The sequence below is a fragment of the Chroicocephalus ridibundus genome, chromosome 4 (genome assembly GCF_963924245.1).
Source record: "Chroicocephalus ridibundus chromosome 4, bChrRid1.1, whole genome shotgun sequence".
Classification (NCBI taxonomy): Eukaryota; Metazoa; Chordata; class Aves; order Charadriiformes; family Laridae; genus Chroicocephalus; species Chroicocephalus ridibundus.
In genome coordinates, this window is record NC_086287.1 from 63,497,266 (window position 1) to 63,641,444 (window position 144,179).

At 43.5% G+C, this 144,179-nt stretch overlaps 1 long non-coding RNA gene across 2 annotated transcripts; it reads right to left on the reverse strand.

Annotated features, from left to right (window-relative positions):
• Positions 1 to 18,532: 18,532 nt before the first annotated feature.
• On the reverse strand, positions 18,533 to 120,547 carry LOC134514689 (uncharacterized). 2 transcript variants are annotated; one of them, XR_010070771.1, is made up of 11 exons: positions 120,401 to 120,547; positions 57,630 to 57,830; positions 54,417 to 54,479; positions 51,359 to 51,486; positions 47,086 to 47,203; positions 29,247 to 29,351; positions 28,722 to 28,892; positions 28,313 to 28,480; positions 24,597 to 24,674; positions 19,469 to 19,632; positions 18,533 to 18,731 (listed from the first exon to the last, which is right to left on the reverse strand). It is a non-coding gene; the product is annotated as an uncharacterized LOC134514689 (long non-coding RNA). The 2 variants fall into 2 exon arrangements; XR_010070770.1 differs by having other exon boundaries at positions 18,533 to 18,735.
• Between the last annotated feature and the right edge of the window lie 23,632 nt (positions 120,548 to 144,179).

A 144,179-nucleotide genomic window follows, 5' to 3' on the forward strand; every position in this document is an offset into this window, starting at 1 on the left:
TGAGAGAGAGCTGCTCACAACAAAGTTTCCTCTCTACACTGCCCTCTGCAAACAGTAATTTCCACATTTTTCTCTCTTCCCTCTAATTAGCTTCCCTTTGGCCTGACAGCCTCTGAAAGCGTTGCCAGCTGAAGAGACCTATCCATCTCCTCCCTTGAATAAAAACATGAGCTAATTGAGTGGAAGGTATTTAAGAACAGCGAACTGTATAAGGTATCACATGCCTCAAGATAACTGATTCTTAAAGAACAGCACCTTAAATAAATCCTTTTGAAACGCTCTCTCAGGCTGATGGTTAAATAATTAATTGCTCCCCAGTGTGTCAATAAAAATCAATCCTCTGACATGAGGCTAAATGAATGGGAATTTTGTCACCAAATTCAGTGGGGCCAGCATTTCACTGTACGCAACACAGGGACAGAGACAAGGCTCTGTCTCACTCTGACAAAGTTTTGATGTCAGTATTTAACTGAAAAAAACAAGTTATGTGAAAAACATAGGTGACACTGATTTCCTCCTTCCTCTGTAGCCAACGGGAAGCAGCTTTTGATACTTGCTGAACTGATCAAAACACTCACTTCAGATAATACATGCTATGAATTTAGTTCTTTCTACAGCTGGTGAATCATTGGCAAATTGATCCTGATTCCTGGAAATGTCATTTTTAAGCAGGCTATGATTAGTGATTAGTATCACACAATATTTTCTTGTCAACTGTCTATTTGTAAGCTGTAACCTTTAGGTATTCACTATACAGATTTTGTAATTGGGACTTCAAGCACTAGGCTTATCCTCCCTGATTGGAAGATAGGTTTTTTAAAACAAAGCCCTATCAAACGATAAATGAAAACTTCCATCCCACATACAACGCTTGTGGGAAATTAAGGACACACAAATATCACGACAAATAACCAAAGCCACTTGCACAGGGAAGAGTAACCAATGTACTCCCTCAACTTTGTCAAGCTGAAAGTGCTTTCAATAAAAAAAAAAAATAAAAAAAAAGTCATTGTGGTATTTGAATGCTTTTTTGTGATTCACCCCATACAGAAACATCCTCATGCAATCATACCGACTCCAGGGATTTCTACTCAGGGTCCGGCAGGACACAAAATCTCACTAGGGCTTTGCAACAGAGCACACGCTGTCTTCCCTCGTCTATGCAGAATGACTCACTCACTTAATGGTGTCTTACGCCATGTAAAAACTGAAAGGAACGTGACAATATCACAAGCAGTTAATATCATATCAGGAAGGCAAAAAATAAAGGAGTCAAAGTCTGACTGTAGTTAATTTCATTAAGCTGTTTCCTATCTCCTGGGCAGATATACGAGGTGACTAAGAACCAAGCAAGCCGGGTCTTCTATTTATTGGTAGATTTGCATAATAGCTGCACTACAATGCGTTGAGACTGGCCATTTATTGGTTCACCAAAAGTTTGTGACAAGCCAGGGCTTATTCTGTGACTGATCCATTCCCTTGCAGATAGAGCTGTTGTAACTTGCCATGGAGTGACGCTTCTTCTTAGTAATGCTAAAAGGTGAATTTGTGTGAAGCTACTTACTTAAACAAAACATATTTTTTTTCCTTCACCATGATGGAGGACTCCTTGAGATTCTGTTCCAGATTTCAAGCGGAAAGTTGGAGACTTTAAATCATTCCTTGTGAGTGTTCTCTTCTCTATGTCCGCCAGGTTTGGGCTCAGGAAGGAATTAAATGTAACAAACACAAATCCTTGGAGAAAAAGGAGGTTAAATATTTAAAACAGTCTTTGAAAGGTATGCACACAGAGATGATTAACAAATAACAGGAACTGTGTTTGTTCTCTTTGCAGACCACTAAAAATTCTCCCCTCAACAGGCTGGCACATTAACAAATAATATGATTTGTACCCCTTTCTGAGCCTGTTCTACAGAACTGAAAAAAAGAACAACAGGGAGGCAGGGAAAACAACTGCAAGCAAAACCAATCATCTTCCCCTCTAATATTATGGTAAATTACCTCATACTAATCCTCATGCAGACAATGAGCGGGTTTTTCCCCCCTCTTCTTCAAAATGGATATTTTTCTTTTTTTTTTTTTTTTAATACATGTTATTAAGGGTAGAAGAGCCACAAAAGCCACTTTCAGATCCAGTCTTGTCCCTGCTGATCCAGTCCTGTTCCTGCTCACCCCTGCTTGCTGGCCAGCTGTGCTGTTCTGTAGCCGAACCCCATCAACCTGCACCATGAAAGTCGCCGTCTTTAAGCAGACTCCCCCTGACATAACACAACGAAATTACCACTGCAGCAGCACAGGTGCATTTACTTTGTCTGCCCTATAAATCTGGCCGGTGATATGACTTATATAAATAAAGTGAATGGTTTTGTACTTGTAAGGACTTGATAGGGGTCAGCGATTTGCTGAGCACTAGCAGAATTTCTCAGCACAGAATGGGTAAACCAGGAGGGCTTAATTCAAAGTGTTAGATTATCCAGGCGTGATGGCTTAATACGAGTGGGAGGAAGGCATAATACAGGGAATCATTACTCAGACACGTGCATTTATGAAATCATTACTGGGCTGAAGTAGTTCATTTGTCTGCCTTTTTAACTACGGACCTTTGGTTTGAGGAAGACCGACAGTGCATCCACTAGTAGGAGCTCCGGGCTGAATCCTGATCATCTATAATTGAGGATTCTCCGTTAACTGCTCCGTGCCCCTAGCTCGCTCCTTCTGGAAAGGTGCTGGGCTTGTTTCTGTCTGTCTCCAGGTGGATGAGGGATGCCAGTGGCATCTTGTCTTTGTTAGGTTAATTCGGAGAAGCGCTGGGCTCTCGGGGAGCGCTAGCTCCTCACTGAATGAGAGACTCTGTGAACCCTTTAATTTTCACAGCTTTGTGCTGCGCTAACTTTTATTTGAACAGATTTTGCTGGGATTATTTGAGGCCTTGTCAATACTTATTATGTGACCAAAAGATAAGGCCTTCTTCTCTCTCCATGACTCAAAGAGCACAGAGGCAAGTATTAAAAGGCTTTGTTTTCTTTCCAGTTGAATAAACCTGTGAGTCACATCTTCAGCTGCCTTCCTTCAGCTGCCTCATGGTAAAAGGCAAGCTTTTTAGGCAGCCATTATGCATCTGATGTTGGGAGGGAGAAAGAGGACCACACTGTCTCTGTGAACACCATCTCGGCCCTTAGCTTCACACCCCTTCTCTTCAGGGACGTCTCTCCTCCAAAGCACCGCAGAGCTTGGAGCAGCACCAAGTAGCTGCAAGGAGAAAACAATCCTCCGACCGATTCCCACACACTCCACCCTCCCCCACCTTCAGCACAAGCCATCATCGTCAGGACATGAAGAGGAAAAGCCAAGCCCAGCCTGAGCGAAAACAATCCTTGGCAATATAAACCATTTTTGGAACAACTTTGTACAACACTGCCAACAGAAACATGAACCTTTGCTTATGAACCTTCTCCTGTTTTTATCCACCATTAGGGCCTCCACTACAGCCTCGGGTTTGAACAGTGTCTCTTGGAGAATTTAGGGGCAGGGTGTTCTTCCCAGATGACCTTATTTCCAGCTAATCTCTTGCCTGTCAACTGTTTCAGCTGAGGTAAGTTTAGAAATGAATTTGCTGCTGGCAGAGATGAAGGACACCAGGAAAGGCTCTGCCCAAGTCAGCAGAACAGCTGTGTTTGGGCAAGATCAGGGTCAAGCACTCCGTAATTTTGAATAAGTCATATGAAGCACCCACTCATCACCGGCATTAACATTTTCTGCTTACACCTGACCTCTGACAGGTTTTGTTTTATCCTTACCTTTTCAATAATACCATTTAGCAAAAACTGTTGGACCCGAGGTGATATGCTACAGATTGTGAATCAGACATCATACCAAAAGCATGGAGCCTGGTCACAGGAGCTTAGAGCAGCCATAATGTTCATTTGAATGCCGTAGTGAATTTTCCTCAAACTTGCTGGTTTTGTTTTCCATGTTTTACCAATATTTGCAAAAAAAGCAAATCTATTTCAAACTGATTTCAAATATTTCAGAACATCTTTGCAAAGTTTCAAAATTACTGAGATTACTCCAAACAGAAACTTCAGGAGTTACGCTTATCTAACCAGGGAACAGATCCTACCGTGGAACTGACACACCTCATAAAAATAGCTCAAGTTGCAAACTTTGAATAAGAAATGCTCCCAGCAAATTGCTCTCCAAGAAGTTGCCAGTGAAGAACGATTTCCAGAAGTGATTCAGCAAACAGCTCAAGAAAATTACAATCTCTTCACGGACAATTCACAAATGGAAGATGGGGTTTGTTGAATGATATTCATTACAAACGATTCTTCCACCTATATTTATCCCTACGAAAACAGCCAGGGCTCTCAGGCGGACCCTCTAACATTTACAACACCTGTAACGCACAATGTCTGGAGGCCAGGCAATTTTCTGCAGAACTTCTGCACATAGTAATAAGAAATTATGCTAAATGTCTAAAGCAAGAAATGGTAAAAGATTTTCCTTTTTTCCCCCGTTTTTCCTCTTCACATCATGTAGCAATTAATGCACAAAGGGCAGTAATAGGAACTTAGACCTGAAGGACTGCATTTTTCATGCAATGCCTTTTTGGAAGGCAGGGAGTTTTTGCCTCTGTATGGCAATACTGACATAAACTGGACCATGAGGTCTTCACCGTGTGTCCTTGCCCACATGATATGCATCTTCAACAGTTTCTACCAGAGGAGCCTTCTAAGTTTATACAGCGTGTCTTGGACACCAGAGTAGGCAGAAATTGCTTGTCACAGAAAGCACCCTCAATTCCCAGGGGCTGAATTCACTTCCAAAACCGGGCCATGAAATCAGAGGGATTTCTTCAGACCCTCCCCCTCATGTGTCCTGCACTGGCCTCACAAAATGCTGATGGGCCACCAGAGAAAGGAGAAGCAGGGAAATACACGAGCTGCCATTTCCTTAGATGACACAGCATCACTCCCTGGTGCATGCTTCTGTCAGGTCAAAGTAGCTCCATTTACAAGAGAAAATAAAGGATTAGTTGAAAGGATTGTTCTTATTGTTGTTATTATTATTATTGTTGTTGTTGTTGTTATTTATTGACTGTCCTATGATAACTTGATTTGTTTATTGTTTCCCTCTGGTCAGAATGTTAGCCCTGAAGGATGCTATCTGGAAGCATATTCATATCAAAAGGAGACAAACATTATTTGTCATTCTCCTGTCTTGTCTGGTTAGTCCCTCACTGCTAAATCCCCTTGGGGAGCAAACAGAAGTTTCAGGTTTACTGCAGGAAGGCCAGTCGAGGCTTCAGTGCTCAGCGGTGTTTGCTCATTGAGTCACGGCTCGGTCTGGCTTGGGTGCGATGGGGCTGTGGAGACCTCTCCCTGCTCCTGCCCAGACCTGCCTCCTTGGAACATGGGCTACGTGAGCTCCCGAGCTGTAAACAAGTGATTTGGCAACAGCAGTGCTGCTCAGCATTTGCTGCTGCCCTTTTTTAATTTCCTGGGGCACGGAAGCCCATGTGTGCCTGTGTTCCTCAATTCTCCCCTCCCAGTTCACGACCTCCAAGGTGGCCTGAGCGCCCCTGTATTCACCGGAGAGAGGTTGGCAACTTCACGGAGTGATTCATCACATCAGGAGGAAGACATTGAGACAACGAGAGTCTTACATTGAAGGGGGAACTACCACAGTCGTTGATACTACAAGGAGAACCTTGGCTGATAAAGCAAATGCTCAATCAGGTGTAACAAGGGTGGGAATGGTTCCGTGCTGTCAAAACAGAGATACCACTCCAGTTGCCCTAGCAGCTCAGATGTCCCTGACATAGAGGCTCTTTAGTACAAAGCCTGGAGAAGAGCAGAAAGACAGCTATATTTTTCCTTTTTTATGTGGTTTTTTTTCCCCGCTGTATTTTTTTTACATTATTTTAAATTGAAATACAGATGGAGTACCTAAAATATTTAGGGGTATTTTATACAACTTTTATACAACAATTTATACAACAACAATTTTATACAACAACTACTCACCTTGCAGGATGACATAAGGCACAGACAAATAAGTTTTCGTCTCTTCTCTTTCTGCATACTGCATACTTGACACAGGAGTGACGCTAAAATAGGAAGGAGAGACAATATCACCCAAAAATGTGTTTTGAAAGAGGTGGCAGAGGGCAGATTTATCAAGCTTTTTGGACACCTGATCCAATATATTGTAATGAGCTAGTTAGAGGCAGTGAAGAGTTGAAAGCCACCAACAGCTGCCACTGCAGAAAATCACTGAAACCATCATGAGATCACACATCTAGAGGACAACTCTGGGGCTGAGCAGAGCTTGGCACTCCCCCAGAATCACAGTGATGTTGCTTGGAAGGGACTGTGGAGATCTCCAGCACAACCTCACACTTCAACCAAGACTATTCCCAACGTAAGATGACATCAGCCAGAAGACTGGCAGGAAAAGGGTAATCATGAAAAAAAGAAGGGATGGGGGAGGGAAGCTCTGGGAAGTAAAGAGTCTGAAAGAGCGAGCATTTGGGATCAGGCAAAGGATATGTATTGCATCAACTTGAAAGCTGTCCTCCATAGAGGGTCCTCATATCTGCTGCTGGACTCCGCAAGCACTGAGGTATCATATTGCACTACCCCCGAGATGGTCTCCTGTTTCTGTCAGGTTCATCTATCATGGTTTATCAATCTGCTCTTGCCTGTATTACGTTTTAAGTGTGTACTTTCCCTGGGCTCTGTATTAGAATGGCTCCAAAAACAACAAGAAGCTGGTCTTGAACCCATGTTATATGAAGGAACAGCACATTAAGTGAGGACACTCGGACTGATTTGGAAGCAAATGAACTCATGCTTCCTCATTGCTATCTCTACAGTCATGAGCCTCCCTTTCCCATGAACATTTGAAACTTGGCAGCTCGGTTTTGCTTTGCTTGTTATTGGGAGTGATTGCCCTGGCAGAAATCCTGAACCAGCACACCACGTGCAGTGGGACATTCTCTGCATCTCGTTCAGAGCCTTAGGGAGCCAGGTTTCCACAAAATAAATTGGGTTTGGAGATTCTTTACCCTCCAGTAGAGCGAATGCATGAATATTTCTGTTCCTGACTTGATTTTCCATCAGTTCCGGGGGGTATTTCAAATCTTTATTTCTCTTGATTAGTGGAGGAGAGATCACTTTGCTTTGCTGTTTCTTTTCCAAGTTCACTGGCTAGCTGGTTCTTAATGTCCTGGGTGTTTCCCTGTCCTCTCCCCAGTAACCATTTCAGGAAGATTCCCAATTACGATTTTGATCCATTTTAAATAGCTAGTTACTCCCAGCTGGTTTCTCTACCACTCCCTTCTGAGGTCAGCCCACCAGAAGTGAGAGGCGGTGGAAATCATTTCATTCAGCTTTCAGATGCAATTCCAAGAAAGAAGGAAATTCACCAGTCACAGAGAGTGATGCTTTGTGCTCACACACTGGATCCACTCAATCATAGCTTTTCCCCGACTTCACCTTTCCTTTCCTCAGGAGGTGTCCCTAAATCATTAGGAAGATGGCAAGGATGAGGCTGAGATAAACCGCGTGCTCTGAGGCTGTCTGCATCTGTCTGTCAGCGAGATGTCTGTAATGCCACGTTCACAACAGTTCTGCAAGCAGATTGAGTTGAGGCATCCTCCCCATCCTCAGGGACAGATTTCCTGCCCTTCATCACACTTCATGTCTCCCGTGACATCACGGCAGCTATGGGCCATTCTCAGCTACACCTTAATGGGCAAAGCAAGCTCTGGTTTATCTCCAGCTGTGCTCCAGAGATCACCTGCAGCTTTCACCTGAGTGACAGTTCAGTTCCATCGGTTTGGATCCTGGGTGACCATTGGCTCAGACCACATACAAACTGATGTGGACTCAATATCCAGCAGGACTTCTGAGCCCAGCCTACCTCTGCTCGGTGTGCAAAATCCACCCAGGATGATGGGAAGGGAGAAGCAAATCCACTCTGTGGCTGCACTGCCTCTCCCCCAGGTTGGGAGAAATTTCACCCTGATTGCTCAATGTCTTCAAAAGACAAAGTGAGGAATGTTTCCGGGAGTTTTGCTTCTTTTGCAACTGGCAGCTGGCATTCAAGTTCTCGCCATACAGCAAAGCTGTAGTCACTCTTCTCAGACCTACCTCCCATGTAAATGCAAACTGAGTAATAACTGTAGCAGGGAGGGTTTTCTCAGTCATTTGCCTGTCCCTAAGAAGCATGACTACACTTGGTCAGCATGTGTCACAAGCATGTCATTCATCGGTAATTCCAGAAGTAAGAAGTAAATTACTTTTTGAGTCATATCACCACTGAGTGTTAAAAACATCTACCTCAGTGCATGTAATTCCAAAATAAATTCTTGTTTTTCTTGGTCAGTCTATCCTGACAATGCAACCGCATGTATCAATGGTGTGATGTGTGGTATCACAGTCTCCAGGTTCTTCTCTTTCTTTCTTCTGCCCTTGATGTATAACTTGCTCCTAGCAATCGATCTGAAAATACCAGCTAGTGTGAGGGAGCACACTGCCAATCCAACAGAAAAATAAAAGCTCTTCTATCAGATCTGTGTTTTTCACAAAATTTATGGTTATAAGATGCTGCTTTTTAGAATACGATCCGAAAGACCAGATTATTCAGGTCATGAACAAATAAAAATGAAAACTGACTACTGCGTGCTTGAAAAAGGAGTTATTTATCTCTATTGGTTTCCACCTTATGGTGAAATCTATACCTACAGATTAAAATATTAAGTGATAGTTGGTGTTTTATCAATAAAAACTGATTTAATGGTTACCTATTACTCTTTCATTATGGGGCACATATAATGAAGTATAAAATGTTTGACCTTTTATTCATGCAATTACAGCTCTGCTGGGAACATGAAATCCCTGGGAAAGGACCTCTGGCAGTCATCTGGTCCATCACCCTGCTCTGACACAGGATCAGCTTGACCTGCACCATTCCTGGAGGTCATTCTTAAGGACCCCCAATGGCAGCCTCCCCAGGCAATCTCAATTTAATTGAGAACTTCCTCAACCAAAGCATTAGCTGCCTGTTTCTGCTACAGAGCTACAGCAGCTGAGAGCCTCACACAGGTCCTCTGCCAGATGGGCATGTTCCCCTGTGAGTTATGTGGGTATCTCTAGCTGAAATCTCAGGAAATCTCACTAAGAATCTGATAGTAAAGGTCTGACTTAAAAACTGTCTGTGAAGGAGAAAGCTGTTTAGATGAATAGAGAGCTATCTGTTTCCTGCTCAAGAGGGTATTTATATGTGACCCTTGAAATTTAGCTCAACTGTGTGCTTGGTGTTAGGTGAATGCTAAAGTACTTTGCTGAATTCAGCCCAAACATCCATGTTTGTCTTCCTTAACTAGCTGAAGCCACATTAGTTAAAGAATTTGGACAGCACAGGAAACCTTAAATTATCTGGCAATCAGTAACAGTAGAGTTAATGCCTGTGCTTGCTTTCCTGCTCTCTGTGAGGGTAAGTGAAAGTAGAGCATTACCACAAGCGAGTCCTGCGTTATCTCCACACCAGTCCAAAAAGATTGGGCTTTAACATATGGCATATGGCTATATATGGCTACATATGGCATATGGCTACCTCTTCCATCTCAGAGTCAGACCGCATGTTAAACATCACTTTTCTGCCATGGGTCATTATTTTACAAGGAGGTCCATCATCAAAAACAATATACAGTTTTAGGTAAAAAACTGGTAGGCTTCATCTGTGACACCACGAAGTCGCTCAAAAAAGTTCCCAGAACAGGACTGCTCTACTTTGATTCTGACAAAGGCGAGGGATGCAAGATCATGGGACATGCAGCCACTTTGCAATGGTAATAAAGTATTACTAGATATCACACAACGATTTCAAGTTCTTGGCAACCTGGTCATATAGTCTGGGTTAGGGTAAAATTGACTGTTCTCGTTCTATGAGTATCTGCAATATATCTTCACAGAAAAGTAATTTATGAGAAACTTACACAATTCCAACAGTGTCACCCAGGTGAGTTTTACTTGTTGTAGGAGAAATTAACTCTCTTACTGCTATCTGTCTGAGCAGGAACCTGAAGGCAGTCAGGTCTTCTTAGGGCTGCCTCCATGTTTGGTAGGTCCAAACCTCTGGTGCTCAGAAACTAGACATTTGCAAAGGCAAATGCAATTAATTCCACATAAGTTTCAGATCATTTGCTGGTTTATGCAGTATTCCAGCCAGCTAAATTTGTCTCAATAATTAATGCATTACACCAGCAAGCAGCCTTCCTTATGAGCCATCGTTGACAATTGTGACTAGCCTTTTCACATATCCTTCAGTAACCAAATATAAATAACTCTCTGTCTTCAGAGACCATGTTGTTGTGGTCCACGCCACGCTGTAATTAATGAATGGCGTTTTCAATTAATTACTTTTCTCTTTCAATATCGATTTAGGATGATTGCTGACCAGGGGATGCCTTTAAACATTTAACTTCTTGCAGAGAACTGTTTGGTTGCTTGGGTTTTTTTTTTTTTTTAGAATGGTGTTCAGATACTGTCTAGCACTACGATGTGGAAAAAACAAGGTCAAGTCACTAGTTATGCCTGAGACAAAGCAGAAATTTTTTTTCTCCTATGGAATATGTGCCATGCACCGTTGTTCTTATAAGTCCCAGAAGCTGCCAGCTAGCACAAGGCTGGTATATTCGACTGCACAGAGCCGGTCCTGTAGAGATGAATTAGCATGGACACCTCCATCGTACATCCACTGTGATGGTTCAGACACCAAGGGTCCCTTCATCCCCACCAGTACCATAAGAACCAAAGCTATGCCCTTGCTTTTCACCATTCTCCTGCCTTCTCAGTCAAATACCAGCCAAAATCAGTCCATCACTGCAAAACAGTCTGGCCTGATGCAGCACAAATCACAGCGGAAAATTGTTCACCAAAATGCTTTCCAGGCTGCTGTAACTTGAGCAATGGTTTGGCTGGATTTCCTCTCACCCCTCAATAGTGAGCAAAGCAATTACACTAAAAATAGTTCAAGAGGAGAACTACTGAAAGTGAGGATCTACTTTTCACCAAGATGTAGTTACCGGCTGAAAATTTCTTAGATAAGACTGGAGTGGTTGCCAGTAGTGACTGCTCTAATTAAAAGCAAAATAATTTTCATTACCACCACTTTGCTTCACGCAACAGTAACGTCCTGAAGCAGTCACCTTTTCAGCCTACGTCCATTACTGTAAAAAAGGCCTCAACTTGGTAAACGTTGACCGCTCAGGCAATGCAAACAAATATCCTCCCTATAATTTTAGAGGACAGGTGTAATTCCATGTAAGCGTGCAGCAAACACCCACATCGGGTGTGCACCAGGTCTCCTCTCTTTCCATGTAACATTCTCACACCTGTGGTGACATGAGATGTCAATTACCAACTCTGAAACTGCAGCCTGGCTCAAAGTCAAGCCATACTCTTTTTCGCCTGTGCATCACGACCCCCTGTGCTGACCCAGGTGAAATTTCACTACATTTCACTGTAGTGAAATGCTGTTTGTGCCTTGTCTGTACATTTTGGGTTAAAGCTTCTGGAACCAGGGCTTAATAATTGCATGAAAGCTGGCACAGAATTTCACTCCCATCTTTCACTGCTTTGTCACATCCACAACCCTAAAGGATTAAAAGAAAGAAAGGTTTTGTCTCTGAAGAAGCTAGAAATGGCTGATCCCCCACAGAGAACAAATCTTGGGGAAAAAAAGGCTAGACTATCACTATTCTCAGCACAGAGGATTCAAAGCAGAAAACTGGAGGTATTTGTGCATGGAGGAGAGGATGCTCAGTGTGTGGGTGCCAGGGAATGCAGTAGCTCTCTTCCAGAGCGAAATCAGCTTATGTTTGAAGCATGACATGACCACATCCCTCACTGAGGGCTATCTCCTTGGCCTGCCATGGAGAAATTACCATGACTGTAAAGCTGACATGATGGCTTATGCAGCAAAACGCTGCTCTTAAGCAGCAGGCGTAGCTACTCAGCATCTGTTGGCTCAAGAACAAGCAGAAGCCCTTAGCCCCACGACACAGAGCACTGAACTTGTGCTGAGAGGTACCAACCACCTTCGCTAGACTCTGGTTCACAGCGTTCATTTAGGATGCTCACAGTTTGCTTTAAAATGATTTAATCTGCACAGCCGCCACAAGGACTGGTTCTGCCTTTCCCTCCACCTCCAGCTGCGCATTCCTGCCTCCTCCCCTCCACCCAGCAGATGGTGAGCTGGCTCACAGACCCCAGCTCTCTGAAAAGCAACCACACTGTTGTGTTGGTAGGGTTAGTTAGGTGGCATGAACGCGTGGCTGAAAGGGATATGAGTATGAAGGGATGGGGTGGGATTAGCCTTTCAGCAGCTGTGTGGACTTAGGTCAACTCCAGCTATCCAGATCTCACCCACACTAGATCTCCAAGCCCATGGCAGGCTCCACAGGGAGCATGCACAGGAGCCTGGGAGCTTACAGGTTACTGTACCTAATTTCACAAGATAAAGAGCTGTGCTCTGCAAGCGCCAACTGCTCCAGCATTCAGGCTGGGGAAGATTCCCGCTCGCCCCAATTCAGCCTTGTTCATCAAATGCACTTTGAGTCACAAGGTACTAGAAAGAATAAAATGAAAAGGACTGGGGTTTATATCCCAGCAGCCAAAAAATGCAAGAGGTAAGATTTCAACCGTTAAGTTAGTTTAGCCATTCTGTCAATTGAAAATATTTTCCACACTTGCTGTTTCCAGTAATCTTTGTAGCAGCACCATACCTATTATTCCATCAAATGCACTCCAGAAGAGCAGCCAGGTCAGTACAGCAGCATAGGTGATGTTTTCCATCACTCCTTCCCTTTCTCACTCCGAGTGAATTCAAGCACACAGTCTCATGTTGCAGTCACAAGGGCTTGTGCTTCTCACTTTGTCATGGGAAGTCTATTCTTGTAGTCAGGTTGGAGAAAGCCTGATGTTGCTGCTCTCGGAGAGAGATCGCAAGCTCACATGCTCTGATTGAGTTCAGGCTAGGTGTTTGCAATGGCACATTCACCAACCAGAATCTCATTTCCTTCGGAGATCTGAGATGAATAGAGGTGATGGTTTTAATTCTCCTCAAATCAAAGGGTTAAAGGTATCCCCGCAAAACAGCTCACCTCCCTTAAGGATGCAGACTACAGTGCCTTATCGGGATCTTTCAGATCTGCTCGGTGATTACGCCCTCCTTTACAGGGAGTAAAGTTATCAGCTGTGATATAAAACCTCAAAGCAAGACATTTCGCATCTTTGCTCCCGTTTGTTATTTAAGACACTGGACTGCTCATGCTACATCGACCATACATAACAAATCATTTTAAAGGATGTTTTAATATCTGTTCCACAGATCTGCATTGGTGTCCTCTCTGACACTTTATTAAAGCCAATAAACACATGCCTATAACGAAGAACTGCTGTAACAGCACTTGACTTTTTGACCAGCGTATCAATTCTCCCTTTGTGCACGGGCAAAGGGGGTATTTATTTAATTGTGCTTCCTTCTCCTGGGCTCTGCGGTTCATGCTGTTCCCAGTCATGCTCCATGGAGTCCGGAGGATGTCAGCTTCACCACTAATACTCCGGGAGCTGAACCTTGTCGGGATCAGCCAAGGATTTCATCAGCACAAGGTCAATGCAGACACCTCCCTTCCTGTGGGAAACTCTGCTGTGAAGCGGCTCCCTGGCCTGGTGTTCTGCAGCACGGAGAGCGCTTTCTGCAAGCTGTGGATGCCTTTTCAAGTCTGAGTAGGGCTATCGGAGATAAAATCACAGCCATTTGAGCATAATGCAGAGAGCATCACACACCACTGAACCACCAGAAGTGCAAAGCTGTGCCTACGCAGACGCTCGCTGGGCCGAGATCTGCAATATGCCTCGGCAGCGGCTGGGTGTGAGAGGATCCGAGCGCAGGCGGGCAAAACGATTGAAGGAGAAGAATTACTCCTGGCAGTCCTCTTCAGGAGGTACATATGCATAGGAATCAGTATGCATGCACAAATGTGTCCGTACGCACAGGCGCACTGAGCAGGCAGACAAGCACATAAAGAGACAGCATAAACACAGACGGCATCCTGTGCGATTACTGACCCATTTTTCCATGCTATGCTGTGGTTTCTTTGGAAGTTATTAGTGCTCAGCCCTGCAAGAACACAGAAAGCCCTTTCAGCAGCGCGGCCTGAGCCGTGTTGTTTACGTGCTGGGGTTCCTGCCTACCCTAACGTCCTGCCTGTCATAAGGCAATAACAGCAAATCCGGATCTCAAAAATAATGAAGTTTTTTGGGGTCTCCAAGGTGTTATGTTAAACAAACAACAACAACAAACACCTGTCTGAAAAATAATACTTTCTGACTCAAGAGAGCTGTTTCCTAAGCTTAATTTTTGTTTTATGTATACTGAGTTCCTCCAGCAGTAACACTATGTGGGGCACACGGTGGTATCCTGCTTCTGAGTTTAATAGTAGCACATAAGGCTGTAAATGTTCCATCCCTGGAAACATTCAAGGTCAGGTTGGACGGGGCTTTGAGCAACCTCATCCAGTGGAAGGTGCCCCTTGCTCATTGCAGGGGGGTTGGACTAGATGACCTTTAAAGGTCCCTTCCAACCCAAACCATTTTGTGACTCTGAATCTACAAGCCCAGAATTGGGACCTATGTGCATCCCCGCTACACAGCATCTGTTCAGTTTATGGCCTTTAGTAAATGTTTACTCCTCCCAGCTCTGCAGTGAGAGAAGAGAGCCATTCTGCTCAACTCCTGCCTCTTTAGTAGCATTGTCATGACTGCAGATTTCTTCGTCAGTGGCACGAGAAAGAGAGAGTACAGCCCAGCCTTCTGAGTGCAGATTGATTGTGTGAGGCTGGTATTTCAGGGATTTTTTAAAAAAAAAAAAAAAAAAAAATCAACCTGAGATGCTTTGTTTGGTGTCCAGTGAGATTTGTTTCAGACATTATTCAACAGGACATACAAGAACATCACTTTCATAGAGTAGCTTAAGAGGACAGAACCAGGCCTTTAAATAAATTGTCATGTTATTTAAAAGGATGCAAAGTAAATATAATGTGAGGCTTGTGGGTCAAGATAAGGACAGGGAGATTTCACTGACCAATTACCATCACAGGCAAAACAGACTCTACTTGAGGAAATTAATTCAACCAGAGTAGGGTAATGAGAAATAATATAAAATCTTAAAACACCTTCCCCTACCCCTCCCGTCTTCCCAGGCTCGAGTTCACTCCCGAGTTCTCTACCTCCTCCTGCTGAGTGGTGCAAGGGGGATGGGGAATGGGCATTGTGGAAACCTCTGCTCCGGCACCTGGAGCACTTCCTCCCCCTCCTTCTTCACTGACCTTGGTGTCTGCAGAGTTGTTTCTCTCATTGCTTTCTCCTGGTTGCTGTTATTCCCCTTCTTAAATGCGTTATCACAGAAGCATTGCCACTGTCGCTGATGGCCTCGGCCTTGGCCAGCAGCGGGTTCGTCTTGGAGTTGTTTGGCATTGGCTCTATCTGGGGGGAGCTTCGAGCAGCTTCTCACAGATGCCACCCCTGTAGCCCCTGGCTACCAAAACCTTGCCATAGAAACCCAATACAGAAGCAAAACTAGAAGATAATGAATGAGGAATTAGGAAAATTAAGCAACGTGAAAGACACAAAAAGCAAAGCTGCAGATGGCTGCATTAGGGGATCCTTTCCTGAGCTTAACAGGTCATATCCCAGAAGAACACATTCCACAAAACAAACTCTAACAAAGTTGAATAGGGCAAGGAATTCACAAAGAAGGGATATCTGGGAGATGGAATTATCCTGGCATCTATCTATCCCCTTCAAATATGAGTCAATATACAGGCAATTGCTCAGCTTAAACAGTCTGTTGAACCCGTTGCCACTGAATTGTTTTGAAGGTCACATCTTAATCTCTGACATGTCTAAAAGAGATGTTTTCATTTATATATTTGCTCAAATCACTTAGCCATACGCGTTTGTTCTAAGCTGCTGTTTCTAGCAGTTTGCCAGGTTTTTTTTATCCAGGATATTTAAAAAACACTACCAAAAATGTTTAAAAATAGGTTGAAACAAATCTTTTAATTAATGCATGAAGAAAAGATACGACATTTCTACATTTCCTGTGCTATGCTCATGCACTGCACTAAAATTAACAAATAGTTTAGAAATATCAACCTGTATATCCAAGAGGATGGTAAAACGAGGGTAATATTTAGCTAATAATGACCACATAGTAGTCCCTAACTAATGAGGAGGTAAAATCTTTGTCACATGGGCATTAACAATAATAGCTGATGCCACTGGTAATAGACTTGCTTTACTATGCTTTTATTTTTCAAAGCCCCTTAGAAGTAGATCCTAGATTCCCTAGTGTTCACAACCCATGCAGGAGAAACCCACATCTCTCAAACGCATCACCACACTCTTTCTTTGGACTTTGTGGCATCCTGGATTTGTGAGCATCGCTGAATTTCCTGAGTTTCCCAGGTCTGACAGGCCGGCTCCTCTCCAAACAGCTCCTCGAGCTGTCAGAGCTGTCAGATCAGGCAGGGACTCCGTCAGGAAGCCCTGCCACTCAGGAATGAGTGACTTTCAGGCAGCACTCATGACTTCATATCTGATGATAGACTATCTGTCTTATCCTTACCTTACACCTAACATCTAGTTTGCAGTAAAGACAGCCCATGCATGCACCGACATGCAGGTGAGGTGGCTGATACTAGACCAGGACGGAAATGTGCAATAAGGAAAACTCCAGCATGACCAAAAGGTCGTACCCCTTGCAAGCCAATGATTTTCACATGAATCACTTGGATGCATTTTGAGCTGCTCTTATATGTTTCTGATGTGGGGTCTATTTGGATTCTATTTTTCCAACCTTAAATCCATGCATGTTCATTAACATGAGGCAGTATCCAAGGTACACTGAGTTCCTCTTATGGCAGAATGAAAATACTGTGGCCCAGATTCAGGCTGTCTAAACTCCACTTCAGTTTCTGTGCTTAAAAATTTCCATTGCTGATTAAAGCTTTTGGTGGTGCCCAGCTGATACGAAACATAAAGCATAGGGACGAACATTGAAGTATATGAAACTAGCTTCAGTTCTCAGCTAGAAGATCACATCATAATAAAGGCACCCCTGAAAAGAGCTAAAGAGGTGGGACAAATACCTTTGGACCACACCAGACCAACGCAGAGATAAAAAACTTAAGCTGTAATTTTCCTCTGTGAAAAGATTGACTCTTGGATAGATAACAAGCATAGGAATCACCAGCCCAAATGGTCTATGCAAAATGTACGATCAATCAAAAATGGAGGGAAGGAAGGACAGATTACATGGGGTGATGGAGGACTCACTACAGAAATTGCTGTCATTTCCACTGTGATATTCTGGAAGGCAGCTATAAAAAACACTTACTTCTCTTAAAGCAAGACGCAATTTGTACCTAGCACGGTTGTCGTATCAGGGTGAGGTATCTGCAAACTATTGACGAGGGCACTATGCAACTGTTACAGTGATTCAGAGGCATAGCATTTGCCATCCTTTATCATAGTCTCATGCATCTGTATTTCTCCTTCAAAACAGTGTTATTAGAGCTTTTATATCAGAAGGCACTCAGTTCTGCACAAATTTAGAGCCTGATTTCTGTTCTAATGCACCCATGCTAAATAAGTCCCATGATAGATAGGTAGACAGTTAGCTAGATAGACAGACAGATGTCAAAAGACAATGAGTGAATGCATAATTAAGCAAGCAATGAACCTAATAGAAAAGCCTGGGTACCTTACTCTGTATATACCTATACATGCACACTCAATGTGTGCATGCACTTACGCGTATGTGAGAACGTGCATGAAAACACACCCATTCTAAATCCAGATGCAGTTTAATATTGACGGCATCGAATCGTATCAAACACTTCCTCCCAAAACTGCATTAAATACAGCAGGTTGGGCTGTAAAGATAGCAAAACACTATTTTCAGCTCTCTTCACAACTTCTTGTGTTACTGAAACGTCTAACTTATGTGGAAAATCAGATGGGTTTGGAAATTTGCCCAAACCAGTTGCCAGCTCAGTATATCTCTAATACTTGGAATCCTCTAAATATAGGCCTTTTATTCTGGAAGAAGCAAGCGCTGAGGATGCTATTCTGCTACTTGGAGCAGTGGTTTCATTTTCCCTTCTGAGACGCACAGTTCAAACCGAGGGGGAAACAAAGGAACTGCTGTTCTCCCTATTCTAATTAATTTATTTAATAAACAAGTCAATAATTTCTTCTTTGTTACAGGGAATTTTTTTAGGGTCTTTATTTTGGAAAGATAGTTTCTCCAGAGGAATTGCCAGGGGCCCATCTAGTCCAGTATCCTGTCTCTGACAGTGGCTAATGCCACGGACAGTTATGGAATAACCCATTTATAAGGGAAGTTTCTTCGCCCTGAGGAGTTTGAGGTTGCCTGTGCCTGGAAGCATGCACGTTTATAATGCTTATTTTTGTCTGCTCATGTATAACCACAGATGTTCTCACCAGTCCTATGCAGTTCTAATCCTTCCTGCTAGATTCTCCGACTCGGTGATGCCTAATGGCAGCCGTTTCACACAGGTTACTTGTGCGCTGCATCGCTGTGAGGCTGAGTGCATAAATTTGCCGTGTATTGCCTTTCAGTGTTGCTGGAAGCTCCTGTCTGACGAGAAGAGAGAGAAGCAAAGCCTGGTTTACGTTCCCCACACCATTTGATAGAGGATGGGGGTGCTTTTTGGAGTTTTTTCTCTTTTCTTACTTTTAGCGTGTTGCCTTCCATTTCTCCCTCCCACACTTCAATTTTTTCACAGTCTCTTTTCAGAGACGGCTTGCTGTGTTTTAGCTTTTCTCTTATCCCCTCTACAGCTTTTCTTTTTCTCCAGTATCTTTTTTAGAAATGCAGGACTCAGGAGACTATTCAAAATCCATCAACCCCCATCTTAAAACTAGTCTGCAGCTTTCCCCCTCTCACTGCTGCAGATGCTCACAGCTCTGACGGGAACTCACAATGGCTTATATGGTGACCATTCGCTGTGGGCCAGCTTACACCTTCGTGTCCTTGTGATCGTCCAAGGGGTTTTCCACCCACCAGCTTTGCCTGTGACTAAAGTAGAGGGCACTCAGCATCCTTTACACGGTCTACTTGAAGTGCAAAAAGAGATGTTTTTCTCCTCTCTTCCTGAAAGATGCCTCTGAAATGGTGGAACAGCCACACGGTTGTATCCTAAGGACTTCCTGCCCCATTCTTTATACATCCCTGAGTTTTATTTGGTCTCCTAACCAACCCTGCCCAGCGTGCAGAGAATACTACACAGCTTCCCACAGGCCTCTTCCCAGGCAGTGACAGCTGACCATGCATCAAGCAGAGAGGGCAGATCTTCTGTACCCAGACTTACCAGCTGTCTTCACACATAGATCCAACGCAGAGAGGCAGATCAGGACTGATGTCTGGACTTGTATCAGTGGCATGAACACAATGGCACCTTCACTTCCTTGGGATTCAAGCAACGCGATGCTGCTGCTGGTGCTGGCCAGAACCTGCCTGCAAAACTCTTTGATCCTAAGAGTGAGAGGGCACCATGGATTAATGTTTTCTGGCACATGCAATGAGACCTCACCTCTTTCCCCCTTGAAAGACTGGTTGTTTCAGAGTAGCTTCAACTCACTGATACCTTGATTTCTAATGCTCCAGTGGCCCTCCTGCTAAGTCAGCCAGCAGAAAGGAGAGAGCAGGAAGTTGGACAGCCCTCATGCTCCCTACAAAGGAGGTTAGTGATTTAGAGACCTTCATAAGGAAAAAGGCTGTCTGGAGATACCGCCTCACAGTCTGAGGCAAGGATGGGAAAGTCAAAGTCCCCAGAGGGGACTCGGCAGGGTTACCTATGCTGCTCCCTTGGTGTCTCCCCAGTCCTGTGGGATGTGCACATCATAAGAACAGTGAAAGAAAGCCAGCCATAGAGGTGGACTTTCATCTTGGTGCTGTGTTCTTTGCTCTTCATTAGCAGGAAGCTCCTATTTGTGAGGTTAAAGCTTCATGAAGACTCTGGGCTTCCAGCCTTACTAATGCCTCTTCCAATCGCCAGGCAGCAGCAGCCAGAAAGCCTGAACACTTCAGTGAACAGCCTACCAGCTAGAGGAGAAGACTAAAGGCCAACCATTATCAAATACCCTGATCAGCAAATGCGTGCAGCCGAAAACAGCTACTTGATACTTGCAGGGTGGAGGCAGTCCTGTAACTGCAGATGGACTGAAAAGCAGCAAGGAACAACATCACAATCACAGAAGGGTTTGATGGATGGAGAGGCAAATTTTACACAGACAGGGGAAAGAACTTATCTGTGCCATTGGTGAACGGGAAGCTATCAAAGAACAGCAGGACAGAAATGAACAAAGCAAATAATTAGGCAAATTAAATATTTGTCTTTTCTGCACTTTGATATGCTGAGACAGTCAGTGGTAGAGGGTCCTGCTAAAGGCAAGCCTGTTCAGGGAACACACTCAACTCCTCTCTGCACAGGGCCAGAAAAAAGCAGCCTGAAGCAGCTTCACTTGAACCATCCCAAACAGATGTGCATCTAACCGGGGTTAAAATCCCAGTGCTGGAGAGTCCACCCTCTCCCCAGACAATCCATTCCAGCATTCAACACCCCTTCCAGGAGGTTTTTTCTAACATTTAAGCTGTCTTTCCTTGCTCTAATTTCAGGTCAGTGCCTCTTCTCCCCTCCACTGCAAGCGTAGGGAACAGATGACTCTGGCTGTCTTTGCAGCCATATTTTACACATTTAAAGGCAGTTATTGCATCTGCACTTCTATCACTCTCCCTGTCCAAGGCTCCTGAAAGGACCCTGTTACCCCAGAAGCCGACAGTCTCGCATGTCTAATGGTGTCATCCTATAAAAAACACCCTTCTGAGCAAGGGCAGGCCACCATTCTCAGTTTATCGTCTAAATCCTAAAGAGGCTATGTGACTTTCCCAAGGTCAGATGACAATCCTTGGAGAAAAGCTAGCTGCATCTCCCGCAATCCCTCTCTTCCAAGCCCACCTGCTGGGCTCTCCACCTCCTGTTCCAGGGTGAGAACTGAGTGCTGTAGGCTCCGTTCCTCAAAATGACTCACTTTCTCAGTGTTTTCATAATGTGGAGAAGAAGGTGACTCAGAAACTACTCCTCAATAAATAAATCATGGGTTGTTCTACAAGGGTGAGCTGCAAAAGGACAGTGAGTCTTTTCAGCGCTGTACAAGCCGCTTGTGTTATACCTCCTGACCGCTTCGTGGCTGGAGCCTCTCCAACATCTGCCAGACTATTTAAGATAATCTGCCTGCTTTATCTCGCAATTGGTGTTAGGAGATTGTCTGGGGGCCTTGTCCAAAAGGAAAGCCCCCAATTTACAAACACATAATAATGAATGGCCTCTCCCCAGCTCTCTCGAGAGGCAGCAGGTCCGAGAGGTGTGATTTTGCAGACAGGGAATGAGGCCCAGGGAGATTTGGTGACCTGCCAAGAATCACACAGGAAAGCCATGTCAGCTCGAGGAATTAAACCCCGCTCTGCTGAGCTCCAGCCCGGTTGTGTGCCTGAGCCCAGCTCCTGACTGTTACTGCAGCAATGGTTCGTGCTGAGCGTGCACAGCTCAAAAGCTGTCCGTGGATTTTTACCAGAAAGGGGATCGAGTTATAATATTTGGAACTGGCTCTCCCACACTCTAAACTCCTGGTTACCTGAATTCAGGCATTTGGTTTTTAACCCTTCCGTATAAAAAGAGAGGACCAACAAAAAGAAAAAAAATAGTTATTTTCGGAGACCAGAACTCCCCCACAGAAGCTCAGGGTGCTAGAAACCAGGGTGAGCAGCATCACTCATTGCATTGCTTTTAATTTTTATAAGATTCACGGGGTTTAGACAGCCTGACTGTTCTGTGAGAGAGCCACTCCATGCACAGGACCAGCTTGGCAGCTGTGCAAAACACAAGTGGCAAGCGAGCCCCCCACTCTCCCTCCCTGCCTCCGAAGAGATCAGCTCCACAGGGCTGCTTCGTACTCTCCACAGCCCTGCAGGAGCTGAGGCATCGTCAGGGTGACTCAGAGTATTCATAAAGTCTTCAGGGAAACTTTCAAGGTAAAATATTTTGTAATGGAAGCCTTAAGTCACTATAGGTCAGGATAACCACGGCCTTGAAAACAGAGAGGAAAACAAGTGTTACCTGGCTGTCAATGGGCCCATCTCCCCATGCTGCAGAGGGTGAGCAGTCACGGAGAAGCCAGCCCTAAAAGATCTGCAGTCTCTGCCCATTTTTCCTTCCTGGCAATTTGCTTTCTGGGCTTTCCCAGTCTCCTCTTTGGTTCACTGGGCACTAGAAGACTGGAAGTCCCTAAACTCTGAAGCCCTGGGGCAGTCCAAGGAATTTAAACTGTGTATAGGGTGGGTGAGATGGGAACGCTTCTCTCTGTACAAACACACAACTCCTCAACCTGTCCCAAAGAGCAGGTTGGGCGCACACAGCCCAACCAGATGGTTGTTTCCATGCAAGGAAAATCCAGACCTGTGGCCAAGACACAGACGTGGTCTAGATTAGAAAACCAGGGCTGAGGGATGCTCTTAGCACAGAATATAAATGCAGTAACAACCTGCACGGGCCTCAAAAAAAAGTTCTTCAAAAGGCGAAAATCTAAAGTTTTCTTGATTTTCACACTGCCTAGTCCCTCTCTCATTTACCTTCAACTCTGGGGGAAACCTTGAAATGTAAATTGGTCGCATTTCAGAATTATACATGTATTTCCTTCCAAAATTTCAATATCTAATGATCTCTGCTCATCAGCCAATTATTACCATATTGATAAGCACAGCTCGTTTAAACAGTATTAGTACCACACTACATGATCATATTCTAGTGTCCCTAAAAGAGAAGTTGAAAGGAAGAGCTTCTTTGCAGGCATAAAGCTCCATTTGCAGTGACCAGAAAAGCAGATCTCAATTCAGTGTGCAAGGCGTTCGGTGCATTTGATGTAATCCCAAATTGCACTATTTTGTGTACATTCTTTATCAGCTCAGAGATTGGTAAACAACCACTATACATTTGGAATAGAATATTGATGTCATTTCCCAGGTGACAATTTTAATAGTCAATATATTTGATTCAAGAACTGACAGCTGCAGTTTAAAGCTGGAAAGATTTGATTTAATAAGAGATATATCCCGTGCAATAGACCATTTGGTTAATGCAGGAAGAAATTTGGTTTGTGACTGATCCCTTCCCTCAGCAAAAGGCAAAAGAGCTTCAGCCAGCAGCGCCTGTGTTACAGCACCCTGAACCAATTTCTCACTGCACTCTATTTCAGCGTATGAGATATGCATTTCCCAATTAATAAGCATCTCGCGCTGCTCACTTGACTTCTTCAGAGTGTCAAGTATCTGCAGCATTTCTGAATCCCGAGCAGAGTCCTCCAGCACCTCACAAGTGAGCGGCAGAATGACCAACCCACACAAGGCGGACACCTCCTAATCCATGCAGGAAAAGCTCAGGACCAAGGTTGGAAAGGGAGAAGGAAGCTCTTAAATACCACACATCTTAAAATAAGAAAGCAAAGGGGAGGCAGGGCTTTTTGGATATGAAAGGAATGACAAAGGAAAGGAAAATGGATGTTCAGGACAAATTTTCTTCCTCCTGAATGAAAAAAATGGAAAAAAAATCAAAATTTGTGGGAGAGAGGGGACAGAAATGTTTTAAGCTCACATCATCTTAGGTCCTACATATATATGTGGGGCTGCAGAGAGGACTGCCTGTATTTATAATGGGGGAGGACCAACTTACTAATTTTGGTAGCCTTTGCTTGGGTAGTTACATTTATTTTATCTGCCTTTTGCTAAAGCCAAGTTAGTAATTTCTGGTGCAGAATACTTCTTCCAAAAATGCCTGAGTTACGTCCCTTGGAACACCATGGCTATGCCACCAGTGTACGATTTACACCTTGTTTTTTGATGCTCTAACCAGTGTTCCAAATCCTGTGTATTCTTTCCTTACCCTTTGCGAGACATCTATCAGACATCTTTGAAGTCCACTTTTCCAAGTGAAATCGTAAACCTGACAGTATTTATCCCCAGCCTCTGCTCTCATGTACGTAAGCATGAGTCCATTTCAATGTGCATGGGCAACCCCTGCCCTGGGCAGGGCCAAATCAGTAGGTAATGGAAATCAGACGAGCTGAGCTGAAGTCAGTGGGATGTGAGCTTACACCAGCAGACCATACAGACTGCTACTTCCATAGCAGTGGAAGGGGAGCATAAAGACATGTGGAGGAGAAGTGCAGAGCCCCTGGCTGCAGTGCAGGGCTGCCACGAGGAGACCCACGCAGCAGCCATGGTGGGGTGGTCAGACAAGGACTCGTGACAGACGGGTGAGTGGTGGTCCCACTCCAGGGCAGAGGAGATAGGAGGGTGGGCTCTCTTCCCTGAAAGTCTGCACAATGACAGAGAACTAATTGGTACCAAATGATAGAGGGAAGAAAGTTTGTTTTGCATTTACTTACTTTCCCCAAAACGATCAGCAAGTGAGGAACTTCTGTTTCCTTTTTTCTTCCTTCTTTCCAGTGGAAAATCAGTGGTTTCTGAAAAAGGTGGACTTTTTCATTTTTCTGGACAAAATAAACACATACTTTTTTTTTTTTAAATCAAAAGCATTTGTTTTCCTAGTTGTCTTTCTTATCAGCCCTCTCCCCTCCTCCTTCTCCTTCAGGAAATGACATCACATCTTAGAAGCACAAAAAGGGAATGTTTATTGTTTAAGTGCAAGTATAGAAAAGATGACTATATATTTATACCTTTTCTTTCTGCAGGAAATGCAATGTGACCCTAAACCCCCCAGATAATGCCAATGGTGACAAGCCCTGCAGCGGAGAGCCCAGCAGTGAGCAGTATCTGAAAGCCAGAGGCTCATGGGGTCCCACATGAGCTGACCCTCCACAGGGAAGGTGGAGGAGGAGGGTATCCCTTTCACATGAAGGGAGCAAAGGGGTGGCAGGTCAGAACCAAGCCCTGCTGCGACAGGTCCTAGAGAAGGTGACAACTTTGCAGCATGAGAAAAGGCTGCCTTTGGCTGATGTGACAAGTGCTGCTACTGCGTGATTGTGGACTGATTCTGTTCCTTGTGTGTGCCCCAGCTCTCTGCCTCCATATGTAATTTACGCGGGATGCGAAATCCAGCCTCTTGCCTTTAGCGCTGCCCTGGCTTACGCACACATGATCTGATTAACTTCAGCGAATCTGCAGAGGGTAAAGGGTTAACCTCTTCATTTGGAATTTGGTTCCACTGCTGATGCACTAGTAAGAATTGAGTCCACTGACACTTGCTCTCTCTCCAAATCATATTAGTCCTCCGGGCTCCACAGGGAGAAATCAAAAAAGAAGAAAAATCCCCACAGCCTGGTCAGACAGTGCTTACAATCTAGTTAGAATGGTTTAAAGTCTTACCACCCCCTCAGCTGTGAGGCAGTACTTGGATTTACTCAATTGCAGCGGCTCATCTGGCTATGTCCTCACGATAGACCCCAGCCCTGCAATTAACTGTGCGCCGGCTGACTGCTCTCCCTCCTGCAAACCTGTGACCCACCAGAACACGCCGGGGGCTTAGCAGCTCCTCTGTGACCCATCCAACGCCGGATCAGGGCTCTCACCAGGGAGCCAGGCAGCTACAGCCCCAGACACAGACAGGTCACCGAGCTATTCAGCAAAAAGGATTTCATTATTATGCTTTAAACACAGTCCCCTTTAAAAACATAAGCACACTTTTTAATTAAGCCTTTGGTGTCTCTTTTCAATATCAGATATCTTAGTGCCGCTGTCCTTTCCTTTTTAATCTAATTTGATTGGAAGTGTATTTGGCTATATCATATATATGACAAAAGGCATTTTTTTCTCATTGCTTCAAATTATTTTTCCAATCATGTTCTATATACCGTGCAGAGGAGTGAATTATAAGGAGTTAGGCAACATACATGGTGTTAATTAGATAGGGGACGTAGAAGGTAATTTTTCCATGACTCCAGGGAAACCTTTATGTTATGCTTATAAAGCAAATGCAAACGGCCATGCAATACAAAGTGCTTCTTAAAAATCAAGTTACACACTGAAATAAAATACTAAGAGCAAAATTAGTTTCTCCGATTTAATTCAGTAAAACTTTAATAGCATCTGACTGCTCTCTGCAAAAGTCATTAAAAAAATTATAAGGAATTCGCAAATGACTGATAATGTAAAAACACGAAGGCTCGGATTCTGTTTCTAACAAAGGTCCTGATGCAGCAAAGCGCTGGAGCCCACACCTAATTCTGCGCTCCGGGAATGTGCTCGCAGGCCAAAGTTAACAGCCAAAGTCGCACCGACTGCAGCAGGAGGCTGATCTGGCGCAGGAGGACGTGGAAGCTTTGATCTAGAGGGAAAGGTTCAGGGAACATTCAAAACCTGAACTGAGCCTTATGCACACATCAGTAATTGCATGTGCTAATCAGGTAAACACTTCTGAAAAATAGGACAAGCTTGAGCAGGAGAAAGGCAGGCGCAGTGAATTAGGCGAGCCAGTGGGTCTCTTTAATCTCCGACGCCGCGATAACCAGTGGAGGATGTTGGAAGTTTCACTGCATGCACAGAAAAACACAAATGGAAATTTTCCTAAATGTCATTCAATAACTACAGACAATGGGTCGTTTTTATGAAAACTGAACTGTTAGTAGCAGCAAGATCAGAGGAAACAGAGCTGCCACTCGCGCCTTTGCTATGGTGGCTCAGAAGAGCGCAGTGGTATGAAAAAAAGACTTTCTGGAAATGGGACTTTTCCAGTAGGGATCCGCAGAGTTATAACTCATCTGGTATATTTTTTTTGTGTTAAGTGAAGGGCATAATGCACGACCGATCATATAGGGAACTTCTTTTCCAGTAAAGATTTTTCTACCTTCTTTCTGATAATTAACATCCTTTCATTAAAATGCGGCGTCCCCCCTGGCCAGAATGAAACCGTGCATGCCTTATATCCTACTCTTAACAATGTTTTTAAGGTCATGAATCTTATCAATTAATATTTCAGAGTGATTCATACCATTTCTAATATGCAGTAGCTGGGCAGAATCTTGCAGATAAAAACATTTTCTGAACAGATTCAAAATAATTGCTTTTTTAAATTGCTGATGGGGGTTCTGCCACTCGAGCAGTTAAGCCTGAAAATGTGCTTAAGAGATTAAACAAGGAAAACTGAGCTGGTCTGGTAGCTGGCCCCTTTCCATGTGTCGAAGAGTTGTCACTACTCCAAATGCAACGCGATGACTTAGGATTTGCCTTGGTTCATCCTGCAGACAAGGCGTACAAGGTGCAGAAGTTCCTGTGTTCAACCAGGCTTTGCACAGCTTTCTCATACAGCCACCAAGGCACTGAGGGATTCAGCCAAGGAAAATATGTGTGCCAGGGAGCGATATGGTACTTGGAATCGGAAAACTGCTGCCGGCGGATCCAAATAGGCAGGGCACAGTTTCTGCAGTATTCTCCGGGAGGTTTGCAGGAGGATAGCTGCAGCCCCGGCAGGGCCAGAGGCATGTTTAGCCACTGTGCATCCAGCAGGAGGGGACCTTTCCTGTCCTTCCTACGTGGGAAGTTTCACGAATTATTCAAAAATGCAATTTCTTAACACAGCGGGACTTTGGGGGGGACTGTGCCCTGTGCTGAGGGCTGAAATTTAGAGCTTGTTTACTGCACAAATAAGTAGTTTTGGATTCACCACCAAATTACAATTTAATGTACGCATGTGTGTGTATATGTACACACACCCCCCTCCATTGTTCAATATTGTGTATTTGTACAGTTGTATATATGTTTTTATACGTTTATTTATAAAAATAAACAGTGAGGAAATCTTTGAAGTTTTTCCGTATGCAAAACAAAAAGCAGATGGAAAAATTCTCTTTTTTTTTAAAATATAAATACAGTTGAACCACTGCATATTTAACACTATTTTCTTCTAAAAGAAAAGCTGGGTACTCAGCTTCCCTACATACTTGTGGAGCCAAACTTTAGGGTAATTAATGGTTTTGACTGCTCCCACGGTCAGGTGCCTAAAGACATGTCAAAGCTGTTTAATTTCCATACACTATATCTAATCTCTTTTATTCCCTCTACAGCATTTTTAGGCACTGCAGTATTAAGACACCTGAAGTCACTAGTCAGTCTTTGGCATCTGGTTAAACGCCCTGATTTCACAAACCTGAAATTCTCAAGCAGCCAGAGAATCTGCTTAGCACTGGAGAGGAGCTGATCACTTAAACTTCTGGGTTTTTTCACTCTTACTCTCAAAATCCAGTCTGTTTTTCAGGCTGACATTTCCAAGGATGTCTTCCAGAGCTCTCTGCCTCGTCTACAGTGGATGTCTGTGCTACCGTCCGAAGGAAGAGTCAAGGAAAGGGGAAGCAAGCAAGTTAATCTAGTGCAAGCCATATCACGACCTATACATCCCACTGCAAAAGTGAGGGCATGTAGGTGAAAAGCTGTAGGTGAAACCTGAGGGACCTGCAGCACAAGGAAGTGCACATGGGCAGGCCCTGGCAGGTTAAGAAGACAGGGAAGACAGGGTCAAGAGGCCTTAGAGACCAAAAGCCTCATAATAATTAACTCACTGGCTCTCCTTGGAGGCTCACAACTTTATATTTACAAGATTGTCCTACTTTCTGCTCTCAGATGATTTTTGCTTTGCAGCATAACTTCATTATGTGCCTTTCACCGAGGGGACTCCATCCCTCCCAGGTGCTGACTTCAGGAGGCAGACGTTCTCCTTGCTCTTACACAAGCTAGAGAGATGACACTAAGTCCTTTTATAGATAACTTTGTCTATTGAAACACCAAAAAATCCAACATTTCTGAGGGAAAGACAAGCCTGGGAGAAATAATGTGCCATGCAAAGGGGAAAGGTGAACGAGACAATTAGAGGGACAATCTAATGACTGTGCTAAGAGTAGAGGGTTTGTTCTTCTGAAATTAAGCCTTGAATTTTATTCTCTATTAATAATGCAAAATTTGACTGATAAATAAAACATGATCAGTGGTGTGGAACAGAGATAACAACACAAGAATAAACAGTAATAACTATGCCTTGCTCTTACAAAGCTGGCCTTTTAAATGCTTTGTAAAAGGAGGAATGCTACCTGTGATAATGGTAATGTGCTGAGCTTTGTGAACAGTTGATTTTTTTCTTCTGATCTTCTCTATCCAGTAGCATCCTCAAGTTGTGTATGGCGCATGTTGTTCCCCTAAACACCAGAAAAAAAGAACCGTAAGAAAATAGATCATGACGATGACACTATAATAACAAAATGGATATGCTTCAGTCCTTGAGACAATTCAACACAAGCTGGTCTGTTATGCTGGATAAATCTGTGGTAACAGAAATATCAACTTTTATCTTATAAATATTGGATAATACTTGAAATAGATCATATCTGCCTGGATAGCAAATTTGTTCTAATGATACTATCATCAAAGAAAGATCACATGACCTTTCGTCCCAAAGACCTGTGTACTGCACTGAATAAAATCCAAAAACCTCTAATTCTAGCACGGTTATCGATTATTTCAAATTAGGTCAGAGAGATTCAAAAAGCCTTATTAAATTATATTTTGAAAAAAAGACAATCCGGCAAATGTTTCACTGAAAGTAATGGATTTTTTTTACCATAAGTGAATGTTGGGGAAGATACCATGCTGTTCTCCTTAGTTCACATTGTATCCAGAATGTTTTAGATGCCATGTGACAGGAAAACAAAGTGAGACTCAGGAGTACATTGGAACAATCAAAATCACAAGACACCTTGATTAGAAAAAATCAAGTGCAAATTGTTGGCGTGTATAGGCATAATGCTACCCTGTTGTTTGTCTCCAGTCCTATCTTTGGCCCCGTCTCCTGAATGGATTTTGGATCCACGTTGTAGCCTTGTGTCCAACTCCGACCCTGGATCCGTTTCCTTCTGACTGTACTCCTTGTGTGGAACCTGGATCTGGTTCACCTCTTGCCTGATGTGGGACATTTGGGGGACCCTGTTGCCACCATCGAGCTCTGCCCACCTTGTTCTTACCCTGCAGGACTGTGCCCCATCGCTGCCCAGGCTGGGGTCATCCTCGTCTCCCAGCTTGTCTTCCCCTAGGTAGCAGCTGTCTATTGCTGCCGCTGGGCAATGGATGTTTTGTCACTTCGTTATAGCCAGTTCCCTCTGTGAACATGTTATCAGAGTTATCCCTATCGTTTCCACCACTCCCATTCTTCAGCCTACACTGGTTTCCATGACAGTTACATGCTTGAAGATCCTTTTGGTGTGCTGGGACATACTTTTCAAGTTCCTGGCAAGAATATTGGATCTAGAGTGAAGGAGGCAAAATCAGCCATCTCCATTCAGAGAATCTGGGTATCTTTTCAGAATCCCATGTGTGGTATTCTGCTGCTGAGTCTCATCAGAGAAATAATTCTTGAGAAAATTTAGGTTTGTACCTTCTTCACATCCTCTAAAAAAGGAAACGTTAAATTTGGAAGACAGTTAATTAAAAATCAGAGGGGAATTCCACTTGATTGGATGGGGCTGTCTGGCTGAGGGTATCCAAGGTAAAGTGTTCTCTAGCAGAGCTAAGCCCTTTCCTACACAGCACCCCTATCCCTTAAACAGAGAAGTTCACAAATTACTTCTGAGACCTCATAGTCCCTGGCCCAACAAGCCTTTGCACAGAGAGGAGACTGAAGCCTTCAGTATCCCGAGGTGATCAGCAGTGCCAGCCACTGAGCCCCAGCGTGCCGGGCTTCCCTGTTACTCCTGTGGGAATAGCATCTGTCTCAGGTAGCGGCAGTCACACAGGCCAAAAACAGCCATGGAAGCCTTTCAGAAGGGCACAGCAGAAAGCAGGTTCCCCAGCACCAAAAGCTCACACAAGGAAGCTAGCACGGTTAAGGACGATATTAGACTGCTGTAATAAAGCCAGAAAATTCTGTAGTTTCTTTTCTCTTGCTCTGTTTGAGTGTTGGACAGAGGTGTTGCAGTCACCATAGTCACTTGACACAGGGTGAACTGCTTCAACAGGAGCGAGCGCCCCAAGCGTACTCTTCCCCCACCACGGTCCACACCTTGTGCTAACTCTAATGCCCATCATATCCCCTCATGAGCTGACTGAACTCACTAAAATGGAAGACCACACTCAGTCAGGAAGAAGCTCTAGTTCACAAAAGAGCTATATAAGCTCCCATGCTGGTCCTGGCAGCGCTGCCTAGCTGGGAGAAACTGGGAGGAAGAGAAAGAGGGAGAGAAACGCAGGGAGTCACTCCCGTCACCACACCTTTTCTTGTCAGCTGTATGGCCGGTATGGCCCACGGCCATACACATCTGCCAGGCAGTGGGGCCAGTATGAGCTTATACTGCTGGAAAGGCTCTTGACATGAAAGTGTTCATAAAGCCCCAGCAAAAGGTAGGTGTGTAAATCAGGCTATCAGTGCACTTTCCTTGTGGAGTGGAAAGAAGTCTGGTCTGAGCCAAAATCCATAGAAATCCAAGATCTCCTCAAGATATTACACCGGGCTTGTATTGGAAAGGTTTAAATTCTTCCTGAGCGTGGAAGAGGGGAGAGTAAGATGAAATGGGGTCCAGCTGAGGACACTTGGCTTCCAGTACAAGGCCTCCTTTTCCCCAGTGGAAAGCCTCCCTTGAACCTCCTCTGCTCAACTCTGTTTACCTTGCTGTCCTCTGCACAGGGCTTCCACCCACACAGGGCAGGAGGAGAAAGAAAACGGGAGGGATTCTGACAAAAACTGCAAAGTTGCAAAGCCCAGAGCAGTTCTCAAGTTTGAAGAAAATACAGCGTCTCCCAGAAGCAAATTGCAGCCTTGCAGTGTTTGAACGGGCAGCTTGGAACGGTGTGAAGGGCAGCAAACCAGCAGAAGGCATTAGATCTATTTGAACACATTTTAGATGTCAGTTTGAAATCTGTTTTTAATTATAGACTCTGTGGTTTAGCTCCCATTTTCTCCCTCTTTCAGAGAGGCTGACAGTGTTTTGATAACCATTCTTCCATAAGCCTGCTGAGACACCTCAGTGACACACCAAGAAGAGATCAAAGGTCTGAGATTTGGGTGCTCCCTGCACCCTGCCGAGCCCTGTGGCCCACTCCTCCCAGCCCTCACCTCTGCTCTGGTGGCCTGCCTTTTCCTTCGGTTGCTTAGCCCTATTTATCTCCAGATAAGATCCCAGATTGGAAATGTCTTCTTGCCTGTTCAGGCATTTATGTATGGGTCCCAGGGCACTCAGCTCTGCCAATGCAATTGCTGCTTTCACAGCCATCTTCTGTCTTGACAGTCACTGCCTTTCCCCTCCAAAAATCTTTATCTCTGAGTTGAAAAGAAAAATCTGTCCATAAAAAGGCAAGCATCTCAGCTCAACTCCCATCTCTGCTGGAGTCGAAGGGAAATTTGCCAGTGACTTGAACAACACCAAAAGATAACGCTATTCCTTTATCTGTGCATTAATAGTCTTCTCTGCCAATCTCCCCAGCAAGAAGGTCTTGTCAGTTCCCACACAGTGCACAAAGACACTATTACTTACATCTCTAACACAAGATAGGGCCATCAGAGCTTTTCCATTGCCTTGGATGGACTTACTGTGTGCTCATACACATGTAATTTGAACATCTGTTTTGTTTCACACAACGACAATAGGATTTTGTTTTGGGGGAGGAAAAAGGAAACTGCAGGAAGCAAAGACCAAAGATCACCTCCACCCCAAGCTAAGGTGTGCAGCCTAGCATGTGGGCTGTACTGCGGAAGATACCTGTTCTTCCTTGGACCACACAACCAGACGTGGGGCTGAGGAACCCCACACAGCTATCATTGCATTACTAGAGAACAAACTCCCAGAGTGGCAGCTTCGGAGAAGGTAACGGGGAACTACGGACAAAATGGCATGCAGAGCACTGGCTGTCCCTGGATTTCAGTCATCCTTGATCATGCTATACACAAGGAGGTGATTACATGAAGCATGCGATGACGAACGTACTGCTGTCTGCAGGGTCAAATCTGAAATCTTAGTCCAAGACAAATTCCAGGTAACACTCACTGATTGAAAAGCTGTTTTCAAGACTTTTCTTCATTGTTAGTGCAGAGAACCAGTGATCTAATCTAACCATATATCTATTTGAAAAAACAGGTGGATTATAGACATTGATTGTCTATTATTTCAGCGAAATCTTCAGAAAATATACATGGTTATTTCAGAAATCATATTAGAATTAAGTAATACAGTAATTATTTATTGGTTTTACTACTGGCTGTATGTAACACTTCCAAAGCCATGGGAACGGCTATAGCATACCTTACTACTTTAATCATTTCAATATGTAGCGGTGTTAGACTTTGACAATCTATAAACACACACACACACACATATTTACAGGCACCAGGTGTGTTACACACCTGGATGTATATGTGCTATTTATCTCAAACCCTTTCAGGATATAAAAAAAAAAGGGGTGAATATCGGAGTCGCTGGTCATGGAGGATTTCCACATGGCATTTAAGCCTGGGTCAGAGCAAAGTCCCAGGTTTGCATCGCTTTGCCACGCAGCCAGCAGACCAGCACAATCTCACACTAACCTGGGTCAGAACATCGCTCCCAAACCCATCCCAAAAGCTTAGGACCTTCCTTCTGATACAGGATTGGTTTGGTCCCAGGTAAATACGATTTCTCAAAGCTTTATGTCAGCTCCAACCCCCCAGTCTGTATGCATACCCACACTTACATGTGGCAGATAGAGGTGTTACTACTAAAAGGCTTTACGCTGCCTACACACTGTAAGACCCTGCTCGGCTGCTGCAGATTTTGCTAAATGTTAACTAAAGGAGCTAAAATTTCCCATGTGAGTGTTCTCTTTCAGCTGAATTTTGGGATCCTCACCTCGGCGGGGAAGCCGGAAAAAAATACTTTTTTTCACTCATATTTAAAAATTCCAAGGAAATCCTTGTTTGGAAGCTTGTATCTGGGGGCAGGAACCTGGTAGTGGTGGCTGGAGGGCAGGAGTTTAACCAAGGACTTGCTTCCCACACCCCCACTACGTTAAAAACCCTGCCCATATTTAGCCAAGTTTATGCTTGAAAGGTAACTGCTTCCAGAGGCTCACGCTCAGCCTTTGGAGTCTGTCGTCCTCGCATGGGCCAAAGTGGGTTTGAGACAGCTTTGCCCGACCCCTGGAGCTGCAGCGTGGGTCTATACCTGCGCTGAAAGCAAGGACATTGCCTCTCCCATTCCCTCAGCTGCATTTTTATGAGTAAATTAAACAGCACCGAGGCCTGTAGCAGAGTCTATAGTGTTTAATTATTAGCATGCTCCCTGGCACAGTTTTGGCTTGTCCTAGGGAGTACTCTCAGAGACTGTGTCTGGGCAGGGTTCAGAGAGTAGCACTTGCCAAGGGCTGTTCCCAATAGGCAGAAAGGATAAAGCCATCCTGTTATGGGAGGAAGAGAGTTTAGCTGTATGGATGTGAGCCAGGCTATGCCACTTGCTCTTAGTGCCAGAGAATGGGCTCTGGCCCAGTTTAATTACAATGAAGACATACAATCAGTGACTCCTTCTCTGTCAGGCCTTGGCACTGAGGAAGGAGAAAAAAATCAAACAGTGGAGAGGGAAGAGCTGAAGCCACTGGAGGGGAAGGGTTGGCAGTGGGAGAGGGTAATCTTAGAGTTCAAGTTTGGGGTCGGAAAAAATGTGACTAGGAGCTGGTGCAAGGAGGAAGAAAGAATGGATAGGAAGAGATTAGTAGGTCAGTAAGTAGGATTTGGATGGTGATGGGAATTGCATTACTCTGAGAAAGAGTTTAGTAAGTGGAGCAAACTGAGGTTGCTGGTCAAAAACAAAGAACGAGATGAAGGGGGAGTGGAAATTGAGGAACAGATGAGATGGTGAAACTGGAAAAGTTAGCTCAGGAGAATTGGCCAAAAGAATCAATCAGGCCTTTGGGCAAGCAGAGGCTACAAAGCCCTTTGAGAGAACAAGGAGGACTTCTGTCCTCCAGGATGCACAATGTACCTGGTCCTAGGAAAGAGCCAGGAGATTTACCAGGAGATTTCATGTGTTGCTTACACATTTCTGTATCTTTATCTTTGGCTTTCACCTGTGTCACATCTCATTCTTACAGGAGCAATTTAATCTTCCCATCTCAGGAACCTCATGGTCAGATAGAAGAAATGTCAGAAACAGTTAAGGTAACCCACCCTGCGGGTACCCCTGAGAGAAAACATGGAGCAGCAATTTCCATCAATAACTCCCTGCAGAGATTTGGAAAGGCTCCATGTTCCCTTAAAGGTATCCTTGAAGAATCGTTTTAATTAACCGTTTACCTGCTGTACACTGCCTGAAGCTTTCAGTAGCTAACATTGCAGTCACTTTAGCATCAGCTTGTCACTAGTCATACGAGCAGTCTAGGCAGGATGCACTTGCAGTCTTTGATTTCTGTCAAGAGAAGTACAAGCCACACTGGGATAAAAATCCATACTGGGAACCATCTGACCCACCTGAAAACTAAGACACAAGGAAAGACCTCAGACTTCCTTCTCACTGCTACTACAACATAAATTTATCTTCTTTTATTTTTCTTTTTTTTCTTTATAACTGAATATTTTACTGACCCTGCAAAAAAAAAATGAAATCCTCTTACTGTGATCACTAACGAACAAAAAAGCAGAAAGCTCCCACTGCTATTGTGCTTGGAATATAATAGTCAAGGTTAGCACATAATAGCTAAACAATATGCATTTGAAAGCTGTCAAGAGAATAGTGCTTTGTTCTAATGAAAAGGATTGAAATGTTTTCTACTGTCTGCCTTGACACTTCATGTTACAGTACTTGGAATTACTTCAGTCAGGGAAGCTGTCACATCACTCATAAAGAGCCTATAGAGCAGCAACACCGCAGCGGCAGCACTGAGCCAGTGCAGTGCACCCACACAGAGGGGATCATTTTTATCCTCCTCCCTTGCCAGAACCACATTTGCTTGGGGACCACCAGAGAGAAAGCGGTTTTCTGGTGGGTTGGGGTGTTTTTTTTTTCTTTTTTGATTGCTCGTTTGGCACTGCACCAGCATATCCTGTGGGCCAAGACAGAGCACTGGGCAGTTTCAGCAGTAGCAGCTCCACGGTGAGTGGGTGCTCATGCACAGTCCTGTCCATTTTGAGCCTGTCTGCGTGGATTTTGCCAGTCCCATTCATTTCAGGACATAAACCAAAGGGATGAAAATTCTGATCCTGACCATATCAGGCACGGAGAGGACAAGCAATTCCAGCTACAGGCTATGCTTGGGTTATTATTAGGCAGGTGTCTAAAGGTGGAGCTAAATAAGGAACTTTCCTAACTGGGGCAAGCCCAGTTTTGTAGAGGGAGGAGGTGTACGATGAAGCTGGATGAGATGCTGTTGAGTTTTAGAAATACGTAAGTGTAGAGTCAGGAAGCAATTACCCTTTCAGGTGTAAACCAGTTCCAGAAGGACATTTTGGCTTGTGGAAACAGCTCTGAGCAAAAACTTGCTTGGTTTGGAGGGTAATTAATGAGATCAGTAATTAAAAGAGCACTGAACTCATTCCTCCTGCCCTCCTCCCCCATCAGTAAAGGACAGCCGCAGCCATTTGCAGAAGATTAATTTATCCACAGTAACGACATAAAACTGTGTAATGGGAAAGCATAAAAGCAAAGCTCTATGAACCAAAAAGAAAAAAAGAGGGCAATGATGAAAAAAAATAGTTATCCAGTTCTTCTGGGGTGAGACTCGGTTTCAAGTTTGCTAGTGTCTCATTAAAGCACAGGTAGAACTGCAGCCTAGTAATTAGAACTTAGCGTCGCCAAGAAACCTGAAGTGCATCCTTCTTATCACTAAAAAATTCCCAATTCCTTGTGACAGGAAAAGCATTTGTAATCATAGTCCCTCTTCAGTCACCCACCACCAGCACAGGCAGCTGCTCCTCATTCTCACGCTGAAGATCAGACCCAGAACAGGCTCAGGCACAGAAGCAGGAGGGAGGCAGGACTTTGTTACCTAAGCTCAGAGCTGCAGTCCTCAAAACACCCATCCTGATGCTGCCTCTCCCCGGATGCAACCAACACGCCCTTTGCCCTTTCTCAAGCAGCTGGATCAGTCGCTCACTCACATCAGGAGAGGTTTTGAGTGGTTCTCAAGGTACTTTCAGGTGAAGTCCCTGGATCCCAATCAGGCAGGGCAGCCCTGGGCACACAGAAGTGCTGCTCCAGATATTTAGACAGATATTAAATCCAGACACTCTCAGGGTTAGGCTGCAGCTGATTTACATTACAGTTTTGGCCTGCAGGACCTAATTTTACCTCTGTCCTCCGCTGGGTACCCAAATCCTCATCTGGAATGAGCCTCAGCCTAAACACCCACTTCCCAGGAGCAAAGCATCTGTCCTATTTTAATTTCTACCTGGGAACCATCCACCGTCCCTCCCTATCCTGCCTGGAACTAATCAGCCCCACATGTCTTTGCTATGCAGTAGTCATTACCCTCAACCTCAAGGCAGGGTTTTCACGCCTCAGCCAAGTATAAGTCAACAGAAAAATCTTTGCACCTACCAAAAACAGACGTGTTCACTACTGGCTAGCGGGCAATTGCTCCAGGGAAAACCTGGTAGCCAAAAGAGAAACACAGTTACACAGTCATTAAATGGTTCCATTAAATGGTTCCTTACTCTGTTTCTGCTCGACTCTTTCATGTGCTTCCATCCAACCCACTGGATATCCCCCCACCATCTGAATGCTATTTCCAGTACCTCTCTGTGTTGACTTTAGGTGTTTTCCCACCAAACAACCCAGCACTGATATCCTGAAGAGTTGACAGGGAGGTCTGTCAGGGGGCAATTACTTAACTTCCTTCTCCTAAATGGAGCAGCCTTCGCGACCACGCAGCCCGTGACAACGGGGCGGGGGGGAGAATGAATCCAGGGTGTGCTGCGTTTCGAGCAGCTCTTAGAAATGCAAAGATGCTTACCCAGGAAAATAAAACCTTACACCTCAGCTCAAGGGAAAAATAAAGTATTTTTTTCTTCTTTGATGCAGAGGCTAAAGCTGGCATTAATAACAAAAATGTGTTCATGGTAATATTCTAAATGATCTTTCCTTAATTTAGAGAAATTAAGATGGTTAACTAAGGGGTAATATTCATAGTGCCAGAGTATATCAGGCAAAATTAGTTTTTGCATGTAAATAAGAACTGAGTCTTTCTGATAACCACACAAGTGTGTTGCAAACATATATTCCAATGCAATTAATATCATTCCTATTTTTAAGTAGGTAAGATATGATGGCAAAGGAAGGGACAATCTTTAAAAAATAGTACAAACTACATTGCTCTTCATCCTTTACCAGAAAAAAGCTTGTCCTGTGAAAAATGCCAACGTATTCCGATTTCTTTTAATTCAAAACCAGAAAAAGCAGTTAACTTGCAAATGTTTCTGAGAACAGGAATTCTGGAACATTTAGACTCAGGAGTCTCACAATATTTTGCTATCAGAAATAACTATTAAATTAGCTACTAAATACAGTAACAATATCAAATAACAATGAAAAGCTGGAAAAAAAACCAGTTGTGACATAAGGAAAATACTATCACAAAAGTAAACAGATTTTTGTTTAATGCTGTCACTTTTTTAAGGTGTCAGCGTCCACAGGCAACAGCTGGATTTTGACAATGTTGCCATTTTCTTTATCACACAGGATTTCAGAGGGCACTGCTCACCAGGTCAGAGGCTCTGGGTTCAGTTTCCACCTCTGCTCTTCTATGGAGTGCTTATATCAACTCAGGAATATCTTTGAGCATCTCTAAGCCTTGCTTTTGATCTCAGTAGTCAGGGCAATATTTATTTTCTCCTGTCCTTGCCTTGTTTGGTTAGCTTGCATGCTCTTTGAAAAAAGACCTGCGTTTTCCTCATTTAAATAGAACCTCCCAAGAGGGCAAAGAGGAATAGCTTCATCTTGGTTGTATGTACAAATAATGAATTACATTCTCAAGAATGTGCTTGCAGTCACCTTCAGTTCTTTGCTGATGTGATCTTGCTCTGTGGAAGTAACCTCATCCTTTGTGAAGCTGTGCACCTCACTCCCCCAACCCAATCTTTTCCCTGCTTCAATAAAGCAGTTTTGACAAACGGGGTCTTACTAGCAAAACTAGCAGTAGCAAAATGAAAAATTATGAGGCTTGGAAGCAGCAAGAAGCACAGGAACTACAGTCGGAATGGAGGCACAGTGCTGCACGCCAAGGGCAGAGGGAACTCTGGCCTGTTGTGCATTAAACTGCCTTAAACCACCAGCATTGCTGCGTAACCATTAAGCAAGATGAGGACATACAGTTGGTCTGTAGGGATGGCCAGATGCACAGATGGTGCTCCTGCTTTTAAGTATGCAGGACAGCAAAGGTGAAAGTGGGAGACCACTTCATCACACCTTCTTCTAGGCCAAATAAAACCAAGTTAAAATCCGTAACACTTCTGTTGCCTTTGAATCGAGCATGTGGGAGGATGGTGCAGCTCTCGCCAAGGCAGCTGACAGCTGTAACCACTACAGGCTTCAAAAGAGTTGCACCTCAGTGGCTCAGTTTTCAACCCTAGCTCCTTACTTTAACAGAAAGATTAGTTAAACTTGGCTTCTTTTACTGATAGTAAACAGAGGCAGGGGAGCAGCAAGAATGAGAAAGGCCTTCACTGTGCCTTAGAGTAATGGCAGGGCAACAGAGAAAGTCATGAGCTGTCCTTCACGAGTTCTCCGTCCAAAAAGTATAATCCTTTTGGAGAGAAAATGCCATAGCTCAAGCAGAAGAAGTTATCACCATTTGTCTCCCCAAAACATGAAAATCACTGTGTCAGCAGAGGCCCAAGTCTCAGGGGTGGAGTTGGATGGGGAAACACATATTACAAATTCAAGGGCAGTCGGATGCAGGATGCTCCTTCCCAAGAACCGTGGGTTTGTCTGAAGATCCTGGCCCTTTCCTACATCTACCTTCACAGACCAAATTGGCCATCTCCCAGAATGGCTTCCTGAGCCAAAGCAAGCTGAGGTGGCATCCAAATCCACAGCTTGTTGAAGGACTCACAGCTATCCCCTGGATGATTCATCTGGTCAAGGCCAAAAATAGCTATTGTGGCAGGAGCTTGATTCACTGTGACTGATCAAAGAAGACTTTTCCATCACAAGTGATGGCCAAGTGTTACAGTGAGACATTTCCCAATCACAGCTTAAAGGAAGCAGAGACTCTAAGTGCAGGTGAGCCTGCAGCATCCAGACCAGTGCTCTAATTAAAAACCGAGCCAAACGTTACTCAAAATTGAGCGAAAGATCTAAATGCCTTCAAAAACTTTGTGACCTGCCCAATTCCTGGAAAAAATATCCTGGAGTATTTGACATTGCAGGTAGGTAACGGCTAAAACACTTATTCAGACCTTTTCAAGACTCAGAGAAGTTTATGTCTGCTATTGGCCAACCACTTGGCACCTGCTCCCGCGGTTTAACGGTCTGGATGCTGCCATAAACCATGCCACAAGATTTATGAAACATAGCACTGTATGTTTGGGAAAGCAAAGGGTAAGGAATTGGAGCCCTCCCACCCAAAGTCCCCGAGTACCCAACCATTAACACAACAGCTGTCATTGCAAGCAGTTCCTTTCTCCCAGCTATCAGTGAACCAACATTTTCACCAGACACCCTAGGTGTTACGAAGAGGCAACTCAAAAAGAAAAAGGTAAGCTTACTTGCCAATGGAAATTGGCCTCATCAGAAAAAAATCTTATCACTTCATGAAGTACTGCCAGCAAATGTCATTAGGCTCTTAGACTGCTAGAAGAGCTAAGGAACTGCCATATGGGGTCAGTCAAAGGCCCATCCCAGCCGGTCCCCTGGTTTTGGCAGTGAGCAGGGGAGGAGGTAAGAAGGAGCCATATGCAGGGCAAGCATCCCTGGGCACGTGCTCCCAGCTTGGCCGTGTGTGGTTCATTCCCAAAAGGGAAGTGGCATCCAGACCATCAGGTTTAATAGTTGCCAATGGAACAACAGAAAATCATTTTAACTTTCAAGCGAAACAAATTGGCCAACAGCTATAGAGTCCAACCCCCCCTCTCCTTTTAACATTAAACCAGTGTAAATTCATACACTTTAACACAGGTGCTTTAGTGTTGGGTTTTTGTTTAAGCTGGTTGGCTTAATTCACCAGCCCCTCGATAAAGAGTCCTTGAAACTTCCCTTCCCTCCAACCCCCTTCACCATTTCATAGAAAGCATCAGAGATTTTCTAACACGCCCTTCCCAAAAACTGTCCATCTAACTTGTTCTGGTCCTTTTCTTCATTCAGCTCAACTTTGCTTTCCTGTGGACGTGTGCACGCTAACTTTAAGAGCCTAAAGGAGGGCTTGAAAGAATAACATGGAGGCAAAGGAAGCCAAAAGAAGTGTTGTGAGGTTTTTTTGATTATTCAAATGCTCATGAATTGTCAGAAAACTGGACAGGTAATACCTTTTCTAAACAGAGTCTTTAATTTGGAAAAAATACTAAAAGCTCAGCATTTCACGCCTCCACTGAGATATGCCTCTGGCTACCCTTTTATTTTTCATGCCATGTTTTCTGAAACGTTACATTCAAGAGAATATATTGCCTTCAAATCATGTACACATGCATGTTTATTAAGTCATTACCATAGCCTTAAGTCCATAAAATCACTGTGGACTGCAATACCACATGTGCACCCAGCAATTAGATGAATAAATTAACCCTGAAAAATTTCTGCTTGGGGTGGAAGGGAACAAGCTGTACTGTGAAAGTTGAAATAACACTCCGGAATAGAGAAATCATTTTGTATTTAAAAGACTGCTACCTGGCTAGCACTCAAAAAAGAAAAAAAAAAAATAAAATCACCTAATCGTGCTGATGATTACCAATAGCTTTAAATTTCTGAAGTAAAAGGGAGAAAAAAATAGCAGAAAACAAGGATCTGGCAGAGCACACAGTTCCAAAGTGTATTACTCCGTCAGTGTCATTTTCTATGCGGCAGTGTTCTTTCAATTATTTCTTCCCCTCTCTTCCTCTCTGCAAAGAAAATTGGCAGAAAAAGTTGCCTGCAGGATCAGAGAGGGGTATTTTTATCAACCTACAACTAGATTAAAAATCCTTTATCTGAAATGCAGCAGAGGACTGGCCTAAATTAAATCCCATCTCCCTTTGCTTCTAGGCTGTGAAGGATTATCACACAAAGGGCATTTTACTTAATTTGTATTATTTTTTAATTTGTTAGTTTTAGTTTACACTTGCACAAGTTATCCATGAAAAAAGGAACAAGCATGAACAGAGAGCTACATAGTAAACGTCCAAAAGGGGACGCCAGCTGAAGGGTGTTACCTGAGGCGTTTGGTTGATCCGTCACCTGAGAACACGGGAGCAGGTCAAACATAAAGCTCTGAAGGGCAACTTCTAGCCAGTGCATCATTAGCCTGGGCATCGGCTTTCTAAGCTTGCTGTAGTGCCCTCTTTATCTCTACAGAGACTGTTCACACGGCAGAGCATTTGCAGAACCTGGGCTTGCATGAATTTTTAATGATTTTAATAATCACTGTTTGCAGCGCTGCACTGCAGTGTGACTACTAGAGAGCCTTTCAGTAACTGGGTCACCAGAAATGCCCTCTGTCAGCATGCCCATCGCATAATGACATAATCACCAGGCGTTAACCGTACGCACACACATGCACGCGCTTAATTATGCCCATTTGATGCAAGCCTCTCTTATCCGCACAGCCCTAAAGCCCAGAGGTGTTGATGTTGCAACATAGATACAGTTGTATAAAAATGGAGAAGAGGACAGTAAACAAAGTCGGGAAACAGAGGCAGGAAAAAATAGGACCTGAGAAGGCAGCACCACTGTCTAACCTGTTACTTTCCCACGAGCGAACCACTTGGCTTATATAGGAAGGGATATAAACATTTCAACCCTGTAAAGGACACCACCACCAAAAATAAGGTTGGGTGAAGAATCAGCAGACATCCTTGTCCAGGATATTTTTGGGTAGTTGTTCCAATTTCTGCACTGCTGGGTTCTCTGGCTCCGTCTCATGTCAGAGTGTACAGGAGCAAACAGCTATTAACTTGGCTCAGCAGTGATTGCTGTGCACAGTGGCCTGGGCAGAGATTTTTCATTTCATTTTCATACATCATTTACAGCTTGCTGCAGCCATTCCAGAAAGTCAGCACCAATCTCCTTAAGTTAACACGGAACAAACAGGAAAGGAGATAGAATTCTTCTGTTGTTATTTAAAAGTCTTGTCATGTCTGGGCACATTTGGTGCTACCACTGATTTCATTTTCAATATACTTCACTGATATAACGAAGTCATTTCCTTGAGAATACACAGGGGAGGTCTGGACCGCATTAATGTAGAAAAAAAGCCAAACATAACCAATTTGCTTGTAACAAACCTATTTTCCATATTGCCCTTTGCTTGTTGTTGGGGTTTTTTTCCTCACATTTTATATTAATATAAAAAAACTATATGAAAAGTGCTCCAAAAATGTCCAAGATTCCTTCTGCACCCAAGTTCCAACAATCATTATATCTGTGTCCTTTAATTGTTCATCCTCTCCGCTTCAGTTACGCACCCTATGAAGAGAAGTATAATAACTCCTTTGCAGCCTCCAATGGCTACAATGAGGATTAATTAGTTAATGTTTGCACAGTACATGGGCCAGGCTCTGCGCTGATTTATGCTTGATGCATGTCAGCTGGGGTGGATTAAGGTGGGAGCTAACACAGATTTGAGCCTCTTGCAAAGAACGCACCAGGTCCAATGCTACTAATTTGCCCTTTGTTTAATTTTTTTCCCTCTTTATGATGGTTTCCCAGAGCTGACAAGGCTTCATACCTATCTAGCAAGGTCTGCATCTCTGCAGATATGTGTGGGGACCCAGCCTGGCAGTGGTCTGTAGGGAACATCTGAGGCTGTAGAGGTGAAGTCGTGCTAAGCAGCTCCACAGAGCAAGGAGTGGTGGCACAGAGCTCTGACTCCATGAACACAGGGATAAGCAGACTTCATTTTAAAACAAAGTCAGGCAGTGGAGAAACAAGTATTTAAGGAAGAATCTGCTTCCTTGGTTCTTCTATATCTCTGCTTTGCAGAGGTGCAACCAGTACATTTAGGTACTTTAGTGACATTGGTGAAGCAGCAAAGGTGTATACTCTTGGATTAAGGCAAAACGAGCAAAAATAAGTCTTATTTGCCTTTTCAGTTTGAAAAATCTTTTAGGCAATGATTGCATTTCACTGCATAAGAGCATATGGCACTATTACTTGATCCTCTTACCCAGGGCAACATTAATGACTTTCCCCTAACTCGACAGTGTACGCTGTTGAGTGGTTAAAAGGATGTTCCAGTAAACAAAATGCTCAAAAGCCAGAGGCTGTACTGTTATCCTTCTCCCCTTTGCCCTTTGAATCCAGGCCAGGAACATCTCACGTATCGTATGAAAGGATTGCCATAGTGAGAGCACAGTGACAGTCGCACTGATACCAGTTGCAGCAGTGAGCACTGGTGTGCAGAGCAGACCTGCTGCTGAGCTTGGTTTAGTGCTTGCCTGTTCCGGGAATCATGAGAAAAGGCAAGAATATGGTTCTATTCCCCCATGCAAACTCGGTCCCTGTGTAATTTTTCCAGGAGGTGCATCTCATAGTTTTCCCACAATAGTCCAAGAATGACGAGCTTTCATGTGAAACAGGCCATATGAATTCCCGTGACTGAACAGGGAGCCTTAATGCCTAATTCGGCCATCTATGTTAGATGCCCAAAGCCAGAGAGTAAATAGCCCTTGTCAAATAATCTGAAATCAGCATGATTTACAGTACCCAATAACACTCCTGACCAACAAAGGTAAAAGTGTCAGGTCCAAAAATGCTGAGTTACCAAACTTCAGAATGTGTAAAGCAATGACACATCCAAGAAAAGAGGGAACAGAAGGAAAATCCCCTCTGTATTTAAGACTGCCACAGCATACATAGCATCTTTTGTCAGGACCAGCTCTCCGAATATCTGCTTATTTGAGAATCTTGCGAGGGAGAAAGGGAGGGAGGATTCTTTGCCGCATTGAAGTTAATAGCTAACTGAATTCTGTGGAGTTAAATTCCTCTCTCCCTGTGTGCTGAATGGAATACTACATTTGTTCAGTCCCTTGTACTTGGTCCTACTGCCCTCTGCTATATGAAATACTACTGCATTCCCAGATCCAATTTTCTCATTTTGTTGCCTCAGTCATGGGCCCATAAAAACAGTTTCAATGGATAGAATTGTTAATTGCAGAAATAAGGAAATAGATCTGCCATCAATGTTAATATTCTTTGATAAGTAGCTGTCTAGAAATCACTTCAAAGTAACAGAGAGACATTGAAGTAATTTCCATCGAGAACAGTGCTTGATAGACAGACACATGAGCAGGTAAACAGAACCCTAAGTTAGCAGGATGGCACATACATATTTATATATAAATGCATTCTGATGCAAAAGGGCTCTCTCAACCGATACAGAGAGATGCAAAATATTTTGGTGAGTCACTCTATTAACCAGGCTCAGAAGTGACTAAATGAGACAGGAACTGGTAGGCTACGTGAAGAAAGCAAGCTCCTGGTGACCCTCTCACAGCAAAAAAAATTGAAGGAGTATTTCCTGAGATTGCAAGTACAAATGAAAGGACAAAATAGCTATGACTAAGAGTCAGAAAAAGGGTGAGACAGCCCCAGAAAGGTAGTTTGAAATGCTGTACAAGACATGAAGAATTCCAGTCCTAGCTTCGAGGAGACACTGGAACAATCAGTCATAGACAGGCATACGGTGAAGGTGAAGATGATTAAAAGGATTTTAAAAAGAATGTGTTAATAAAAAATAGGAATTCTGATGGCGAAATAGTAGGAATTTAAAAGTGTTTATTAAATGTATCTGTGAATTAAAAAATTATCAACTTTAGATGAACATTATTTGAAGACGCTCCAAAAGCAGACTAATGTAGGCGCAATGATCAAAGATTTTTAGGGACAAAAACTCTAAAAACAAATCCTCAGGAAGAAGGAAGCTTGGAAAATATCCAAAGGGGATTAACTCATGAGAGACATAGTAGGAACACTGCTTCTTTATATCCCTTTTCGTATTAAACCCGTAGTAAACTGGTGTTTTTCAAAGCAACTGCAAAAAATCTGTCATCAGAATGATGTGTATATGACCAGTCTGGAAGTGTCAAAGTGGGAGTTCACCAGTATGATCCGTGCAGTTTTTAAAAGGGATCATTCATAGCAGCATTACAGTAATGTCTAGGGGACAAGCTATGATCTCTTTGTTCTAGGGTCTGAACAAACAGTGCAGAGAGTTTGCCCGAGGAACTAATGACCTTAACAGACAAGACAAAAGGTTGGAGAGGGAAACAATCCAGGAAAGACAGACCACTCTCACCACACGCGCCAAGACGGATCTATGTCTTTGTATAAGCTAGAGCCAACTACCAAAAGTGGGGTAGAGGATCCCAGTCCGTTGAACACACACCCATTGCTCAAGGAATTCCAAAGAACGTATGAAAACTGCATGCTGTCAATTACCTTCAGATTGGGGGGGGTCATAAGTCAAAACTTAGACCTCCTAGGAAGCTGCAGGATTTAAAAAAATTGTGCTTTTTACTGTAAGGAGGCTGAATGCAGCATATGTGAAAGATTAAAGGAACATCAGGCAGCTGTTAGAGGTTTGCATGTTATAAACTCAGCTTTGGCAGCAGCTTCTGCAAACAGAGAGGTAGACAGAACAGGATAAAAGTTGGTAGCAGAGTCCAGTGGTCTCAGAGGACTCACAGAATTTCTGCTGCCTAAGAACACTGTGGCACAGCTATGCCATACACGAGGCCATTAACTTGGTCATATTTATTAGCCAATCACATTTTCTTAATCGTTTGACCTCACTTACCTTTATTCCTTAGATGACCCCAAGCAGAAGTCTGTGCTTCCCTGGCATTTCACTCTGTGACGTGCTGCCTGTCGGAGCATGGAGAAAGCACTGACACCATTTCCAACTAAAAAGATGCCTGGAAATTAAGAAGAAATGGCAAGTACATACCATGCAGAATTGAGCATTACCCAGGCCTGTAAAAATATCCAAAGAAAGGAAAATCAAATATAAATTGCTATTAATCTTCCTATTTTTTCCCTGACCACAAACTGGGAATCATTTTGGAGACATCATAATCTGCAGTATGCTGAAGGCCTTTGCTCATCACGGGACACTGGGTTATAGAAGCAGCACTACAGACTAGAAGTCTGTCGTGTTCCAAACAACGGCCAAAGGCAGATGTCCAGGGCAGAACATAAGAGAGAAAGCCTGCAGTGATATTTCCTCAGAACAAACACCTTGCCTACATAGGCTTTCTGAGTCAGAGGTGCTGTCAGTAGCCTTCACTAGATTTTTTTCTTCCATTAGTCAGTCTAGGGCTGGTTCGTTTGCTTGAACCCTATAAACAGGCATAGCATCCTGTGGCAAGAAGAAGTTTCTCAGAACTACGTACCATGTGAAGAAAGAGTTCCTTCTGCCTCTTTTGAACCAACCATCTGCCTGTTTCTCCTCATAACCCCTTATATTCCCTTATGCGGGGGAGGACAGTGAACAATCCTTCATTATTTTCCATTTTGGGACATCCCGTCCATCAGTATAGATAACTTCAATTATCTCATCTCCACCCTGAAGACTGTTATTCCAGTCAGTTTTTCCTCAGGCAGAAGCTCTTCCATATTACATTCTTGCTGCCCATCTCTGAACCTTTTCCATGTATGCTGTATCCTTTATGAGATGGGATGTACCAGAGACGCATACAGCATTAAAGAATTACAAAGTGACATTAAAATGCTCCCTCTTTTGTTCTCTGATCCTCTCTAGATTTTTTAACATTTGATTCGCTTCTTCATCAATAACACAGATGATGCACCATGTTATTAAGGAATGAAATTTGAGGGAAATAAATACAGTTTCACAGAGACAGAAGCTAGTACTGGCAGTATGGCCCAGACAGTCTTAGATGTAATTGCCAACAAATTAATTCACCAGAGTGCTGAACCACTGATGCTATTTTAGGCTTCATTTTGGTAAATAGCAAGCACATTACAGAAGAAGTGATCAAAGAAAATAACCTTTGACTGAGCGATCACAAGTTGATTCAGTTTAAATTAAATGGAAGAGTAAACAAAAATAGGTCTCTAATTAAGGTTCTACATTTCAAATAGGCAAAATTTGAGAAATTAAGGAAACTAATTAGTGAACTCAGCTGGACTAAAGAACTGAAAGGCGTGAATGTGGGAAAGGCCTGAGATTCCTTTCAGCCAAAAGCATAGAAACTACCTCCAGCATATATCCCAAGCCAGGGAAAAACAAATCCTGTAAAAATTTCTTTAAATTTAGGTGAATGGGTAAACCACCTCAACAAAGGATATCAGTCAACCAATGGCCAACAAAGAATGGAAAAAAGACAACTCAGCAAAGAGAACAGTACGTTAGAGGTCAAGAAGCTTGAGACTAAAATGAGAAATGCCAAAACTCGGGCAGAGTGAGACCTTGCAAAGGAAACAGAAGGAAATAGAAATGGGCTCTTCAGCCCCCTGGATAAAATAAACAACAGGGAATGGAGTGGAGCAGATAGGCAAGAATTTACAGACTTGAAGGTTCCTGCCCCAATATTAGAGGGATACCTTACACTGATTTTTCAGAAAAGATAATAGCGATAAAGAATGGTAGGATGGCTGACGGTAACAAAAGGATGGCAAAGACCACACCTGAGAGAGAAGATAAGCTCAAAAAGCCTAATGCCTTCAAAACTATCTCCATCTTGGGGTTGCAGGTACCAATGTGAGCCAGCACACCAAAGCAGAGCTTTGGTAGGTGGGCAAGTCCAGAGAAAGGGGAGAGAAAAGGACAGGGAATGGGAGATGAGAAGAATGAGGTCAGCTAAGACAGGAGGTTAAGATGACCTTGTGTGTGAAGTGCTGTTGAATTGTCCCGAGGCACCTCCAGGAACTCCAGAGACAGTGAAGACCCCAGTAGGATGATGGGCATTTTCACCCCCAATACTTGTGTTTTCCTCCTTCCAGAACAGGCAGTCTGCTCCAAAAGCTATCTTCTCTTAATTCCTTGATATGGGAGAGCTGCAAATTTCAAAAATCTGCAAAATACTCTTCAGAGGCAGCAGGAGTGGGCTAATGAGAGTGTTCTCCTGTATAAATATTGGCTATAGGTTAGTTTCAGAAAGGCTTGGAATAAATGGGATGACCTTTTCATTTGGAAGAGCATAAAATATGAGTCGCCCCACAGGGAAAATTTAACAGAAAAGCCTTTGGGCAATTTCTCACTGCTGAATGTTTATGCTAATACCATTCTAAATTAGGGCAAAATTAAGCAAATTTTTTTCTGCATGGGGAGGGTGCATCAGGTGGGGAGTCTGGTCTACTAGAGCTACTAAGTGAGACGATAACTCGCTTAAAGAATTATTTAGCTATCAGCTGGGAAACATATCACTCTTATTCGGCAGGGCGTGCATGGCTTACAAGACATTAATCAGGTATCCACTGGAGAAGAAAATAGTGATACTTTTACAATAGACTGTAATTTCAAGGGTGGTTAATAAGTAAATAAATAAAACAGTATCAATACGAGTAGGTGCATTTTTCGTACCTGTAGAACCCCATTAGAAGAGCCACACAGCCCTTTGATCACATTGAATTAATGCTAAAATATCTTCCTGACCCCGGGCTGCACTCTGTAGCCTTCCACATTGCACCATAGTCTTCAAATAGCCTCCCAATGAAGAGCTTCCTTGCCTTTCGTTGCTGTACTCAGGACCTGGATGTGCAACATCTGTCCTACCAAATGACCCAGTCACGAAGCCAAGCCCTGCTCAGCATCTGCTCTGGAAGATCTGCTGAAATCAGCAGCAGCTGAAAGTCCAAAGTCCTTTGAAAATTCTGGTCTCAGTCACATACCGGAGCATCAGCCATAGGGTTGCCATATTTCTGTCCCAGGTTTTCAGGAAGCATCAAACATGGTATGCCTACGTTTCACAGATGGCCTGTGCTTGGAAACACATGGCATTTATTGTGCATATACAGACCATCTGTCCAGTGTGCAGACCAAAGGCCCATGGCTCCTGGAATTGCTGGACACACCACATGTGCTCTATAGCTTAATCTGGGCACATGTAGAAAATGCATCTGAAATTTTAACTCTGCCTGAGTGGTCAGAGCTTCTGAAATCCCAGACAGAGGTAATGAATTGCTTAACTTAAAATTCTGTAGAGGAAGAAAGTGTATGTCCACGGTGTACAGTGGCTCAAAACGTGCACTTTCCCAGGGTAAGAAGGATCTTACCAACGCTGCCTGCTCTGTTGTAAGCAGAGCAACAGTTAAAGTATCACACTGGAAGGGAACCAGATCTCTCCAGCCTAAACCCTCTAACAAAAGAGTCAGCAGAAGAGATCTTGGTCTCAACAGCCAGAAAGACTGTTTGTGATAAACTGATTTCATGGCAACAACTTGGCAATGCCAGAGGAGTGCCTTTAGATTTCAGGAACGCAATCCTGTTCCTTCCCAGCCATATTCACTGCCATGGAAGACAAGTGGAGTGGCTGTCACACATGTCCCAGGATTGATCTCTGCATAAAGGGGCATAGAACATCTGACACAGTTTCCCCTATGGTCAGGTTCCCTGGTCACCTCTTCCAACAGCTCTCACAAACGTGTTGCAAAGCACACGATGGGTGAGGGATGTGTGGTCAGAGCACGCTCTCCACTGACCAGTCTGCCTCAAAAAACTGTTAAAGCTCAGAAGGCAGCACAGCTTCTCTGGGGTCACTCTAACTAGGTGCTGTTCAACCTTTTAGGAGGGTGGCAGATCTCTAAAAAAAAATTCCAGCAGTGATGCTGTCATTTATACAGAAATGTAAGTCTATTCTTCCTTACTGTCTAGGTAATCTCAAATGCGTAAATACCACACTTCGCTAAAAGGCACGGCTGGACCTATTGTGAAGGCAAAAAGTTGCACAGAATCTGCTCCAGCACTGGGGAGATGCACACACCTCTCAAGAGCGACATATACACATGCAAATTACCGCTCCAGGCAGCAAGCATGACACCCACATGTTATTATAATACGTCCCCTAAGAGAAAGGAAGTTATATAAAGATGATCGGTATATTTGATACCTGGGTATTTCAGGCAGTCCGGCCCTGAGGTTCTTCTCTGAATCATCTGATCACATATCGCCTCAGCTGTAGCTCGGTGGGTGGAGAGGAAGAGTGATGATAGCATATGTCTTCTCCAAAGGTTACACCTGCCAGACAGAAAGGCCTCCTGAAGATGCAGTAGCAGCTAGAGGTTACTCAGCTGCTCACCACCTCTCACTTTCTCTTCTCCACATAAAGGGCAGACGAGCAATTACCGAAGGAAAGGAACGAGCAGCCTACGCCTGCACACGTGAGAATCCTGTTACAAGAGCATAAATCCTGAGTCAATGGCATTAAAATGCGGCCTGAAAAACATCAGCTTTGACAAAGCTTACTTTATTAGCACTGTTTATTCACAGGAAGGTGCCTGGGTGCTGACCAGACTGGGAATACCTGCGTGCTGCCACTCCTCGTGCAATCACACCTTGAGCCCGCAGTCAGAGACACCCCCACGATTCTGTTGTGCCCAGCAGAAGACAGACACAACCGCCTTCAGGGAACACCCCGTCACCCTCCTCAGACACCCTGCTCAGCGTGTCCCATTTGGGGCAGAGAGGAGGTGGAAAGCAGCCCTGGAAGGAGGACACTGGAGTGAGGAGTCTTGTGAAGCGTGTGACAGGGCAGCGCGGCAGCCATCCTGGGGGACCGCACTGAGGGAGGGGCGGCACACCCCGGTGGCTGTGCTTGCTCACACCAGCAGAGCGAGGGGTCCCTGGACAGTCGGTGCCAGTCAGAAAAGCCACGAGATCTTGTGAACCAGCTCCAACCAGGAGCTCTGCAGTGAGGTGTCACAGTGGGGCCCGCGCTCTCAGTCAGCATCATCCCAAGGAGGCGGAAAGGGAGGGTGGTGGGATTGCCTGCTCACCAGCTGGGAGGGCAAGAAAAGCCGCAAAGGTGAGACTGAGAGAGGAAAAATGATTCAGGGGCTCAAAGCATCAGACAAATGGGAAGCATAAATAACAACGAACACCCAGATGCTCAGAGCTGGGCAGCCACAGGAGACAGCCAGATTAGAAAAGCCAAATAAATGTGTGTGGGAGTGGATATGAGATCAGAGAAGTAGGGTCAGGGAAGTTCAAAAACAAGCTCTGAAATTCCTTAGCATACTGTTGAGCTTGATCGGGAGGAAAAGAAGCCTTTGAAAGTAGTGAAGGGACAGAGTGATATAATACCATAGCCTCCGTGCAGAGAATAGCATGGCTTTGGCATAATGAAGATCTCAGTGCACTATTCTTCTCTCGCTTAGCCTCGTTTAAATCATGAATAATGACATGGCAAACTACAACAGGTTAAAGCCAGTGGGAGGGAGAGAAGAATCACATCCCTTTTGTTTAGAGAGGCCCACAGGAAAAGAAATATATTGCAATAGAAGGAGATCTACAGCAGTCAAGAGGAAAACAATTGCGGATGGCATGAATAGGAGTCACACCGACAGAACTGCGACAGGGTAAAGTCTGGGGGAGGAAGCAGAGGAGACTGCAGGTGTGAAAAGGAGAAGGCTAAGAAAAAATTAAGGGCAAGGAAAGTTCAGCACAGTTTCAGTTGGAGAGACAGCTTTGCCATGTGCCCCAGATCACAAAACTTCCTTTTCTAACTAGAAACGTGAACCCACAGCTGGTTGTGCTAGCACACATGGTCTCTTCAGAGCACTTGGGAAGGGTGGCCAGTGCTTCCACCACCTCCTTTTCTAGTGTCTGAGCTACATTAAAAGGACAGCTAAAAATATATGCAGAACCACCCATTACTTCGCCATGAAATCGGTTGTTCTGGTCACCACATGACCGTAATGCCGCTGTGGATGGCACAGGGCAGGCTGAGGTGTGGGAACTCTATTGATGGCTTTGAAATGTTATCCCCGCACAAGAAAAAAATTATAAATTGAGAGCCCATGCTTTGAATGTGACTTGCTCACAAGTCACCAGCTAGACACGCAACCTATTTTGCAACCACACTATAGCCAGAGAGCTCCAAACACTCTGGTGCCCATGATAGTGTATGTTAAACCAAAGGCAGGCTGCGACTCATTTTATCAAGCAAAGAAAGGTCTCTAGAGATGTTGTCATTTTAGATGGAGTTTGCGGGGCAAGAGGTTACATGAGATGCCTTTTAAGACAGCTAACAATTGCTTCGTTTGTCATAAGGAAAAAAAAAAATGAGTTTGGGACCCCATAAAAGAATAGTTTGGGGGGGTCATAATTTTGTGTTGACAATCTTCTGATGTAAAAGCAAAATTTCTAATAAAGAATGAACATAAAAACCCCTTGGGGATTGTAAGTGAATCTCAGTACTTTAAACTGGCCCTGGTACGTAGTCTTGCTGTGTGTCATATAATGAATACATATACATCCTGCTACCAGCATTCTATCAAACTGAAACGATAAAGACTGCCTAGCTATGCTGTTCTGCAAGAGACACAGGCTTCTGTTTACTTCTCATTTGGGAAAAAATGACATTGATATCAAGCAAGAGATTAGCGTGCATTTCTGGATAGGAAGAATGGCAGTGGTGGAAAATATCCCCTATTCCCAAATGATAGGGATGAGTATATCTAATTAAAAAATAATCTTTTATTGTCTGCCAACTCAATCTAAGTTTCAATATACAAACCAGCAATTACAGGAAGTAGATAATCAGTTATGCATTTAAAAGACTTTCTGCTGAATTATGTGTCCTTTAATTACATGTACATTTTTAAAACAAAAATTGGACTTCTTGGAATTGAAGGAGAAGGAGTAGCCAGACTAGGAATGGATTTACTATATTCATGGCCAACAGAAACAATTTAGAGTTAAAAAAGCTAATCATTCTATTTTAAATCATGCGTCACAAATACCTCTAAGAACTAACTTTCATTGCCCTAAGGCACCTTACGTGTTCATGTTATCCTTCCAGTTTTTGAAGCATGAACATCACTGAATTTTAAGCATCAAAAACAAATGCTGACAGCTTTAAAGGTGTTGCTGGCACATGTGTGTATGTAACAGAGGTATTAGTTGGATACACATTTTTCTGTCATATATATATATGCTTAACTCACACTTGTTGCAGAGATTTCGGTGCGGTGATGTGTCTTTTTCAAAGTGCAGTAAGGCTGCCAAATCTGCAGGTAGTAAAACACAGGTGAGAATGTCAGGCTTAAAATATTCAAGGATGTAAGCTGATGCAGGCATCCCTCTTACTATAAGCAAGGCTCAGGAGTGAATGTCACTTTAGCAGCACATGTTTCTGCAGCTCTGTGGAAAGAGACCTAGAAGTCCTGGTGGACATCAGGATGACCATGAGCCAGTGATGTGCCCTTGTGGCCAAAAAGGCCAGTGGCATCCTGGGGTGCATCAAGAAGAGTGTGGCCAGCAGGTCGAGGGAGGTCATCCTCCCCCTCTACTCCGCCCTGGTGAGGCCGCATCTGGAGTACTGTGTCCAGTTCTGGGCTCCCCGGTTCAAGAAGGACAGGGAACTGCTGGAGAGGGTGTAGCAAAGGGCTACCAAGATGATTAGGGGACTGGAACACCTCTCTTATGAAGAAAGGCTGAGGGATTTGGGTCTTTTTAGTCTGGAAAAGAGACGACTGAGGGGGGATCTCATCAATACTTTTAAATACTTAAAAGGTGGGTGTCAGGAGGATGGGGCCAGGCTCTTTTCAGTGGTGCCCAGCGACAGGACAAGAGGTAACGGGCACAAACTTGAGCATAGGAAGTTCCACCTAAACATGAGGAGGAACTTCTTTCCTTTGAGGGTGGCAGAGCACTGGAACAGGCTGCCCAGAGAGGTGGTGGAGGCTCCATCTCTGGAGACATTCAAAACCCGCCTGGACACGTTCCTGTGCAACCTGCTGTGGGTGACCCTGCTCTGGCAGGGGGGTTGGACTAGATGATCTCTAGAGGTTCCTTCCAACCCCTACCAGTCTGTGATTCTGTGATCACCACTCCAGTTCTCATTAAAGCTCATTCTAGTGTTCATCACAAGGGACAGTGGACTGTGTGCTGTCTCTCAGACACACCAGGGCTCCAGAGTATAAAGGGGCAAGGGGAAAAAAGTGATGGGGGGGCTTACAAATTGGACAATATGCTGATTACCTTTTGCTGATACCTGTTGCTGGTACTTGTTGCTGATACACGTTGCTATTTCTGTCTTTCAAGAGGCACTGTTAAGTATTGCTAGATCCCCCACATCTTGTCCTTTCTGTCTGCTCTATCACACAGTTACCTCCAGAAAAGCTTGCGTCCCTCTCCTATAAATCACATCCTTTAACCCTGATAGGTATCGCTACAGCTTCCTCCACACAGATTTTTGCTGCAGCCACTGGCTCTTCCTCCGTGGCTGGCACTTCATGGCACTGAGTAGCTATAAGTCCAGCAGTAATATCTACAGGCTTGAACATAAAAGTTGGTCTCCTATTTTTAGAATTCGGGGGGGGGGGGGGGTTGTTGCTTGTCTTTTTTAAGGCAAAATAACCCACACATGTGCAAACACTACTGGAATGATCCCTAGGTACGCAGGGGTGGCTCCCTCCAGTCCTAGGTCAGGTTTAGTTTGCCTGCTTGCATTAGATCACCAGCACGCTCACAAAATGTGTTCCCCTTCTGCAGTGTTCAGCACTAAACACAGTTCTGCTCTTCAAGACAGGCTGTAAACTGTGACCATCATCTGGCAGCTTCCTGGGGCTAGAAAGACAAAGGGGTGACAAGGTCTTGGAGGAGAATTGTCTGCTACAGGATCTGTGGATGTGACACTGACACATCCGCTGATGCAGAAGGTGGGGGCAGAGCACAGGCTTCAGGCCAGCAACATGCTAATGCTGATTTAGGGCTCCAGAAGGAGGAGAGGAATCTGGCTGCTTCAATCTCCAAGTTTTCCACCTTTGAGCAGTCACACCAACTCAGATGTGAGTAGATGCCAAAAAACTCAAAACCAGTTCTTTCGAATTGCAGGGCAAGGGACTACCAACTTCCACGGAAACGTCACGCTTATAAGCAAATTTATGTTCATCCCAGACTGCTGGAGGAAAAATTGTCACCAGCATCCCACTGCAGCTGTGTCTATCGCGCTCAAGTGTGAGATACCAGATTGGCACCAGCCCACTTATCCTGCCTAATTGGATAAAATTATTGACTTCCTGCAATTTAGTGTTTTATTGGGATTTTGCTTTGCAGAGGGACTTGGACTTGCCAGATTGTAGCTAGTAGTGCTGCTATGTTTTGGTTCGCCTGGACAGCTGCTAGGTGGCAACGTACTTATCACTCTTTGTATGGCTTTTTATATGAAGGTGCCAAAATTCAAAGGACCTATCTGCAAAGGGCTCTATTTTCAGCTGTTGCTGGTGCATCTTATTTACTTGGGTTCCTTGTTAAATAGGAAGGAGCATTAGTGTTTGGCCTGTACTTACCATGCATTAGACATTGTGCATTAAAATTATCACTCAAATGTATTTTAATATACGTAAATCTCATTCTCTGAGGCTAATATCTATCCTTTGATGGACACACCTCTTCTTAGCACTTCAGAAGATATTGACTGTAACACCATTTCCCTTTGAAGTCAGCCTATATATCACATTTCAAGTATAGCTACAACAGTCAATTTAAGGTGCCAAACAGCACCTTCAACCTTACCTTGTCAGATTTTACTCCTCCAGCTTCTAAAATCAGGCATTTTTACATTTTTTTCATTTCTTTTCTATGGGAAAGAGTTTCCCAAAAAGCACCAGATCTCATTAATGGAAATCTGCCAAGCACTCTCCAAGCACCCCTTTCCCAAGCACTCTCCTCTTTCTCCAAGGGTTCCCCCACAATAATTGCAGTTATTGTGCAATATCCTAATACATGTAATTAACCAGGCAGACCACAGATGGAAAAAGGACATTCCAGTTTCAAGAGGAATTTTTGGCGACGCAATACACAGCAGTGTGCAAGCGGACTCCAGCTCTGCTTGGAGCTAACGGATGCTATATGGACAACACTAGCACATTTGGCCTGTGCGGATGTATCTTGTCTCTCATTGAAGCTTATTAGTTGCAGCTCAGCACCATGTTCACAAGGCTTTGCTGACAAGGAGTGTGGGCAGACCATGCTAATGCCTGCCTGGATGATGCCTTGCAGACACTCTAACAGATCCTCCATTATCCCCCCTTGGATTAGGAACGGGACTCTACATTGCCTCTGAAAAATCAAATGATTTTTTTTTTCCTGGACAGCTACCACACGTTTTGTCATCTCCACTAGCAGGATGAAATAATTTCAAATGGGCAACTTACCCTTTTGTCAGTATTCAGTTCAGGAAAGGACACTTAATTCTTGACCATGCAATTCCTCTTTCTGTCCCCCAGCTTCTTATGAGGAGCAGTTGGGTTCACTCCAAACAGATGCCCGTGCACACGCCATTGCATGGGCACCACAGAAGGCTTCTGGAGTCTCTGGCATTACCCAGAGTTACCAGCACAGCCCGGTAGATGGATCTGGAGGAAATGCAAAGACTGAAATTGGAAACAAGAAGGGAAAGAAACCAAATTTTTCAGCACACACAAAAGCAATCTAACAAACACACATTCCCTCAGCAATGACTAGTTAAAATTCAGTTTACAAAAAAACTATTATTTCCTTTAATACCATATAAATAAGGTACTCGGTCATATTCTCTGGCCTCGGCTATACAAGAGGTCAGGCTAGAGAATGTAATGGTCCTTACTGGCTGTGAAAATCCATGAGTATATAGTCATTTGCAGTTTCGCCATTTCCTGAAAAAATTATTCCAACCTCTACTTTACATCTAGCTAACATGACTGATTATGAGTAAAAAAGGCCTTCAGTGAACAGAGTAAATCAACAAGGTTGCTGATGCACAGGCGTTTTCTCTGAGTAACAAGATAGACCTCTCACAAAGGAAACAATAGCCTGGTCAGTTTTCCCCAGGGTGCCTGGATTAATAAAAGTGTTTTCGTTACAGTGACGATGATGGTATATGGTAAATTTGTATGAGAATCAGGACAAACGGCGAGAAAGAAGTCCATTTTATCACACATCAGGAATTGCCTTTTAGGATCTAACAGTTGTTTCTGGCCCACACTAGGGATGCGCTATAGCAAGGCACAAACTGCCAGTGTCTCTCTCCTGGAAGAAAGCAAAATCCACAAGTGCTGCAGCAGGCTGCAGTACTAGGTTTCCTCTCCTCCCATTCTCATATGCTGACAACCAGCCAGGACAATGGCACTGTCACCTTTGGGTGACCTTCTGTTTGTTCCCAGTCTTCACAGGGGCAAAACACTGATGACAAAGAATATTTGCTCCCCTTCTGTCCTCCATGATGGCCTCAGTCTAATCTGAATCCTCTGTGAAGCGATGCAGAATCACCTACAAGAGTCACGTTGGTTGCTTATAGGAGCTTTAACTTTCCATTCCATGCTAGGACTCTCGTATAACTGATCAACAGGTGGGGAAACTATCGCCCTTTTTCTCCAAACCCTAGTGTATATAGTTTATAGTCCTAGTTGGAATAATGTATATTTGCACCATTCACCTGAGCTCCTTAAAACTCTAAAGCTTGCAAGTCTCAATTACATTTCCCACCTGTTTCTGTCACAGTTATTGTTCCTCTCAGTCCAATGTGCTCAGGTCCCTGTCTCTCATCTTTGGCCAGTACAGAAATAAGCACAACTTTGTTAGAACAAGATGGGAAGTTTGTTTGTCCAACGTTATTAGTTCACCCTCCTCCCACCAAATCTGCTGCAATTGCATGTTCACCCTGTACTTAGCTTTGGTTCAGTTTAAACTGCAAGGTCTTTGGGGCAAAAGCCACATGGTCCCATCTGGGAAGGATTTTAATCCTTCTGTCTGTAGATATTAGCCAAGAAATTCACATGAAATCAAGAGGAAATAATTTATCCCACATAAACTGCCCTAAGGCTCTGTCACCACCATCCAAAGTATTGTTTTTAAGAGATAGGCCGCTGGCCTAATAGGACTGTGGTGACAAACCAGTCTTGCAATTCTGAGGTTTCTTAATTTCTTAAAGCACACTCTTCATTTATGGTGGCTGCCAAATCATGAATAATTTACCACCTTATGTCAGAGTGGTTGGATCCGTGCACCATAATTGCAGATGATGTCAGCTCTGGGATTTGTCCTGAGAGGCTAAAAGCCACTGTAGAGCCATTGTCTCTTGTGGCTGTTTTTTCAGCTCCTAAAGCAACAAGTAATACAGAACTATAGGTCTGAAAAAGACAACCTGTAATTAATATCCCACATGTAGTTAAAATGCTGTTGAGAGGGATGGAGAGCAGATGATTTACAGTCATAGAACTTTGATCTCAGCAGCAGTTAAAATCAGCTGTAAAGGATTTCACTTCTGGTGACAAAGGTACCTGGTTTGAATGACAAGAAGCACACGAATGGCAGGATTGTATGTCACTGAGACCAGCCACTGTCATTGAGAAAATCTTCACCCAAGCAGCTCCCCTCTCCTGGTTTGGAAACCTGCCTGTGTTGCACAGGAACAGCGGGGTGCAGCGTCCCATCTAGGGCAAGGGCACAAGAGACCCCTGACTCCCCTTTCTGCAAAGGACACATCCCTAGAAACGCTGGCAACCAGGAGATGCATACGGTGCTTTGTAATATGCCCAGGATAAGGAGTCACGTTTCCTGTATCCCTTTTCCCTTCTCTCTCTTAGTTCTAGTGTCAGAGCGTAGTGCTAATACCAGAGCTAAGGAGCGTTGAGAGCAGGAGGGACTGGAGAGGCAGGAGGAGGACACTCAGGCACAACTGGACTCCGCAAGAAGATGCCTACTGGCTCTCTGATTGAGGAAGGCTTACAGCTGGGAAAATGTTCCTCCTTGTACCTAACACACAGCTACCATTATTTTGTCATTTCTTGGTTTTAATTCATTCTTTACTCAACTGCTTAAGTTGTACCTATACATAGCACAGCAGCATGAAGCTCAGTTAAAGCCTTTCACTTGCAGTTCTTTTTATTTTGCCAGAAGAATTACAAGGATGTCACCACCCTGCAGGTTCTGACACGACAGATCTTCCCCAGAACTGCAACGCAGAACAACAGACTGAGTCATGCCTGAGAGTGCTACCCACTGAAATTTCCCAGCAGGCTGGACTGGCTGGTCTCACCTCCCATGCCCAACGTTGCTGAAGAGCAGCCTGTTGTGTGCTTATTTTTCAAGTAGCTCTCACGGGGCCAGGCACAGCCCACATGTGCCATAAAACACAGGGTTTGTTTAACCCTATTCAGAACAACGAGGCCCAGCCTGGAGCTGGAATTTGTCATTAACCTCTAACTTGTTTGCGATAGGTGAGGATTTGGCTTACCACAGTTAAGTGTGGATTTGCCTGTTGCCTCAAGCAGATTTTGGGTGACTGAGACAAAAAGGCAAATGTTACAGTGGGGAGAAAAGAAAGTTTTGGAAGATCTGAATGCCCCACGCCAGGTCTCTGGATGAGACAGGACTGGGACCCAGGTCACCCCAGGTGTCTGGGACAGGGTGTCAGCTCAGCAGGGATTTTATTCTAATCCCACTTGTCTTCCCTGAAACTACTCTGGTCACAGATAGCTGGTTTCCATACAGTTTTACATTTGCTAGTAATCAAAGAGCAGACCCTGCTAATTACCTGACCTCATACAAAGGAAACTGCGGTTTAAAGGTTTCGTTTACGCTCTATCTGCTAAGTCAATGTTGCAAGGCTTTATTGCATTGCAAACCCAGGGCCTGGCACTCTGGCCCTGCACATAGTTCTTACGTGACACCTGTCTTTCTTAGGTGTCTGGCTTGGAAAAAAAGGGCTTGGAAATAGCCAAGAGAAATACTAGCATGGGAAAAGGGGGAGGACATTTCTTGCACAGCATTGAGCCATTTTATTGTTATTGACATGGAAGACAGGGGAAGGGGTGGTCAGAGTGTCCTGTGGTGCAGTTATTCTGGACTACAAGCAGCGCAGGGAAGGAAGCTCCTTAAACCAGAGTTTCAAAGCACTTCGGAGTCATTTGAACAAGAGGAACAGGGTAGATTGAACTCTCAGAGGGAGCAATGCGTTGGGACTAAAGTTAACTGGTGCAAAAGAAATGCAGCCATGCATGACACCCAAGGAGCAAGCCTCCTTTGGGAACCCTGGCCTTGGGCTCCTGACAGACCAGAGGACCTGCAAGAAATAAGGGACAGAATTACCATAGAGAGGGTATCCCCTGAAGGAGGGGAACCCAACTCACCAGACAGAACAATTCAGATCTTATAACATCCTAACCAAGGAACTTGAGGGAAGCCTCTCTCTCACACAGATTTCCAAGGGAACAGTCATTCAGGGAAGTCCTTTGTCCTGTCCTCCTCCACAGTGAATTGGGATCACAAACCAGAGGTCATTCCCACCACCACTGTTCACTCACCAGTTGGGAACTCGTGTCCCCAGGGTAGTCCCGTGGAGTGGTGAATGCTGTTGCAGCTCCCAACTACATCCTAGCGCTTCATTCTGGAGTGGGCACCATAAAAAGACTTTCAATTCTAGAAATTCCCCAAGTGCAGTGGGAATTAGAGTCAGCAAGGGTGCAAGGATGGGTTCTTTGTTTGCTTGTTTTCACTGAAAGTTTAATTTTCTGTGGCACTTTCTCTTTTCATGCACTTCCTAATGTGAAAAAATTACTCCTCTCAATGCAAAACGTTGATTTTTTTCAGAAAAAGAAATCTTCCGGAACAATCACCTAGAAACCAGTAAAGAAAGGCAGGGTTTGACTGAAAAGAGTAACTTCATAAACAGGAATAGTCCATCTCAAATCACTGCCATGATACATGGGAACTGTAGCGTGGCCTCCTCCATTCCTCGATGCTGTCTGTAAAACAGGCTGTACTGTATCCTTCTGGAGACCTTGAAGCCTCCCGGCCAGGCAATGCGATGAGACACGGTGAGAAGGCAGAAGAGCAGAGATCATGGCATGGCCTGGGAGGCAAATGTATGAGCTGCAAGCAGGCAGTCTCTACTGAGTTGCTGAAATACAATGCTTTCAGCTGTATTGGCTCAACTCCAAATGAGGTATTTTTGATTTTATTTTCCCATGGGGCACTTTTCAGGAAAAGAAAATGCTTAAGGTTTTCAATAGTCAATATTATTCCGTGGCAATCTTTAAAGAAAAAATTCTTTTAATCTTCATTTACGTTTTCATCACGATAAACAGATACATCTGAAGATCACCAAATCACACACCAGTTTGCTTCTCTCTGGACTGAACATCCTCAATTTTTTCAAATTCAAGTTTTCAGTTCTCTGAACCACTTCCCTTCTGTTGACCTACAATTTTCATGGAGTGCAGTGTCCAAAAGAGGACACGATATCCCAGCTGAGGCTTACACAGTGCTACATAGTGCAGAAGGATGCCTTCCCATGTCTCACCTCTGTTAGTTTTCACATAAATTCTTGTTTCGGTCCCTAACACTAGCCAAGATTATGATATTATATTACCATTAATTCTTCATCTTCATAAGATAAATCCAAGAAAAATTCCGTAATTTCAGCTGATGTGACCTTAATCAATGAAAATATATTTTCTCTTTCTAACAGTAGTACAAGGTGGTTGAAACCTCTTAATATTTGAGACTTGACAGCCTGTTTGTGTTCTGCAATTGCAATATTTTCCTTTGACAATAAGAACAGCAAATTTACAGCTCATGATATTGTGAGGAGCCTAGAAACCCTTCGGCACTTTTAAACATCAAGATTTACTCTTGGAAGTACAGGAGGTTTTTTAAACCATCTAAATATATCCTCTTAATTATTACTTTGACTGTTACATGCCTCAGAACGTAAAGGCTTAAATCCTCATGTCTAATTAAAGCAACGTATGGAGAGAGAGACAGTGGATTAGGAGGGAGCAGTCTGTCTTTGCAACAACTAGCAAGTTGCCGTTTTATCTATTTTGAACCAAACAAAGTAGCCTTTTAAAGATGAAGAAGAGGACAAGAAGTGTGATATGTACCAGTCCTACCACTCAGTGGTGAAACTAATTACAGAAGAAAGCAAAACCAGACAAATAATACAGCACTATGCTTGCAACCAAGAGGAATAAGTGACAAACATTTACTGTGATCAAACCAATAACTTAAAGTGCACATTACAAATATTTCTTATTCATCTCTAATTCCGGAAGGCCTTCTTTCCCCCTGTTGTGCTAATTGTCTTATACCCAAGGCCTCTGGCCCCCTGCCAGATATTTGCTGTTCTCTGAAAGGCTTCTCTATTCTAGAAGATAAATGCCAGCCCAGCATGGAAATCATTTAGCAGCCAAAGAACTGATGGATTTCCAGTTTTGATTCACTGTACTTCAGGACCATTGTAGCGCTAAATACTGTCTGTCTTTTTAGTAACAGGTGTTGTTTTTTTTAACACCACTGATGTTTGGTGACAGTACCAATAGAAGGGAATATCAAAAGATTTTTAAATAGAAAATTCAGACGTGGAAAGATTTTTTTTTTTGGTACTTTGAAAATAAACACCACTATCAGATCAAAGTTCCCAAACAAGGGCTTGTCTGAAAGATTAAAATAAATGAACCCTGACTAAATAAATTAGGTGTTGGGATTTTTTAAATATCATCTGCAAAACTCAATACAGCACAGCATTGACTTCAAGCCTTGAAAGTTCAAGCGTGTTATATATCCAATATTTAGCTGAAGTAATTCAGGAAGCAACATCTCCCTGTCCCTTCTCTCTGGCCATATGGATGGAAACCATCTTGCTAGATTTTTGCCTCATCCAAGACAACAACATAATCAGGATCTGAAACCATTCTTCAAAAAGTGGAAGAAGAACTAAGGTGGAGCACCTTGCTTGGCTGCTCTCTTGAACTCTCAGCCACACGCTGGTTTCATTGCAGGATCTCTTGCCCACACTCCATCTCCCTCTGTTCATCAACGACCTCTCTCAAGGGAAGGTGTAGAGATGCTTTAAGGCATTTGTGTCACATCAAGTCACCCAGAGAAGGCGTCCTTTCCATCAAAGTACCAGTTAATTCCATGGATGCAACAAGCTTCCACCTTGATACTGAGTGATGCAAGAAACTTGGGAATATGACTTTCTGCTGGGGAATCTGTGTGATTTGGGAGTGAAGCTCCCTTTTTTCTTCAGTGCAATAAAATCTAGACTCAGAGCGATTAAAAAAAAAAAAAAGAATACTGAATGTCCTTTTCCTCACTGGTCTCTACCGCAGTTTCCCCAAACACACCCCTCCAACTCAGGGAATGAGCAGAGCTCTAGTTGCAAGCATCTGCCTGTGTATGCATTTTTATGCTTCTTTACCTTATTATTTGAGCCTCTATCCTCTACTGAGTGATAATGAACTCCCGTTCATTGACTGTATGCCGATGAGGACATCATCACATCTCTCTGCAAACAGGCAATTGTGCAGCATCAGCGTTACATGTCATTATGATGCAGCTACAGTACTTCAGCCCTTTCCTGTACTTTGATCAGCAAAGATTAATTACCCTAGACTGAATTATTAGTGGTGATTAAACCTAACAGAAAATAAATGGGACTGCAATATTATTGGGTTATAATTTCACCAGTGTGGTCATTTGCAAGCAATTTCCTTATGCACAAATTTTTCGTAATCATTATTCCCTAAGAGTTTTTTTATCATGTATTAATTAGGGGGAGACAGCTAGTACACAATACCATATTGTACATTACATGACATATGTAAATCATGCGCAAAGCCCACATAGAGCCATATGTACAAAGCTCAAGCTGACTTGGGCAAAACTTTAATTGAAGTCAGTGGAGGTTTGCTTGTGGTAGAGTGTGATCTTTGTACATGCAGCCCTACATGAGCTTTGCATATGATTTGCATATGTCATGTCATCTTGACCCAAGATTTGATCAATTGGTTTACAGGGTCAATTTCCATTAGATCTACAACTTTCCTATGAATTCCGAATGTAATAAATATTAAATGAGGAACTTACTGCAATCATAGTACAGCTAGGCAGGAGCATTAGATAGCTCTTCCACGGAGAGTTCGTATGTCCTACACTCACAACTGTCTCCCATGTTCTTCTGTTCACATATTGCATGGGCAGAGGCTGCAGAGGCAGACTTGTGAATGTGAGCAGGGTTATATGGCAGCCTGGGCTGTGCTTTGAGAATGCTGACAGCACTGCCAGCCTTACTTTCCTCCAAGGGTAGCTCAGGGCTCAGAGCATCATGAAATACAAGCCCCTGCCTTTCTCTTTGGCTCCTCTGTAGAACCGGGTGTGCTCAGATGTTTTGTCATCAGAAAAGCTCCGTACCACCTATTTCTCTAAGGCACCTAGGACTTCCCCACCATTGTCAGTGGTCGCACTTTACCATTAATTATATTCTTTTTTTCCCTCCAGCACGTCAATTATCCAGTAGAAAAAAAAAACAAAAAAAACCAAAAAAAAACCCAACAATAAAACCCCAATAATTCTTTTTTGCAAGACCTGCCCTCACCACCCATATCAGTCCAAGAAGGAAATAAATTTTTCACCCCAGGCATCTCATTCCCCAGCCAGCAGTCCCTGGAAAGAGAAGGAATTGCTGGAACAAGTCTTCTTTCATATAACAACAGTCCACAATCTTGCAGTCTGTGCGAGTCTTGGTCTTGGCTTGAGCCATAAGGTCACACATTAATTAGTCCAATCCCCTTCTTGGGTCAGAGTTTTCTTGTTCACAACAACTGGTTGCTCAAATGTTTTTCCTGCCTTATTCTCAAGCAATTCTGATGGCAGGCTGTGAATACTGTGGTGAGCACCATGGTTTTAAACTACTCTAACATAACTCAAGCCTGGAAGTCCCTGCTTCATCTCTCAGAATACCACTTAATGGTCTCCTGCAGACCGTACCATTACCTGGGAGGCCTCAGAGCTCCTGCAGCGGGGTTCACTCCAGAGACAGAAATAAACAGCAAAGATTTTTTTCTCTGAGCAGCAAATCTCTGCTCTAAACCAGAAAATTACTTGCTTTTTATAAGAATGTAATAAGGTCAATAAGAGGCCTTCCAAGCCAATACTGTGTCTCCTGCAGTGACCAGTAGTAAACACGCAGGGAAGAGAGGGTCTTGGGGTTTTTGATTTTTAACTCCTCATTGGCAGGAAAAGTCATTCTCAATACCTGAACTAATACAAACAATTTCTTTCTGTTTCTGTCTCTGGCCATATAACATGCAGTCAGTAGGAATTACCTGGTTTCTTTGACTTCCAGAGCCACAGAAAGAGCTCCACCTCTATAACTTTATTCAATATTTTGCTTTTCCATCGCTGAGATTCCTCAGCTCCTGAATCAGCTCTCCTTTCTGGGTAGGCATCATGTGCAACATGCAACTAGTCACCCCAGGCCTTGTTGTGAGGTGTTAAACCCCACAGTCCAGCTGAAAAGTTTTGCCAATAACTCTTCAAAATTTGGTAAACCAGACACAGGACTGGCTTTTCTTCCATAAAATCTGCACAACCACCTTATAATTTCACAGTGTCACAAGAAAGAACGTGTTTTGTAAAACTGCAGGGGACCATGATTGCCAAAAGGGAACCCCTCCTTTTGATTCTATAGTGTATAAATCAGCCTTGTATTTGTTTAAATGCTCAGATAAGCCATTTGTGACTCTGCCGGAGTGATAGATCTGAGATTATATATAAATACACACGTACACACACACACACACATACAGAGAAGCGCACACTACAGATCAAAAAGGCATCTGGCTGTCAAACATGAAAAAGAAAACAAAAGGTGTAATTGTCAGCTGTCTCCCTTGGACACCTGGAGCTACGGCTAATGCGATCATCTGAAAGGCACCTCCGAGCGTCTGCCATGGCTGTGGCTTTCATGTCAGGCAGAAACTTATTCCAAAGGCAGCTAAAAGCCCACTGAGTTTGATTTGATTTCTCTCCCCTCTCCCAAGCCCCGTGGCAAAGAGATCCAGGCAGTGCAGCTTGGTTTCTCACTTTAGGGGCTGTTTCTTATTCTGCAGCTCAGAGGATTTTCAAATTAGTTTGGCCCACTGTTCCCCATTTGCTTTATGCATTAGGTGGGCACAGCTGTAGTTGACAGAGATGTGATTTCATACCACCCCTTCTTTTTTTCCCTAAAAATCCCACTGAAATTAAAAAAAAAAAAAAAGAAAGAAAAAAAGCCAGCCTGCATCTCTGGCTCTGAGAAGCAGTCCTTGTCCTTGCTCCCTCCTCCGCATCAGTCACCTCTCAGCAGATGGTGCTTTGCCTGTGCGGACTGGCATGTGCACAGCTCAAGGCCTCCCCTTCCCGGAGCAAGTCCCTCTGGATCCGGCTGCCCTTCCTCGGCAGCTCTCCGTGAGGAACAGCTGCCATCGCTGCACCTTGCTGGGTGTCGGAGAAGGAAGGCAAGCAGCTGTTTCAGAGACGCTGCCGGCGCCAACGGAGGAAGATGCCAGCAGGCAGTATTGAAGCTACAATGCAGCCTGCGTACTGCCGCTGAGAGCTCGGACGTGCCTCTGCTAGTCTGTCCTGCTCTTGCCCTGAACTAGTCCTGGGCTCCGGAGCTCTCTGAGCCCGCTGATCCCTCTAGATTATACAGCAAATCCCCCTGCTGTTCCGCAAGGCCAGCCAAGACAGAGCTGTATTATGCTTTGCCTAGTTTTTCTCCCCCTTGAATTGGTGGCATCTCCCCGTCTGGAGCTGGCAGGAGAGGTGAACAGCCTGTGGACGTGCAGCAGACCAGTAACAGCGTGTGATGGCAGCCACACCATTCCGGAGCTCACCCTTCCCAGGGGACGCAGCATTTTGGCCTCACAGTTCACGTGCAATTGCTGTTCTTACACCGCCCGAGGGCTGGCAAACTGGTCACCTCTCCCAACCCAGGAGTGCTCACCAGCCGGAACACGATGCTGAAACCACATGCATATGGGGTAGGGTTTTCATCCAGGGGACTTTCTTCGTCTTGTGAGAAAGTCTTAGAAACCTGCATCCTCCGGACATGTTGCTGCAATGTCCTTCCACTGTTAAAACTAACCCTTCTCCCTTAGCCGCAGGTATTAAATCTGGTGCTAGTAAGGAGGTTTTGTGAAGGCAATGCAAATCAATTACACTAGAAATGGGCTTTATTCTAGCAAGGAAAGATAAATCGGGTTATTTATTTTCAGCATCATTGTCCTGAATTCAGAGTTCAGTATCCCAAATCATCTTTTTGGTGTATTATGTATCCAGCTTGGTTACACTGGCATAACTCCTTTGAACTGACGGAGCTATGCACATGCACAGCAAACGGGAGTCTGGGTCTTAAAAAAAAATATAATAGAGCAAAATCCTACCTGGCCCTTAAGTGATTGGAAGGAGAAAGGAAGAGCAGGTGCCAAGGGAAATCTCTGAGTGCTATCACCTCCCAGGCAGAGGAAGCAGAGCGATTTCAAACAGATCTGGAAGTCCCAGTTGTTTTATTTTGCAGGGAGATACCCATCCCATCTGCAGTGCCAAAACACATGCTGGGAACATTTTAACTGGAACTGGCATGTAGGCCTTGAAGAAGCTGCTAATTCCCACTATATATAAGAAGCTACAGCCTCCCTGTGCCAGGGTTGTAAGAAAGAGAGAGACAACCTCATTCCCTAGAGGGTGTTATTATCCCCCCAATATTATTATTCCTCAAATTCCATAATATTCAAGATATTATTATTCCTCCAAAGCCTTGTCAGCATGAAGCTGCTTGTAATCCAATCCCCGCCGTACGGCAGCCAAAGATAGAGCCACCCTGTGAGGTATTTGGCTCGTCTCTAGAGAGCAGAGGCCCCCGGCAGCTGCAGCCTTCATCCCATGGAACGGCTCACAGGGGAAGGCAGACGGACCAGCACTGGGGTATGGGCGTAGATCCCCAGCACGATGGATGGACTCAAGTTCTAACATATCCAAAACACCTGAGGTTTTAAAACCCCTCTGTTTCCCCCCGTAAAAGCACACCACTGCCTGGAACAAAGAGTCACAGCGGTGGAGACGCACGTGACTCCTCGCATCAAAGCCCCGAGTCCCGGCGTTAAGCGGGCAGGGTTAAGCCTGCCTGCGCCGTGTGAATGGGAAAGCCCAGGACTCTGCCTATTCCGGTCACTTTTAGCCTTTGATCACAAAGCTGATGCAGATTGTATAAAAAGGCAGCAATCCTTGCAGGCAATCTCCCCCCCTCCCTGACTCCTGAGCCAGGCTGCCCTCCCCCAGGAAAGACGACGGAGCACTTGAGGGTAGATTCGCCTCTCTTGCACATCTAGAGTGATTGCACTGACGTCTGTGGAGTTATTTCAGGTTTGGACTTGTGTAAAAGAGATCAGCTTCTCATCGGAAGATTCTTGCTCGGGGCAACAATTAGTTTTGCTCTCCTAGTGCTTGCATCGGAAACCCCAGATCATTCGCACCATCTCTTAGCAAAGTCGAGCCAGGATGACATTGTTTGACAATGTATCTTAAGCAGCTATTCAGCAGCAGAAAGTGAGACGGGAATGTGATGAGGAAAATCAAGACTATTTCTGAATTTGCTTCAAGCAAAGGAGAAAAAAAAATTACAATTGAGGGCAGAGAGGCAAGGAAAGATTTGGGTGTTCATATCCCACCTAAACACACTGTCTGTCCTTCAGTGATTCATGACAAGAATAGAAATTGCTCTAATGCCAAAGCTACAAAGCCTTATACTTTAAAAAAACACCCTGTCTTAGAAATATTGCCTCTTGCTTATTCAAACTCAACCTATATTCATCCACTAGTATCCTGCTAGAAAAGAAAAAAACAGTATTATTCTTCCACATTATTTTCTTCAGATTCAGCCCAGTGGAAATTTAGCAGCCCAGATTTACTCAGGCGTTTTGAAGTCAGGCTGTGGTTCCTGCTACCTGATCCCACTCGTCTGGCATCTGGCACAGTCCTGCTTTTGTTTCCTATGACTTAAGCATCAGGCTTTACTGATGTGTGGCCATATTTTGCTCAGCCCTGCGGGTCAAGTGAATTCCATGTCTGTATTGGTTCCCAAGGGGCCAAGAAGGCGGTCGGGTATAAGCTCTCACATAACCTCTTCTTCTGCAGCCAACTTTCCAAACGGCTCTTATTGCTCTTCATGTTCACTGAGGGGCTTTTATTTAACTTGGCAACTGCTGTCACTTTTCATGTCCATTTCCGCTCGCTCCTTTTGATGTGTAAATTATCCCTGGATATTGGCAAACAGGACAATTTGGGTATTGCTGAGGGGCCCTAGCCTGACTTCCCCCCACCTTCTACAATCATACAGGCCTCATTGACTATCCTTCCTCCACGCCCCACTTTTAATTTGTTCAAGTAGCCTGAACATACACAGTCAGTAATTTGACCACGTATAATCAGACACTACAGCTTTCTGTATCCTGAGTCTTTGCCCCTGTTCCTTTCTGATTTAATGTATGTACAAATTGGTTGTGGTGCCGGAGAGGTCCTGGTTCAGCAAAGTGTTTCAGTACATGCCTGTCAGGAAGCAGCAGAGCTCTGTGCTGAGGAGGGACCAGACGCCCCAAACTACACTGTGGAGCTAGGAGAAGGCATAAGCACAACAGTCTTGAAGACCCATGGGCTTTGCAGTAGCAGCACTCCAGGTTCAAACAATCCATCTAGTGTTTGGAAGGAGCCAACCTTAAGATGTGGATGAGTCCATAGCCCACTCGCACAGATGGTGCCTAAATCCAGCCAAACCACGTGGGCAGGAGCTGGGCCCTCACAGAGGTACCAATACCACGGTTGAGAAAGCCTTCCTCCGCGCAAGAAAATGTGTTTGCAAGAAGGATAATGGACAAGTCTGGTCATGAAGTAAGCTCAGATCTATGCTTACCTGAGATTATGCAGCTGAGCTTCTGCTGCCTTTGCTAGGGATGTTTCCCACTTCAAGTGCCATTGTGCTGTAACTCTTGTGACAGACACATTGCGTGTTACAGCATCTGAGCAAGAATATCGCATGACATGAGATCTCTACTGTAAGTATTGACAGCACAGGTCCTACCAGACCACCATCTCCACCTCCTCAACCCATATACACTGTACAGCTACAAAAGCTGTATCTCTGTGATAGCACCTCACAGTGTCCTCTTTCCATCCACTGACTCTCCATGCTCCTGCTTTACTAGAAACTTCATGAAGAAACCACAGAGAACTTCACCTGAACCATCTGTACCCTACAGAATAGACAAGGTGGAGCCCAGTCCCCACCTCTCTCCCCAAACACACTGAGATAAAGTGCAGAGAAACTGGTCAAGGCAACAGTTGCTGCAGGCTGATGGGAGTATGTTTTGGTGTGGGCTGTTCTATACCATATGTATGTACAGGAGCCCACGACTCCACACCCAGGTTTTTCCAGTGAGAAAACTGTTTAGTTTGCCTCACCGCAGGCACAAAGTAATGTGTACGCAGTCTGAAAAACAGGAGGGGCAGGACTTGGGTGTGAAATGGGGAATACGCCAATATGACTGTATAAATTCAGCGCCTTAATGTGTCACCAATGCCCTTATGAATCTTTGGCAAAGTAACCTTTGCCCTCTGTGCTCCGGTTTGTTACCCTTGAAGTGGGGATAGCACAGAGGTGGCGTAAGAAGAACAACGTAATAACTGTGAGGCACTCAGAGCCTAGGCCTGGAGATATACAAATAGTAGACTGGTTCAATAAATGGTGTACTGAATGGGAGCCTAAACAAGGAACTTTTTGAAGGGTTTCTCACAGAGAATAACATTTCCCTGCTCAGGGTAGTTGGTCAGCAGCTAGAAGCGAGCAGAGGATGCCGAGGGTGGTTAGCCATGGGAGAGAGGGACTTATTTCCTCTACTTTGCTTGACTGGTTTTCAGGGAAGGGGAACGGCTGTCAGCTGGTTATAGTGGCACATGTTTTTTCTGTATTTGCATTTCAACTCAAGGGCATCGAGAGCAGCTGGAAAGCAGCTATTTTGTCCTGTTTAAATAAATAATGTGTGTGTGGCACATATTATTTCACCATACCCAGCCTTCACTGTAATATCAGCTATGGGAGGCGCTTATGGTTTGAGACTTGCAAAAATAAGGGGCTTCCGACTGATTCTCTGAAGGTTGACCAACAGGTTCAAAGAAGTCCCTTTCTGCACAGGCTGGTGTGGTTAGAAGTAAGCTTTGTGCTTTTCAGAGCAGGGGTAGGCTCAGTTGTGGGTTGTTTCTGTTGTTGGGAGATGGCTTCCATCTCCTTTAACCCAGAGAAATGAGTCACCCAAAAGAGCTGGCTCAGTGACTGCAGTGTGCCATCCAACCCAGTAAAATACCTGTGGGTGTGGGAGGTGGTAAGGCAGTTCCTTCAATACAACATCCCAGAAAAGTGAGGGAACAACCTGTGTGTAAGGTATTATCATTTTAACAGATTCACAAAAAACACAAACACTACAGCCCTTTAGTTTTTCCAGGCTAAAGCAAGGGCACCAATCTTGTTTTCCTGGGACTGTTAACACCTGAAAAGCCAGGAGTTCATCCCAGTGACTTTGAAGCAGTAAAACCTTGAAGATATAATGTGGCTTAAACACATGGAAATTCCTCCAGGCCTTAATTAATTTAGTATTCTTCCAGAGAAAGACTGTTGGCGTTGTAAATTATTCATAAGATATTATAGACTCACTGATCTCAAATTTCATACAAAATTACAGCAAAGCTTTCAAAACGTGAAAAAAAACCAGCTCTCAAATTAACCCCTTGCATAATGCATTTCTAAAATTACATCCATAGGGGGTATTTTTTTGGTTTTTTTTTATATATATTATTCTATCATTATTGCTAATACATATAATTGCCTTTTGTTTAATGAGATACTCTACCAATTTCATAAGAAAAACAGCAGCCACTACCAGCAAAACCCAGGAGCTCATTTTACAAAATACTGAGATATATTAATCACTAGTGCTTTAGTTGTTTCACTCCAGGTTCAATAAACCAGTCCAGTGGACAGAGCATGTCAAACAGCAGTTGCTGTTTGATCCGTCTCACACTCTCCATTTTGTTCTGGCTACAGAGTCCTCTTGATCAAAACACATCATGCAACAAAGCAGACAAATAAACAGATCATAATGATAGCATTTGCCAAACCAAAATGACACCCAGTTTGGTGCTCTCTTTCAGTAAATCCTTGCAAATATTCCTTTCCCAAAGCACTAAGAACATAAGCAAAACATCAAATCATTTCTTCAAATTGTTGCAGAGGGTTTGAAAACCTGGCAAGTTAGCTCCATAACACACTATGAAATATTCCAAGAGCTGCATTTATTTACTGCAAAACTTGCTGAAATTTGGAAAATCTCTCATGTAGAGGAGTATGCTGGGTGATGGGAGTTGCTATTATTTTTCTCACAAAGAGAATAAATCTGCTTTTCTGAAAGAGATGGTTCATATGTATGCATTGACAGTAAAAACAGTTTGAATTGATATTATTGCAGCCAAACAAAGCACTTATTGTTAAAAGTACTCTGTGATTTTGTTTAGTTAATAAGATGTTAGAAAGTACTGTATGCAACCAATACCACGATATTATTCAATAGAGAAATCAAGATGTTAAATACACTCGCTCTGGACTAAGATTAGACAGATCATCATCAAACACTCAATAATCAGTTGTCTAACTACTCATTGTCACCCACCAAGTAGCTGGGATACAAAACACATAAACAGAATCATAAATGCATCTCACCTTCCCCTCTGTGCCTTAGTCTAAGCCTAGTTCCATATTGATATTGAGCAAAATGTCCTTCTTGATTTAGCTTTAACACCGCCATTTCAGGCACACTCCTACAACGAGCCCACCTTCCTCAGTGTCCCTTCATCACATGCACTGCATCATCCCAGTCTCCCCCATGTTTTCTAACCCACACATTTCTAACCCTGCCCCTTCTTGCACCCCCAGACTTTCCCACGTCCACTCTGCACTCACATTTCCAGGTCCCCCAGTGTCACAGCCCAGATGTGACAGATAACCTGGAACTAGGTCCACACCAACTTGACGACTGGTTGGGTGGTTGCTCCCCTGCAGGAGGGTTAACAGGCAGCCCTGTCATTCCCTTGGAGGGATTTCTAATAAAGTCTTTCTCCTTGACCTAGCTGTTGATTTGCACAAAATGTGTGGGAACGTAATATCTGAGAGGTGGCTATCCTGTGTCAAAGGTGACTGAAACCAGCCAATGAATTCAAAAGCTATTAAGAGACTGATTGACAGGCAGGCAGAATAAGATCATAAGTCTCATTCCCTTAGGAATCCAGAATAAAAGGGATTGGAGGTTTTTTTCTTTAATCCAGCAATGCTGAAAACAAGAAACCTCTGCAATTCAGGTGTGGGGCCCCCAGAGTCATGAGGTTCCAGGGGGAAAAAACAGTAGAAAGTGAAGTTATATTTTAGACTCTTTTCCTTTACTGTACATTAAGTATTTTGCAATATTCTTTTTTAATATATGAAAATATTATTGTTTTAAACTAGGTCTAAATTTTGGGCTGATTAGGAACGGTCAGAAGCTATGCGCTACAGAAATGTACAAAGCACCATGCAGCTAGCCAGAAAGTCATGAGCGATTGAGACACCAAACTGGATAAGTTCAATAGAAGTGAATGTTAAGACTCAGTTTTTACATAGTCAGAGAAAGCTATTGAGTGCCTAAATACAAACATGTATTTTGTTCTTCCATAAGAATTTTGCACAGATATTTTCTGTCTTCAGGAAAGTGAGGATTAGTGACTGGAGATCAGCCTACAATCTGTCAGAGGCATATATAAATCTTACACATGAATTTAAAAAATGAGATAAATGGAATCTTTGTGTAATTTTTCTTGCCGTAAAGAGTCCTAAGGAAAGAAAATAATCATGCCAAATGTCTCCTGTGTGTGGTTCAGACTCTGCAAGCCGAGATTCTTGGAAATTTTTGGCTGAAACAAGGCCATCAAAAATGGTTTGCTGAGTTGAAAAATTTTGTTTTAAGAAAATGTCTTGACAAATGTTGACCTAATCCACAAAAGACTCTTGAGTGAACCCTGGATTCCTTACAGTTCTGCTGTCTTGGCTAGCAAGGTGTGCTAGTCCCAGAGCAGATGTACTTGGCAGATATCCTCCAAGATTTGAAGTAGGGGGCTTTTCACCCCTCAGCTGCTCATGAAATTAGCAATCCTACCAGCTTTGAACCCAAACCAAATAAAAAAGTATTCAGCAAACTGGAAATTCTTCTTTTTCAGCCAACCTCCTTGCACGTCTATGTTTTTGTAAACTAGAACTCCACAGAACACCTCTGGCTTTAAGCTTCCTGGCCATATGCAAACCTGCCATTTTCTAGGTGGACTTCTGTTAGAAACAGGGACAGCAAATCCTATTTCAGCCTAGCCCCTTGAAGGATAGGCCTTCCTTCCCAGGCAGCCGTATTAAAAATTGGGCACTTGTCATAGGTCTGCTCCTCAACCCTTTGGACAGCAAAGCAGGTATGTGGTTCACATAGGTGTTCAGCCCTTCCGAGATGTCCCTGGGAATCCTGTTTGGCTGCTAGCTACCTCTCCAGACAAGCATGGGTCAGATACAGGTCCTGTGTTATTGTTGCCAGCCCCTTACTGGACATCTCAGATACCCTCACACATTTGAAATGGCCTCAAATTACCTAATGCTTGAGGAACCAGATCCCACCCGGCAAGTCTATGTGATCTTGTGCAGCCAAATACACACTCACCTTGTCCACACACCAAAATAACTGGACATGATCTAGCTCTAATCCAAAAGCCACATCATCACATTAGCACAACACTGAGTCTAAACAAATCAACCCAGACTCACAGTTCACATCTGTTTGCAAAAGACCATATAAACATAGCCCTTCCCAAAAAAGGGATCCAACAGAGTATTGAAGTTCTCCAACAGAGCCTCTTGAAATTCTGGTTTCCAGACACAACAATCATTTCATCATTCCTCTCCCCACTTGCTGGCTCCACTCCACTGAGTCAAATGTGCTTTATTTTACCAGCCCAGAGTATTCCTAGAGCTGGTGGTCAGTGATGTGATCCTGCCCTTAAGTACCCTAAGAAGAACAGTATAACACTGGCAGCAGAAAGGATGACAACTCGGTCCCAGCATCTCGTCTGATCATTCTGGTGACTCCTTGCAGATGAGAAGGCAAGGTTCAGTGAAAAATGAGTGCAAGGCAATTTCTTCAACCTGACTCATTTGAGAGAGGTCAGGATTCCTAACCCAGGAGCTATTCCCTAGATTGCCAAGGACGACTCCCTTGAAAGACCACAAACTACTCCAATAAGGAGAGAAGGAAAGAAGGAGCAGGAGTATGTTACCGCGGTCAGTTCTGTCCTTACCGACATTGTATGCAAGCTTCCAAGATTTTCCCATCAGTGTACAGATCATTGTTCTGTAGGACTGGCCTACTGTGGTTCACCGTAAGATACACAGGTGGGACAATTATTTACTTATAAGACCTTGTGATATTGAAAGCTAGCAACAACATCTTAACAAGTGACTCGCAGCTTCCTACGCCATGGCATACTGCTCTCCTCTTTGTACACAAGTTGCACAATGCTCCCAGTGTGAGCTATCATCAGCTTGAGAGTTTCACAGAAGAAGCTAAAAGATGCAGGGGGGGAAAGTAGAAGTTTTATAGGAAGCCAGAGGGAGGAGGGGAAATGACAACAGAAGTATCCATCCACCTGAGACACACGCAAATCTGGGAAACATCTGCATATTGCATGCGACAGGTTGCATCACTTAACAATGTTTTTCTTTTTAACTGCTCATTTCAAGCTCTTCCGCAAAAGAAATCAATTACTAATGACATACAGCCCTACTTTTCTTCCTGAACCCATAATTGTTTCCAATTTTAAGCTAAAATTAGCCATTCATGCTATCCAAATGAGCATAGTTTAGTGCTGATGTACGTAAGCGATGCTTTAGATTGTTGAACATAGCTGATCTTTGACAGCTTCTTTTTATAAATAACAGTTTTCTCTTTACACTGAGAACTTTTCAGAGGCGACAGATGTTTGAAAGATGGGGTTGAATTAGTTGAATAGCCTGTACAACCTACCAACCCGAGATTTGAAAATATGAAAGCTCAGAATTCTTAGAAAGGCAGCTTGCAAGAAGCATAAATCACGTCTGCGTAAATTCCTCTCTTTCAGCCTACATCCTTTGCCCATCACATTGTCAGCATTTAACACGTAATAAATAATAAACATCTTTAATAATTTAAAGTGCTGACATGGATAGGCTGTGTTGCACAGAGGAAGACACCAGGAATCCATTAAATGAAGTAAGAAGTAATAGTATTAGAAATACTAATAGTAGTACTAGTAGTAGTAATAATAATAATAATAATAATAATAATAATAATAATACCACAACTTTTTGTTTGTTCAGCAAGTTACAAAATGTACTGCAGGAAAGAAGAGCTGTGTCAGAGAGAAACCTGGCTTCCATCAGGAGTTTGTGACTTGTGCTGAACAAGGGATACTGGGGGAGGCAAGGTCTGGTTACTTCGTAACTTTAAAAGCCAATTTAAGTTAAAAGCCATCCCTGTGGCAAAGCATGAAGTTGATGTTTCATTCTAATTTTTTACATCTTTTGTACCTTGTTCCTTGTTGAAAGAAACGAGCATGTTCCAGCAGTACTTCAAATGACATGACTCGTAGTTGTCAAGCAGTTAATCTGTTCTCTCAGCAGGCAGAGTGTTCTAGCAATAGGCATTTTGTTTTTATTTACATATAAGCATATGCAAATATATGTGTATGTATGAGGAGGAAAAACCAAAGAAACATGCTTGGCATCTGGGGAGGGGAAGATGAGTTTCATAGTGGTCCCTTTGTTTCGGGGGGAAGGAGAGGGATTCAAACCACAAACTCATAGCAGTCCCTACATCTTCTCTGTTCTCTGTTCCCTCTTGTTGTAGCATGGAGTGTGGTTGGGATCACAATCTTTTCCATCTAATGGGCCACTGAGTAGTTTTTCACCTGTTAAATCTCTTCAGAGTCCTTAGAATACCCAGTACACAACTTACACTTCAGCAGTGTGGAGGGATAATATCACCCGCAGACAATTTGCTTCTCAAAATCCTGTTTTCAACATGACTTATATCAGTAGATAAAGCAAACAGTTCCAACCACATTATTATTCCATAAACTTCACTCTTTGATTAGCTATTCTGTTTGGAAAATTCATGCACCAGTCCCAAACTAAATGCACTTTGTCTGTTCAAGCCATATTCTGCATTCTGTGCTTCTTAAAGAAAATGGATTCAGATTAGTAAAAATTGCAATGACTGTTATGCACTCTACCAGCCGCCCAGCATACGTTTTACAAAAGTCTACCACAAAAAATAAGATAAATAGCACCATCCCACTGCTTCATAAGGTAGAAGGCAGAAACAAATTACCCAGCTAACACACAAAGTATACAGAATATATTTTTTTAAAAGTGCCATTATTAGCCCTAAATTTATACACCAATTAAGCTGTCCATCTCTTTGAAATCAGACATATTACCTTACTACTTTTGGGCTTCTGAATAGCCTTTGTGAACATTAAAAGGCAGGGGTACTAGGAAACTTCTCATTTTTCACACTGTCATTCCAGGAGCAAGGTTTTAAAGGTAAAAACAGTCCACGGGCTTCACATGACTAGTGCAAGTTCAGCCGCACACCAGCATCAATCACTACCTATTTGCAAGCATTCATCTTTTCCTAGTTCCTGGTCCCTCAAGTTACGAAGCAAAATATCAAATGAATGCGCTGAATAGGGTGATCAGAGAGAGGGTGCTGTAGCAAAACCAAAGGAGGCCTTTAATAACCATCTCTAATTCACTCCATCCTTCTTACATGACCTCAGCTGTGAGCCTGCACCTTCTCCATGATGAAGCATCTCTTAATAAACCCCTCCGGTTCCGATGATCTTTATGAGTTTTGTTGACTTAGACAGAAAAATACTTCTGTTTGTTCCTTTTTTCCTGGCCCAGGTAACAAGCTATGTATTTCTTCAAGCAGGAATTGTACCTTCCTCTACTAATAGAAATCACAAAGCACTACTGAGTGGTCCCACTAAAAACCAGTAATTCAATGCGAATGAGGCAAAAGCAGTAATTGGACAGAAGTTGTCCGATGCTTCTCTTGACAAATTCCCTCTGTGTTACTACAGAGTGATTACAGCAATGGAGGAGTTGCAGAAGCAGAAGAGCACCCTTCCAGATCCAATAACCCCAGTAGGATACTGGAAATAAAACAATATAAGCATCCACTTGGAAAAATAAGTCAAACACAGCCATGCAAAAAAACAATCAATGAAAAAAGTCCTCCCACATATCATGCTCCAGAAAATGTTGCTGGTTTTATTTATTATGTCAGAGAATGGCACGCTTAGAATCATTTCACAGATTCATAGAATCATTTAGGTTGGAAAACACCTTTAAGATCATCATGTCCAACCATATGCTTGGAGATTCCTGGTGCAGTAAAGACAAATGGCAAATTTCAAGGACATATAAAAGGGATTAAAAGGTTGTCTATTTCTTTAGCTTGGAAGTGCCCCACTACCCTACCCTTTATCAGAGCATTCATTTCACAAAATGGAATAAATCACAACTACCTGTTTCTTTTTCAGATATTCTATAGTTGCCAATCTACCTAGAGACTCAGATGGAAAGGCAGTACATGATCATGTAATTAAAGATCATAGTAGCCTGCAGATGCCCAGAAGTCAAAGTCTGAACAGGACACTATTTCTGTCTCTGAACACACTCTGAACACTTCTGATTCTCCAGGAGTTTCCTGATAGACTGAAGAGACCGCCAAATCCTTGGGACAGAATGCCAGAGCTCAGGTCTGAAGAAACAGACCCCATATAGCCTGTTAATAGACACATCAGTCAAACTCCCACTGCACGCACAATCAGCGTCTGGGCATCTATTTGCAGGGTGTGGGTTTACCCGCAGAGCAAGAATTAGCACTTCAAGACTACTTAAATAATTACAAAAATCAAAGATGTGTTCCCAGAAAAAAAAAAAAAAGCCAAGAAAAACTAACTCCCTACCCCCAAGCACCTGAGTGTTTCACTTATTTCCAGGTTTCTATAGAGAGTCATAAAGAGAAGTATTAAGATCTAGGGCACAAGGCTGCAGCTCCCATTCTGTGTAAGACTTTATTGTATATTTACACTGCAAATGGACATATGTATCAGGAAACATAGCAGAAACACAAATCAGCATACTTGCTATCCTACAGTTTCATACTGGTGCCAATACACAGCCTCACCTAGTTTGTATGGCAGAAAAAGAAACAGCAATACAGAAAGTGCACCTTATAAAACAGGTCCTCCTCCTCATTTACAGATTAGCAAATTTTCTCCGCTTACCCACTATCTTCACGCTTTGCATAATTAACCTACTTCATTAAAAGAAAGAGGTCTTTTCTTATGAGAAATAGGAACCCAGGTGCTGTAAGTTATGAAGATTTCCTCAGAAAATCCTATTTTTAAAGCCTGCTCAGTAGCATTTCCTAAACTAAAAACAGTAATGTTACTGATTGAAACAAAATGACAAGGTGGAAAGGGGAGTGAAAAATACTGGGAACCAAGGACATCACAAAATGAATAATATTTAATCCGTCTTAATGCTACCAGGAAAATTAAGTTTAAGCTGCACACTTAATTAGTCTGCTAATGCTGTTTGATGGGCCTCCTCGTAATGCCAAGACCACTGGGATCTTCTCTGTGTCCCCAAGAAACCTGAGATTTTTCATTATGTCTGCATTTATAGCAGAGATACGACTTAGTCATCCCTTCTCTTGTGCTTCAAGCCTATCAGTGTTTACACATAATTCATGTCCCTTTTGCTTATGCATCCACAGGAAGATGGCGCGTGCTGTTCACAAAGAGTTTTCATATCGTTACAGCTGTGCATGTGAAAATCTCACCTACTGCCAGGGCTAGTCACGTACTTTTAGGCTCCAAATGGCTGAATGTATTTGTCAGGTCTAGCAGTGACTACTAGCAGAACGGCGGATCGCTGTAATCTTAAAAATAATGTCTGAGAGAACGGCATCCTAGCAAGATGCATGACACAGCTCAGAGGGCTATCAGCCTTTATGTTAAAAACAGGAGAAAATCATTCCACTTACAGCATTGGATTAAAAACACTGGAGAGTAGGTAGGTGTAAAGACCTCAAAGTTACACTGTTTCATTGATTAGCTTAAAGAATTTGTTTGTTAGAGACTGGATAAGTTCAAGAAGTCCAAAGGCCCCTTACGAATCTGTTTGGTTAATGGATTTTGAACAGCACAGCAGCACTTTAACCTTTTGTCCCAGAGCTGGAGGCCAAAAGAAGCTCTCTAGCACTGATTAGTGAGGGTCAGATTTACTCCTAGCAACAGGATCCGCTAACCAGCAGGTCAAATGCCATCCTCTCATTTAAAAAAGACACATAAATGAACACACAACACCAGTCTGATCCTTCTGGGTACATTGGATATTACCTACAGGGACATTAATTAGTCCTATAAGGAAACACGCAGGGATATTCAGCCAGACCTGGTTGCGGTACTGTCTCTCTTTCAAATGCAAAACAGTAACAGATAGTAATAGGTTTATGTTCCATCCACACGGTACTGCTTAGTCCATACTCTGATTCTAGTCTGATCTCCAGGAAAATGTTTTAATACAGTATAACAAAACCTGACAGCCTATATTTCAAGCTGAATCAAGGAAAGCAGTTGGGAATTACGTACACGTTGAGCCAGATTAGTTTGATTACTCCTTCCTGGATTTTGTCTAAGAATGGTAACCTTTGAATTTCAGCTTGATGGCAATTTTATTTTCCAAAAGAGGGATACCTTGTAATTGAGGAGAGATACCTGATATAAAGCGTGTGTTTCCTTACATTATGCAAAGACACACTTACACATGCATGCACTAAGTTATATGTAAAAATAAATACATGTCTGTGACCGAGCTCATCAATATGGGCAAGGGCATTTCTGTCAACTGCCTTGTACACCATGAGTATTTCAATATGCAATCCGCAACAACTACTTGTAGCTTCTACAGCACCTTTTGCTCTTTGACACATCACATAAATACTCTTTGCATCTAGCAGCGGGAAATATTTCAGTACATGTGTTCTTGATTTATAAGTTTAATTAGAAACTTTTATGCTTTATACTGAAATACCTTGAGAACAGTTTGAGTCGAATGAGCATAAACAATGAAATTAGAATTCCAAACACATCTTCCCTGTATCTTCATGCAGTTGCCCACGATTTCGTGTGCAATCCTCAAAGAGAGTATTGCAAGGCACGCAACAAAAAATTGGCATCGTATCCACTGTTCTTACCTTCCAATTCATCTAGATATTTCAGCATACGCCAAATACTATGCAAAAAAAGAACTTCTCTGAAGGCAACAGGAAAAGTGTGTAAGAACTGTGCCAGATATTTTGGGAACCTTACCACAGCTCCCATAGGCTTTCACAGATAACATTGCCTTGAACCCCACAAATGTAATGCATTAACATGAAAATAATCCATTAGTTTTAACGATGTCAAGTAGCAACCGCAGGTCTTGGCCCTGAGTGTTCAGCAAGAAAAATAACAGCATATAGCACTTTTGGAACAATGCAAAACTGAGGTGGCAGCATTATCTTTATCTTATAGTTAAAGAAAACAAGGCACAAAGTTTGAGTGATCTTCATCAGTAACAGGAAGGCCAGGGACACAATTAACATTCTTATGACTGTTCATCCACACTCTTACCCGTTACAATACCATAGGGTCCATGGAAATAGTAGGGGCCAATCAATTTTAAAGGCATAAAGGAGGAACAAGATGATTCTGTGTTTAAAACTCTGGAATTAGGGTTTAGAGCAACAGAATTGAGATCCTGGTTCTTCTACAGACTTACTGAAAGATATTGAATAATTAATTTAGTCCTATCATATTTGAGGTCACCTGCTGTAAAACAAGATTAAATACACTTTCTTTCTTGCAAATGCAGAGCATCTTTTGTCTCTTCAGTAGGTTTTTCCACATATGTATTCAGTTTGGCAAAAATCCTTTTTGCTGAAAAGAGACTGATCAAAAATATTCAGCCAGCCCTAAACACAGAAGGAACCATAGAATCACAGGGTTGGAAGGGACCTCTGGAGATCATCTAGTCCAACCCCCCCGCCAGAGCAGGGTCACCCACAGCAGGTTGCACAGGAATGTGTCCAGGCGGGGTTTGAATGTCTCCAGGGACGGAGACTCCACCACCTCTCTGGGCAGCCTGTTCCAGTGCTCTGCCACCCTCGAAGGAAAGAAGTTCCTCCTCATGTTTAGATGGAACTTCCTAAGCTCAAGTTTGTGCCCGTTACCTCTGTCCTGCCGCTGGGCACCACTGAAAAGAGCCTGGCCCCATCCTCCTGACACCCACCCTTTAAGTATTCATAAGTGTTGATAAGGTCCCCCCTCAGCCGTCTTTTTTCCAGACTGAAGAGACCCAAATCCCTCAGCCTTTCCTCATAAGAGAGGTGTTCCAGTCTCCTAATCATCTTGGTAGCCCTTTGCTGCACCCTCTCCAGCAGTTCCCTGTCGTTCTTGAACCGGGGAGCCCAGAACTGGACACAAGAACTTTCTCATTATCCGGGTTTATCAAAGTCTGAAAGGGTTTTGGTCTTTTCTAAGGGGTCTGCACAAACACATTGTAATCCCAGTAGAGTACAGAATAATCTCATTCAGAGCATCAGTGGAATGGAATGGGCTCATTACCTTAAGACACAAAATATTATTTCTAAATACAGTCCCCTGTTTAGACAGAGTAATGAGTCAGAAATGGCAGTAGACAGAAATTAAAAAGAAAGTGTATCCCACAAATTGTTTTGCACTCTGAGCTGGATGCTCAAGTGCTTGAAGAAAAGGCCTGAGTTAGTCACAGGAATAAGGACAGTGCTCCAGAACTCCTTGAACTACACAGCAACAGGATTTCCACCTGCTTTATTTCACCAACCATCTCAGTAACAATTGCATCATTGAGTACTTCTGCCCTGAGAAGAGATACCACCTCCATTAACAACAAGGGCCCTTTAAGCATTCTTGAAGGACTGGAGACTTTGGAGGACAGGCAAAGATGGGGAGGATGGCAAAATGAAAAATTATTTTATAATCTTCCTACGCTCACCTTGTAATCCCCCCTGCCTCCTTTAAATGTAGAAAAACTTAGCTAAAAGAAACTTAGCCCAAAGATTTCCTGAACAGCTCTGGCTCTGCCTCCTGTCATGCACTGACACAGCAGCTCTTCCCAGAGCCTCTGCGCCAACGCTGTAGCAAAAGAGAATCCCTTTGCCTGTGAAAAAGAACAAAGGGCACCGACTGTGGCAGCTTTTTAGCAGCAAAGAGCGCTGGGGAAGAGGGAAATCCAGATCTGAACCCTCCTCAAAGAGCCAGGACTCTGAGTCCAGCATAATCCATGGTTTTACCAGATAACTTTGATAAGGTGGCTAATTATTGGCTGAGTAACCCCTTGCTATCCCTAAAATCAATTACCTCTCCTTCTGTATTGATTAAAACAATCCGTTGCTATTTTCTCACGATCCTGGTTGTCAGCAGCCCTGTTAGATGCTCTTTCTGTGAGCAGACTATTCTCCTTTGGCTTTTGCAAGTGCAACTCTTACGCAGAGGATCAGATAGCAGGAAGTTTCTGCTAGTTTTCTTTCTCCTCCCCGTATCCTCCACTCATTGAAGTTATTGACTGACACACCAAAGTGAAACTACCTTAACTTTGTACACGCCGCAAGTGAGTAATCTGAAAGCCATAAAGTAGCATTTTCTCATATAAAAAGTGCACCCCGATGAGTTACACCCTTTATTTTTAAATCAATGAATTCATTACTGAACCAATAATCCCTGGTTCATAAAATTAACTGGAGGGGGCCCATGGAAACAAAAGCATAGAGAAACTTTTGTTTTCTCGAAAGTACTCCCCTGATACAACCTCTAGTGTCTCGTGTTTTGTTATTCTGTTTATAAAGCTTTCACCAATCAACAGAACTGGGATATGTAGTGCTTGGACTACCAGCTCTGTATATAAATGATAATGGACAATTGCATCTTTACTGCCGCGATCAAATTCTAGTCAAAGAGCTGTGCCAAGAATTCTGACTTTTACAAACAATCTCCCTACTATTATAATTTAATATTTTATTGTCATCGTGCCTGTCCCATCCCCTGCCATCCCACCCCACCCCCACCCCCCGCAACAGTTATAACAGGAATCCCAAAGAGTCTGCAATCAAAGCAGACAGGACAGAGTCAGGCTGCAAGAAAAGAAGCACTATTCTGCCCAATTTTCTAAAAAGGGAGTTTAAGGCGGAAAAATATGTTGCGATCAGCTTTGACTCGCAGTGTTTCGATGGGATCCCTAATGTTTCTTTCTCAAGTCTCAGCTCCTAGATACTCCTGCCTTCATTAACAGCAGATGAGACACAGCTCTGAAGATCAAATGTCATCCTTAACCCACAGCCCACATGTAGCATGTGCAACAGGAGAACACTGTGTTGCTATGACACACTTTAGGATTTACTCACTCACCTCCAAGAACACAGATTAAGAACATGAAGTGGTTTTGCCCCCAAGTCTTTTGAACCTTGCCTTTATCTTGCACTGGCTCCCACAATATTGTACTGGAGAGCTGGTTAAACATCTTCTTCCAGGAGTTTTTGAGGTGAAAAACATTTTGACCTGAACAATTTCACAAAGAACTTCTTTGTGAACACAGAAATTTAGGAGGTTTCAATGAAAAGCTAACAGCATAGAAATTGAACTTCTTTCCTGTGACAGTTCTCAGAAAAATATCACCTCCCCTCCCAAAAAACACTAACACCCTAACCCTTTGTAGGCTGCGTTTTGGCAGGATGAGAAAAAAACACCTTTCCAAAGATGAGGTCCAGGAATACATAAAAAGGCCATAGTACCTGTGACAGAAACACACCAACTGTTGCTTGGGTTACCAAATGGCAGGCGATATTTTGGGAACATCACACTCCCGCACACTCCTACCAGGTCTTAAAGCACAGGAAACAAAGAAAGTGGGAGGGAGAGAGAGGCATAAGAAATAGAAATAACTTGCCTAAGGCTAACCAATTAAAAACACTGTCAGGGTCAAGAACAAGCTCTCTCCTAGTGTCTACCATATTAATCCTGACCCCCACAGATACATGGACCTTCTGTAAGTCAGGATCTGCAAGTAAAGCCAGTCCTACCCATGGCTCTGATGTTAGGGAGGATTCTGAAAGGTTAAAAAAAAGAAACAAGTTTGAAGCATAATGCTGCCACCACAGTCCATCCTTAAATCACTCTTAAATTACTCTTAATCATCACAAACTCATAGGCCTGTCCCTTCAAAGTGGTAGATGTCATAGAGCTGAAGCTGAGGGGCATGTTGATGCAAAAAAAAAGGCAGAGAAGCAGGCGTATGTCTGGATTGCTTTAATTTTGTGGTTTTATGTCAAATGCTGAATCGTACTCTAATGCTCTTGCATATTTAATTTCCCTTGTTCTTTTCAAACACTAGCAAATGTGACTGCTTGCACTGCCAAGACACTGCAAATTAAAACAATATACACAGTCAAAATGTGATATTGAACTATTGCTAGAGCTTAGCCCTGCTTATATGAGACACGCCAGCAAGCACGTTCCTCTCACAGTGCAGTCCCTTCTCATGGTACATTATGAATTATTCCAACATGACAGTCTCGCAACATAAAGTCCATTGAAATCACGGTACAGTCCAAACTTCCTATTCATTGCAATGGGAGTTTGTCTAGTAAAAATAATTAGACCTGCAGGGAACTGTTCCAAAGTCTTGCCAACACCAGTGAACAAAACCCTCAAAGCTTACCAGTTTTAGCTCAGAAGTTCACTGATGTTCTCCCAGTAGGATCGCTCTTCATCATGAAAACTGAACGTACCACTGATATTTTGTGTGATGAAGACCAAGGCCTAATGAAAGGCATTTAAATCTGTGCCAGTGAAGAGGAAATTCAGACTTCTGAAAGGCTAAGAGATGTCGGAGCAGCTGGAAATATTCAGTATGATCCTCCAGCTGAATACAACCGTGCTGGCAGACAGGAGGAAAAGTCAGGAAGAAAGCAGGGTTTGCTCTCACACACCATCCCATTGACTACCCTCTTAAGGGCTCCCCCCTGCCAAAAAAAATAGGAGAGGAGACAGGAGGGAGAGATCAAGAACACCACATGAGAGAAACCAGCCTAAAGCAACATCTCTGCATTAGCCATAGTCCAACACAAATGGAATACAGCAGTTTTTGCTGCAGCAGGACATATGGCTGTGTCCTTCACAAATCTTTCTAAGGATGGGACTGGATTATTCAGCTATCTTCTGCATAGAGAAATATGAAGAACAGGGATACATGAGGAGAACGGTTATGGTTTGCCTATGGGTCCATAGAGTAAATGCACTTACTTAAGTCAGGAAGATGATACAGCCACTAGAGGTAGGAAAGAGTTCTGGTTTGGTGTCTGTGTGAGTACAGCTGACTTCAAACTGGATAAGCTCAGTCAGGCTGAAGAACCAGTTTTACAAGAGAAGACCAAAGGGGCTCATCTTGTTTAGACTGGCAAAATAGCTGGTGAAAGGGGGAAGACTGCTCTCTGCAAATCTATCCTGAGGATAAACACCAGAAGACAAAAGAACTGTTTGAGTTAATGGCTAATACTGGCACAAGAACAAATGAATATAAATTGCCCATGAATACATTTAGGTTGGAAATTAAAAGAGGGTTCCTAACCACTACAGCAATTAGGGTCTGAAACAGCCTGCCAGTGGGAATAACAGAGCAAAGTCTAACAGCTTTTAAGAGAGAACTCAACACCTTCATGAAAAGCATGGAGAGTGGTGCCTGGGACTTGGAAACACAGCAGCCTCGTGGATAATACTTCTCAAGAGAGTGCACATTGGTCTATGGCTATTTGTGGTCATAACAGTGGGTCCTTCACACCCAACCTGCCCGCAGTCCCTGAGCTTATCCTTTTATTCTGCAGAAGAAGATCCCTAGTAGTGGCCTTGATCCATAAAGGCATTTTTGGTACTAGAATCCCACCAACTACAGTAAGAAGCATGCACCCTGAATGCTTTCACAAACCTGGCACTGATACAAGGAAGGGGGATTTCACCCACAGCCCTTATCTATATATTAGACTTAATGCAGTAGCATTACAAATCCAATCATCGTCATCCATTGAGGCCTCTGAGCTTCTCACTGGAGCATGCAAAACTGCCAAAGGCCAAAGAGAGATTGGACTGACTTTCCACACAGCACAGTGTACTGCCTGTCTGGCAGTTCCCAGTTTCTAGCACCAGAAAAACAATGGGTTATAGATAGGTATCTCCATAATTGTATAGTACCTCATTGAGTACCCAGGGAAACTCTTAGCTCCCCAAGGCTGATAGTAGCTTTGCCAATGGCTGCAGCAAGACAGGGACTGAACTTGGCTGTCTCATGCTGGGTTGTACAGCCCAGAAACAGAGAAGTGACAGGTGGTAATTAGATTAAGTACACTGGGATGAGCTGAACAGAAGCCAGCATAACCAGAACCAAACTAACAGGAGGGAGCGGCTGGTGGCTACTGGTCCTGCTTGAAGAGTACTCTGTCAAGTCAAAGACCACTCTGGGACCAGGACAGATGATTCGTTATCCTCAGGCAAACGTACCCAGGATTAGGCAATGGGCTGTGAATGCCTGAGTATCCAGCCACAAGGCAAGAGAATTGTGTGCAGGAATTAATGGGAGAGGCTCATCACTCAAGAGGTTAGAATACAAAATCAGGTGCCTAACTGGCCCGTCTATTCTATGAAACAAAACATTTGCCCACATGTTTTTTTAAAAAGGTTTTTTTTTCATTTTAGAGGGCTTTAAAACTATACAGATAACCTATTTCCTAATTGAAAGCCTTTTAAACATCTCTCCTCCAGTGAGATGCAGAACAATTACCACAGTAAATGCATCTGTAGATTTTATTTTCTTATTATTGGTGGTTGAAGGGATTTGTATTGTTTACTTGGAATTTAAAATGTTGTTTTTCAGTATAGTATGGGAGACCACAGATTGCAGGTTAACCTGCCTTGTTTAAAATAAATTGAGAGTCTGAATCTCACCCAATCAATCCCTAATTAGTTAAGTGAGACAGATGGGTCAACCCAGCCATTCTTGCCAAAACAGTGGAGGGGTATCATTAACTGTGGGAGGCTGGGAGGAGGGAACCACATACAGCATGGAATGTATCTCAACCAATATCATGAAGGGGGAAAATTCTCCATCTGAAGCTTTGATGATGAGAAGGGCCCATCTAGTCAGGTCCCCTATTAGTCTTTCTACCTAGAGGGATGAAAGGTCAAAAAAAATACCACCAAGGTTTGAACAGGGAGCTCTGGGAAACCAGAAGCCTAAACTCCAGTTATCAGATATCCTTAGAGTGACTTTTCACAAGCTTACTCTTGACAGGGAAGCCAGATTCAAATGTCACTACGCCTCACCTACATATGAGCTGAGGTTGAGAAAGCCAAGATTGCCTAGCCTAGACAAGAAATGACTCAGGAGAATATTATTAATGTGTATAAATATCTGACAGGGAGGAATAAAGATGACAGAGCCAGATAAATCTCAGTGGTGCCCAGTAAAGGGGCAACAGGCACAAAATGAAATACAAAAAATTCCACAAAAACATAAGAAAAAAAATAATTGTGAGGGTAGTCAAATGCTGGAACTGGTTGCTCAGAGAAGCATCTGTCATTTGTTTAGTGGCCAGCCCAGCCTAAACTACAACATTGTGGAGTCTCCATTCTTGAAGGTATTCAAATCTGACTGGACAAGGCACTGAAAAATCTGCTCTAGTTGACACTGCTTCGAGCAAGGGGCTTGAACTAGACAGTCTCCAGACGTCCCTTCCAGCCTTAATCATCCTATGATTCTTTTCTAGAAACCACTGCCCTCCACCATACAGTACAGCTCTTGAGGGTTGATTTTGACTCATACTAGTTCATCCATCCATTTTCCACTGCTGTCACGAAAGACAATTTTGACATGACTGAGAGGGTCTATAAAAACTGTGTGATAAAAGCAGAAGGCAGGAACAAGCAGCCAGCAATGAAGCTGGGTAAACAAGAAAAACCTCTTAACACAGCTTTGTCAGTCAAGAGAGGGTTTCTTGGGAAGAAGACCCTTAGTGCTACATCTTCCAGGATGAGGTGCTGTATTCGTCTCACTGCAATGTCAGAAGTACACAAAAAGGTTTGATATTCCCCTTCTACCTGATTTCAGCATGGAAAAAACAGAATCTTGATGCTTCACATTATGAAGGCACTTCTGAGACTCTCATTAAGTAATTATCAGCCTCCAAGAGCAGTTAGAAACCTTGGACAAATCTGGTCCTTCATCTCTCTCTACTTCAGTTGTTTCCACAGCAGGTTTTAAAAACAAGCCTACCCTTCACTATATGCAGTAACCAGAATGGACATAACATCAAGGAACTGTTAAATGTAAATAGCCGTTTTTCTTCTCCCTTCTTCCTGAGCAAAAGAAGATCTGACTGACTTCACTGGCTGATGACTCAGGAGAAGTTCGTTCACGACTGCAGAAAGAATTTGCCAATGTTTCCTATTAAAAGAAACCCATGAGACCTGAATATTTAATAACCTACCAGTGAAAAATTGGCCCTAATTACCAAAGCAATCCTGAAAAAAAAAAAAATGTTAATTGCTTGGCCTGTGTTCCTCCCTCAATGGAATGACTATATTGACAAATCTCATATAGCAAGAGAAATCTGGTGGCCACAAGATACACTTGTTACAAATCGATCAATGGCAATTATGAAGTTTTCTTGCATTTCTGAAACTGCTTCAGGCTCACATCTATCTTAAGATAATATTATACATTTTTATCAAGGTTGGATTTCTCCCTGTTTTTGCTTCAGCTGAATGTGATTTGTGTTTCGTAGGGGACAAAATAAAATAAATATGACGAAAACTTTTAAATGATTTTAACAAAGCAAGTCATTATCAAGCATTGGCAAAAGCATTCAGTTAAATTGCACCCATGGTTGAAATTAATTTTCTGAAGCAAATTCTGAAAGGGGTAGAAGCCAACAATCAATAATCTCTTAATGAGGTGCAAGAAAAACATGTGTAGACATGACAGGTTTTGATGGCTAATGAGCTTCAGAGGAAGAACATTGTTCAGAGGAAAACTCAGAAAGGCACAAAAATTGATTAATTGCCAGCCCAAGATATTGCAGCAAAGCATTTGGAAATTCAGCAGCCCTCAGACCTCATATCATTTACACCTCTGATGCGATGTGTTAACTTTAGGAAACATTATAGCTGAAGGGTGTTGTTTTTCCCCCCGCCTCTCTTTCCCTAGTCGCTAACTCGCAATCAATCTGCTTGCTGTGATTTGTTGCCTCAGAAACAAAGTTACCTGGTAAAACTTTCCCATATTGTTTACTGGAATGAAAAACCGAATGCAAAAGACAAACCACGGGGGGTCCTGTTTCCCTTTTGTGTTAATAGCTGCTTTTCTGCATGTAAGACATAACTAGGCTAACAGACATTTTGGTCTTCTGTCACTTACACTCACAAGTGTCAGCAATACAACATAAAAGAGTTCTCACTTACCAAAAAAATGATCAAAAGATCATGACCTATTTTCCTTCAGTTAAACACCTTATTTTAAGATGCAGAACTAACCTCCGTTCTATTTCCTGTCAGCAGCAAAGACACAGAGCTCATGTCAGTGGGCACAAGGGATTCCAGCCTGGGAAACCTGGTGCCTTCTTTGCTTGGGTCTTTACTGCAAAGATAGGTCTTGAGGAGTCCTTAGTCCCTGGGGCCAATAGGAAACTCGGGAGCAAGGAAGACTTACCCTCCGTAGAAGATGATCAATTTAGGGAACATTTAAACAAACTGGACAAAAAAGTCCATGGGACCTAATGGGATGCATCCATGCATGCTGGAGGAGGTGGCTGATGTCACTACAAAGCCACTCTTGAAAATCACAGGGAGATAGGAGGTTTCTGTGGACTGGATAAGAGCAAATGGTGCTCCTACCTTCAAGAAGGGCAAGGAAGAGGGTCCAGGGAACTACAGGACTGTCAGCCCCACCCTGATCCTTGGGAAGGTGATGGAGCAAATCTTCCTGGAAAATATTTCCAAACATATGAAGGACAAGGAGGTGATTGGGAGTAGGCAGCATGGATTTAAGAAGGTTAAATCATGCCTGACCACCTTGATAGCCTTTTACGATGAGATGACAGGCTCGGTGGATGCGGGAAGAGCAGTAGATGTTTATTTTTACTTCTCTAAGACTTTTGACACTGTCTCCCATAATATCTTCATAGACAAACTGATGAAGTACAGACTAGATAAACAGACTGTGAGGGGAACTGAAAACTGCCTGAGCTGCTGGTCTCAAAGTGTTGTGACCTCCTGCCCTCTACTACCAGCACTGCAAATAGTTTTTACTTTCAGATACAGCAGAGATTATGTCCTATGTGCCCCCTTCCATTCGAGCAAAGCCACTAATACAGACAGCATTAATTTTCCACACACAGGTGCTATTTAATTGTATCCTTAACATTTTACATATTCATTAAGTTTACTTAAGGTTTTGCTCAGTATCATCTTCTTTATTTTCTGAAGTAGCTGGAGATACAGTCCACCAACTCTGTCCTTGTTGTCCAATACAGATTTCACAGAACAAAAACAGGGAAGACTGATGGGCAGAGGATGACTCAGGAACGACTGTGGAAGGTAGAGGACTGCCACACACTAAACATCAACTGGAATCCAGAAGAGGTCACTCAGCAGGGTAGCCTGGGTACAAGCATCCACTACTCTGCTAAATTAGTGGGTAATACCCAGCAGGTTTTTGTCCAGCCATTAGAGAGGAAACAGGCCTTATAAACCAGCCAATCCTCCTGCCCAATTTTGTTTTCCTAACCTGAGGTGTGACTGCCTCAGCCAGAATCAGGAGATAAGGAAATGGCCTATTTGTTTTCCCATGTGTAAAGTATAATGTATTTCTGCACAGAAAGTGTGAGAAGTATCTTTCTACAATCAATAAACGTAAAGGATCAAAACACCCCGAGACTCCACTAATTACGTGGGCAAAATAAGGAGACAAGAATATAGATGAAAGAAAGAAGAAAGGAACACCCAGAAGATAATTCATGAATCCCAGGAGTCAGTTGTATCATCTGCAAGCTCGTTGTCTGAATGTTGACTGGATTGGGAGATCATGAGAGATGACTTTGTCTTACTTCCAGCTCCTCTTCTCATAAGCAGTCTGTGCCTCAAGATCTTTGAGAAGAGGATAGATTGCTATTTCTACAGGCTTGTCCTCTCGTATATAAGGCAGATATAAGAAAATAAATATTTTCTCACCAACACCATAAAACATAATAAACACCTGAGGAGAAAAATCATCTTGTTTTCATGGCCACTCAAACGCTGACCACTCCTTTACAGTTGCTATATGACTAACAACAGGTTAAACTGATCTGAGACCCTACAACTGAGATCTGCTACAAACATCAGTAACCAGTGCATCTAGAAGTTGGCCCAGATGTAAAACAGCACTTAAGGAACACAGGCAAAAGCACAAGGCAGAAGCTTCAAGAATCCCATCTCCACTGATAAATGTGACACATTAATTACTTCCTCTCACTCCCTGTACCCGTTCTCTTTTCATTTACTGCCTAGTGAGACACTCATCTCTTCAGGGTAGGGATTCTCTCTCACTGCCAACATGATTAGGAGCTTGTTCTTGTTTAAAGCCTCCAGTTGTCATTTTTATTAAAAAAAAATATATAGTTCAGGTTAAAAACTCCCAGAGCACTGCAAACTAACCCTTCGGCAGCTCAAGTCCCAAGGCGCCTATATTTTTGCTAATAAAGGTAGCCTAACTTGAGGGACATAAAGTTAGCACTTCGGCGCATTATTAGAACCGTCCAAGTCTTTATGTTGTTGAGCAGATTGACACCATCTCATTTGCCCTACTGCAATTCACAAACTAGACGTTTCCCAGTCTAACTTGCACCTGTAGAGCCCAATACCCCTGCAGCTGTGTTTTTCAGCCAGAGACATAGATTGATGGCTGCACATAACATATGGGGGGACTTGAAAACACACTGAACAAAACCTGATAATCCCACACGCATGAGCAAAATGGGGGCAAATAAAAACCCAGATAGGCAACTGTGTAAAAAACAACTCGTGATTTTTATTACATATTTTTTTAATTGTATGAAAGAATTCTTCAATTAAGAAAACATTTGAGGAGTAAAACAAAGAACAGACCTGCACCAGGTCCTGGACGAAACATGGAAGGTCCACGTTCTTCAGTTTTAACTTCTAGCTTAGCGATAAGTGTGTTTGTCTGGAACGTGGGAAGACACATTCCCCTCCTTTCCCAGAGGCTGGGCTTCTTCTAGAGTCTCTTATCGAAGCCCAGTTACAGAAACACAGCAACACAGCTTGCAACTCATATCTATCTCCTTCATCTAAATGTGCAGACATGCAGCAGGGCCATCTGTTCATGGACCAGGCCAAACAACAAGAAAGTCTCTTTCGCCAAGCTGGAAGCATGGAAACCTCACATAGCCTTGCTTGGACCCTGACAGGGCCGTGACAGAAGAGAAGGGGCAAAGCTGGAGTTCAGTCAAAGCCAGGAGCTCCTGCCTCGCATAAAGATATTACTACTCAGTTTATCAAGGAGTCTACAAAAGAGGTTATAGTCCTACGAGTGTCCCTACTATAAGTCTCCAGAGTGACTCTCTTTCTTTGACAATGTCAATGTAATAATTCCCATACAAAACAAAAGAGCTCCAAGAGAAGAGCCAAGACGAATCTCCAAAGCTAGTGATTCAAGCGGGAAATGAGAGTTTCCCACCGCCCAGGCAGAGGGATGTTTTGAATTGTATCTCAGATCCAGGCCCAGGCCATAAGACTGTTACAAAACAGGGGGTGGGGGGAGGAAAAAACCAAGGGAATGGCATATATTCTGATGACTGTGAGAACAGCAGCTGATCCCTCCCAGGTTCCAGGAGAGAGCCATGACAGCAAGCCCCAGCTGGGGAGACGTCATTGAAATGTAGGTGCACTGAGTCCTTCTGCTCATCAAGCCTTCAGAGCTTGATTCGGGAATTACCAAGTCAATACAGAGTCACACTGATTTCAGTGAGCTAATTAAGTCTTGAGGACTCATAAGCTTTACTGTGACCTAATCCCTGTTAGAGCTGTAATGTACAGATTGATTGATCATTTGATACTGAAATTGCTTAGAATCCAAGCAATAAACTCTGACAAGGTTGGGGGTTTTTAACCAAAAAAAAAAAAGTTATTTCATAAAAATTAACCTTTTGCTCAAACATAAAATTCTAATGAAAATTTTTCTGAAGAAATAGTTCCAATGGCATTTTGACTCTCAAAATGTTTGTCAGAATGAAAGTTCAGTATTTTTTCATATACTTTAAAACCACTGTGAAGTTAAAATAAAAATTAAGACAGTCTCACATATGTATCTATGAAGGACATTACTCGTGCTTGTCTAGTTTGTCACCCCTCCTCCCGCAAAATTACAAAATCTTCTCGGAAATATAAACTTCAGCCCCTGGTAGCTCTACGCCCAAGAGCTGGTGTAACCCACTGCTGTGCCTGTTCTTCATGTTCTCTTCCCCACCTGGTCCCCAGAGGAGCAGAATCTGCTGAAGTTGCCAAAAAGAAGCTTTTGCCAGAAGTCCCACCTCCTCAAAAGTTGTTCCATAAGCAGTGGAACTGTTGAAACCTGTTTTCCTATGATTTGGTGCCTTGCAGCCAGATTCTCCTGTGTCTAACAAGGTGCTAGACCTTCCCTCTCAAGGTTTTCCTGTAGCTCGGGTGTTATTCTAGCCTCTACCCATGTGAATTCTTTCACGCTTAACAAGGGATGGAGTCAAACTAACTTCCCTCCCCAGCCATTCTCAGAAAACCTTTCAGGATGCAAACTACCATCTCTGTCAAACTCAGCTAGAAGAGACCAGTAGATTTCAAAGTTATAAGGACAGTGCATAGCCCCCTGTGCTCTTAAACCTAGCTTCATAAGGAAACACGACTAAAAATAACTATGCTTGGGTTATGAACAGCTATAGTTGCAATGTGAGTTGTGTCTCCGCTCCCTGTCAGTATGCATTAGAGTATGTTTTAATTTCACATTTCCATGGCCTGTGTCAAAAGATCTGTTATTTCTCCTGTGATCTTTTCCTAGCTTCTTTATATTTTTACCACTGTGTGGTTGTACTGTTTTCCTTGTCAGAACAGCCCAAGAAGGCTTAGACATTCTGCATGAAACTTCTTTGCAAGAAGTATTTTATAAGACAGGAATTTTAATAATTCTTAGAACAGTACGTTTTGGTTTTATCCTGCAACATAGCCTGCTTTATATGCAACTCAGGCAGAAAACTACAAAAGGTAATTTAGCTGTTAACTGGCACAGTCTATATATGCCAGCAAAAATGCACCGTCACTAGAAAACACTATATTTAGAAAGTACATAGCATAAGGAGTTAAAAGAGGTCTTTTTTCCCCTTCACAGAAACTATTTCTGTAGATTCAGTCTGGTGTATGCAAAGTAACACATGCTAGAGACTTCTGTGCAAGTACCTCTGGTCTTAAAAAAAAAAAAAAAGAAAAGATGTTTGTATAGTAATATTGAGATTTGCTATATGCTCTTGCATTTAAGGCCACACTCAAAAGTTTGCACATGTTCTTTCTCCACTGTCAGTTGTTAACTGTCCACTATACCCTCCTCTCCAGCACTGTCTTATTTTTCTCTGAGAGCATGAGCCTTAAAAAGTGCCCTTTTTTTTTGTCTTTCTTTACAATAATAGTGCTTCATCTTCACAGAGTCTCCAGAAATCCATTATAAGCTACTTATTTTCAACACATTCTGTAACACTGAACCTTTGCTTGCAAGACAGACTTCTGGAAAAATAATAATCCTGTATAATACATCTAAATCCCTCCTGATCAGTAGTGTATTCCCAAATCATTTCCTTGATTCAGCCAAGTTTCCACTCAGAGGCATAAAATTTGGAGGGGGAAAGTTGAGCCGTCCAGGTGGCACAGACAGTATTTCACATCATTCCAGCAGCTCAGGAGCTCCTGCCTCTCCTTATCGTCTCACTGTCATCTCTGATGGAGACCGAGTTCAGCAGAGGGACACGGACGGAAGCAGGAGAAAGAACTGCAGAGTTTGCCGAGCATCAGATCTCCTTACAGCAGACCAGAGCCCCAGATATTTAACACATTGCAAGGAAAGGCTCAAATAGAGAGCACCAAGAAAGAAAATGGTGCAGTTAGCACCGAAACGCACTGTTTTTATTTATGTTTGCCAGAGCTTTCAACTGTTTATCAGAATGGCAACAGATGGCACAAGGCAAACACACACACTTTTTCACAGTTTCCTACAAAACGAACAGATGTCTTCATTACATGCTACATGACCGCGTTTAACAAAATGTGACAAGAAACAGAGGTAGAGAAAAATGGCATACCCCTTTCCTAACCTGAATTGCCTCTTGGCACAGATTTTAGTTGTGCTTGAGCATGGGACTGAATGCACAAGAGGGAACTGAGAGGATTTTTCACCTGTATCTATCTACTCCACTGTATCCAGTAGGCATAGAAAAACAGAAGCAGAGACTTCAAGGTGGTTTCAGCTCTAGGGAAACATTGCACACCTCTGGACCCAACAAGATGGAGACAGGAGATATTCTCACCATCTCTTCTTAGAAGTGTTTTCAGGAGATGACTGTGCTCACCTGGGTGAGGAGACCCCCTTGAGTAGAGTCCACATGATCCTAGTAAACTTTTAGCTCTGCTAGAGAGAACGTCAGCCACAGTCTGCTGCTGGAGCCATGGAAAGCATTTATATTGGCCAGGCTCCATCAGAGGCTGAGCAAGAAGAGTAGAATCATAGAATTGTCTAGGTTGGAAGGGACCTTTCAGATCATCTAGTCCAACCATCAACCTAACACTGACAAAAACCATCACTGAACTATATCGCTAAGCACTATGTCTACCTGTCTCTTAAATACCTCCAGGGATGGTGCCTCAACCACTTCCCTGGGCAGCCTGTTCCAATGCTTAATAACCCTTTCAGCGTAAAAGTTTTTCCTAATATCTAATCTAAACCTCCCCTGGCACAACTTGAGGCTGTTTCCTCTTGTCCTATCGCATGTTAATTGGGAGAAGAGACCAACCCCCACCTCTCTACAGCCTCCTTTCAGGTAGTTGTAGAGAGCAATAAGGTCTCCCCCCTCAGCTTTCTTTTCTCCAGGCTAAACCACCCCAGCTCCCTCAGCTGCTCCTCATAAGGCTTGTTCTCCAGACCCCTCATCAGCTTCATTGCCCTTCTCTGGACATGCTCCAACACCTTAATGTATTTTTTGTAGTGAGGGCCCAAAATTGCACACAGTACTTGAGGTGGGGCCTCACCAGTGCCGAGTACAGGGGGACAATCACTTCCCTAGTACTGCTCACTACAGTGTTCCTGATACAGGCCAGGATGCTGTTGGCCTTCTGTAACAAGAAGATTCATCAAACCTAAATGGTCCCAAATGCTAGAGATTTCGCTAGTGATGCAAGTGAATAGAGCCCCATGAACAAAATAAATCTCTTCTGAAAACAAGGCCCACATTAGGCTAAATACTGCCTTTCTCTGCTTGGCTAGGGGGCTCAGCAATTCAAGGAAACCCATGTCTTGACACATAAGGCAGGAGAAGAGCATGGAGGACTTCTCCACACCAGAGAGCTGGACTTGTCAATCCTAATTTTTGCTAAGAACTGTATCAGAAATCAGACAGGCTTACATCAAGTCCTTCCTTTCATTTTCAAATCAACTAAAGAAGAAATGGGGAGAAGTGTTCAGGTTTGGTGGGTAATCAGCACTTGATGTCCACTCGCTTAGGTGTTTAGCACAGAGTGGATCAGAGAAAGCTCAGAGCAAAATCACAATTGATGTGAAAATTTTACAACAGGGCAATAGACATTGATATATTTCATTTTGTTTCTGCTGAAGAGAAAAAAGCTAGCCATTTCAGACAGCTCTCCCAGTTAGACGGCAGACGTAACTTGCTTACCGATCTGCATTTGGGGACTGCAAGGGCAGGGACGGACACAGAAAGGGTTGTAGCAAAGCACAGCCTTGGACATATTTCTTCCAGCTGGAAGCTTTGAATTGCTTCAATACAGAGCCATACTCCAGCCTCTCAAAGAAAACTTCAGACTCTTTGTAATAAAGCCAGGATCCACCTCCAAGCCAGGTTGTCACAACACAGTCTGAGGACAAACCCATGGCAAAAGACACAGAACAGACCTTGCAGGCACTTCTCTTTTGTCCACAGCATATACAGTTATAAAGCAAGAGAGACGTAATGCTGTCCCTCTTCCCAGAACTTCTCTAAGTAGGCCAACACAGGGGAAACCCATACCATAACATGCTAGAGCTGCTAGTCTGGGGTTTGTCAGGCATCAGCTGTGCCAGTGAGACTAAGTCTCTTGACAACAGTATGAGCCTCTCCTATTCCTGCTGGGTAAACCTCAGAACTAGCTGTAGGCTTTAAGGGCTGTATAACCCCTATGAGGGACTTTATACAGCTAGGGTAAGAGCATATAAAACATAGGCAGGTCCCCCTCTTGGGAGGAGCAACAGAGGCCCAGACTCTTCTCCAGCTGGTACCAGTTCACCTCAAAGGTCCTGAGCTATCTGCAAATTTGCCCATATAGATACATGCTGCTGGCCTGCAGCACTGCATAGAAGGCTTCACAAAGTCATAATCCGGCATGAAACAGAGAAGACTCTAGAGTTAAGCATGCTGTAACAGTAGTGATCGGCTGCACATTATTTATCAACACCTATTTGCATTGAGGAGCTGTCGATCAGGCTGATTAACACGGCCCTGCACACTGGTGTGACAGCATCCTTGAGCTGCGCTGTGCTGTCCTCGCTTATTCACACACAGGGTTGGTATCTGCACAGTACCGTGTCCTGCCACGAAGAAGTTCCTTAACAGGTTCTAAGTGCCTTGAGTCCATAGAGCAGCCATCTGCTCATTGTTCCTGCATTTTACCCTGTGACAGGCAAAACTGACTGCAATTCTTGACAGGAAAATAGTCTCCCCTTCAGGCTCACAGGGAGTTTTATGCAATGCAGTCTTCTAGACACCCATGGCTGGCTCTCCCCTTTTGCGGTAGGGGCCCAGGACAATGGAGACAGCCTTTGCTGCTGGTAAAATTATCCTGTATAAAATGAAACATCTAAAAAACAGCTAACATCAGGAAAACCAGCTCATGTAAATCCTTTGACTTTCAGATAACCTGTGCTCAGACTAACAAAACTCAATTCTTAGCTGGTTAGGAAGATGCCAACCAGATTTCTGCTTTGGCATACCATTTCCAGTGGTCAGTCCTACGCCGATGGGAGGCCATAGGAGCTTTCCCATGGATTTCAGCAGACAGAATCAGGCCCTCTGATAGCGCTGAAAGCAGCACCAAGAACAGAATGTCTCTGCAGGATGCCTACATGCCCTGAGCAGAGACGAAATGTCAGGATGCAGGCAGGGCAGAAACTCCCCCAGGCAGCAAGGAAGAAAACATTTACTGAGTTTTTAGGGAGGAGCACTCTAGCCATTCTTTCAACCATTATATAACTTTAATGACTGGCCCCTCTCATTGTCTTAGCAGCTTGCAGAATTTTCTCCTCCCTTCCCCTCATCTCCACCTCCCATAATGGCTTTGAAGATTTCATCTGCAGCTGCTCACAGAGGTATTGTCCATCTGGAAAACAATGTCTGCTGAACCCAAAGTTCCTTGTGGAGCTACTGTTCTCAGCAAACTGCTTCTCACAAGCTTTATATTCCTCACCAGTTCTCTAGGCCTCTTCCTAGTGGCAATTGGTAGCCCCTCCAGCAACAAAAGATGGCACAGGGCCTCATTAGCAGTGCAAGGCGCTCCACAGCAGAGGCTCTTTGAATCAAATGCTGTGACATCCTTAGTATATATGTCCTGAAAGAAAACCTAAAAATACAGGCAGTGGTGACACAGAACACTTCCTGCACGTGAGTAAAATCCATGGCAATATTCTCACCTAGTGCACAAAAAGGCAGAAACCCAAACCTATCCTCTGGCTGAATGCATTTGCATGTGTTTGTGAGCGCATTTAATGCAACCCTTAAAGCTGTTCTTAGTGCACATATCACAGCACAGGATGTTGGAAGTTCAATTATTTCCACAACATTAGAAGATTGAAAGCTAAATACAACAGATATCTCAGATGTCTAAATTGAGACTGAAGTGGCTAAATTCTGTATGCGTCTACAACTGTGATTTGGGTATTCTTTCCACCTAGCCCAGAAGTCACTGGGCACCTCCCTACCTGAGTCAAAGGTTTCAATGGATTCTCTTTCTTGCCATTGGCTTCTTAATAGAGGGCCAAAGGTGGATTCAGTCATTGCAATTCATATGTTTTCCAAGTAAAAGCCTACTGATTAAACTATTCACTCCAGAACAGGGCATTTGGTTTTGAGATTCTCTACAGCCTGAGAGTACACGTTCAGTTCCTCACTTTACCCTAAATAAGTCTCCTTTTCACTAGGCTAGCGTCTCATCCTGGTGGAGCTACGTGTATCTATTTTGCCAGAACTCACAAGCATAATAAACAAGACCAACCTACAGCCAGCCAGAACAAAGAGAGAAAAAAAGAAAGAAAAAAAAAAGAGAGGCCCTGATATCATTCATACCATCTGCAAAGAGACTGATGCTCAGATTATACCTCTGCATCACTAGAAACTAGCTTTGATGTTCTTTTAAAGCAATTCATCTGTACAACTCCACACACTCTTATGGCTCCATTGAAGAAAAAAAATACAATCTGGTTTTTGCTTCATCTGCTCGTAACAGCATTTTCCCCAATACACAGGGGGGTAAGGATCTCTGATATTGGCATCACATTGGTAGAAAAATCGGGAGGCTAAATAGTTTGAATTATGTAGGCATATAATGCACTCTTGGAAGGAAGACCACCACAAGTGTCCTCAAACAACGTTTCTTCTCCAGGAATCCCACTCTAAACTCTAAATCTGCTTCCCCAAAAATATTGTGTCCTTTGAATTGCCATCAGCTATAGAGAATGAGAGCATTCATGATTTGCTACAGCTTTTGTTCAAAGATCACTGCAAAATGAAGAGAGACCAAATGAGACAGCAGGTCTTCTGTAGACTGAGCATTTGCTTACACACCAGAAAAGGAACTCATAAGACTATGTTTAACACCATCTGGGGATCCTCCCATACAATATTACCATCAATAATAACAGAAGCCTAGCTACAGATTGTTGTACTCCATGACAGCTAAATATATCAGACCTAATTAGATAACACAGGCCAAAAGCAAAAATCTGCAAACACAAGGGAACGCTACCACAAGGACCAGGAAGATGGAAAAAAAAACCCTACAAATTAAGTGTAGGGATGAACCTGGATTTAAATCACCAGTCTCAACACCACAACTGAAATTTAGGAAAGGTCAGCTCTAAATAAGGAGCCTAGTTTGAACTGCACAGCTGGGGTCTCTCTGTGACTCAAACCAGAGCACAGGCTCCAAACACTCGTAAGAGCTAGAAAGAATGCACTAGGGAATTTACCTCAGCTGGTGTATATCAGCCTAGCACCATTGACTTCAATTAGCATGATGTTAAATCTTCAGTGTTGACTTCAATGGGATTACAGTGATTTACATCAGCTGAGGAGCTAACATTTCACTTTTAGGCAGACTCTTCCGTAGCGTCTTCATTAGTGGAAATTCTATGTAAAGAAAAGAAAAAGAGATATACCCTGTTCTTATGGTTCCAGACACCTACTGCAATGGATATATCATAAATGCAAGAGATAGACTGACAGCCAACTATAATTAGCTCCATTTTCTACAGTTCAATCTGTGGTTACAATTACCCTTTCTTTGCTATAAACATCCAGCTAAGAATTGCTGGAGCCACCCCTTCCACTTCCTGCCTCTCCCCCTTATTTAACAGCTCTAAACGCAGGTTTTCATAAAGGCACAAGGTTCTTGCCCTTTCCTGTGCACACACAGCTGGCAATTACTGCTAGCAGCCAGCCTTCCCACTTCCCAGCAGTCTCTTCCTGTCTGTTTTCCCTAACTCTGTAAACACAAGAATAACTATCGTTTCACTGGATATTACACATGTATCCCAGGTTTGAATGCTCTAAGATACTTAAATTCAGTATACTGTGAAACACGCAACAAGACACTGTGGTCCTCCCACAGGTTGTGTTGCCAGTTGTCGTTGGAAAACAACATGCTGGTTCCTCCTGGATTCTAACAGAGCCATTGCTTGTTAAACATTGAAAATATTATGCGAAACTCACAAATATGAGGAATCCAAGGCAGGCATCCCTACCTCCTACTTCTAGGCACCCAATCTGAATGCCTTGATTAGGCTACTTTACATCCAGAGGTGATTTAAGAGCTAAACTAGGAGTTTACTGCTCTCCATGGAATATATAGCCTGTGTAGGCTCATAAACTAGGTACCTTTATTAGAAGCCTAAAGATGGTATGAATATTCTCAAAATACCTATATGTCCCATTTCTCCCCCTGAACCCTTTTATCATCCGACAACATGAACCAGAAAGAGAGGAAGTTTGCCTGGTCCAGGGTTCTCTTAACATTTTAAGACCTTGAGATTTATACAGCTGTTGAACATCAGGTCCTGCTGCCCAGTACCAAAGCTATGTTTTGGGTGGAATTATGTAAATGACTGTCTTCACATTTCCCGGTCAATTTAATGGAATGTCAAGGATGGATTCAAACTGACTGGGGAAGAAATAAAAGTGTACACACCATTTAAAAGCTTTGAAAGCATATCCCTATAGGAAAAGGTTCATATTGCCTTGGATGAAGTTTATTCCTTCCTTGTGTATATTGCACAGCAGTTGTCATCTCACAATATTGGGGTTAAGACTCTCACTCCCCAATCCTTGGTCATCATCTCCTATAGAGTTATTAAGCCTAAGAAGATGCCTTTTTAAGTCAAGAATAACTTTTGTCCAAAGTGTTTCCTGAGTAGCTTATGGACAGATGAATTTACTATTCCTAGGAAGCTGTCACTGAAATCTCAAAGACGAACTACCTGCTTCAGTTGTTATGGTTCCATTGTTACTATATATTTATGGATTTCCTCTGTAAGCTCCCAGGTTTCAGGACTTTTCCTTCTCCTGTCCTCCTCCCACAGATCTCCCAGATTTTTCTTCTGGTGTTACATTGTGCCACTTCCCAGTCATGGTTTGCAGAACACATTCCAGCTCTGCCATGTTTCTAAGCCTCAAACTAAAGGAAAAATTGTTGCCCCTTCTGCAAAATTCAGTTTTAACCATACAACTGAACTCTTCTGAAGGTATTTAGTTCAAGTCAAAGCGAAGTGGGACACTTTAGTCTTCTTACAAAAGACAGGCAGCTGCAAATGACATCAAGTACTAACACTCAGCAGCTGCCTCGGAAAAAAAGAATATGGAATTATTGAAAAAAATTGTCAGAGAGCAGGGAGAGAGGAAGCACGGATGATGGTCAGATAGTTCTCAATTCATTAAACATTCCATCACAGGAGAGGATGTGGAAAGTTCTGGGTAGCTGCTCTGAAGTGAGACACTGACCTACAGGAGCAGCTTAAAATTCATGCAAATTTTATAAAGTGACATCCTTCTAGTTCCTCTTACTCATCTTTTGAGTAGCTAAATACTAATCACATTTACAGGTTTTGAGAGAGAGAGAAATCAGACTTTCAGCTGGTCACATGACTCCAGGAAGTTGGGATTAAAGAAAAAATACTAAATATTGTAACACATCATGAGGGTACTGACTCTCTGAGAGTGCAGCCACACACGGGTCTGAAAGAGCTGTGCTATAATATCAAAGAAGCAAAGAGAATTGTTATACTCTCCATATTTTATAACCTAAAAAGGAATGGAGGAAGCCCAAGGAGCTCGACTTCTCACCTTAAAAATGCACAGATTATACTGACTCGTTCTTTATGGTCTCTTCTTTTTCCCAGTCTCCCCTATTTTGACTCCTCCTTTTACCTTTACCCTCCTTCCCCCCACAATAAACCTTAATTACCTCCTGTGTTTGCTTTGACAGAGAAATAAAGGATCTTCATCATTAGGCAGATTTTTTTTTTTTTTTTTTTTCAAAAATCAGCCTCATTTTTGCCACCCTATGGACAGTTTTACCTTTACATGGCAGAACTGTTCACATTTGCCTGAATTCTTCCATACACTACAATGACACAAGAAATGAAGACCAAGTCTGTTTTTTAAGGTTACGTATTGAACATTTACCTAGGAGCTGGAGAACGGTAATCCAGTGAGTTGCATAAAAGCAATAACAGCAGCAAGATTTTGTATACATCTCAGGTAGCTCTCCCTGCCAAGTGAAATGCTTTAAAATTCTTGATCATAATCATCTTTTTTAAAAAGTGTCCATTGAAAAAAAAAAAATCTTTTCTCATTATTTAATCTTTGCCTGTGTGTTTCCTATTCAGCATTTTTAACGGCCGTTTTTCTAATACCGCATTCACCTCAAGTGACATTAAGCTGATGTAATAGAACCATTTTAATCAGTGACAATCAATTTTATTACTATGAAAACCTTAGGGACAGAACATTAAATACATACCATGTAATTAGTTTTGATAAAACAAGCCTTCATCTTAGCAAATCAAATATAATAAAAAGGAAATTTAACAGCTATAAAAATCTATGGCATAAAGTAGGTATGAATATGCATGCTGTACATGCAACAGTATATAATCATGTTTCATTTCATCTACACATATAATCTGTGTGAGGGCAAAGATGAGTTCTGGAAAGCCTTTGGAAATGTAGGAATGCCCCAAATGTTCTTTTATGGAAAATAACCTACTTTATATGCTTACTTTATAGGCTACATTAGTAGCTGCATCTTAGAAGATAATTCAGATTGTGAGGAGTCTGCAAAATCGCTTAATGAATGCCCTTATTGATGCAACGAAACCAAGATGAAAAGCAGTACTGAGGAAAGTAGACTAAATATCCACTACCTCACTAGTGATAAAAATAGAGTTTCTGTCTCCGTATTTATTCACAATGTAATTAATATCTGACATGATTCTGCAGCCTCTATGCCACCAAGGCTGGAAGTGTTTACAAACAACCATTAGTACTGTGTCAGAAGAGCAGGCTGGGCACATAACAGCCTCCCCCATAGGCACAGACCAATATTTCTCCAGCAACCAGGAATTCCCACCGAGGTCACCAGCAGCACAGAGGCACTTTATTCTGTTTCTTGCAAGGACCACGTCCTTGTGCAGATCATGATATCCCTCGAGCAGGAACACCTAACAGGACTGAGGGGATTTGGTGGTGAATTTTCCTTTTTCATTAGCCAGGGGCTATTTTGTTTCAAATTATTTGGAAAATATAAATAATGTTTCCACACTTAGTAATCATCCACTGGGGGCATATTTAAGTTGCAATTTGTCAGCGTGAAGTTTTGCCACACAGAGAGAAACAACAAGCTACAAAAACAGTCTCTGAGACACGATCTTCCCAGCCAGGAATCAGCAGAGTCTCCTGCTCTAGCCTTCTCTCCTTGATTTCTTGTCCAGGTGACCTCCTGGTCACAAAGAAATTCTCAGTTCACTTTTCAGATAGCCATTAAGATTACTTTGTACTATTCCACCCCAGGGGAACCGAAAAGCTAGCCCAAAATCCAGAACAATTGACTATATTTTTCTCTCAACAGAAAATTGGATTTTCTACTAAGCTTAAAACCTCTTCAAGGGAAATAGATTAATTCAGAAAGTCTTCCAATTTTAAATCCATTTTCCCAGAGCAGATTTTGATTCAACACTTTCATGGGGTTCTCCTCAAAAACAACAAAAGTTTAAAAACAAACAAACAAAAAAAAGTCCTCACAGTTTCCCAGGAAAAGTTCTTCACCAAATTATGTCTATAAAAAATTAGAAGTATTTATTACTTTCCTCAAAATTTGCCACAAGAAAACAAAGCATTTCCTGGTTAGTTCTAGTCAAGCATTCAGGCTTGTCTGGTTTGTCTCATTCTTCCCCACGTTAATCAGGAATCACATCATAGCCAAGAGACTGTAATTACATCTGATGGAGCCCTTTGCATTTTGTCAAAAATATCTTTGCATCAACAACCCATTGCAGAAACCTGCACTCGGATGCTATGGAAAGCCCATGGCCCCAGAACTGGGGAAACCAGTGCGCAGTTCCAGATTTGGGAGCGACTCATGAGATTGGTCATGTCAGGGTTAAGGAGATGGGGTTTCTTGAGGCCCCAGCTCTGGGTCGTGGCACCAAGCACATCACTCAAGGGCAGAAGAGCCTTGATCTCCAGGTCATGGCCACGGGATGGGACCTCGGGCCTTTGGACTCAGAGGTTTCAAAGGGTCTCACCAGCTGCTGGCCCAGCCCTGGACTAGATTCCTCCTGCAGGTTGCCCCAAAGCTGGTGGTCCTGTGACACCAGAGCCTGCAGCTGCGGGCCAGACGAGCGGCCCAAGTGGACTGGTCTCTGATGGAGAGCTGGGACTGTGAAAGCTAGAGAGACACTGTCTCTAACCCAGCCAAAAATCCTGAGACATAAGCAGCTGCTACCAGTGGCAGAACTGACAAGATCATCAATTTCTCTGAGAAGCTGCAGCATCTGGGGAGCATATTTCATTTCGGAAACACTGTGTATTGATGTGTCTGAAACAGACTTTTCTTAGGTTTTCTGGTTCACGTGAAGTACTGAGGAAGGCTTGTTTTAGACTGAGAGAAAACGGAAAAGAAAAAGCCCACAGTTTTCTGCCATCTGGAAATCCTGAGGGTTTAGCTGTCTCTATTTGCAACAGTCTATGTCTGATGCAGGAAAAGAATTGGGCCAGGAATCCTGGAGGATCAGCCTTATCCATCCCTTTACTGTATCTTATTACCCTTTCAGCTGGGGTTGCTCAGAGCCCCACATAGGCTAGGTCAGCTCCATCAAGTGCACCGTATAGGCACAAACTCAGCCTTATATTTCTCTGAAATAATGGTGATTCATGCACAGTGACAAAATTTTCCCAAGACGTTGCAAGTCTTACAAGCCAAAGGTAAGTGTTTGAAAGAAATAGTTAATACTTGAAACTGAATCCTCAATTCAAGGTGACCTTGGAGTTTTTATTAATGCTTTGATCACCTCCATGTCTATGAAGTGACATGACTCGATTACCATGTGTTACATCCTCACATTTACTCATACCTCAGAGGGCCTAATTTGTGCCTCTGATGTATTTCTGAAGTAATTTCTATGGAAAGATATTTTTTAAATTCCTTTAAGTGTATAAATTGTATTATTAATTCAACATACTACTTTTGCTCCATTGTTCCTTTTTTTTTTTTTCCCTGCTGTTAGAATACGTGAGAGGAAATTTAAGCTGTTGAGCCATTAGGAATACCTCACCTCTGTATATCACTAAAAGAAACATTCTGTTTCCCATCTGGACCATGGTGCTTGGTGCTTGGATAGGTGCTTGAATTCCTGCAGTTTGATATTTTGGGATGGAAATCCTGCGTCTGCCAAAGTCAGTAGCAAAAAACATTCTTAGTGCTTTAAATGGGGTAGAATCAAACCTAAAGAGTGACAACAAGGCACCTCTGTTCGGCACATTGGTCCCTCCTGTTATCTGTGCAACACATGGAGTTTGTTGATATTTCAATATGAATAAAATATTCATTGACATGTTTTATGTGTGTCTGCATATGCACTGCAGCTGGATGAACACATCATCATTCCAAGACCTTAACCCTTTTGTCTGATTGCAAATTGCAAGCCAAGGCAGTGATTTTCATCACTTTTATTCTATTTTTCTTAAACATGCAACGGATCAGCTTAGGAATGCAAGCTGTATTTCGTAACTCACTCACAAATAGCCTGTTCATGTCTGCCTCGATCCAAGAGAGAACTTAAACCTGCCCCCAGAAGGGGCTACGCAAGATTTAAAATATTTCCTTGCATAGTGACCTGTGTGTACTGGCTGGGCACAACAGCTCAGTCACCTCAGCTTCACAAATAGACCTCACAGTTCCCTCACAGGGACCAAGGATGGACAGGCTGTACTGGAAAGAGTGGTAACCTGCCTCCATCAGTGGCCTAGAGCAGATATATAGGGCATTACAACACTTCAGGAACACTCTTCCCATCAGCAGCAGCCTGAGCCTCAGACTTTCAGAGACAGAGGTGCTTCACTGGTGTTTGATAAATCTGCATGGATTTCTTGTCCATTAACTTGTCCAGTCTCCCCATAAACTCATATGAACTTCCAGCAACTAGTACATCCCGCAGCAAGGAGTTCCTCAGCTTCACTTCGTGTTACATGCAAAAACACTGACTGTCTTTACACCCCCTACCCAAAAGGGATGAGAACGGATAAAGCCTAAAAAAGTTTTAGGAAATGTTTCAGAATCTTGAATGGAAAAGGATATTGCTTTTCTGCCAGAGCAATAGGAATAATACACTGTCAAAGGTGAGGGACAGTGCACGTTCCCAACTTTGTCACTACCTATGTGTAGATCCACGCTCTCACTTTTCCCTTCTGAACACTCTAAATTACAAGTAGATTTCAGAAAGGCCATAGCATCATTTGTTGTACAAACACTTTCATGGATAATTATTTACTGTATATTTGCTACAATTTCTATTTCTGCAGAAATTATGGATAGATAAAACCTCACTGGCTCAGCTGTTCACAGATAAACCAATAAGCCAGGCTGCAATTGCATACACTAGAAAATCAATCATTGAAACTTCAGTCGTTTTAACTCATTTGGAAGGACATACACAAATATATTTGTGCTGTATTTGCCTAATTCTAATATACATTCACGTGCCTGTATACATTTCCCTGTCAAGATACAGTAATTAGATCTATGAAATACAAACAGCTAGGGTTTATGCCATTCTCCCTCCCCTCCTCCCCAACACTCCTATATTAGTAACTAGAAAAAAAACACTCAGCAACACGAGGAAACGGGGGAAGGGAAAGCTTTAAAAATGATCTGCTGATTTCTGTATGGAGGGGCTGATAGCTATCAAACCCTCTTAGGTAAAACATGGCTCAGTATACCAAAGTGACCTGACAGTCTACTCTTTAATTACCAGTATGAGATGTGACATGTCATAGCACAACTGTGGTGGCACTGTAATACACATCTGGCTGCAGTCAGCACCACCCTAAAAGAGCAGTTTTCACAATAGGTGTTACCTCCCTCTGGAAACAGGACTCAAAGGAACAATGTTTATGGCTTCATCCTGGGCAAAATAGCGAGATGCAAAGGGAAGGGCTAATACCTACACAGCAACTTTACTATGTGGGCTTTGGCTGAGACTAAGAAATACGATGAGTCAAACGCTTCTGATAACTTAAATGCTTGGGCTTTCAAATTAGCCATGTTTGTTTTTAAAAGATCTTCAAATGAAATTGGGATGAATTCCTTTCTCCTGGTCAGAATCCAGTGTCATTCATTGTCCCATAAAACAAGGACACACCGCGGGATTGGAGGGAACTGCTGTAAGCGTGTCCAAAACCCAAGCGTGTGTGTGTATGTGAGTGTCCATGTGTGTAGACAAAGGAATTATTATTGGAAAACAGCTCTTGCTTTTTAAACGAAATCTGGCTTGTGAACCCTTCCACCAGGAATCAATATGCAAATGCTGATACAGATGTTACCTAAGGTGCAAGCAAGATCAAAGCAGTGCTTGCGAAGCTCGGCTCCAATTCTTGGCAAAGGTGCTGATGATGGAGAGGGATTAAAAATAAGTAGGGCATAATAGCTCCAGCATGAAACTCCACTCCTTACAGCTAATGCACCAACCCACACAGAAGATTGCTGAAATGCTGAAACCAGCTAGACTGGCGGGCCTGATAGGGAAATGGAGTCCATCACACTGGAACTTCAAACAGGGTCAGATAGCATAATGATCTGCATGCCAGGGGCAGGGAAGGTAAGAGGATAGCAGAAGATCGGATACCAGGGACTTTATACCTGGCTTGCTGCCAGCAGACAGGTCAGAGGCAGAAAAGGACACAAAGAAGGAGAAGAGGGAAGGCATTGTCCAACAGGAACTTAGGTTCTTTCAGTTCTCTGAAGGCTGTCATTCAACCTACTTCAGTACCTGCAGAATGTGCAAAAAAAAAAAAAAAAAAGCATTACCAGTGTTTTAGTTGTCTGGTCTGTTTAGCTTTAGTTAAGGCTTCTTTGCTTGATATTTAGTAAGTCTTGCTGGTCTGAGCCACCAGTGCTTTTAACATCATGGACCTGATAACTATACACAAACTGTCTAGAAAAATCTATAGACGATCCACTTCCATCAGAAGATTCTTTGAATCCCAAGAACAGATTCCAGATGCTCAGTCAAAAGATGAAAAGCAAAGATGTTTCCCCTAGTAAAAGTATCCTTTACGGGTCTTTGCCTGGTACAGCCTCGGATGTATGAGAATGAGGCAGGTTGGCAGGCAGAGATGTCTTTAAAAAAATAAAATTAAATGAAGAAACCTCACACACAAAGAGATGCAGCTGGAGAAGGCCCTGCAGATCTTCTTCAGGTCTGAGACAGAAGCAAAAACTTCAGCCTAAAGAGATTCTGAGAACAAATGCCCTGAGATTCACTTAATTGTGGGAATCACCTTGTCACCTACTCTCTGATAAATGCATGCCAGTACTCAAAGCTGCCTGAATGACAAGCTAGATTAAAAGGCCTAAGGTGAGAGAAATTTACAGAGTATTAAAAAAAAAAAAAAAAGTCATTTTAAGCAATTCTCCTTGGAGGTCTCTTACACCAAAGTGCTCCCAGCAGCACTTACGGTGAGTAAGAATCAGGCCCCTTGCCTTTTAAACAAGGTGTCAGGAGATAAATGTATGTTGCACATTTTACATTTCTTCTTTCATTGTTCATATAATAATGAGCAGACCCTGTCACAGGACCCAGAAGATTACATTTCCCATCTGTTACAGACAGCACAGAGCAATGGTTTTACATTACCACGTAGGGTTCAGGAGCTGTGTTCAGAAAAGTCTATTAGGAATGCACACTGACAGGCGATTCCAATTAGGCAGCAGAGGAAAGCAAAAAAAAAAAAAAAAAGCTGGAAAAGAGATTGCATTAAAAAGTTTGGCTCTGAGTCTTAATTTCCTGGAAAACTAGAATACTTTGGGCTGGTTCTTCTCCAGGTGAAAATGCAGAGCTCTTTGCGCAGTAAGGACAGCATCAAGAGTGAGATTGAACATGTGGCCATGCACTGTCTATTGTCCAGCAGAAATGAAAATCAGCCTCTTGTGTGATTTAGCACAGAAAAATCAATGCAATTTATTGATGGGTTTAATTTACCTAAGCAGGAAGGTCAGGGACTCTGCCCGGAGAAGGCTGAGTTTAGATCACACCTGGTAAACAGGAAGGGCAGGGACCAGAGTGACAAGCCCAAACTGGGTATGCTGGAAATTAGCGAGCAAAACAGCAACAGGATGGGTCTGTCACCACTTTGTAGACTATCCTATCTGACACTAGTCCCATGAGGACAGGTGACCTGAAAAGCGTGAACTCTACCACACAGCCTATGATATTCATCTCCTCCTTTAGTATCTGGTCCACCATGACATGGCTGACCCTTTGTCCTGATCTTGAAAGGAAACTGGCTCGGGAAGGGCCTCTGACAGTAGCTCTCTGCTTCAGCTTTAATCACAAACACTGGCTAAAGTTCAAAACCCCCCTTCCTATTCCCTTTTTCGTTCATCTTCTCCTTTTAACTTTTAATGTATTTTCTACCTTTTATGTTGTGTTTAGCAAATAAATTAGAAAGCATCTAGTTTAGATGGCCAATACTGGTCATTCTCCAAAGCTATTGTGATCTTGTGAGATGCGTAAAGGCAACATCTCAAAAATTTAGCAATGGTAAAACTAACAATCGCTCTACTCCTGGCTGAAGCACCAGCCTGAGAGAAGGCCTGCACTTAGCTTCACAAGCTCTCGACCTCAAGATCAATCTGGTGTGATTCCCAGCCTGGATCTGATTCATGCTCACCCAAAAGCAAAACAGACAGTAAGCAGGTACAGGCTTGACTGCTGATGTCAGGCAGGCCTACAAGTGAGGGTCAGTAGCAGTCTGTAAAAGGAATGGAGGTAGCAGTCTCCTCACAGGTTGCTCCCCCCACACCCCCCAGCCTTTTGGCACATTAGGAAGTAAGCAGGAACAGGCTCCCAGAGTATGAGCAGCCCTAGTCCATCTAAGCTAACCTCGTCCTCCAAAGGACCTCCGCCGAGACCGTGGTTACTGTCTTTAGCGCCTTCAAAAGGGCCAGCAAAGAAGAAGGTGGGTCTTAAATAATTCTCTGCAATCATAAGGAACAGAAACCTTAGGTACTGTTACAATATCATATTTCGACATTCTTTATTTTTTATATTGCAAATATAATTCATAGAATAGTTTGGATTGGAAGGGACCATTAAAGGCCATCTAGTCCAACCCCCCTGCAATGTGCAGGGACATCTTCAACTAAACTAGATCAGGTTGCTCAGAGCCCCCTCCGACCTGACCTTGAATGATTCCAGGGATGGGGCATCTACCACCTCTCTGGGCAATCTGTTCCAGTGTTTCACCACCTTCATTGTAAAAAACGTCTTCCTTATATTTAGTCTAAATCTGCCCTTTTATTTAAAACAATGACCCCTTGTCCTACTGCAACAGGCCCTACTAAAAGGTTTGTCCCCAAAATGATTATTTGTTTTTGTCTTTTCCTGTGCCTTTAAGAAGACAACTGAAGGTGGATGTCTGAGCCAGAACCCAACCAGGGGAAGTCTTTGAACTCAAAGCCTGTACCTGATGTAGGTGTTTAATACTGCACAAGTGGCAGAATTCACATTGACACCTCTGAGACTCTGGATCCTTTCCATGCTTTCAAATTAAGCACACCACACTCAGGAGCACCCCTCAGTGACCCATGGCTGAGAAAACCACCGTTTGCAGGCTCAACAGCTGGTACTGCCAACACTTTGCATCCAAGCACTAGCAGCTACAGCCCCGGATCCCAATCCTCCTCTTTACTGCTCTGCAAACACATGCTGTAGAACTAGCATGACAAGGTCATGCAAGCACTGCATGGTCAGCAGTGGCCCAGGGCACGCCAGCAAAGCAGTGTGCTAGTAGGACATCCTGCAGCACAGAAATGGCAATGAAAGCACCATGGCTTCTCTGTATCAGTCTGGAGCACACACCAACCTCCTAGCCCATTTTACAGACTGAGGAGAGCACACGGAGCTCCAAGGTTTGCCTGCACCCCTTTCCAAACTGTGCCATGCGCATGCCAGGCCTGGTGACAGCAACAATGCATTTATCCCCCTGCCATCGTGTGACACAGGGAGTCTAAACAGAAACACGAGGTCACAGCCTTTACAGCATCTTTCCTAAAGCTTTACTTGGTGGGCAATAAACAGCAGTGCTTTTGAAGAAAGTTATGCAGTCAGAGAAGCTACAACAAAGCAACCAAGAAAGGCAGCTGCTTTTCCAGACGCAAATGCCACAGATGAGAGGCTCTGTGCTTTGGCCTCCTGTGCCAGTCAGCAGAAGGCTCTTGCAAGGGAGACTTGCTGGTCCTGTGGGTATAAAACTTTAAACCACTACTCGATCATCCAATCCATCTGCATGCAAACCTGTTCCGGGCTTCAAAGCCAGTGCCACACATGGCCTGACTACACAATCAAGCTTTGTACACAAAAGCTGAGTTAAAAATTAACCAGGCTGGAAAGAAGGGGAGAAAGAGGGTCACCTGGCCAAGCTGTGAGCATAGGAGCAAAACGCTCACAAGTAAACGTATTACACATAATGTTGTCACATATGTTCACTAACTGGAGCAGCCCCCTGCCCTCCTAGCAAAGGAGAACAGATGTCTGAAATCAAATCACCTAAATGCCCTCTATTTTTTGGGCATCACCTTTTTTTCCCTTGTTGCCAGATTTGAAAGTCCAATTTGCCAGAATAATATCCCCTGCATGCATGGAGGCTTTCAAAGTTGAAGCATCTGTCTCTTAGCAACCAGAGAGGCTTGAAGGATCCTTTTTTTTTTTTTGCTTTCCCCTGATACCCACTGAGACATGTCAATTACTTACATCTTTCCAAAAAAAGATAAAGGACCAGACATCCCTTCCACTCCCCAACCACACAATGCAAAGAAGAGAACTCCACAGAGGGGATAACAAAACACTGTTACCTGGCAAAGGAGGAACAGCCCAGGCACACTGCTATATCCTTATGTCCAGGGGCATTGACTCCAGGGCAAGAGATACAGAAATGCTTGGTCTTGTAAGAGAAGTGACAATGCCGGGGGGAAGGGAGAAACCATGTCCTGAGATTCTTACCCCTTCTAACTGTGGTGAAGTTCAGGGAAGTTAGACACAGAGGTCCTAGTTTATGGTAGATGTCCCTCAGGAGGCATAACTCAAGGCTAGGAGGGACAGCACTTTGGTAAGGGCAAGGTCACTGTGGACTGACAGGTAAGACATCACGATAGCAAAGACTTCTGTACAGCCAGCATCAGGGAGCAGCGAGAGACAGCTGCTTCCAAGGATAGCCCGGGAGGAAAGAGTGACCCTAGCCCAGGCAGTGCCCTCACCAATGGGGGACAGTGACAGAAAGTCTGAACATGGTGGGCAGAGCCAGGTACTGGTAAAATAGTCCATCGATAGTTCAAGACCAGACAGGTGGTGCACCAGATCTGAGGGCCAAACAGGGTATCTAGTCAGGAACAAGTGGAGACACAGCTAGGAAACAAGGCTACAACATGGGTTGAAAGTCCATCCAGGAGACAGGGACACTTACAGGCATAGAGACAATCTACAAAGTACATTCAGGCTGCCCATCTATGAGACCAGGTACCTGCAATGTAGCTCCAAGGCCCACCCAGGAAGCAGGTTCACCTACAGCACAGGTCACGAAAAGCCTGAAGGACCAGGCTTGAGCTAAAATGGAATTCCCGGCAGGGGTGTGGGTCCCAGGTGAGGCTTGAGAGCTATCAAGGCCTATTAACACCCTGAGGGCCCTGATGATGGGTTTAGAAGTAGTGGAATGGGGTATGAGCCACATCTGAAATCTCTTACCCTACGCATAACTGTGTCTGTGCTGGGTAACCCCCCAAATCATTGCTTGAAATATATTGTCCTCTCTCCCACTCCTTTACTTATGCTTAGAGCATCAGGAGAGTACCGACCTCACACAAACTACTGAGACTGGTGTGACAGAGCATCTTCTGCATAAAGGTGCACGACTGGAAACCCTAACAAAGCCCCAAAAGTGACCCCAGTTTGGCTAAACAGCAAGTATCCCTACCACGGTTCCTTCATGTTATACAGGTAAACAACATGGAAAGGTCCTTCCCTACTGAATGTATGGCTCTAACAAAGCTCCTCAGCCATCTCCCTATTCCTTTAAAGTTAAAAATCACTGTAAACTCATAGACTGGCATAAGGTATGTCTGACACTATAAAAGCAGTTAAACTTGTCAGCATAATTCCAAGAGCATTGCAGAGATTTTTTGTATAAATAGCAGGGATCTCCAGTGTAAATAAGGGGAAGGTGGAACCTGAGGTGGCTGAGCCAAGCCTGGGATAAGGCAGGATTCAACACTCAATAACAGAAAATGGAGACATTTCCTCCTCCACCTCACCCTCAATTGTGCTTTTAAAAATCTCAGAGTGGGAGGATCAAGGGGGTCACATTTCTGGCTGTATTCCCAGCTCTGATTCAAGTGCAGCACTGTCCACTACACAGATTTTTAACGGAGCAAAATACGCTTGAAATAATTTGTACTGTAATTAGAAACCTTGCTTGCAATTGTAAGTGAAAAAAAAAATAATCTCTAATAAACAGAATCTATTAAATCCTCCCTGCTATTCTGAGGTGTTTATTATGCTGTATTTACAAGTTTCTGTTCAACCTTGGGAAGGTTTAACAGAAATTAAAATACATGATACAAAAATAAACCTGTATCTACCTGTGCCCTTCTTTACACATAAACAAACACAGTAAACTGCAACTAAGTTCAGCAACCAAACCTGACTTAACAACTTTTTGTAAGAAAGAGATTGAAAAAACAAGTGTTCATATACACAAGAAGGATAATACATTTTTAGATATTTTTGTCTGAAAGCAACAGGACAGGCCAATCAGTTGAATATTTTATGTTAAGTTAGGAGACAGATAATTTGATGGCACTAGTGGAAACAAGAGTCTCCTTTGCAACATCTACATCTCCTGCTAACTCAGCATCCAGATGTGAGCGCACGTACTTGCTGATATAATACAGCCTGAGAACCTGGGTGTGAAAAGAGGCAAGGCCAGTACTCACAAGTGCTTTAAAAACCCAATGATGTCAAGTGACCTGGACACCCACGCTCAGCCAGCAGACAGGACGTCAAGTAAGCACAATAGGATCCTAATGGCTCTGGCCAGCCAGCAATTGCAGTGCTGAATTCTGAACAAGCTGCAAATGGACAGGGCAGTCCCAGCAGAAACCCTACAGAGAGCAACAGGTTCAGCCTCAGGCATCTTTCTGCTTTTAGCAGTACGGGTTATTCCTTCAAGGTCACCTCAGGCCTCAAGGAGCAGTTAATGGAAGTAGCTCAGAAAGCTCTTCTCACATCTCCCAACCCTTCTCTGATGGCTGGAAAGCCGCATATGGGATGGTCACCCCACGTTCAACAAACAGATGTCCGCTTCTTGAGCAGTGCTGTGAGTGAGCAGTACCCCAGACGCCTCTGCAGGGCTTGCCCTCTGACTGAATGCCAGCTGGGGCTGAGGAATTCGAAGAAAAGTTCTTGAGCTACTTTTGCACAAGAAGTTCTTGTGCTTTGTCCCTTGCTCCAAAGCCTTGTCTGAGCCCTGCAGCTGTACGCATGGGAAGGACCACTTCATGGATCTAAAGAAAGGCAGGATGAAAACTTGCCCGCCTAAAGAATTACTGTGAACTGGAATAGCTTGTATTTTAGACTTAGAAAACAGAGAGAGCACACAAGGTAGGCCTGGTCTATTGCAATCTGTACAAAAATAAGACCAAAACGACTGTCCTTCCAGTCATTGTGTGTCCCCCATCAGAAATATAAAGGCAAAAGTCCCAGTCATCACCTACCCTTTTTAAAATTTCTTTTGTTCCTATTTAAAACTAGGCTGCTGCAAGTTTTATTATGTTTTACACCAGCTGCTGGTAAGTTATCGGTTTTGGACTTGTAATTATTTGCAAAACTCAGAGAATATCAGCAGTGAAAAGTATGGCTTTGTTTTGAGGTTATTTTTATTATTTCCTCAAAGGAACATAGCCCACCAAGACTATTTAGTTTGCATAAACCTTGTAATCTTTCCTAACAAATCACGTACAGAAATATTTCCCAGTGTCTGCTGAACATAGTGATAGCAAATACATGTAGGCACAGCATGTAATTTAGAGAATATTTTTGTTTTATTTATAACATGGAAGTGAACAGGACGGTCTGTTTGTAGTTGCCATGGAAATTGCTGGCATTAGCTCACTTCTTACCAAAGAGGAAGCAAAGAGCTTTTCACTTTCTGCTATTTAACCTCTTTTAATATTAAAATCCTATATACTGCAGTAGTACAAATCTCTCCTCTTCGGAAGGTCAAGGGCATTCTAGAGCTATCATTGCTAAAAAGAAATCAGCTATTTGGAGTACTGTGCATATGCTTTGTGAACATGATATTTCTTGAAACAGATTGAGCTCATCTGCTTAGAAGCTTTTTTTTTTTTTTTTTTTTGCTTTTTTAATATTTTGGAGAACTCTTTGGATTGTGAAAGCAACACAAACTGGCAAAAGTTGGGCTAAGGAGGTTAATGCAAAGCACCTCCACGTTATTTTTACTAACTTCTCCCTACCGCATTGTTCCTTTTTGATGTAATCCCAAAGGATGGAGAGTCTCACCAATGACTAACATGTGTATTACACTGACCACCCTCTCCACTCTTAAAGTTCAAACAACAAAAGCAACACAAAATCCCGCCTCCCTTCCAGAATTATGACCTCGAGGAGGGAGAAGTGACTCCATGAAGCCCTGTGGTATTTCACTTTTACCTTTGCAGCTAATGGCAGGTAAAAACTTCCCAGTTAATATAAAGTTAGATAACAACATAAAACCCCTCTTGGATATGACAGCAAAATTCAGTTTCAGAGAAGACTCATGCTACCTGCATCTGTACGATCATGAAGCAGCAATACTGAATCTAACATAGCTTCTAGCTCAGTGCTGCCAAGACTGGGTGTCCTCTGGAGCCAGTGAGGCACAGGAGAGAAGCATCCACCTTGTCTCAATCCCCGGTGTTTTACAGATTTATCAAAGATCAAAAAGCCTGAAGAATTCACTTTTGCCTTTAAGTCTCATCACTATTTGGAAAAAAAAAAAAAAAACAAAACACAAAAAACAAAACAAAACAACCAATAACCACCACACTTATTTAAACTAGAGCATGTCTTTTTAAAAAGATTTGAAAGTTTCTCATAATGGAAAAATCCACCAATCCCTTGGCAAACTGGAAGAGGGGTTACTAAGCCCTCCATCTGGGGGGGGAAGAGGCTCATTTAGCCTATGTGGAGCAAGAAGGAAACAGGTCAGCCTGCTGAAGATAATTTTTTGAGAACACATGCGGTTCCTTCTCTTCCTCAATATGCCTCAAGCATCAAGGATGTAAAAATTTAAAGTTCTAAAGGAAAAACGAATCAAGCAAGAAAATCAACAGCTTCCTTACCAAAACATAGTCTCCTTTTTCTAACCAATCACAGAAGCTGAAAATATATTTAAATACAGAAGGAAAAAAAAAAAAAGGAATATCTAAATGCTAAGAAGGAAAGAAGTCCTTTACCCACCTTGGTTTTTATTAGATCGTGCACAATATCACATTTTAACCGTCCCCTGCACCTCTTTCTCCTGTAAGGTCCCCTGACACTCTTTTTTCAATTGGCATTTTGTGGTTTCCTGCAGCTTCACAGTGTTTGTAGTAACACACTGTGGTGTATGGCATATGATGATTCCTGATCTACACACGTCTGCTAAAGCAGGCTGTGTGCAAGCTTAGCTCTGTAGCGCGGGGTACAGCAACGGCTGCATTTAGCCACAGAGCACCTCCTGCTTCCACCCCCGACGGCAGCAATCTCCTGCATCCAATTTTGTGAAATACAGGAGTTCTCAGTCACTGGGGCAGGACGGCCAGGACCTTACAGGCATAGCTGATGTCAATTCAGGTTTTTACGGTTAGGTGAGGAAATTAAAAAGATACAGGAAAAAATAGGCTGGACTCATGCCCTCCTGTTTAGAGGTGAGCTGCAAATAATCTGTCAGTAATGCAGGTAATGTGAGGTTAGGTGCCAAGTGCCCTTCCTATCACCATTACACGGGGCAGTCAGCACCTACCCATGCTTTCATCTCCCTTCTCAAAGCACACACGTGCGTGAGTGTGGATAAAAAGTGCAGTTCATCTTTAATAGGGAGCTCTTCAAGTCGATATATTGCTTAACTGGCAAATAACACTGCACTTTGGACAGAGGTGAAATGTGGAGATCATCTCTCTATTACAAGAGCCTGGCAGCAGCATTCCGCACCAGCTGGAAATTGTACAGGGTCTTATCAGGCCAGGCTGTCAGGAGGGAGCCGCAATAATCTAATCTTGATGTGAGAAATGCACGGGGAACCAATTCAAGGTCAGGACAGCTACAGACCATAGATATTTGTTAAAAGATAAGAGAGCCTCTGAAATAACTTTCAGGATCTTGATTTGATGAGGTAGGCAAAATTAAAAAAAAATTTTAAAATCTGCTTTCCGGTGAGGGAAAGTGCAGGTAGCACTGACGGACAAAGAGCATTTCACCTCAGACAGAGCTGCCTTTCAGCACTGTTTCAGTCGGTGATCCATCTGCATCATTTGTAAGGAATAGTAATAGGCTGCCAATATTTTAATAAGAAGCTGCCACAGAATTCCCTCTCAGCTGTGATAAATCTGCAGGCTCCGGGGAAGGGTTGTTTGTGGAAGGAACGGGCAAGCAATTAGAAATCTATCAATTTTTCTTCCCTTTCCCACTGAAATGTGTGCTTCAGCAAACCAGAGGCAGTGAAGGAGGTGCTGATACCGTGAGGTACAGCGCTCCACCCACTCTGTGTGCTGGAAAGCCACCAGCTTCCTCCAGAAGCTATTTAGACTCATTAGCCCACACTGTGCCTGTGCTAATGAGTCCTCTCTCTCAGCAGGGCTCGCCCCGTTACAGGGTTTTTGAACAGGAGGGAGCTGATGCCTGTCTGGCTCAGAGAGGGGCAGAGCTAACCTGCATCCCTGCGCCCAGCTGTGCTGCCAAGTCCCAAAAGAACGAAACAGAAAATAATAGGGCCAGGGGCTGGGGATGCCAAGGCTGTACAGGCAGGTAGAAGGAAAGGTAAGCAGGATGCCAATCAGAAAGGCAGAGTTCACATTTCGGGACACTAACCATTTACCAGCACACCCTGCGTTATCACTGTTCATCTGGGTATCTTCCCACACAGGAATCCCACATCCCAGCCTACAGAAAAACACAAGCAAAAAATGGTCTCTGCTCTGAGTTCACAGCATAGCTGTGCATCGGACACTTAAGGCTGTGGTAGGGGGTCATGCCAGTAGCAGGATCCTAGATTAAAAGTGCGGCTTTTTGAGTTTATTTAGCCCATGCCTATAGAGAAAGCAAGAACCTTGGCTTACTTATCAATTGCTTTTGAATACCCAGAGTTTGTAAATTCAGCAAGAGCTCCTTGAGTAGGGTTCAAAGTCACGATTACCTGTGCTAAGGAAGAGTGGTGGAAGTCAAAGGACCTATCTGCACCCAGATATTTAGAATAGGATGTAAAAACCATTCTTGGCAGCTGGCTAAATTAAGAGGGACAAGATGGGCTTCAAATAGACAATTAAATAGTACATTGACACTGCTGCTGACTGCTCACTCATTGTCCCTGGTTGCAATGTATTACCACTCTCTGCTATTGTTATTGAACTTCTGCGATCAGATGCATGCTAATATTTTATTTCTGAGGGAAAATCAACTACTATAATGACAGTGCACAACCTTACGAAATGCACTGCTGATCAAACTCACCAGCTGACACGCAGCAGTTAGCTAATAGCTTCTTTTTTTTCTTTTCCTTTTTTTAAAGGAACAATTGTTGGCATTGCAAGCTTTTCTTCTCAAATATTCAGTAAAAATGCAGGTACATGGGACAAGTTAGTGGTTTGTTGGGGGGTTTTTGTGAACATGATCCAAGATCTTTTTTTTAACCAAATCATCCTACTTTGCCTGCCTTTCACTTGTTAATCTAATACAAGGGGCGAAGTCATTCTAATTCTTTGGATTCTTTTACTTTGGTAAAAAAAATTTCTATGGAGGATATTTTTCTTTCCAGCCATAGTAATGAAACACGTTTGTTGGCTTCACTCCAGGGATTGTAAACAGGTATCTATCCTTGTTTAATTTCACAGTAAATAAGGTCTTCTATACATTCTTACGGATGAAGTAGTTTAAAGCAGATTTATTTCAATCTCTGGTTCTTATGGCTTGGTAAATACCGATAGAAAACTATGTTGAACTGCTACGAGGTAATCAGATGTCTGGCAGAAAAGCAAAAAAGGTCACTGAATACATATTCCTAAAGAAAAAGTAAAATAAAATCAGTTTAGAGAGATCTGAAAATGTATTAACTTCATCGCCTCTTCCCAACCCCCTTTGACACCCCAGGGGATTCCAAGTTGGTGGAGACTACCTTTCTTCAGGAAATGGTAGAAAGATCGAATTAGACATATTTGCATGCTGCTGCTATCAAGTGGAAGAAGGGGAACTGGCAGAATATAACAGCAGCATGTTTCCCTCAGTGCCACCACTTTCTATTTTTTTTTTGCAAAAACACAGAGAAAAGGTTGATAGGTCTGCAGGTCTGCCCCAGCACCATCTGATCCAAGGGCTACGGCTGGCATTGGGCAGGCATCCCTTTTTCTGATTCATATTCTACCACTGCAGTTCTCTGTGTGCTTCTAGCAAAGGTAATGATGCTTTATTAGGTTTCCAGAAAGTCCCTTTCCATTCTGCGGTCAGTTCTGTTCTATAACTTCCATTCTTCCATTATTTCCCCCCTTCCATTTAGTTTGTAATTGCTGTTTTCCCCCTCCAAGGCTCCTGCCAGTCAGCCATCATATTGGTGATTTGGACGGAGCTAGCGCCGAGTAAGCTTTAATGACAGAGCTGGGCCCCTGCTGCGTTAGGCAGCCTGCAGACAGGGGAAGAAAGAGTCCTTTGCTGCAGAGGGCTTGCAGTCCCAGCCCCTCCAGTCTATAATGCTTTGTCTCCTGATTCTTAAAACTTTATTTAACAGCATCCAGCCAAGGTATCGCTAAGGGCTGTGTAGCCCTCTGTGCGCACACACTCCTCGGGAGACCTGCATTGTAGGGGACACTTCCAAACCAATAACCACTTGGCCTCAAAGTCGCTTCATTCAGTAGCTTTCTTCGTTCATCCTTCTCTGATGGCGTATTCGGCCTCCCGGGGCTCATTGCCGCAGGCTGGCTTCTCTGGCGAAACAGCCTCCTCTCTGAAGTCTCTCAGCCCTACCTTCGCCCCGCCGGGCCCTGCTTTAATAACGGCCTCCTTGTTCTCCTCGGCACCACGTCCCAGGGCCTTGCGCGGGGAGCCCGCGCCTCGGGCTCGCTTCCTGCTGGCACGCTGGCCAAATCCACCACCATTACACAAATCCTTGGCTCCCCTGGGCCCCCAGCTCCGCTCCAGCACCGCCAGCCAAGAGCTGGATGCATAGGACTTTTGTGCGCGGAGCTGAGCTTACTTGCTACGGTCCTACGAAGTAAACATGGCCACTTCAGCAGCGCGCTGGAAGAGGAGAAAGACACCGTGCGGAAATCGGCTGTGGGGCCCCGGCGATATAGGCCCCCTGCATTTCGTCACATGCATAGGCATAACAATTTAAACACCTGGAAAAGAAAAAATGGAAAGTCTCTTTCCAACAACATAATGACATACTGCTGGATATCATCGTATCGACAGGAAGCTTATCAGTCTGAGATAGGCCAGAAGAGATGGCAACCGAAGGTGATAGGGCCTAATGGCTTCTGAGGCTGCAAGCCCGTGAAGAAGCCTCCAGGAGGTGTGTATCATTCACTTCAGTCACTAACACTAAACCACAGTGACCACAAAGATAAGTGCTCACACAGGATCCAAATTAAATAGGGTCAGGAAGGGCACCATGAATACAGAGAAATAATCAATAAGCTTTGCTATCAACGAAGCTGGGACAAGGCTGGGTGTTTTTTTATGAGAACGATTACCTCAACATGAAAAGGACGCAGGCTTTGGTTTCCCCCAGTTTTCAGGAGTTTTCTGATGAGACAATGGAAGGACTAATTCTCCCTTTCGTAACATTATCTCCTTCTGAATAAACTGGGTTTTTTTCCATTGTCCTTCCACTGGTCTTCATCATATCAAGGCAAGCAGATGGTGAAAACTTTCAAACACAACAGTATTTTTGAAGGAAAATTTGCAGCGTTCTCAGTTTTGCTGCTCTCTACTCACAGAACCAGTCATGGTCCTTGTAGAATACAATCCAAAGGAGGCTATTAATTTGTGAAAGCCTATAATTACGAGTAACAGTCAGCTATACCAACAGCACAGTTTTGGGAAGGGACAGATCTCCCAACATTATAAAGCTGGGAAAGAAAGCACAGAAAAATATTTTCTTAAGGAAAAGACAGCTAAGTCGTGTATTGGAATCTATATTATGAGAATTTATATAAAATACACCTTATAGTAAAACTAACACAACTACGAGTAAATTTTGCCGATGCTTGTATTGAAAGCTGTATATGCAGAAGTGAAGCAGGGTCAAAAAAAATAATCAGATATTGTTCCATATTTTGAAAATAATGAAGTTAGTACTAATTCTATAACCAATAAAATCAGAAGTAGCCTTCCAAAGACTTCAGTATGTCTCAGAGCTAACTACCAGAATCTGGACAACATGACTTTCCTGGTAGAACTTCAGGTTAACCAAGATCAAGGACTCTCTATCTGAGAATATTAAACCCAGCACCCCCAACAGCTTCCTAAAGCAAAGAAATATACTGTCAGAAAACAGATCTTTCAACAGACATGGAATTAATGGATCCCCAGAAGCCTGCAAGCATCTAGTAGAGCAGGGAAAAATCACCCAGTCCTGCTCCCTAGCTCTGACCTAAAAAGTTACAGATGAAAATGAGAATTAACTAGGAAGAAAGGGCCAAAGTAGAAAAGAAAAATGTAGTTTCACTCAGAACTGGTCATACCTTAGTATTTCTCTGCTATTGGGAATTCAAACTTTTCACAGTTTTTATTCAGAGTATGTAAGAAAACCTGAAATCTGAGTTTTCTATAGGAAGAAAAAGATTTTAATTATTTTTTCTGAAACAGATTTTTCCAATTTTTTGTCCAAACAAGCTGCTGAAGTTCATAGCCCTGACTCCAAGAAATCCTCAAAGCAGCCACAAAATTGAGGGAGAACTAAATTGTCCCCTGGTATCAAGACAGCTCCCATCATGAAACTGGAGACTCTTTCTCCAACTCCATCTCCAGGTCTCCAGCCACTGGCCCCAAGGCAGCTTTGCACACCGATACTGTTGCTATTATCCTTAGTGCTATAGGGAAACCTCCCACTAGGCTACATATGAAGCCCCTGCCCAAGACAACTTCTTTTATGTTTCAGTCAAGTCTGCTGAAATATGAAGTGGGCAATAGGATTATCAGGACAACAGAAGTTTCCCTAAACCCTACACTTCTCATAAAAAGGAGAAAAATTCCCAAAATGTCATGAAAATTATACTACTTCAGCACATCTTCCTGCCTAAAAATCTTAGAAAACTTGATTACAGTACCTGGATGTTCCATCAAAACCTTATTTTCCTTACCTACAAGCAGTTATTTAAACACAAGGGTTTCAACACAAGGATTCAAATGCATAAACTTTACTGCTGAGGAGAAAAGTGTGAGCGGTCCTGGCCAAAGGTCTAGGCTTGGAGCCAGCACACATGATGACGAACAAAAGTACAGCCACAGCCTTCTATTACCGGTCTCAGTGAGAAGCAACTGCAGATGCTGGACTAAAGAAAGCTAGTGCTCCCCAAAGCTGTCTACAGAAGAAAGCACTCCCAGAACAACCACAGCCCACATGAAAGAACTTAAATAAGCTTCAGCTGAAGAGAATGAAGGTCCAAAGCTAATTGCCCTTGGTTTGTCACAGCTCTAAACTGGTGAGTCTTAACTTTCTATTACAGGGTGCAGATGGTCCCCTAGAGATGTCAGTGGAGAGAAGGGACCAATGGGAAGCACTGTTTCTCCAGTGCCCTGCCCTCCAACCTTTGTAGTCCGTGCCTTGCCCCAAACGTTAAGTTCATGCCTCTTTCATGAGATGTGGACGCTGTCCCCAAGTATTTCATGCCTCACTGCTGTCTATAGGGAGACATACACATCCACATCACAGTTGCCAAAGCGTTGGTTTGCTCTTCTCGTTCATACAAAAAGTGAGCTTCCAGCTTTTCCATGGCTTCGCACTAACATGCTCCCCACTCTTCCAGGAGCTGTGCATTATTATGTGATGGTTTTTGGCCAGCGCTGCCTTTAGCAACAGAGGCTGTAAGACACAAGCCAGCTCTGATCCAGGAGCCAGCTATCTAGAACACGCGCCAGAACTTACAAACTACCTTCAACTTGTTTCTGAAGTTGAACCTTTATCAGGGCAACCACTGCATATTCAGGCAAGCCTGACCACTTACAGTTAAAGAGGCCCTGAAGCGGATGAAGGAAAAGCATGCAAGCCCTTTCCAGCACTGCTCTTAATTATCGATGTAACAGGCTGCCTTCTTTCAAAGACAGTAATAGCAAATTCCCTCCCACCTCTCTACTAAAAATTAGTGTTAGAAATGAGATGGTGTATTTTAAAAGAAATCTATTTTGATTTTAGAATCCCACACTTATCTTTACACACTGTGTCAGGATGCCTTAAAGTGTTAAATAATTCCCTGCCATCCTCTTCCTTGCAGAAATGTCATTTCTCTATTCTTCCCTCCTCCTCCTTTGACATTAATAATTATAATTGACATTATTGTGCTGGCCTAGAACTCAGACTGTCTTGCGCTAGGTCTTCGCTTTGCCACAGATTTTTTGTATGACCTTGGAAAAGTCATTTCATATCATGCATCAGTTTCCACGTGGCCAGATGTAAGAAATTTTATTTTGTATAATCCTTCCCCTCTTTGGCACAGAGAATGCATAGTGCTTAACAGAATGGGGGCCCACTCTAGGTTATCACCAGTAGCCATTCCTGCTAAATAAACCCTGCTATGCTACTGTGCCTCTTTCCCACAAGCACTGCCAAAAAGACAACACAAAAACCAATGAGCCATAACCTGAGCCTTCTGGAGGGAGAGACAAGGATGATTTTAAGACTCGGCTTCAAAGGGTAAATGTTTCCATTATAAAAGAGTTCCACATTCAGTATTAGAAGATCGGATCATAATATCCTCCAACTGATCACAGCTACAATCAGTCAAAAAAACAGCACCTAGAGTCGTAAAATAGCCAAATGCTGCTGAACATCAGTGGGAACTCAGTGCCCAATTCCCTTCCTGCTGATTTGAAAGGCTGGGATGGAAGAACAGCTGATAACTTTTGGAGTTTCCATTATCCCTGCTCCCCATCGCGCCTCTTTCTGTATACTGGGCCCTTGTCAGTGATATCCATTTAAGAGCACTCTCCTCAGCAGAGGCCAATAGCTGCACCTAAAATAAATTGCTCTGCTAATCAGCACAAGCTGAAGTTAAAGGGCTGAGTGGCTCTGTGAATATCAAGAGTGGCATTCCATCTGTGGGATGCCATCTGTGGCTTAGGCTCAACCAGAGAGCCTATGTTTAATTAATGTGGCTGTAATTTGCTCAGATCTTAATAGATCATGGACCATTCCACTTAATCACAACACACAATTTGGCATATTTGAGCCATCCCACATGATATTCTGAGGGCTGAGCTGACGCAGAGTTTGAACTACCTCTTACCCTTTGTAAAAGTTTGGGTCATTGCAGAGGTCAGCGCTATGTAAAGCAGCATGGGAAATCTCAGATTGCTGTTGCCTGTCCTGTACCTGACCTGTAAATAAACACAGGATAGACGTGTCTAGCTTTGCCAGCGTCTTCACACTGAAAAAACTAGAGGTCTCTTACTTGAAACACGAGAGCAAATCCTGAAAGTAAAGTGAGGAAGAGCTGCCAAGGGCCAAGAGCACAGAGAAGCCAAGAGTAAACTCTTTCCTTCTGGGCTCTGCAGTAGCAACTGCAAGGTGACACTGGTGTTCGCAGCAGGAAAGAGGAGGCCTCAGCTTGAGGGAGGTGGTTGTGGCTGAACAGAGGATGCTGAGATGCCCAAAAGAGGCATGAGAAACTATGGGATACAGGGGGAGGGAAGGAGGGAGGAAGGAGGTATTCTTTCACAGTCCCCTTCTACCTTTTTCATCAAGCATCATCCCTGTTGGGCTTGTTTATATATCATCATAGGTATGTTAAAAAAGTTTAAAAATAGGTAGTTACGGAGTGCCCCCCACCATCAGATCAGAAATCATGATTGCTTATTAGCCAAGACACATGATTAATGTCACCGAGGAACTGGAAGAAAAAAAAAATTAAACTGAGCTGTTTCTTGAGCTGTTAGCATTCCTCAATCTAATCTTTGTTAATAAGGTCCCACTTTAAAAATAACATCATTCTTACCCTATATCCTCATTTCTTCCCCAGACCCAGAATCCCACTATTCATTTCCCCCTGTTCTCCCTTCAGACACACATTATTCATTGCCAAAGCTGAGCAACCGGTTAAGTGAATATGTGCAGGCACTGGAACTTGAGGTCTGAGCAAACCAAACCTAAGGATTAACTGTTGTGATGGTCCATCCGATTCAGTTGGTGATCAGGGCTGAAGAAGAGAGATGAATAAACAAGCTGGTCTGATTTGAAAAAAGATCCTCCCCTAAATCACATATATACAAAAGCTTCCAAAGTAGAGGAGTTTCTCCACATGCACGGCCACATTATTTGCCAGCAACTGCTTAAACCATGGGGAGCGCGTGTTGTTCCTCTCCCTATGTGTGCACTTACACACATGTGCACACCTAGGGAGAGGAACAACAGCCTAAAGACAAGAAGAGCCAGAGGCCAGGTGTTTCCCCATTAACAGCTGGGGTGCTGGGGCTGCTAAGCAAAAGGTGGCAAGGAAATACAAGTGCTCCAAGCCTTTTTTTTTTTCGCATTTGTGTTATAACACAAGTGTGAATTGCAGCAAATGATTGCATTTCAACCTCTTCAACAATAATAAAAAGGTGTCAGTTCATATAAACCCTGGATGTTTGGTTTCCTTAATGAAGCTTAATGAAGGCTGAGGAAGCACAGCAGAAAGGTGTAGGGGATGCTCAGTTCAGAAGAGACTTTGGGGGCCTTTATTTCATGTAATGAAATCCATGATGTGAACATCAGAAATTACTAGTCAGCAATTAACCAATTTCTGACACAGAGAAGGATCTCTGACTCATGGCGCCATTTCCATTTCAGGGTAACCCAGCCCTTCCTTCGCCAGGGAAAACCCCCAAGTGCCCTGGTTGGCATACACCCTTCTCAAACACGTGTCAAGGGCCTGCTGAAATGCCTAACAACCTTCAAATCCACATGTATTACCTCTCCTTTGCTGACATGTCAGAAGTGCAAAACAGCCAAGGTTGACTATAAAGGAGAAATAAAGAAGCTGCCGTTTTCCCCCAGAGGCTGCATCCAAAGCAGAGATGGCAACTGAACTCAGCTTTCCAGAGAAGGACACTAAAACCTAAACTACTGGGACAGTTCCTCAGAAGTTCCTCTTCCCTCAGTTTTTCCTTTAAAACAAAGTCATGAAAAAGCCCACCCCATCTCATATTGCCAACACCATTGCAGTGAGTATGCCCAACAGCAGCATGCAACACCCAACTGAAGACTGCTTTCAAAGACCTTAACATCTTCATGTGATATAAATACCTCTCTGCATCCAGCTGAGAAGACTATAACACAACCCAGTGGAGAGGATCTGGGGATAGACAAATTCTGCCAGAAAATAAGCACTGATTAGTCCTTTGCTGCTGCTGTTTGTTACAAAAATAACTGACCTACCAACAACGTGGGAGATCTGCCACCATCCGAAGTCCAAACTCTTCCCCAAAGTGCTATTTCTGAAGTGATTTCTCAAATGGTGGTGTCTGTACCACTGGTGGGAAGTGATCCAGCACAGAAGAGGGAGAGTATCACCAAAAGCTGTGCCATCTGCTGACCATGGCATCCTCAGTGTCACAGACCCATCAGCTCTATGAAGCAAAAGGCCGAGCACAACACAGGCTTGTAAATAGCTCTGGAGGGCAGAGAGACTCTTAGAAATACACCTCTAACACTACTTTCCTCAGCCAACATTAAATCATTCTCTCTGGCATCTCTAGCATGTACCCATGGATCACCCTGAAATATCAGCACAAGTGTTTCCCAGCAGTAGTAAATCCATCAGTTCTGCCCATACCATGCCTGAGGTTCAGCCGTTTCAGCTTGCTATGGCTGTTGTATTTGACACTTCCTTAGTGCCCTTTTTCACTGCTCGTCCTGGGATTTACAGATGTTTCCCATTACTTTGAATACATACCTTTCTAAACAACAATACCACCCAGCTGTGGGGATAGCTTTCATAATACCGCTGCTATTTGCAGGTTTTGTTTCCACTTTCAGACACTTAAAGCATTGTTCTCACAAAGTGCTGGCCATGTGCATGACTCTACGCTACACTGAGTGTAATGTGGAGCTTTATCTCCTTTGCTTTATCTGGCACTTTGTACAGATGCAAGTTGCCACTGGCTTTCAGTGTCTAACATTCCTGTTTTCAACAGGCAACAGCTCGTGCTGCACCAGTCGTGCTTCACCAAACTACAACCAGGCCAGAGACTCATCCTAGAACCCTGCTTAGCAGATCATTTACAGGAGTGACACTGGTTCCCTTCAGTCCACTGAATTACAGATAATTGGAATTAGTGGCAATATGCACTCACTGCAAACTGCTTAAATTTATGCCACAAAACTCTGGATCACTGTCACAGCTAATATGTCTGCTGAAAATGGATGTGACAGGTCTCATCTCAGGCTTTGCTGATCCTCTTCTAGTAGGACAGTAGGGCAGTGCTATCAATTCAGCTTAGCATGTCACTTTTTGTGGTACATCACTTTGAACATCCCTTTTCTTTCTACATCTCCTTTTCTATCATGTTCTGGATTTCTGGCTTGATAACGTCCTTTGCTTGTCAAATGCTAATTTTCACCTTTTAATTCTTTTTGGGTTATTTTTGCCCCGTGTCCCAGTCATAAATACAGTGAGGATCTCAGAGACCTAACCCTTCCACTAAACCAGTTCAGTCCCAGATCAGTACCAGATGTACAGCTAGAGTACTGTGTCCAGTTCTGGAGCCCTCAGCACAAGAAGGATATGGACCTGTCGGAGTGCGTCCAGAGGAGGGCCATGAGGGTGATCAGAGGGCTGGAGCATCTCTCCTACAAAGACAGGCTGAGAAAGTGAGTTGTAGTTGTTCAGCCTGGAGAAGAGAAGGCTCCAGGGAGACCTTAATAGCAGCCTTCCAGTACATGAAGGGGGCCTACAAGAAAGCTGGGGATGGACTGTTTGCAAGGGCATGTAGTGATAGGATATGGGGCAATGGCCTTAAACTAGAGCTGGGTAGGTTTAGATTAGAGGGTTGTGAGAACAGGTTGCCCAGAGAGGTGGTGGAGGCCCCATCCCTGGAGACATTCAAGGCCAGGCTTGATGAGGCTCTGAGCAATCTGATCTAGTTAAAGATGTCCCTGCTTAATGCAGGGGGCTTGGACTAGATGACCGTTAAAGGTCCCTTCCAACCCAACACATTCTATGATTCTGGGATTCTATGAGATCTGCCATAAACTCCAGTTCTCCCCAAATTTCTGTATACTGCTTCATCTTTGCCCTCCTGAGTTACAGAAAAAAAAACAGTGAAAACATCAACTGCTTGAGAAAAAGCTATTATCAAAATCAGGTCACCTTCTGCCACGTTCTTATTTGCTGGCACTTGTATCTTCCAGATACAGAGTAAAATGTTGGGGGCTTTTTTCCCCCAAATAGCCTGCATAAAGCAGGACTTGTAGTTGGTTTTGCTTTTTGACTCAGCATGACTTCTTGTTCCCTGGGTGCTGTTTTTTTACTTCTGGACCCACACGTTATTCAGAACTCACTCAAAGCCAAGGCGTTTGAGAGTGGTTTGATTTGAAATGTTTCATCTCAAAGATGCAATACCCTGCAACTCTAACCCTTTGGGGCATCAACATATGCTATAGAGGGGCGGCAGTTTAGACACAAATGGCTGGAAAACCTTTCCAGAGCTAGAACAGTAAACATGTATGAAATCAGCGTTAGGAGGGGGGAATGGAAAAATACCCATGTTTAACAACAGAATTGTAATCTCCTAATGAAACAATCAGCAGAACAAACAGCATCTCTGCCGGCACACAGAGAGGAAACGTGGGGAGGGAGAGCCTTGGGGTGCCAGAGATAAGGAAATCACATCTGCTGTACTCTCCTGATGGGGCGGGCCACCAGCCCTTAATGATCCCTAGCAAAGCTGTATTCATGTCACTAAACCAGTGTCCACATTTTACCAGCTGGAGCAATGGGCACCAAAGTTCAAACGGAACCAATTTTCTACTGAAAAATCATCACTAAATTGTTCATGTCCAGTCATTAAAAGGATTTCAGCCTAAACAGATGGAGTTTAAAGATTTAACAAGTGGTCAATATAACACAAAAGGGTCACTAGTTTTTCTGTTCCTGGACACAAAGCCCGAGTGGTAGCTGTGCCCATGCATGAATTTGCCATAAAGTGAGGTTTTGCCCCCTCCCTCAGGCTCACCACTTGCTGTGAACCAAAGGTGGAGGGTGGGAAAGGGGAGTTGCGCGGTACGAATCAAAGGGGGCACAGCTAATGACAGATGTCTGCAGCAACTGTGTTACACGGTGCCTGAAAGGAGAGCAGCAGCTCAGATAGAGAGGGCACAGGACAAGATGGCAAAGCTGACACACCTGCCAATGTTGCATTGAGCACAGGAGTGAAAAGGAGATTGGGGCTTTGAGAAAAGGTTACAAAAGCACCAGACCAAGGACTGAGTTGGAAGGGATGCAGAGAGGGAAATCAGGGTGGTAAAGGCAAACCAGGAACCGAGAAGATGTCTAATTTGTAGCAGCCAGACAGCATCACTCCCACCCCTTTAGCAGCTGGAGCATTGGGCAGCTGAACTCTAATGGAGTCAATTTGCTGCTGGAAATAATGACTAAATTACTCCCATTTGCCCAGTGAAGAGGCTGAAGTCTAAGTAGATGAACATCGGGAGGTAAGAAACTGTTAGGAGCAGACTGATGTGTTGTGAGGTTTTTCTTGCCTGCGAAAGGGAGCTGACAACCCCCAGCACCCTTCAGCATCGCCGCACCCCTCTTACTTACTGCAGAGCCTTTCCACCAAGTTAAACAAGTTTCTAGCTCAGTTCCTGACAAGCCCCAAGGAAAGACAGCTTGGCCGAAATGTCAGCTGATAAATGAAAGGGTTTATTTGAGGAATAAACAAGGGACAAGCCTTTCAGCAGCAGCAGTTTCAACCCTGCTCTGCCAACCCCCCGCAGAGTTGGGGGAGAGGATCAGTCACTAAGGAGAAGTGGGAAAGGGCTGGTTATTCACCACTTCTGCACAGGCAATAGCAGTCAAGCTCTTTGCTCTCATGCCACTGAAGCTGCAGTCAGTATGGCAGCTCCTGGGGAACTTTTACACCAGGGGCACAAGGTCCCTGTAAGAATCTGCATGTCTAAAGGTGCCTCTAGGACAGCATTGCTGGAAGGTCTGAAGAGCATGTGAGGAGCAACTTGTTTATGGAGAAACTCCTACAAAATCCTGGTCGAGATGGATACAGTTCAGCTGTCTCACCTGGCTGCTTTTGCCCATTGCAGGGTGAAGGCAGGATCCCAAAATGGAAACCAATGAAGAGTGCAGACAAATTCCCAACTGCTCTAAAAGAAGCAGGAGTTTTGCCAAGAGGCAGATCCAGAAAACTACTTAGGCAACGAAGCCCTCAGTATTTCTCTTGTGCCTCGCTGTAGGAGCTGCAAGCTCCACCGGCAGGCCGGAGACGCCTCCCTGCTAAGCACTTCGGCACTCCTTTGGGGCTAACCCTCCTCCAGCCCCACAGGCGGCTCACACTAAATGCTGAATTGCAGCATCGAGGCCAGGCTCCTCATACTTAGATGCTGCGATACTTTGCTTTTAGGATCTCGTCTTCTTTGGATCTTTTCCTAAGAGCCATCAAGATGTTTATCTTCCCATCCTATCTAGGCAATTACTCAATTACTGTTCCCAGGATAAAACCAAGAGTAAGGCCTTGACTATACAAGCCTCATCTGTGACAAGCCCTGGGGAGCCCTGTCAAAGGGGAAAGGAGACTGAAGGAAACAGTAGCCCCCCCTTTAGTACCAGCTGATGATTCATACGCTGCCTGTCACTCAGCAGGAATTAATTGCAACACTCTATCAGCATCACCTGGCCCTGATCCACACAGACATCCCTCGGCCAGGCAAACTTCAGAGTTAAAAGCAGCAGCAGTAGCAAGGGAAGAAGCCAAGTTATTCCACAGTGAGCCTGCACCACCTGAGGACAGATGTGAATATACTCCTGTGGTCATGTGGCAGTTCAATAGCAGGTACCCATCCATGAATCCGCTCTGGCTCCCTTGTTCCTCTCACCTCTGCCACTCCATCTTCCAGTGCAGCTGAGTGAAGGATCCCTACAACCTCCCATTAGTGCTAACTTTCGTTGCTTGTCATCTCAGGAGTGTGTGTTCATTTTATTTCCTAAAGGAATTTAGCAGTTCGAGGCCTTCCTAGTGCTTTGGCAGGTTTGAAGTATTTGAAAAGGAGTCAAAGGTGTCTTCTAAGCAATGCCCCACTCCTCAAGATGGTGATGAGCAAATCCTCACGCGTTGCAATAGGCAGGCATGAGCCAGTCTAGGCTGTACACATGTAAACGGCACTCGCACAGATTGCATTTACCAGGTGCCTATCAGATGGTAGGACTGGCTCCTTCAAATAAACAAAGCTTCACCTTGAGAAAGGAGGGGACCTATCAGCCTATTACACGCTCTTAATATAGTTGCGTTTTCAAAGCAATCTTCAGCTGCCAGCTGAAATGCTCCCTCCCTGCTCCGAGCCTCCCGGACACCCGCCACAAGCCAGGAGCACAGTGACAGCAGGAGGCAGTGATCTCATCTGCCGTACTGCCCTGTCGTTTCAGCAGAGATGCCCAGAGCACTTGGACTGCAACGTCATTGCTGGCGCTGAGTTTCAGCCACAGGACCAAGGGACGTGGCTCGGTCAGTCTGCTGGCCACCATAAGCAGACTCGGAGGGGGTTTGTCAGCCCCAGCATTCAGATCTCTCGCCGTCATCTTTCTGGCATGGGCCTGTTGTGTGAGTCATGCATTTAAGCAGATTAGGGATACAGATAAGGTGCTCTGTGCATTAGCCATGACAGAGATGCAGGTAGTTGAAGAGCAGAGCTGTTTCGGTCATCTTCCTAACTGGAATGATCTTTCGCTCCTCATTACCCAGCCTACTGCATCGCGGCATTAGCATGCATGTCCCGATGACTCTCAGGGTGAGTCACCAAATGTAACATATTACAATGCAACCAAAGCTTTAATAAACAGGGCTCTTGTTTTTTTAACTTGATCTCTATTTCCATAATAAAAGCTTTTTGTTATTATCTGTGCTTGCACTTGTCAAATCAGAATATTCACAGGGATATTCTCAGTTCCCAATCACTCAATAACTTATAAGGCACACAGAGTAGACGGAAAAGCCAGGACACCTGGGTCCTGTATCTTGTAGCTCAAGTAGAGCAAAGCAACTCCGAGTGAATGTACCGTGTATCTGCCCTGGGAAGATTTCACAGCTTGCTTCAGACTTACCCCTGCTGAGGTTAAAACCTCACAGCACTGGGCAGCTCTGTGCCTGCACCGCACCAGGGTCTGTGGTACTTGCCACCTATTTTGCCAGCAAGGGTAACTGTCATTCCCCAAGCCCATCTCTCAGGTCAGACCCACACACCAAAGAAGGAGCAACAGCGTCTTCTTCTCAAAGAGAAAAAAAAAAATCCAGTTAAGCTCGGTGGGAAATGGCTCTGGTTTTACCTGTACTTCCCAAGGGATGTGCCACCTTTCTCACTGAGCAGTGACCACGGTGTCCTGGACCACACACCATGCTGCTGATCTAGGTGCTATGGTGCTGCTTCTAGCTGGAGTAAAGTGTAACTGCCCCTAGAGTAGTAACTTTCTGCAGTCTCCTCATGCCTCCAACTGTTCATTCAGTGTGGCCTGGCTCACCTTGGCTCAGAGACAGAAAAAAATCAATACATGACCTATCTTTTGGTGGCACGCCTGACATCTCTCTCTTCAACACCTCTATCATATTTGTTTACCTCCAATGAACTAATGTTTTCAAGATTTTCTAATCAATATTAGACAGGACATTAAAAAGGTGCTGAGCAAGATTATTCAAAAATAATCTAAATGAATCAATGAAAACAGCTAGACTACCAGCAAAGTTATTACTGTCATTGTATCGGAAAGACAATGGGGGATGCTGGGTCAGGCTGATGTTTTGCGAGTTTGCTCTGTGACTGTGCAACAAAAGTCCTTGGGGCTGGGCTTCCGTAACACCTTCATAAACTCATAATGATGACAGTCATGGAATAGATATGGTAGACAGTGGAGTACAAGAAGAAAAGTTTCACAGAGCTGGTTTCAAAATTGGTTTCAGGAAGTGCTGTGAAAACAGAGAGGTGAAGGGACTGGAGGGGCTGATGCTGGGATTTGTGCTGGAAGCCCAGGGAGAGAGCAGAAGTGGGGAGGAGGAGAAAAGGGGACAGGAGGACATGGAAAATCCAGGGTGAAACCTAGGCTGTCCAGAGAGGGCCAGAGCCAGGGGAGAGGGTCAGGTTCTGAAGGGCTTCTCCATCTGGTCCCTCAAATAAGGCAATTAGATTAATTGCCTCCTGCCTACAAGCTATGACAGGAGGCATCTGGGCTGCAGCTGTGCCCTTAGAGACTTGGCAGCCTGGTCCTGCCCCTGCTTTAGCCATAGGAGAGGTGCAGGGTGCCCTCCAGGGGACAGCATAGTGGCATGGGGATAGTGGGGTCCTGACACTGCAACCATGCTGGAAACTTCCAGGGCTCCTGCAGGTCCCACAGCAGCACGGGGGCATCGGGTTTCTGCACTGCCAGAGGGTGTAAGTACCTGTGTCCTTTCAAAGGGAGCAGGGTGCATTCAACCCGTTTCACTAGCTTTGAGAGCTAAAGGCTTCGCTTGTGCATTCTTTTTAAGGAGAGGTCTTTTGACAGGGTGAAGGGAAACACCACCCCACACACACACCCCGGGGACAGAAGGAACTGAAGGCCTGCAAAGGCCTGCTCTAACCCATGAAGCTGAAATGTGGAGATCCCCAGATAAGGCTCCAAGTGTGCTCTGATGTCCCAGCACCAGGCGGCTGCAGCAAGCGGCACCAGTGCGGAGGCATTGCTCTGCATAGTGCCTGCTAAAAACCAGTGTGACTCACCCAGCAGCATCCCCTGACACACTGCACAGGAGGACACAACCCTTGGATGTCTTGCTCAGGGGTGTCACAGCCATTTCTTTCTGTATCCTTCCAGTGAGCTGAGAGGCAAGATCTCTCCCGGACTCAGTGAGGACGTTGTTAAATTATATTTTCTGCCTAAGGGGATTTTTTTTTTGCCTAGAGTTAAAAATGACCGCAGCCACCCAGTCAGAGGCAGGACCCTTAGTGATCTGACACAAAGCTCCCCCTGACTGTGCTGGATATACTCTTCCCCCTCTCAAAAGGCAAGCAGCAAGCAAAATTGCTGCTCAGGTGGTGAAGGCCTACAGTACAGCATATAATCCTTTGCGACATCCTAAATCTTGGGAGGTAAGAGTACATGAGGGAGTGAGAGTTTCAGGCTCAGGCTTCATTCTCCAACAAATCCCAAAACAAGTTCTGGTAAGTACAGGCTTCAGGAAGCGATTAAGGAATGAACTGCCCCTTGCAGGCACAGGTAGGGAGAGGATGGGTAGATCAGATCTTGAGGAGATAAAGGAACAGCCTAGAGGGAAACTATAAGGACTGCCTGTAGGGGAAGCCCTTGGGGTGAACCATTCACAGAACAATACTGGAATTTAAATTCAAAGAGAAGTAGCTGATTGCCTCTGAGTGTCTTTTTCAGACCAGAGTGAAAACCCGTGGAGTGCTGGCAATCAAGGGACCAGGACGTGGGAGCAAAGTATGGCACTAGTTCGTTGGACAGTGCAGGTAAAACCTCTGAGAGTAGGGATTAATTGTGGAAAAGGCTGTTGTTTTTTAGGAGAGAAAGGGTGCAGAGGACCTAGCTTTACCTCCATCAAGACATATATAAAAGGATGATAAATAGACCTTGACTATCCCTCCCTGCCTTGGTCAAGGTCCTGCGCTGACCAGGCTGACCTACAAGAAATGGCAGTATCTGAATTTCCTGCTGCTGCACCAATGGGAAAGTCTTTCAGCTTTTTTGGGTCCAGCTCTGGCATCTCTGAAGGACACTGTGGTGCACTGACAAGACATTCCCTGAGAGTCTTTTTATGTCCCTACTAATTACCTATATTTTTAATTGCAGAAAGGGAATTTTGAAAGCCACAGAAAGAGGAAAATCTAAAAGCAGATTAGTTAGGTGAAATAAAAATGCCCTGAAAGTATACATTCAGGTAGCAATAAAAAGACTTTTTTATCATTGCTTAGAGGCATACAATAAAAGTGTATTTTCAGTGCTTGGCTGCCACAAATAACTGTACTACAATTAGACGTGTGTATTATAAAATTGTGTGGGCGTGGTAATTATCACCCTTTGCAGCAGAATATATTTATACAGATCCTAAATTACAGCACAAAGAAACATCATTTGAGAAGGTTTAAAAAAAAAAACAACAGGTTGGGGGGAAGGCTTAAACTTTGCATTTCATTTTTAAGAAGTATTCTTTGAAGAAGCAGGATGCATCACGTGTTGGTCTTGAAATGTGCAAACTGGAAGTCAGGCTAGGGGCTGGGAGAGGCAGCCTGCATATGCCTATGTTCATCATAGGAGTGTGTAAGTGTGTGTGTGTGTGTGTGTTTGTGTCTATGCATGCACACATGCCAGGCAGCACCATTACAGAGCTATTCTTAGAGCCGCACAGCACGTAAAGTCCTCCTTGCAGTAAGCTGTGCCTAACGTAGCAATCCAGACCTCACTTTGGATGTACAGTCATACAGTGCAACTTATACGTGCATAACTAAGATGAGAATCAGGCCTGCTCTGTGCCGTGTCATCTCACCTTTTGGTAGGACTGCATCTGCACACAGAAAAATCATGGGTACAGCTGCGAAGAGCAGCTGGATCCAGCATCTACAGCCTACGGTCTCCGAGGATCTTCCTTGCTTCCTAGTCTTTTAATCTCTAATCTTGCATTTCATTTCCAATTGCAAAAAGTCCCTGATCCTATAATCTACTCACTGTATAGCCTGAGATTAATTGGCCTCTTATGCTGTAGTTCATACAGTAGCCTCGGATGAATCCATCACAGCTTCCAGCTTTGCCTCTACTGTGATTTTTGGGAGATTCTCTTTATCCTAAGAAGTTCTTCTACTACATATGGATCCATCATATCTACCTCTTATGTAAGACTGCTTAAGCACTTGCTTGCAACCTCTTAGCATCTGCCTAAAGCCACTACAGCTCATTGCAATGAGACGGAGCTTGACTGGGAGCTTTTTATTATTTTGGATCCAATATTCACAGCTTGCATATTATATTCGCAGAAGCCTTGCGAAGCTTTATAAAAATTCTGTCACATATATTCTATTTTGATAGGGCTATTTTCATTGTGTTTCCAACTCCATTATTTAAAGATTGTCTAGCTTGGTCTCCCAAATGCCATTTTCAGGCAATTTCTTCTCCTAATTTGATGAGTGTCTATTATTTCTCTCTCACTTTTTATATAGCTCTGTTAAAATTTTCTAAGAGGTCAACTTAGAGGGCAGAACATGTTCACTATAACTGGTGTATTTGGATTTTTTTTCTTAGCTGTTTAAATGAAATTAATATATTATCCTTCAGCAATCTTGTATTGACTCTCCATCTGTTGAAGGCTGTAGTTGTATTTGGTCACAGTATTGTTTGTATGAATACAGGGCCAGAGGTTAGTAAGGTCATGACTTTATTACAATAGTACTGTCTTCATGTGCCTCATTTCCTCCTTGCACATCGGTGTTTTCAAAGGACTGGCAGACCCGGTCTGATGAAGCATAGTCGTCTGCAAATTCAGCATGGAGCAAGATAGAGCATTGACTGCTCTTTGTGCTGATACCACACAGCAGGACGATACCATTGATGGAAGTTTTTTTAGGGCATCCTTGAACTAATTCACAAAGTTTCTATCCTCTGCTGCTTCAAGTGCTTTCTCAAGGCACACTTTTATATGATACCTACAGCCACGCACCATATTAAAAAGATCAAGCTGTCACGACCGGCACGTACCTATGACAGATCCACAATTAGCAGAAGCCAGTGTTGCACCTCTTTTGGAGGCCAGGAAGAGACTTACAGAGCAGGCAGGAGTGCTTGTGCTTTCAACCTTTCTCAGGTTACTGGCCCTATGTGACACTTAGGACAGACCTGGCTGATGAGGTTTGAGGTCAGGTGTGTGGGCTGCAGGTACCATCTAGAACATTAAATCAATGTTTCCAGCAGCTCTTCTGACAAGCAAACTGTCAAGGCAGCTTGTCCAGCTTGCACAGAAAGATTTTCCTACTTACCTTCATGAAATGCCAGCTTTCTTACAGTGATACTGATAGGGCTGGTGGGAGCTGGGTCAACACTGTCTACATGACTCTGGTCAGATACAGCAAGTCTACAGCCTTTTTTTTGTGAAACATGTATTGAAAGAATCAGTACTGCTGCGAAAAGAAGGTGAATGCTGAAGACACAAGGAAAGAAAATAAACTGAACAATAACATCAGCCCATTCGGTTTGCACAAGAACCGCTATAACAATAAAGTCTGACTACGAACTGATGCCACCGTGAAACATCACTTTCAAACCTATCAGAAAAGTTGCACCTGTTGATCAGACTTGAAGGCTTTAGAATGAACAAACAGCTGAATATCCCAACCACAAAACACCAGCATCTTTGGACACCAGGGAAGAGGGCCAGCACTAGAGGCAGGTGTCTGAGTTTGCTCACCAGCCATGGCATATCATTTTACGCAGTAACGCAATGGAGAACCAGTAGACTGGCAGAAATAAATACGCAAAAATTTAAGTGGAAACTGTCAGCAGCAGTTGCCACCCTACCATTTGTTACAATTTTACTGTAAATGTCTTTTTTTCTTTCTCCTAAAAACTTTAAAGAAAAAGAATATTGTGGCCAAAAAGAGATGCTCTAGATCCTCATAGGAACTCTACTTCTTTATTTTGATTAATTTGTCTACAACGCTAGGTCCTCAAATGTGTTATATTTCCCATAAAGCATAAAAGCTCTGGGAGAGGGTAAGTGAGAAGCTTGAAGTGCTGTTGAAAAGGAGGGGGCACATCTGAGGAGCAGAGAAAAATGGGAGCACAAGGTACACCTAAATCTCAAGCAAGGAGCAACCACCCTAGTTTGGTTCTTTGACCAAAGAGTTTAACAAAAACCACAATTTTCTACAAAAGGTTTTTTTAAAATGCTTATTAAAGACCTAAAAATTCCTGTTCCTGTTTCAAGAGCATTTTTTGCTGAGCCACTCACGTAACCAGCTTCCTAAGAAAGATGCCCAGTAGCCTCAAGAGAAGTTGCCCATACTGTCTCTATTTCTGGGCAGTCCACAGGATTTCACAGGGGAGTTCTGGGTAGAAACAAGAGGCACAGCTGTTTTATGAGCTCTTGTCACTAACGGTGCTTCCAAGGGAATAATTTAAATATCTTTTAGGGTTGCAGACTCACAGAATGACCAGTGCAGCGGCTATTCAGACCCCTCAACCCTCCGTCATGGATCATTTCTCTCATTGTGACCACATGAGGGCCCTGCAGTGGTCAAGGAATGATCACGCATACAAACAACACTGCCAAGAAAGAGGAGAGAAAGGATTTTCAGCTGGAACCAGTTCACTGATCCAGTGCACTACCCAGCTGTGGCGTGGGACTGGGTGCATGGGACGGGAGGGAGCTGTGTGCTTTGTAAGCAGGAGCTGGCTCTAAGCAGCTGCTTGGGGATCCCAATGCAAGTAGCACCTTAGTGTATGGCGCTACAAAAGCCAACGAGGCATGAAGCATCCTGAAGAGCTACATGTCATAATATTAAATTGAATATAACCATTCAACAACAAACTCCTGATTAGCTGAATCCTGAAAGCCTAAACCCGTGCCCAGTGTGCCAAACCTCAGGTACTGCCCATTGATCGCATATGGGGAGGCAGAAACTCTCGCTGAGGTCAGCACAGTCATATAACCAGCAGGCAGCTCAGCTGCTGAGGTGGTTGTTGCGCGCTCCCTGACAACAAGCCCCTCCTTTGGACAGAAAAATTTCTTACCAACCCGAAGTCTTTCTTTTCCCAGGCTCCGTGATTGCCAGATCCCTGCTCTTCCACGTGCCCCACAGGCTACTCCCTTCCACACACCTTCGGCCTTGCCAATTTGGAGCCTACTCCACACAGTCCCAAAAGGCTCATCTTTGCGCTTTCAAGGATTTAAGGTGAGAAGCTCATCCAGTCTGCCCCATTGGCTACTGTAAACCAAAGAGCCAGGCCAGTACTGGCTGGGTTTAGCCTACGACTATTTTTTGAGCTAGCTTCTTTCTGGCAGAGCACATGTATCAGAGCACCCATCCCAACTGTAGAAAGAGCCCACAGATGAAGCAGCACAGCACAGAGCACTCTGGTTATAGAGGCATTTGGGAATCATAGAATCATTTAGGTTGGAAAAGACTTTTAAGATCATCGAGTCCGACCATTTTGAAGCTGGGTACACCCCTACAGAACAAAGGAGGCTAACGCCATGCTTGGGCTGTACCAGAGCCCTCCTGAGGTGAGTCCCCAGTCCCCTGCACCACATCCAGTCTAGAGGAAGTGCAATTTGGTCCCTATCTCTAGGTTCCCTGAGTAGCTACAGTTATTTCAGGGACAGTGAAGATGTTTCCCTTTGTGATGTGATACTGAGATTTATAACAAGATATTCTTCTGGAATATATTTAGCCCTTTCACCCAGCCAAAAAAAAAGGTTAAAGTACGAGTAATATGCTCTACAAATAACTGTAAAAAAAAAAAAAAGAAAATGTGTAGAAGTTTTATCTCAGAAGTTTTCCCTTTTCTGCTTGTACTTGAGGATTTGATGAAAGGCAGATTTTAAAAAGAAGCATCTTCTTTCCTTGGAATTTTCCACTTTTAACTGAAAAAGA